This window comes from Nelusetta ayraudi, unplaced genomic scaffold, assembly GCF_046127955.1.
Source record: "Nelusetta ayraudi isolate G7.1 ecotype Tasmania unplaced genomic scaffold, CSIRO-AGI_Nayr_v1 ptg000006l, whole genome shotgun sequence".
NCBI classification, from domain to species: Eukaryota; Metazoa; Chordata; class Actinopteri; order Tetraodontiformes; family Monacanthidae; genus Nelusetta; species Nelusetta ayraudi.
This window is the reverse complement of record NW_027466056.1, coordinates 7,678,379-7,820,516: the sequence shown is the minus strand read 5'-3', so window position 1 is coordinate 7,820,516 and position 142,138 is coordinate 7,678,379. Positions and strand designations below refer to the sequence as shown.

Sequence of the window (142,138 nt, the reverse complement as noted above, 5' to 3'; positions counted from 1 at the left end):
AAGTAAGAAATAAATCGTCAACAGCGGCGCCTATACATTCAACCATCCTCCCCCACAGCTGCTGTAGGTTCCTGCGCTCACGCCGCAATTAAGCCATCAATGACTTTTAGATTCCGTCGGCTCTAAAGTGGTGATCTGAGATTCGGCTCTGTGAAATCCCGCCGAAGTGAGAGAAAGGGCCCGGGTAAACAACGTATTTCCTTGCGTGCGCGTCCGACAATTAGCCTCGAAAATGAGCCAATTTTGAGACGCAAATTCAAATGCGAAATTGCCGCCGAAGAACGGGAGACACGTATGGATGCTGTGGGTGGGTGGGTGGGGTGGCGGAGGGGAAGCACAGACACAAAACGCGACTAATTGTCGTCCAACCTCAAAAGGGGAGGGGGGGAGGGGAGGGGGAAGAATACGGGGGGGGGGGGGCAGGGGGGGGGCACGGAAGTGTCTAAATAATGGCAGCTAATTTGCCTCGTACTGCGCTTTCTTGATGGGCCTAAATTGAATGAGTCAGGATCCATTCTGGCGTAATGTGAAAGCCGGGGCAGCGGTTCACACCGGAGACATTCAAGGTCGAGCTCCTCCAAATGAAGGGGTGACAGAGGGAGTGGAGAGATTTAAGAGTGAGGCGGCTGAGTCAATGGGCGGCCCGGGTGCCGATTTTGGCAAAACGCGCTCACGTAACCTTGAATTATTAGTCGTGGTTTCTCTTTTTTTCTCTCCGTCTCTCTCCTCCCTCGGCCGCATTGAAAGGCTTTTATATGAGCTCGTCATCCCTCCGACCCCCCCACCAAAGAAATATATATATGTGTCCTTTTTTTATTTTATTTTTTTGTCAGCCACATTAATGGCGCAATCAGCCTGAATAGATTGCAGTCACAAATTATTCATTGTCGTCCTCCATTTGAGGGCCCTAATGCCTCTAATTGGGTTTTTTTTTGCTCTTCTGTTTTTTTCCTTTCATTTTCTTTTTCTTTTGCTCCTTCTTTTTTTATTATTTATTTATTTTTAAATTTCTCCCCCCTCTGGCATTTGTTTTTCTTCCTTCCCGCCACGCTGCCGAGTGACATTGAGCCTCTCCCTGTCGGGGTGCTCTCTTGTCTCACTCCAGTGCACATTTTCGCTGTCCCCTCTCCTCCCTCCCTCCTTCCCCCACCCCCACCCCTCAGACAATGAGCTTTTGACTGAATATATTATCTGAGCTGTTGTTCTGTTTGTTGTTGTTTTAGCATCCGAGAGGAAGAGATGAATTATTAATGATGACAGGCGCAAAAAGGAAAAAAAAATAGAGGGGGGGGGGGTGCAGAGTGAAATAAAAATATTGTATTTTTAGGAATGTGCGACTTCATCAAGAGGCCCAGGAAAGGGACCACACAACCATCATTATTCATCTATCAACTCATTAATTCATTATCTTGTCTTATCTTATATTCCCAAATTGTTCACTGTAGATAAAAAGGCGAGATTTCAGGTGTTTCCTACCCCCTTAAAATCCGGATTTCCACAAAGTAAACAAAGTTTTTGCTCCGATAATTCACGTGTCTTCTCTTTAATCTCTCCGTTAACTCCCCCTTATATAATTAAAGGCCCAGCGTGTGAGATCTAGTTGCTTCTAATGGTTTAAAATGCAGCGCATCGCCAAACCATGTTAAATGTCAGTCCCTGTTTTTTTCTTTCATGTCAGCGCTTGATCTCGTGTCTTTCTTGTTCCATCATGAAACACGCAGTGGACCCAGATTGTGGGGCCTTAATACATCTTGTGGACCCTCCTTCTATGTGATTGGCAAAGCTTTGTTGGGAGCGCAGGAAAACACAACCGTTATTTCTTTTTGGAGGCTTATGTTTACGTTTATCGTATGCACTTTAAAGCGGCGCTTGACCTTTTTGTGATGTTAGACAGTGGGCCGTCAAGGTGTACAAGCAATTGGAATATCACTTTCAAATTAAAAGGCCACTGCTTTCTTCTAATTCTCTTATTAGACTACAAAAGTTAGGGTAAGATTTTTGGGAACACTTTTGGTTTTGTATTCGTCCATTCAACACTTATTGTGTAATGCGCGCATTCGCGAGGCATTGTGACGCATAGATCACGCTGTTATACTGTATGTATAGTATAACAAGTATTTATAACAGTTTGTCGCAACTTTCTTTAATGATTATAATTGGAAATTTCCGTTTGCAAGTACGACATTAAAGTCCAACTTCCAATTCCTCCACAAGGCCTCTGAGGTCAAACAAGCCGTCACCAGCCATTACGAATGTCTTCATTTATGAAGAATTATGAGCCCATCTTTATGGCTGATGAACATAATGCAAAACGTACAGCAGACCTTCGTGGAAAGCTTTTTTCATCCCGCGCTGTATCGTGACTTTTCTTTGCGGGTTATCGCATTCTGCAAACTAGGCCACTTTAATCATGCGGTGAGGAGTCCTCGTGTCAAATGCAACACGTGACCAAACAGTCTGTGTACTTCGCCGTCCGTCCAGACGTGTGACTTCTGATTGACAAACAAAACCCTTGGCTCAACTTTTGGGGAGCCGAAACGTACGCGGCTAATCTGTCGTCCATCAGCCGGTTGCGTAGTGTGGATGTTTTTAAAAGAATAATACAATTTTTTTCATTTAAAAAAAAAAAAGAAAAAAAAGAAGAAGAAGAAGTCCGGGAGGCACGTGCTCCTAAACACATCAGGCACAATAAATTTTGAACTGGACTATGTTGGTCTGGCGACCAGCGTGTGACTCTCCTGAGATTTATCTCCATCCCACCATCATCAGTGGGGGCCCCGTCACGGTGTCGCAGATCTGAAGCAGGGATTACTGTGCCCCCTCTTGGTCGTGAACCAGCACTGCATTGTGCCATCCGTAGCCTCATTACCGGGCCTCGGCTCAGCCCCGAGGTGGGATTTACAGCAGGAGTTGGGAGTTTGGGGGGGGGGTGGAGGTGGAGGGGTTGGGGGAGGGGGGGGTGGAGTTGAGACCAACGCAAAAAAGGAAAATACGAATTGAAGTGATTGTTTTTCATTAAAGGGTGCGTCGGTGGGTGGAGGGGGGAGGGGGGGGCTAGGGCTAGTCTCGAGCGAAGGCTGACGAATTAAGTGAGGTGATGGTGTCAGTTTGTCACGGCGGCGGATGGGAGACGTCGACCATTCATCAGCGGCCCCTCTTCTCCCGCTCCCTCCCGGGATTCGGCGATAAGGCAGCGGATGAATGAAGAAAAATGACGGAGGGATCGGGCCCCGTCCGCTATCTATCATGGAGCGAGGGGGAGCCGACCGAGCGAGCGAGCAAGCGAGCGAGCAGCCCGGACAGCCCGGCCCGCATCAACACGCTGTTCTTTGGCTTTGTTCGCTCGCTCGTGCTCTCCTGCGCCGCAGAACATCATGAATCAAGCTAGCTTGACTTTGTGGCTCGTGTCAGAAATGCTCCTCCTCCCTTCCCCCGTGTCCTTTGGCGGTATTAAAATATATATATATATCTATATATACACTAGCAGTCATAAGTTTGGACACACCTGTTTCTTCTTTATCTTTACTACTTTCTACACTGCAGATACTTCCTGGAGACATCAAGTATATGAGCAAGATATGTGGATTAATGTGGCGAAATAAAAAATGTTAAATACCCATGTTATGCTATATATATATATATTTCATATGAAGGGTGGCTGTTTGAGATCGTCTAAAATATAAAACTTGTTTCAGTTATTTCATACTTTTATGTTTAATACATATTCCATATGTGTTCATTCATAGTTTTGATGCCTTGAGTGACAACCTACAATGTAAATAGTCGTGAAAATGAAAGAAAAACCATTAAATCACAAGTATGTGTCCAAACTTTTGACTGGTAGTGTATATATATATGTACATTATAGAAAATGCAGGAGTATTTTGGCCTGTGATTTAAAGGTCCCATGATTTGAAACTAAAGGTCTAAAAATTGGTATAATCACCAATTTTCAGATCTTTATTTATATTTTATAGTTAGCAGATAAATAAGTGAACAATAATGAACAGCCTCCCTGAAAAACATGTCAACTTTCTGGTGCTTTTTCTTTTTTTTACCGTCCACGTGTTTGGGGAGGTTACACAGGCTACAGGCTATGGGTGCTAACCTGTTCCCTCGGTGACATCACTGAGGGTCTCCACGGCTGGGCACAGAAGCAAAGGATGGACTCTTACCTCTCGGCATCATGCATAACATTGTCAAGGAAACGCTCTTGTAGGAGGAGCCTGAAAGAAACGACGATATTCAGTTTTCTGAACATTGAAATGATAGTTTGAATATACAGCGAAGGTCGATCGACCTGTGACGGCGCCACTTGCTGTTGACACGGCGTGCCGGGCCGGACACAGCGACTGGGTAACTTTTTTTTTCCTGTCAAGCAGGGCAGGCGGTTGACATGCTCTCCATTACAAGTCACCGGGTCATAAAGATGACTTTGGATCCTCAACATGAGCAGAAACACAAGCGGCAGAAAGCTGCACTGCTTTAACAGGCCCCCCTTAGTTGCAATAGACAGGCCCGGCCTGTGTGTGCATGTGTCTGTGTGTGTATGTGTTCTCCACAGCACACATCTGCCTCCAACTTCCCCTGTTTGTATTTATAGCACATCTTTAAGTCCTTCATCCTTCAGCCCGGGCAGGGAAAAGAAAAGGGGCCCCGGCTGTTTGGAGTGCGCAGGATCAAAGAGGAGGAGGTAAATATCATTTCCATAACATTTTGAACCAGTTAACCACCAGCGCAATGCAGATAAACACCACTGTAAGCGCCTGACAGCGCCAATGAGGCGGGGAACTCTGTGATTTGCCGCGCCGCCAAAGCGGAAGGAAAGCGAGCGCGAGCGCGGGAGGGGGGGCCGAGAGGTCAACCGCGCTCTCTCCCGGCTCTCCCTCTCTTCCTCTCTGCCGAGCCGGGGCCCTGCAGCGCCTGGCGAGGTTTTTAGGCAGCCGCGGCTCCACTTTGGGGAGGGGTGGTGGTGGTGGTGGTGGTGGTGGGGAAGGGTGTGTGTGAGGCCTGACGGATGCCATTCCCAAGGTGAATGGAAAGAATAGCATTAGGCTCGCAAGCGCACCGTCTGGGGAGGCGCTACAGCGCTTTAGGTGATTCATCTATTGATTATTTCTGGCCAAGCATGGAGGTGCCATGTAAACACACATATATTAAGCTGCTCGACAGCAACGCAACACACGCATCCAGCGAAGCAGCACGCCCGGGGCCTGCTCGGCTGTTTTATGATCAGATTCCGGCTCCCAGCAGCTCGTGGGCACCGGCGAACCACAAGGCAGATGCATGCAATGGGCAGCTAAATAGAGATGAATGAAAAGATGAAGGAATAAATAAATGATAAACGCGCATTACCGCTATTTGTGTGGGCCAGCCTTGCGCTATTGATCCGATGCTTCCTTTTTTTGTTGTTTTTTTTGCGTTACTGTGTGTGTGTGTGTGTGTGTGTGTGTGTGTGCGCAGTGGGCTCTAGGAATGCGAGCCAACTCATATTGAGATGCTTTATTCCGCTCTCGATTTTGAAATCTCTCTGCGATGACGGACACACCGATCTTAAGCCGGATGATTTTGAGTTTGATTCGTTATGAACTTTTCTTCCCTTTTTTCCCGTACTTGGTTTCAGATTGACTTCTTTGTTTTATTTTTGGTTTCATCGCATTCACAGCCCCCCCACCCCCACACATCGTCTTGATGGAGGAGACCCGAGTCTCAGGTGGACACTTTCATATAAAAAATAAAGACTGAATTATTAAAAACCTCGGGCTAACTAAGGGTCACGTTTCCACGGCGGCGTTTAATTGAGCAAACAAGGAGAAAGGCGGGAAATTATTATTCTGAGGAAACAATCCTGATCCCAGCCGTGCCTTTATTGAACCTTTTGTCTTTTTTTTTTTTTTTTTTCTTTTACCTTTAACAGCCTTGTTATGAAGAAGGCTTTCCAACTGGCGTGAAGGTAAGAGCTGCTGCTTCGGCCACGGTTTGGAGACCTTCATTGAAAATAAATAAATTATCATCGTTATTATTATTATTATATTAATTATAAAAATAATAAAAGCGGTATTGATCAACGCAGGAGCCATGGCAAATTAGTGCTATTTAAGGCACCAAAAAGCAGACTGGTCGTTTTGATCTCAGCAGCAGCAGCTGGCCTTGATTTCTTAAATTGCACTCTCACCTATTAAAATAAACTGATTTTATTGACAGGCTGTTTGAAGGAAAGTGAAAACACATTCCAAGGAAATTTGCAGAACATGTTCACACTATGACAAAAAGGGATGCTGACAAATACAGCTAAATAAATGATTTGTTGGCATAATCATCATAAAAATGACTGCCGGAGTCCAAGAATTTAGATTTTTTTTTTTATATATATATATAATATCTGATTTAAACCCATTTGTTTGTTTATTCTGATTAAATGTGAGGATTTGGGCTGTTTTTACTGAAACATAATTTATTTTTGGAATTTTGGATTTCCTTTTGCCATTTTTCACTAATCCCTGAAGAATGTTACTATATTGGAGGCTGACAGTAGCCTGAATGCAGATTTCTGCTGGACTTTTACACAAACGTGTCATTGCGTGACGAGAATGAAATGTGACCCCCCTCCCCCCAAAAAAAAAACAAAAAAACAAAACAATACATGAATAATAATAATATTGCTCTCCTTTAAACAAATGAGCTGTGTTTGCTCATTCACATCCTGATGAGCAACACGAGGAATCTTGAGACCGACATGAATGAGCCGTTCTCATCCAAACAATGGCTGTTTGTTCAGGTGTGTTTGTCTCAAAAGGGGAGAGGAAGAGGGGAGGGGCAGGAGGAGGGGGGATTGATCCGCAGAGCGAATCTCTCATTCACGCGGCGGCGGCGGCCTCCTCAATTAATGCGTCTGAACAGGGAAGACCACTGGACTGGAATCCTGCTGGATTTCCGCTCGCTCCGTCCGTCCGTCCCTCCCACCCGAGATAACCGAATGCGCTGCCTTTGCTTATCGTTTTTCCCTCCCTCCTCCTCCTCCTCCTCCTCCCTCCTCCCCTTCTCAAAGGGTTCATCTGCGCTCGACAGGCCTCCGGGTGCCCGCGTGACAGGAGCAGCATTTCTCGCAGCGCGGCATTACGAATCAGAGGCGCTTTCGTCTGCGTAATCTGGGTTGAAATCCAACCTTTAAACTCCTTGAGAAATAAAAGAAAAAAATATCTATAATATATAAGAGGGCGGGGTGGGATAATGCCAGAGTTGTCACTTGTGTTGGATCCCATTGCTCCGGGCAGGTAAAGAGCTCCTCTGCAGCATGTGTGTTTCTTCCCCCCCCACCACCCCCCCCACCCCACCCACCAATGTGAACACTTCCTCTTTCTTTAAACGGAAGACGTGGTTCTCTCTCTCTCTCCCTCAGGGTGGGTAATGGCATTCTCTATGACAACGGCGGTGTGACACGGCTGTGCCCTTGAGGGCCGTGCGACCCCTCTGGGGGGGATGGAGGGGGGACGCCGGGGAAACACGACAGGGTCAGCGGTCACCTCCCATCATCCACCTCGCATCCACCGTCCTCCTCCTCCTTCCCCTCCCCTTTCTCTCCTCAGGTAGAGCGGGGAGGGATGGTAGAGAGAGAGAGAGAGAGAGAGCGAGAGAGAGAGAGAGAGAGAGAGAGAGGAGTCTTGAAGCGAGCCCACTCAGTCCAGGCCTGGCAAACTGTGGAAGCTCTAGCCACAGGCGCTTCTGGCGAGGCCTCTACCTCGCAACGAGCTCCTCGCCGCTCCTCTTCCTCCAAGGCCAGGGAGCCTGGATCGATACGTATAGCAGCGCCCGATTCTTTTGGCACCCAAGTATAGCTGCGCCGTGTTGCCCTGAGGTACGGGGGTCTGCTAAAGACATAACAGTTGCGCGCATGCGAGCAAAGTTGACCGAGTTTATTCAGGAAGGTGTTGAGACGCTTGGCATGAAGCTGAAGCCTTCTAGGATGGGTTTGTTTCCATTTATTAGGATTTTTTGTTTCTCGCTGAAAACGCAGGGAAGTCAATAAATATTGCATGTGGTTTGGATTCATTGACATGCATTGATGTGTGTGAGACTAAAGACATTTTCTAAAAAAAAAAAAAGAAAAGAAAAATGTACACTCAGTCAATCAGATTCGATAACAGATACAAATAATCTTTTGTTTTTTGTTTTTAAAAAAATGTCCACAATTTATCAGATGTGATAAATCCAGAAGTCGTCACCCAGACGCCTCCGTTTTAAAAAACAAAACAAAAATGACACTCTTCTGCCCCCTGGTGGCTAAAAGGCAAACATATCCGTTCATGGGTTCCCGTGCTCAACCTCAAACAGGAAATATCACTACAGACGAAAATCAACGATTAGTGCAAACGTTTAAAAAATAATTTTGTTTTCCACTAATTAAAAAATGCATCCACTTGGCACATTCAAACGGAAATTAACAGAGGAAGTAAAAGACAGAAAAATAAATCAGCAAATTGTTAGTTCAACAACTCGTGTCCCGAGCTTCTTTTTTGGCTAATGTTAACATCCAACTTGGGAAAGTGAAAAGGTGTCAACAAATGTCTCAAAAATTAAAGCTTGTGGCTTCTTGTGGGAAAAAAAAAAAAAAAAAAAAACCCGGAGGCTGCATGTGGAGGGAAATATTCAATTATTCAGCTGACATTTGCTGGAGACAGAACGACAGGGTCTGGCGTCCTCTGCTGGCTCTGGATCCTCGGCCTGAACACGAAGCCTTGGACTCGGAGACGTGGGAGGAGACGGATCAGGCACCTATGGGAGAGATCACAACACAAAATATTTACATTCCACATTTTACACAGGCAGGAATGTAAAGCAGGGGCTCCGGCAGCTGGTATGCAGCAGGACGGTCTGTCGTTGGTGCTTACCAGGTCTGCGTGGCAAAAAGTAATGTAGTAAAGTTTGGTCAAGGCCTAATATGTTTTGAAGCTATTCCAAAGTTGTACTAAAACTTAGCGCAATATCATGAAAAGAGATACCGTTATACCAATATTGTTCGTTAAAAGGCTTTTTTTTTTTAACAACTGATTGGCACTGATTGCAATGAAGTACATATGTAAGCAGTTAGCTTTGCCCATTTATGTGGCTATCAAACTGTAAAATTATAATTGTCCCAAATCAATGTGTGACAATAATATTGTAGGCATAACAACAATTTATCTGAGCATTTTCCGAACTAAAATGCACGTGTCGAAAAACTAATTTGAGGTTTCGACAGATGATATACGCGCTGTACTGTGATGATAGGCCAGTGGTACTACTTACCGAACTGGTATATGGAAATGTGCGGCGAGGGAAGTGCACTGTGAGCAGCGCTGGGGGCCTGAGGGCCTGGACCTTTCCCCTGTCTCTGGAGGCGGGACCTCTGCACGGCGAGCGCTACGGCCTCGGCGAATCTGGACGGGGCCGCCGCGCTCATGGTCTCCCGTGGTTCTGCTGCGGCCCCGGGCTGGGCGGGGGCGCCAGAATTGGTCGGAAGGGGGTCCTCAAGATGCGCACCGGCGGGACTTAGAGGTCGGGAGGACGGCGGGGGGGAAGCCTCCAACTCTTCCGCGTCCCCGCTGAAGAAAACAGGCGATGGAGGGGGAGGGAAAGCGTCGTCCTCTTCCCCCTCCTCTTCACCCAGCCGCGCGTTTTCCACTTCCTCCAGGTCGGTATCTGAACTCTCAGACTGTCGGGGAGATCCGACGGGGTTTTGGTGAGATCCAATGAGGTTTTGGAGAGATCCAATGGGGATTTGGGGGGATTCACAGGGACTTTGGGGAGATCCCATGGAGTTTTGGGGGGATCCACAGGGACTTTGGGGAGATCCAATGGGGTATTGAGGAGATCCACTGCGACTTTGAGGCGATCCAATGGGACTTTGGGGTGATCCAATGGGACTTTGGGGAGATCCAATGGGGTATTGAGGAGATCCACTGCGACTTTGAGGCGATCCAATGGGACTTTGGGAGGATCTAATGTGGTTTTGGGGGGATCCAATGGGGTTTTGAGGAGATCCACTGCGACTTTGAGGCGATCCAATGGGACTTTGGGAGGATCTAATGTGGTTTTGGGGGGATCCAATGGGGTTTTGAGGAGATCCACTGCGACTTTGAGGCGATCCAATGGGACTTTGAGGCGATCCAATGGGACTTTGAGGCGATCCAATGGGACTTTGAGGCGATCCAATGGGACTTTGGGAGTATCTAATGTGGTTTTGGGAGGATCCAATGGGGTTTTGGAGGGATCCAATGGGGTTTTGGGGAAATTCACTGGAACTTTGAGTAGATCCACTAGAAGCCTCCATGATCCGATCACTGGCGGAAGGTTCTTCGTCACCCGAGTCCGACTGTGCGGTTGCGACTTCCTGCTCCTCCCCTTCAGACTGCTTTTCATCTCCGACCTCGGAGGGTGGCGGTGGCGATCCCAGACACACCTGACTGTCTGAGCCAAGTGGCGGCGAGTGAGAAACTGGCCTGTCACGATCCTCAGTCTCCTGCGAGAACGGCCGACGACTCAGCAGAGAGATGTCAGTGTCAGGAGAGCCCAGATCCTCCCCGACCTCAGATGGCTCCGGGGAAGCTTCGCGATTGGCGTTCCCTTCCTCAGGGGTTTGACCCGCGACATCCGGGCCGATTCCCACATCATCAGGGCTTCGCTTCCCCGAGGGAACCACTTTGAAGGTGCTCGTTCCTCTCCGCTCAGAGGGATCCTCCCACTCCGGCTCAGCGGACAGGCCGGACGCCAGAGGACGCTCCAACCACCGAGCCCCTTCATCCCAACACCTGTGCGTCACGTGTGAAGAGGAGCCGCTGCCGGAGAACTTCGGGAACGTGGAGGAATTCTTCAGGCGCTGGACAATCGCTCCTTTGGAGACGGAGGAGGTCAGGACCTTGGCCAGAGCGGCGCGAGCGTCGGAGAGGTCTTTTCCCCGGAAGGAGGGAAGGTACGGGTCGGCCAGCTCGTGGAGGTGGGAGAGCGACGGACGCGAGGAAGAGGAGGAGGAGGACGGCCTGAGAGGCGACGGCTGCGGCGATGAAGACGAAGACAGCGAGAGGTTCAAGGAGTCGGACCCGTCGCTCTCTCTCCACTCCTCCAACATGTTGAGCGGGTCTCCGTTCCCTAGAGGAACAGCAAAGGTTTTGGTGAAGTCAAGGGCCAAAGTCACGCAGAGCTACAAAATTTGAGAAAAAAAAAAAAAAAAACACAAAAAATATCTGATTCATGTTTAAGCCTTGAATACGCTGCAGTCAAAATTAGAAGGAAACAGAACTTTTTAAAAATGTAAGGATTAAATAGTTTATTGTAAAAGGAGGTTAAAAATGAAAAACAAATGTCATCTTAAAAATTAATGTTACATTTTTCAGAAAGAGACGATTTAAACTATTCAAAACAGAGGAATAACAAATACATTGAGAACGAAAATTAGAGGACTTTGACATTGAAAGAAAAAGCAAAACCAAAATTTTGTTAAAGACGACAGTTAGGACATGACAACAATCTGACATAAATAACTCAACTTCACAAACATACATAAACAGTTAAACAAACGCAAGCATATAATTGGCTGCTCTCGATCTAAAAAAGGCACAACATTTTGCTGAAACTTGAGAGACCGTAACAGACAAACATAAAGGGGACAGAATTTCTGAGAAAATCCCAAAACAAAACTTCCACCAAAGATGCCTGCTTGGAAGGGAGGCAGAAGCGTTTCTAGCGCGACAGTCGGCAGTCGGCAGCGATACAAAATCCGTGAAAGCCACTAAGGTGGGAAGGAGGAAGAAGAAGCCAGCGTAGGAGGGCGGATGGATGGACTGATGGACGGAGAGGAGGAATAGGGACGGTGGAAGGAGGAGAGGAAAAGGAGACAGCGGTGGCGGCGGCAGCGGGAGCCCTCAGCCAGCTCCTTCTGGAGACACAGAGTCTGTAAGCAGGATAGAGGATAGAGAACTGGGCTTTAGTGCAGCAGTCCCTCGGACCGGTTCATTCAAACACTCTCACGGTGACGCCAAACATTCGCTTCCATTCAACCGCATCTCGTTTCAAAACGTAGGAGGACAGGGCTCGAGAATGCCATCGTCAACTTTTTTTCTTTCCCCCCCGTTTGGGAGTTGTTTGTTCGCCTCGGATTGACGCCGACGCAGCACAACGTCCGAAAACAGGGAGTGAAGTGAGACACGGGCGCCGCCGGAGGCGATTCAGACAGAATTGGAGCATGGGAGGGATCCGAGGCACTTCAAGGCTTTCTCGGATGATTACGGACATCAAATAATAAAAAATAATAATCATAAGGGATGCGCAAATACCACTTTTTATTTTTACAGAACAAGTAGCACACAGGTACTTGCCAACACCGAGTACACATTATAGAATGACTTTGTTTTTGTTTATTTTTCCACAGATGTTGTGTTATTTGGACCAACATTACCCAGCAGACTTTTACAAAACATGTTTGACAGTCACAACTTGTCATATATACATTAATGTACAACTGATATCAGTTGTGGTATCGGCACATATCTTATGAGTACAAGTGGAGTACTCAACGCCAGTGTAGGTGCAGAATACCCGATACTGGTATCGCTATCGGTGCATCCCTCATAATAATAATAATGATAATAATAATAATAATAATGATAATAATAATAATAATAATAATAATAATAAAAGAGTGATCGTTTTCTTTTCAAGTCTCAAAAACACAAAACAGGATTCAGCAAGAAGGGACTCAAGGCAGCAAGCAGCAGAGCACACACTGGGTGGTAAAACCCTTGTCAGACAGACTAAGACGGCAGGAACGGGAGCCTGAACAAATGAGAGATTTATCTGGGAGACGGTCCGAAGCTGATATATATTCTATGAAGGAGGCACTCGGGGGTCACTATAATTGCCCTAAACGTGGGGGGGTTCAATTGCTCCGACTGATAACAGCTGCGTCGGGCCGCCGGATTTAACGGCTAAATCTTCCATTTGACGGCATTCGCTTTGACATTTTAATCTTGATTTAACGTCTATCTCTCTTGACCTCCGCGCCAACCAAAGGATTTGCTGTACGCAAGAATTGGCCCCGCTCTAAACCATCTGATTCCTACCGTAACAAGAAAAAAAAGAAAAGCGGGCTGTATTTCCTTTTCTTTTTTTGAATTTATTTCCCACGTTGATATGATTTAATGACATGTATACAAATTGAAGAGCATCATGATTAACCCACTTTTATTCAAATAAAAAGTTTAATAACAAAAAAAAAAACGTAGATTGGGGAAAAAAAAGAGGTACATTTCTGTCACAGGCTACCGTAACGCTGCGATCGCCACCAGACGATATTAAATTGATATTAAATCAATATTAAACCTGAATCGACCAATTACATATAAAAAAAAAAATCTAAAGATTGACGGCCCATCGTTTAGGTCACTACAGTTTCTACGCGAGCAGCTCATGGCGCAGGAAGGACCCTAATGGGCGGGGTCAAGGGTCAACCATTAGGAGCGAAGTGCTGTACCTTTCACCTGGTGGGCGTCGGCGCAGGGAGGGGGAGGGGCCCGTCGCTTGGTGCTCCTCAGGGTGGAATCTGCAGATCCCTGCGCGCAAATAACGGCCCAATTAGCATCTGCACTTCCAGTCAAAAGGTTGGACACATACTTCTGATTTAATGTTTTGGTTTTTTCATTTTCATGACTATTATTCAAGGCATCAAAACTACGAATGAACACAGGTGGAATATGTATTAAACAAAAAAAGTGTGAAATAACTCAAACAAGTTTTATATTTTAAATGATCTAGAGTAGCCACCCTTCATATAAAATATATAGAACATAACATTTTTAGGTATTTAACTTTTTTTTTTCCTTTTACCACATTAATCCACATATCTTGCTCAGATATTTGATGTCTTCAGTGGCTACAGTGTAGAAAGTAGTAAAGACAAAGAAAAAGCAGCCGTGTCCAACTGTTGACTGGTAGCGTATTGTTTTGGTTTGAGATCTTTTCTCTCTGCATTGATTGCAGCCAGCGCACACCTGCCCTCTGAGGTGACAGGCGCCGAGGCTGCTGGGGACGCTGAGCGATCCTGCCAATGGCGGCTGGGGGGCGGGTCTCTTCTTTGGCCCTTCGGCGAGGTTGCCGTTGGAGGACGACCCGGCCCGGCCGTTCACACCGGCTCCTCGACATCGATCAGGATCGGGGGAAGCCGGGGCGCTCGTTGCCACCTCCTAACAGCAAAAACAAAGAAAAAATAAAATGTCAGCAACCGGATATTTTTCAAATTGCATTTTCAAATTCCAAGAAGAAGAACATCAACAACAAAGAAAATGACTTTACAAGTTCAGTTTTTTTCTTTTTCCCCTTCCGGAACAATCCGAGAAACCCTCCGCTCTTCTTTTCCTGCTCCCTCCGAGGCGCCTCTGAAAAATGTGGACGACGTCAGAAGGAGAGCAGGGGACAGAAACAACGGTGTGGAAGCAGGTTTGTGACAGAATGCGCTACCTTGTGGCAGAGGAGGCGAGATGACCTCCGTCGACGTGGCAGCTGTTTCACAAAGAGAACACGACACCAATCTCAGAGCAAACGTCAAACACACTCAGAACAATTGAAAATAAAGAATTAAGAGCCAACGATGAACACAGAGGGTTGAGAACAAGTGTTGGATACATCATTTTGAGTCAGACATTATATTTCAACAGAGGTACCGAATACTAACGTGCGTTCAACATTTTCACACGTTCTGTTTCAAGATCTCATATTCTGCAAAATTCACTTTGCCAGTGTTCCTCACAATGAACCTGACTCGAGCCCAGGGGAGGGCAGATGTTCTGACTGATGGGCTACAGTGGGTTGTAAAATGTGACAGAGGGGTTGGAGCCGGAGCAGCAGCAGATGAATGGAGTGTTTTGGTGACAGATGTAGAAAACATGTTGCTTTAATGTCAATTGAAAATGAAACAAAGCAAAGTCACAACAAAACAGTGTCTTTGAAGTCGCACGGTACATAGCTCTTTATTGAAATGACTCTAAAAACACTGAAAAATATTTATAAAATACAGCTACGTTAGGACTTACTGACTATTAATATCATTTCTTCAAGTTTGGCAGGCCAACAAGTAATTTTGTAAAGTTTGCCCACGCCTGCTCTAGCTCGTCAATAAAGGGCCCCAGAAAAACCCTCATTTGATCAACAATTCCATTGACTGTCTTTTCAAACGGGTTTCCTACTGGAAAATACCTGCTTGGGGCAACGTCGATCGGCATCCTGGGTCTGCAGACTCGGCGGCCGTGGCGGCGGCGGTGTCGTTAGCGTACACCTCCCTCAGGCCGTGCTCGTTCAAACTCCTGGTGAGCTCCAGCGGCTCCCCGGACTGCGAGTCTCTCAGCAGGACGGTGGTTTCCTCCCTCAACTCGCACTTGTCACAAATCACGGGCAGCAGCAGCTCCAGGGGGACACTGGGACTCACCCTCACCACAGCCTTGTGGGACTTGTTGTAGTTGATGAGCAGACGAACAGAGGCCTGCAGGGAGCAAAGTCCACGAATTAGGAACATTTTTCAACGCTTTCTCTGACAGAGACCACTTTTTGATTTTGTTCACCTCAGGGATGTAAGGCCTCTTGATCTTTTCCTCCACCCCTTTAGGCTTCAGGACAATCTTCTCCGCCTCCAGTGAGCCAATGGGGGAGTTTGGCTTGAAGCTGATGTTGTTCTTGTTGGTGGAGAGAACTTCGACGGTGTAGTCCGACGGACTCAAGTGGTAGCTCGCACAGAGTGTCACCAGTAGATCCATCACTGGTTTGCTGCCAAGACAATTCAAAATCCCGCCCCCGAAAACAACCGAGTATGAAATGGGCCCCTTGTGCCAATAGTACACATACAGAAACATGACGCTTCCTCAACGTGTGGACCTACCTCCCGTGCACTGTGGCATTCTTCTCCAGCCCGCTGGGCAGAACCACACACAGAGAGTGGTTCCTCTCCAACGGATTCACTTCTTCGTCCATCTCAAGGGAACCAGTAGGTCTCTCCTCATCTGATCCTTCTCCCGGTAGAGCAGAGAATTACAAGTTAGAACAGACGGTTTCACTTTCTTTAGCTGTAAGCACTGGAAGGATCTCTAACTTGTCAAACAACGTGTTGACTTTTCCAGTTTTTATTTATTCCAGTTTTCTCCCCAACACCAGGCTTTAACTTCATAGAAGAAGTTATACCCTGCCGTTGTTGACAGACTACTTGTTCTCGGTGTGGAAAATAACATTCATAAGACTCTGGACCAGAACTGCAATGCTAAGCGTGCTGAGATTCGGAAAAAACAGCACACTTGTAAGAAAGTTGATCATTTCATTCGTAGAGGTTTTCTTTTAGAAAGTGCTGCACACACACACAAACAAACAAACAAACAAACAAACATTCTCAGCTAGCATTGTGCGGCAAAACGCTCGTAGCATAAATATACGCAGTTTTTAATTCCACGAGGAAAAATAATAAAACAAACGCTTGCATGTGAATGTAAATAAACATAATTCCCCTCTGGTTGTTTCCAAAAAATACTGCACATCTGCGTAAACCGCACTACTAACACTTCACACTCTTGCTATTTAACAGCGTGCTGTTTATTTACTGCCAAAATGGCAAACTCACGTCTCTAACAGTGGTCAAAATGAAGACTACAGCCGAAGTCCGCACACCCTTTCTTTCTTTCTTTTCAACTGTGGGAAAACACTTTTGGCTGATTAACTTTCCGTTACGTTACGTTTTCCAATCCGCTCCAAGGAACCGCGCGTCTCACTCAAGGAACTGAACCTTCCTCCGACCTGACCTTTGACCTCTCGGGCTTGGGTGGCTGCTGGCCATCTCGCAGGAATGCATTGATTAAAGTCGACGCCTTGGCGGCGCGTTTCACGCTCGAAGCTCGTTGGTTTCATCTCGGCGTGCCAACTTCACGGCTGCGCGCTGAGAGACCGTCAAGACGCCGCGAGGACAAGTCACGTGTCGAGCAAAAATAAAGAAGAAGAAGAAGAAGAAAAAAAAAAACCTTGTCGCTACGCCACAACAGTTCACCCTGACATTGAACGCACCAAGCGCGAGTAATCACCTGTTTATCCGTTGCATTTACGTGCATACACGCGGCGTCGTTCAGGTTTTTTTTTTTTTTTTTTTTTTTTGTGGAGCAACTTTTCAACCAGTGTTTGTCTCTTAACGAAATTAAGGCATTTTTATGTATTTCTCAAAATTACTATCATTATTTTAGCATTTTAACAACAATGGTTGAATTAACTAAAGGAACACATAACTAAATAAGACGCTACGGCACCTGGCTATGTCCTCAGCCCCGCTATGTCACCTTACTGGAAGCAGTAATGCTGCTCCCAAATAAGCTTACAGGCGTTTCCTGGCTAAGAGGGATTAGTTGCCCTTAAACGGCTCTCTCCGTCTCTCTCTCTCTCTCCACTTTAAATAAAAGGAACACAACTCTGACCTACGCGACCAAAAAAAAAAGAAAGAAAGAAAAAAAAATAAGCTCTTCGACACTCACCTGCTGCCACTGATATTCTCCATCGTGCGTCAACGTTCTCCTGTGTGTTTGCGCGTGAGTGTCTGTCTGTCAGAGGTTTGAGGAAGCGAGAGGGGCCCCCTCCACTCCACCGTAATCTCCCGTCCCGCCACACCTATAGGCCCTGCCCGGTCACATGACAGCTCTTTGCACGTCTGTGTTTGTGTGGTGGTAGGATGGGAGAAGGGGGCAGAGGGAGGTGGGAGGCAAGGAGAGAGAAGCGAAGAGAGGAGATGGTTTTTTTGTTGTTGTTGTTGTTGTTTTTATTATTAAATTCAAGTATTGATTCTTTCTCTAAGTTAGATATTCAGCATGTAATGCCTGGTTTGTCGATTTTGTTGATTTCAATTAATTTTTTTTATTTAATTTTTTTTATTTAAAAAAAAAAAAAAGCTGGATTGATGTCATATTTTGAAAATTTCAAACATGAATCGTAAAGCCGCAAAACACAAGTCTGTGCAAAAAATGTGATATTGCCTTAATTTTACTCAACCTCAAACAATTTTGTTTTCTAATTTGTTTGCGTGTTTTTTGTAGTTATTGTTTCATTGTCATGCAACTGCCTTTTATCCTGATTGTTTTATTTTGTTGCATTTCTTCTGAATACATTTTGTCAATTAGAGGCAGGGAGGCACACTGTTACTTCTACCCATGTTGGAGCAGAGCAGATTATTTAGCAAATGCTCTTCTCTACCTTAAATGGTAATATATACTGATCCTCTCAGCAGGATGTCGAGATTGTACTGAGGATCAGCCAAATGCAGAGTCCACTATTCTCTGTGTTTCTAAATAATCAACTAAAAGTCTTCTGGTCACTTGTCGTACGATGTTCTTCTCGGACTGCGTGCTTCTCAATATTCTCGTGGTAATCTAGTCAAAATTTCAACCAAACTTGCGCTTTCACATCTGTGAATTAACAAGTGCACAGCCAGAGATGTATTACACAGGTGCGGCCACAGGGTCGGCCTTTCACTTCTGCTCAAGAACAGAACAGAAAGACCTCTTAAAAATCCCTTCTTTTAATTTTGAAGTGAGGTGGGGTTTTTTTTTCTTATATATCCTTCCATTTTGCACCTGCAACTATTTTCCGCCGCTTTTTTGTACAACCAAACTGAATCAACCAAGTTAAGGACATCACTTTGAAACGCATAGTAAACCTAACAGAGTAGAAATATATAGATGGAAAGCAGAGGGAGGACGTGGATTACAATAAAACCAAAGGGTTGTGTGAAAGTTGAGATTTGCCACTCCTATCAGGGCCACAGGATAAATTCAGAGGCTCAAACATGATTATAATTTCTATTTCAATTTTTCCATTCTAAGGGTGAAGCTGCCTCAAATATTGATGCTACGTGTGAACTACCCTGTTGGTCCACGTGTCAATCCATGTCTTGGGAGGATTAATTTTAAACAAAACAGAATTTGAAATATTTGAAATTGTGACAATAAAAATTTGAAGTGGCAGAGATTGTTATTCCATTCAATATTGTCAATGTTTCCTTGAAGAAGAAATAGACGCTGTCATTCCTTATCTCAAATAATATAAAAAAGATTGGTGTGTTTTTGCTATTATCATTTTTAAATAAATGGCATTCAAAATTTGTTCTCTCTTATCTTTTCCCCTTTTTTCAATGAATTTTTCGCATCAAAAATAAAACAGACCATTGTTTACCATGTGCTCAAAGTGATTGGTATACTACATCCTAAACAGATGGAATTGTAACTTGTAATGTTATCATGACATCAAATTGACAAGGTTTCCTTTGATGTTGGGCAAACTGCTGCGCAATCAACTCCTTAATTCATCAACATACAGTCTGCAAGTCTGCTGTTAGGTGGGAGTTTTAATCAAATTAAGGCCCAGAGAACACATGTCCGCACTGTCTGTAATCTGGTAATCTCATTGTGAGGTCTGTCCGTCGCTGGCTGCAGTAAACAGATCACCATGTTGGAGTGCCTCTGCCTGACTGAACAGCAGAGCAGTGAGAGCGTTACTCACGCTGTCCAGTTAGCATCATTGCTCATGTTGCCAAGTTGCCTTGCCACTTTGTTGTTTGAGACAAACAGTTAAGAAAGCGTTAAACGGTCTGTTTGTTTTGCAGCTTTCCCAACCTCGGTGCATCCTTGGAGCCACTCGAGGACGGATGTAATTTTAGCACAGTACAATAAGATGGTTTCCACCGGGGACCTGCAATGTCAGTTGATTCATGTGGCGTCACGCTGACATGCTGTATTTTCTTGCCGGAGGAAATCAAAAGAACAAACAAATGAGGTTAATTTCCCTCTGCTGTCCTCCAGCCCAGTCAACATCCCCCTGTTTACATTATTTTGAGCAAATTCACTTTAATGGAGGATGTTTTATACTTGCAGGATGCCTCCTGCCCAGTCTAATCTCACACTCGGAGATGTTGAATAGCACAAAGCTGTTGTTTCATTTTTGTGTGGCTCATTAAAGACATCTTCTCAGTTTGTTTGTTTTTTTTTAAGTCAATGTGCAATGCAGAGATGGACTTCTGAGGAGACTGGACTGGGCACTGCTTACAAGTTACTCTTTCGCATTTAGCTGTCAAAACACAAGCTTCGAAATTCTTCACATTGGTCCTAATGAAGTGTGCAAGAAAGTAGCGGACTGCTGCCAAAAAGCGAACTGTAAGCTCTGCTCTGGAATGACTGTTCATGCCTACTGCGTTCAGTGCATGTAGTATCAAAATCTTGGAGGAGATCTTGACTGTTGTGGAAACCCCCCTCCTCCTTTACTGAGATTCAGCCGTGTTCAATCAGCACAAAGATACAATAGTCATAACATATTGTTAAATATTTAGGGTCATTAACAACACAGATGAACCAGGCATGACAGCTGTAGAACCGAAAGGAAAAAACAAACAAACAGAAAAACAAACAAACAAAACAAGCTAGAATTCAACTTCACAAATTTAATAATTTATTTTTTTATTTATTCAGACAAATTCTTACAGACACGACTTAGCCTAATCTAATTTTAGACATAAGCAAATCAATGAATTTGGTTTGAAGCAGCCTGTAGTATTTGAAAGAGGAAGTGAAACTGCCTCCACTCATGTGAAAGCGACACACCCAACGTAGCAACAAGCAGGTGCTGATATTGTTAGCTAACCTCTCAAACAAGTTTGTCATTTCCTCTGACGTCATGCGGTGGCTTGAGAGTTTGTTTGGTATTCAAATCACACTCATTCAAGAATTATCGTTTAATCATTTAGAATTATGAAACGGCGGTTCCTGGTGCAGTTTCACAAATTCTCCAGTAGATGGCGACAATTGACAAGAAACGAACCAGCGGCGTGACGGCCGCAAGATATGTAGTCCATCAGGTCTCGACGTCAACACGCGTGAGCGTCTTCTCACTCATATTTCACTTACCTCTGAAAAAAATGAGCTTATTCGTGTACTTTATCATGCCCTGAAACTGCAAAACTGTCGACAAAACACGGCCGTGGTAACTTTAAAATTAAGATTGTGTTTTGATTTTTGCTTTTTTATTAAAAAACAAAACAGTTTCGAGCAATTAGTCTTTATGTAGGATTTAACTTACGTCCCACCACTTGCTGTACGATCTTTATCTCCTCACCACAATGACAAAGTTTGTGTCGAATGCTGAAATTGTGAATATATATATATATATATATATATATATATATATATATATATATATATATATATATATATATATATATATATATATATATATATATATATATATGTATATATATATATATTTGTTTATATTTGTTATTTTTATTCTTTAAAAAAAAAAAAAAAAAAAAAAAAGCATTCAGACCGGACAGCTATATTATTTATAAACAGCTACACGCTGGCTGTACCGAGTAAGCCTGAAATACCTATGTATTCTGTCTGTCGTAAATTTAAATAAAAAGGCTTGTTGTCAAACCCCCACCCTCCTTCCCCCTTTTGTATTTTTTTATTTCCCCACCAAACCAACAACAGGTTGCCTGTCTCCAGTGACTGTGATGTTTCCTCCATCCAGCCACCCAGGCCATCTTGTCACACTCTCAGCTTTGGGGACTGGATTCATCATCTCCCAGCCAGGCTGCCTGCCATGCACAACCAACCGGAAGCGCGGATTGATTTCTGCACGGCAGGGCAGGCAAAGGGCGGCTGAAAGAAAAATCAAAGAAGCTCTTTTTGTTTTTGTTTTTTTAAACGACCTTTCCGCAAATATAGCGGGAATTGTGCGAGGGTTCGCGCTGTCGACACATCCGCTTAAGTCAAGGATTATTTATTTTGGAAATGGGATCTACCTTAAGGGTCTCCACCTGCTGGGCACCGTAATGGTGGTGAGTATCTCTGGAGAAGGGACTCACTGCCCTTTTCCACTATTTTTCCTCATTTCATTTTGATTGACGTGTCACTGTGCTGTCATCTGAACGGTGACGTTAGAATAATGGTAGTAACAATGTGAAGAAATAACTTCCTAATCCAAAATAGATTCACCGCCAATTAGGCGACAGCGGATGGAGACGCTAAATTTGTCAGCCGCGTATTTTCTCCCACAATTAGCGCGACAGGCGTGCGCAAACACGCACATTTCCGTATTTCCCCACTCTCAAAATAATGATATAACGACGATGATAAAAGTTACAATGAACTGACACCGACCGTTTTGGGGACGGTGTTTTGATTAAAAAAAAAAAAAAAAAGGCTCATCGACGGCGGTGTTTTAGGGCGGGACGGGCGCAGAATCTTCAATTCAATTTAACCCAAAACAAGCAACACAAAAAAAAAAATTAAAATGGAGGGACGGTGACACTCAGACATCGTGACAAACAAATAAAGCAGGCGTTTAAAACTAAGAATAGAGCCCGACGGTGACGAGGAGGAGGAGGAGGAGGAGGAGGAGGAGGGTCTGTCGAGCTACAGGTCCGCAAATGTCATTTGTGACGAGAGAATAAGCAGTTGAACAAATCTTTGTCGTGGTCATATCGCTGGGGGAAGAAGACACGTCTTTTAAATAAAATAAACATCAACGTGTGTGTGTGTGTGTGTGTGTGTGTGTGTGTGTGTGTGTGTGTGTGTGTGTGTGTGTGTGTGTGTGTGTGTGTTTTAAGTGTCACAGTTTGCTGGGTACCATCGCAGGCTGCGAGGGACACATCTGGGGAGGGCACGCCCAGATTCATTCACTCTTTCATGGGCGTCTTGAAAACAGGAGTGCGCGTCACAGTCGCGAGAAGCGGCGACTTGTACTCGCACGTATTCGGCTTCCTGTCGGAGTGTCTACTACATCGAATATGAAGTAATGTACTCAGACAACAACAACAACAACAACAACAACAGCAACAGGCTTTGAATTGAACTACTATGATGGTTCCCGCGTGAGACCGCTTTGCCACAGGTGGGACCCCGGGGCTGATGTTGAGCGGCGGTGGTTTCCAGGAAACGCTAAATGGACGGCTGAAAGCCTCCACCTCGCTCGGTTAGGTTTTTTTTTTTTACCGCCGCCGGCTGTCGTGGTGAAGCCGGGTTCCTGGAGGTGGTAGAGGTGGTGGTGGTAAAGGGCGCCATGGCGACAGGGCGACAGTTCGCCGAGCTTTAAGCCCCGAGCCGAGAGGTGTCTGCCGCGAGGGAGAAGCACCGTGGACACATCATCAACAATGGCGACGTCGATTCGGAAAGCGCCAACAATTCAGGTAACTGAACGTCTGAAGCGTCGGAGAGGGAGCTATTTTATACGTCGTTTTTAGAGCAGCGTCACTCTGAAATTAAAAAAAAAAAAAAAAAAATTTGCTACGCCGGGATATATGAAAAAATGTCTGATATTACAAAGTGTCCGTAGTGTGAACTATGACGAGCATTCGCGAAGACTTCAACGTTTTCCAGGTGTCAGGTGGGTTTCCATGTGCTTTCTGTCAGCGCCACAGGCAGCGATGCCCTTTTGACACCCTGCCAGCTGTGATTTCCATTCATCTGAGGCGTTTTTCCGCTCCTCCCAGGATGGAGCCATTACAGCACATCCATTGCATTCGCTTTCAGTCGACTCAAAAGTAAAAGGACAACAGATTTTGTGGCTCGGCCAGTGGATCAGATAAAACTACAGTATGTTGTGAAGAATGTTGAGCAATGGGTGTTCTTTGCTCATTTTTTATTTATTTTTTTTTTTTTTATGACAATGTTTGAGGACCGTTACCTTCATTTGTTTACATTTGGCAGGTTGTCTGTGTAAGAAAGTGCTGAGATTGTTGACAGAGTTGGACGTGAAAATTGCTTCAGTCGAACTAACCAAACAGACGGCAGTTTGTGTGTGAGTGTCACAGTGCGACGTGCCTCAGGTGTCAGGTACATTTCCACCTTTTTACGTCACCACCACAGAGAACAGTATCTATTCACGCCTCAAAATACAATTCAAGAGACATCTTGACGCTTGAAAATGCCTTTGTGATGTTCACAATGTGTTGAAATCGTCAACATCAGACTAGGAGATAAAAATATCTTCAGAGTGTTTTGAGGTCACAGTTAATTTGCCACGGGGACGTCGTCGATACGTGCGAGGGTGGCACGCGTCGCGAAGTAGCTCGGCTTTGTTTTCCTTCAGCACCATGGACAGCAGCACCAGTGCACTCTCTCCAGACCTTCGTTTAGAAAACCCATCGCAACAATAGCTGCGTTGCCATTACCCCTAGAATTGCACAATATTTCAGGAAACACCTAAACTTTAAAAAAAAAAAAAAATCAAATATGGTTAAAAGGTTTTGATGAAGTGGTTTTTCAGACGTTTTGATGTAGAGGCACATGGAAGAAAAGTGTCAGGGAAACACTTTTTTTTTTTTTTTTCGCATTTACGCGTCACCTGACGTGACGTACATAGTCACGCGGCCAGTTCACTTCAAACAGCTGCTCCAAAAAGCAAAAATGTTTTGTTCCTCCATCCTCCTCACAGTGGGGTCTGGCCGGACGAGATTTGACGAGAATTACGGCTTATGCGCCTCACACCATTCAACGGAAACACCTGCAAATCGCAATTGTACTTTGTTGAAATTTTAGAAATATCTCTTTTATTTTGCGAAAACTGTCATGGAAACGCAGCTGGTAGCGCATTGTTTGGAGCAGGCTAAGTTGGGTTTCCATTATTTGCTTTCAATGTGCAGCAGTGTTTCCTTCTGTAGCACCACGGACAGCGAAACAACAAGCAAGCTGGGCTCTTGATTGTTTTTTTTGTTTTTTTTAGACAGCTCCTGGACTTGCTGAATTTCCCTTTTGTTGCCAGGTTAGACAGGCACAGACACGTTCGCTGTCTTGACGCGTTCTCCAAGCTGTCATGAGGCGCTTGACCTCGGGGGGCTGGAGGCTGGACTCTTCGGTTGGGTGTGGATGTCAGGCCTGCGGTGGCCGATGCGACTCAGCAGCACCTCGCAGCATCAGCTGTCAGGACACACATCACAACAGTGGGTCCCGGCCGGGGCAGGCTTTGGTACACAGCAGATGTGTTTTATTACCCCTTGAGGATAAGCTTATGCGTGATTACACCTATAAAGATATATTAACCATTTGCTAGGGCTTTCCAATAATCCTCCACTCCCTTTATATTGGATGCCATGCTTGGCTGACGGGAGTTTATGAGCTTATCTGGCCTCAGTGGCAGCCCTGTAGATAAGAACCTTCTCCATGGCTTTTTGTTTATCCTAGCTCGGAGGTGAGCAAATGTCAATCATGGCTGCAAGTGTTGCAAGAGATCAAACACCAACAAGAGGCAGTTTCCATAATGAGACATTTCGAATCAGTTGGACTCTGGGGGTTCTAATCTTCCATGATGTATCAAACTGGGCAGCCTTAATTCAGATGACTGGAATGTATTTGAAATCACTCAACATGCATTTCCTCTTCTTTGTCTTTTGTGGTTTGTAAGAGCAGCACTCGCCTTCTGCTCCCTTTCAGCCCAACTACCGGGATTCCGATTGCTTTAGCAATGCCAAGACTGGCTGAAAATGCCTCACGTCGGAGCTTGGCAAGATGCCAACTGAGATCTTTTGTCATTTGGAAGGTTTTACTAAGGTGTCCCAGGGACCCCAAACGGTCCTTGACCGTCTAAGAAATCCCCATTAATGCCAGTGTACATTTAAAATTCAAATTATTTTAGTCTAAATTGTAACAAAATACAGAACAATATAAAACTGGGATCTGTACTCAGATATGCTTAATATGCATTCAAGGGATTGTAAAGTATAGAGACGTTTTTAAAGCTTCTCCATGCAAACATTGTATTCATGTCTTTCTAATACTTTCCAGGTTATCTCTACATTTCTGTATGAAAAGATATAAGGGCATCAATGTGAAGACACCGCTGGCATTATCGTTGACCGAGACAGTACCCTGACCAACCGTCTCCTTACCTTAACCTTAATTCTCTCAATGCCAGGAGGCACACAAGGCTTAGACTTCTCTCCTCCGGCCACAATGGAGGAGTCCAAGCCTCGTGCGCCTCCTGGCACTGAGAGAATGAATGTTGAGGTAAGGAGACGGTTGGTGGTGCTCATATTTAGATGATGAAAGACGCTCCGCTTTGTTGGGAGAGACTGTTCCAGACGCTCCCTCAGGAGTCGCCTCCTCCTGCGGCCCAAGCTGAATGTCAAAACAGCTCCTGATTGCCTTCTGGTCTGCAGGTCTTTTGCTCTTCGCTGCTGCGTTTCCATGGCAGTTTTTCGCGAAATAAAAGCAGAATATTTTGATCAATTTCAACAAAGTACTATTGCGATTTGCAGATGTTTCCATTGAATAGTGTGAAGGACATAAGCTGTAATTCTCGTCAAATCTCGTCCCACCAGACCTCACTTTGAGGAGGATGGATGTACAGAATTCCTTGTATAAGTCTGCATTTCAATGTTGTTTGCTGTCAACACGTCACGTGACCCCGTACGTCATGACCGCTGAAAGTGTAAATGCGAAAAAAAGTGTTTCCATGACGCTTTTGCGATAAACCGCTATATGAATGCGTCTGAAAAACCACCTTGTGAGAGCATCAAAACCTTTTTTGCGCAGTTCGAGGGGTCATGGGAACGCTGCTAGTTCTGAACAAAAAAAAGGTAAAAGTGACACTCCCCCCCCCCCCCCAAAAAAAAAAAAAAAAAAAGAATGCTTTGAGGCGACTTTTGAGGTCACGCTAGTAAGGAAGCTCCTCTTTGAATTCTGGGCCAGGAGAGTCGGTGTCATCCACCCGGGAGACAAGAGAAAAGGCGAGGCTCACCGCGCGCGCTGGGAATGACTCACAAGGGCATTGTTGTTGTTTTTAAGGCAGGTTCTTGCTCGCGTGCGCCTCCGCTTCCCGCCGGCTTTCCTGATCGGCTCAGTTTTGCGAGAGAGGTGGCAAACGGATCAAACAGTCGATGTGCTCAAACTTCGCTGGCAAATTAAAAGGGCAGCTCGGTTGTTAACCGCACCGCAGCTCACTCCCCCCCGCCGGCTCACCGGAAAACCACTTCCTGCGAAGAGGCAGAAGTGAGGAGATAACCGCACTGCTTGACTGACACCGCCGTCGGTTTATTTACTGCTCCAGGGAGACTGCGTCTTGTGCAGTGCAGCGCGGCGGGTGCCGACTATTTCTGAATAGTCCCCGTGAATCAGCCAAGGGCGGGTCACACACGTCACAGCCCAGCTCCCGAGATCTAATATGGCGACCCGTTCATTTCAATGGAGTTGCTCGGCTCGCCCGGCACAAAAAAAAACAAGTTTTCAGCTTCAGCTAGCGTTGTAGCACTGGAGATTGGTCTTGGCCTTGAGACCTTTTCTAAGGGTCTTGGTCTCGTCTCTGCCTTGGAGGCAGTTTTACTGGGTCTTGTCTCGGGCTCGGACTGGACGGACTCGGGATTTTTGTCAAGACCAGTCAAGACTCAGCCGACGCCACGATGACATGATAATAACAGAAAAGAATCCAGCTGCTGCTGTTTTACGCTCTGTTTATTTTTTCATTTTATGAAGCAAGGTTGTGTTTTTGAAAATGGTTCAAAATAGCTGGCAAAGCAGCAAAAAATGAAAAGATACCTTGCTGAAAATAGACCTTGCTGTTTGATTTAGAAGCAACCTTGAAATAAAAAAAGATAGAAAGTCTTGGTCTGCTCTTGGTCTCTAACCCCAAATGTCTTTATCTTGTCTCAATCTCAATACTCTCTAGTTGATAATGTCTTGGTTTCGGTTGGTGCCGTTTTGACTACAACTCTTGCTTATGCGTGATGCGGCCCATAGAGCGTGCGCACATACATCAGGAAGCATGAGCCAATCAGAACGAGCGGAGACACAGCAAGTTGGACGACTTGGTGTCACGCTGGGAATAAACTCTTTTGTGGTGATTGTACGGCCCTTATCATTTTTTTTGGAAAGATCAAAAAAACAATGTTTGAAAAATCTGCAATAGAAAGATTTGTTACGAACCGCGTTTCAGGTCGCAGTCGTCCTGTCAGCCGGTATGGAGGCATTTCGTTTTGCACTTTGAGTCAGATGGGGTTTTGGTTGCAGTACTTCGAGTGGCCACTGGAAAAGAATCGCTGCCCTGCCGTAATTGCCAGCCCGGTATCCAGTTCCTGTAATACATCCATGGTCTCACCTCATGTTTATTGCCTCCAAAACCCCTCCTCCCCTGCCACCCTCACTACTACACCTTACCTGTGACCTCTCACTGCTTCAACCCCTCTGAGGCCGACGTTTTCGCCAGAACCGTCTCTGTCGTCCTTTTAATCGTTCCGAAGTGTAAGCTGCCTTTTGATTATGTTGCTTTGCACTGCAGGCAGTGATTCACATTTTAAGGAAAAAGATAAACTGACACTTGAACTCCTCTGTGTAGACTCAGGATGTCCCTCATCATCTCAAATAGTGTTGCCGTCTTCGCTCATCAACGGCATCGTTTGTGCGAAAAATGCACTGGAAATCTATATATTTTTCACCCCCACCGCCTGCCTCCTACTGCATGTGTCACACGGAGGATTATACGAGGAGCTGGTACTTAGGGTCAGACGCAAAGGCTGCTCGGGAATGTCAGAGCATATTTTCATCCCCAGCTGATGGATGGAAAGGATGAAAAATCATGGCCTTTTGTCTAAAACGAGGCTCTGAGTCACATCTGCGTTTTTTTTCTTTAACGGCACTGACAGGGCGTCATGACGGCAGCAGCACGAGCGTTTAAAGTGACACGGAATTAACGGACGCCAGGGTCATTGTCGCCACCCGCCATTTTCAGCAGAGTCGAAAGAGCCACCGTGATTCCCGGCCACTATGTACGACGGGTTATCTGAGCAAGATGTACTACAGTAGGCACTGATGATCCCCGGATGGATGTGGGTGGAGAAAGTGGCCACTGCTTGGCGTATTTAAAGGTTAAGCATGTAATATTTGTAGATTTTGAGAAGAAATAGAGAGAAGAAACAGCGACATCAATCTAAAATTCACTCCCCCCTCCCTCTCCTGAGCTTGCCTGTGAACTACGGTTGCCTGCACATACAAACCTGGATACTTTCTCTACCTTCTTGTTGGTTGGTCAACCAAGATACGAAACGTGCTATCAGGAGGCTGGATTGTCCACACAGGCTTCCTTAGAAATTTGGCAGTGCAAAGTGGCAGCGAACTAGTAACAAGACCCTTGCTCAATGTATATTCATATATATAAATAAAGAACGGTTCTATGCGTAGGAAAACCAAATTACTTTTATTGTAAACACACATACGTACACTTCTATTAATGTATTTACGGGCAGTATATTAAGCTTTTACCAATATAAAAATCACAAATGACCTTTTGTGTTTCACACTCATCACGTCTTGATTCACGGATTCTCTCCCGCGATCGCTTGTGGTTTATCGCAGCTCCGTCCCCGGGCTGAGCCCCTCGCCGCTGCCCCCTGAAGGAGCAGGATGACAAGATGGCGCAGCTGCTTGTACCGCCCGGACCTGACAGCTTCTGCCCCTTCGTGCCCGAGTCGCTGGCCGCCATCGAGCTGCGCATCGCCGAGGAAGAGGCTCGGCGGCCGCGGCCGGAGCGCCGCAGCGACAGCGACGACGAGAATGGGCCCGCGCCTAACAGCGACCTGGAGGCGGGGAAGTCGCTGCCTTTCATCTACGGGGACATTCCGCCGCACCTGGTGTCCACCCCGCTGGAGGACCTGGACCCCTTCTACAGCAACCAGAAGGTCTGTCGCCGTCTCACAAAGTTACCTTACAAAGTTACGTACCAAGTTCTGCACACTAACGGTCAAAAGTTTGGACACATGTGCGTTCGTACGTACTTTTGATGCCTTCAGTGAGAAACTGCAATGTCATTAGTCATGAGAATGAAAGAAAAGACATTGGATTCAAAGTGTAAATGGTAAATGGTAAATGGACTGCACTTATATAGCGCTTTTCCAGCAACTGCACGGTACCCCAAAGCGCTTTACAAAGGCCTCTCATTCACTCATTCCCCATTCACGCACACATTCATACACCCATGGGTGCAAGTGTGTGTCGAAACTTTTGACCGGTAGTGTAGCTTGGCTCCGACAATGAAAATACTCTCCTGAACCTGAGAGCTACTTCATGGGCGAGCCATACGATGGGCAAGCAGTTTGCTACACTCTCCATGAAAAATCAACTTTCTCGGTCACCCTTTAGTTATCCATTATTATTAAGTATCATCATCTATGTGAAGACACTTATCATGTTAATGAGATTTCAATAATTCAACAATGACTGAAGAAGGTTGGATAAAACTGAATTTTACATGCAGCTAAATGAGTTGTGCTATTTTTTGTAAAGCAAGCAGGTGCCTGTGAGCACAGTGTTGGTGACCCCTGCTCTGGCGTATTTAGCCTCCTGTTTACAGACTCCTGCGAGAGCATTTTTTATCAAACTTTCAGGTCGGGTTCGGCGTTCACGAAAACAGTTTGCACAACTTTCATTTTTAATTTGCGCAACTTTGCATTTCGTTGGTTGATTTCAGCCTTTTGCATGAATGCAATTCGTGCGACACCCAGCGTCATCTCACTGTCTATTTATAGTGTCTTACCTCTGGCCACTCATTTTACAGCGATCCAATCTCGGCTTAACCTTAGCAGCATCAGTATCTGCCGTTTGGACGAGTCCGGGCACCTCGAGATTAACCAGCGTCTAGAATTTTGCCGCATGATGTAAAATCCTCCCATCTAGTGGTCAGATTTTAGATTGCAGCGCTTATTCGCTCACCTTCCGTCTCCCGAGCTCGCCAGCGAACTATGGCGGCCTGCGCACACAAACCTGGATACCTCATACCTCGGTCACCTTCTTCTTTGTCGGTCACCCTAAATGTGAAACGCGCTCTCAGGTGACCTGGATTGTCCACACCAGGCTTCCTTAGAAATATGCCGGTGCTAGATGCCAGCTGACTGGCAGCAAAACCCTTGGTCTATGTATGTTCTTATATATAGATAAGAACCGTTCTGTGGGTAGGAAAACCAAATGACTTTTATTGCACTGCGAGTATACACTTGTATTAGTATATTTACGGCCAGTGTGTTAAGCTTTTACCAATATAAGAATTATAAATCAGGCCAAAATTTTACACACTGGGCCCTTGAATGTGTTCAGCCACGCGTGAGGCGTTTGAGGGCCGGGCCAGCCGAGGTGCTAAATGCTGCTGAGCTAATGTGCCAGTTGAGCACCGAGTGCCAACAGTTGTCCAGCCTGCAAGTGAAGCCAGCCGGCCTCCGCGTACTTCAGGGCCCGCGAGCCCTGAAAGCAGCCGGGGAGGGGACTGGCTTCGCTCAAGCCCCCCCGACGCCATCGCTCGCCACACGCTGGCAGCCGTGACGCGCAAACACCACTGACACGCGCAGCCAATTCCAAAATGTCTTTATTTTTAGTGCCACTTTTGCACCACTTGGACGTCGTTATATGCACTAGTGTTGTAGTCCTGCAGATTGGTCTTGGTCTCCAGACCACTCTCGAAGGGTCTCGGTCTCGTCTCGGCCTCGGAGGCATTTTCACTCTGTCTTGCCTTTTGCTCCTCTCTCTGTTTCAGACCTTCATAGTATTGAATCGCGGGAAGGCGATCTTCCGCTTCAACGCCACCCCTGCCGTGTACATCTTGAGCCCCTTCAACCCTCTGAGGAGGGTTGCCATTCGAATCTTGGTGCACTCATATCCTTTTCAGAGCGTGCGCGAAAGGCACAGTGCGATATGGATTACCGGGCTTTATGGGACAAAAGAGGGGATTTATATTTGCTTATTAAAGAGACTAAGTGCAGTGATTCCTGCATAATTCAATTTGGAATGTGTGATTAGGACACAGGGAAAGAAACCGAGCATTTCATCTACATGTTTTATTTGCCATTTAATCTACTGTTGCCAGCTCACTGATGGACTCTGACTTGTGTCAGCCAGTGTTTTCTTCCTTGACTTGCGTCGCCACGCTGTTCAGCATGTTGATCATGTTCACCATCCTGACCAACTGTGCTTTCATGACGCTCAGTAACCCCCCGGAATGGGCCAGGAATGTAGAGTAAGTTTCCCCTTCCACTCCTTTTGTTTTTAACCTTTTATTTTTGCAAGGTTTCGCATTAACAAGCAAACAAACAAAACAGATGTATCCATGTACACAAGTAACTATATATGTGTGTGTGTGTGTGTGTGTGTGTATACATATATATATATATATATATGTATATACATTTGTATATATGTATGTATATACATATACATATATATATGTATATGTATATACATATATACATAAATAAATACAATACAGAAGAAGAGAGGAAAAATAAGGAATGATTACACCACACCCAGTATCTAACCTGTTTGTTGTAGGTGCAATGCTAACACTATCACTCCTTTACCAGCCTCATTAAAGAATTATTTCAAACTGTTATGTCAATTTTGCTGTTTTGGACATGATGAATGGCTGCCAGGCCTCATCAAATCTGTCTGTCGATCCATTCAGAGTGGACCTAATCTTCTTTAGCTGTAGTAACCGCATTAGATCTCGAATCTAGTGTGAGTGGGTGGGCGGAGCCCCATCCTTCCATCTCGGAAGAATTATCCCTCGACTCCTTTTGTTGAAACAAGGATCCTACCTGTCAATCGACTCTTCAGGAATTTTTTTGTCGCGGCTGGCCTGATTGCGATTCTGTCTGGTCTTAGCGACGCTAATCCCCTCAGCCATAGTGGCTCTGAACAGCAGACCCCGGAGAGGAAGGGGATGAACTATGCCTATCTATGTCAATATGTCTTGCCCTGTCTAAAGTGTGTTTGTAAGGGTAATGATGTTTGTTATGTATGTTGGTCAAACTGTGCGGTGCACTATAAGAAAAGAATTTCCACTCAGGGACAATAAAAATCGAATTACTTATTATCAATAATGTAATTACTCAGCACTTGGCCTGGGTGGTGATGTTCGCTCACTAAAACTGCGGCCCAAGCACACAGCAAAAACAGCCATTCCGTACGCATTCATGAAACAAACACACATCTCACCCTGGTCAATGCACGTCGAGTCCCTCGTCCTTTATTTAGGGCAAAATTAATTTGCCTCTTCTGATGTCCTCTTCATTTTGAGCCCGATGTCTCTTTCACCAGGTGCACGTTCACAGGGATTTACACTTTTGAGTCCCTCATCAAGATCCTGGCCCGGGGCTTCTGCATGGGCAAGTTCACTTTCCTGCGGGACCCGTGGAACTGGCTGGATTTCAGTGTCATCCTCATGGCGTAAGTATCCCGACACGTAGCGTTAGCATGATCCTAACGTGACATGGCGTACATTAGAGAGGGGTGGGGGGTGCAGGGAAAGAGTTTTTTTTTTTAGTGCTAATGAGCGGAACAGCGGCTACAGCAAGGGTGGGTAAAGGGGGGGATCACTAGCTGCGTTTCCATGACAGTTTTTCGCAAAATGAAAGCGATATTTCTAAAATTTCGACAAAGTACAACTGTGATTTGCAGACGTCTCCATTGAATGGTGTGAAGCGCGTAAGTCGGAATTCTCGTTAAATCTCGTCGAAACTTTAGGTACGAAACCTTTTACGATAAATCTGCATTTTGATGTTGTTTGCCGTCAAGAATGGTTGTTATGTTTTTCTCTTTGATTACTTGTAAAAAATACTCTGTCTCCTCCGCCGTCCAATCATAACGCGCCATTTTCACTTGAAGTGAACTGGTCACGTGACCCCATACGTCACGTGACCAGTTGTCGGTGTGAAAATAGTTTTTTCCGATAGTTCGTCAAAACCTTTTAGCCATATTTGGGAGGTTTTTCCAAGTTCAGGTGTTCCTATGACCAGTTTTTCTACTGCGATATTTAGGTTTTTGTGCAATTCTACCGATCATGGAAACGCAGCTATCCTGATTTGCTCAAGAGAACGTGCACGTAAATCCTAACTCTGCTCTGTCGTAATGGAAGCCCCCCCCCTATCTTGGCCTATATCTGTCCCACGCTTCACTTACTGCACCTACATGTCTGGTAAATAGAAGCCTCCCGGCATTAGGCCACTCGGTGAATGTTAACGCAATAATGCTGTAATCTCGTTTCGCCCGACCCCCCTGCAGTGCTTTTACGCGACTCGAGTTGCTGTTGTGTGACGTCTCTTCTTTTTTTTTTCTTTTTTTCCTTTTTTTCTGCGCCCATTGTAATAACTTGTGCATTCTAATCCTGCAGGTATATTACAGAGTTTGTAAACCTAGGCAATGTCTCGGCTCTGCGCACGTTCAGAGTGCTGAGAGCTTTGAAAACTATCTCGGTAATCCCAGGTAAGGCTGCCTCCGCGCCCGGCGGCGGGCCACTCCTGCCATTCCCGTCCTCTGTGCGTGACTGTTTGCCGTTCCCGCCTCCCCCCTCTGCACCCCACCCCCCTCCCTCTCCCCCTTGGCTTCCACCACCCCTGTTGTTCCGTCACTTGTCTGGCGTGCGGGTGCTTGACTTGTGTGCGTGCGCGCGTGTATGTGCGTGTGTCCCACATTCTTTTTCCCCACCCCCCAAAAAAAATACCCCACCCTCCCTCCCTCCCTCCCTCCCTCCTCCACCCCTCCTCCCTCACCTTCCCTTACAGATATGTCACAGAGTTTGTGGACCTGGGCAATGTCTCAGCACTGCGAACCTTCAGGGTTCTTCGAGCCCTGAAGACCATATCGGTCATCCCAGGTGAGAGAGACCCCCCCTCGGACGACCCCCGAGAAAGGGCTAACAAATCTCGCCGTAGCTTTTAGCGCGATGACGCCCATCGCCGCCTTCCATGCTGCCTTCCCAGCGAGGCCAGTAAAAGCAGGAATCTGCCTCCAATCTGCACAGATTGACGTGATTCTTTGCTTTTAAAACGCATCCTCTAAGGCAGAATTCTTTTTTTTTTTGGCTGAAATTTATTCTTGCCTTGGGAGACTGAACGAGTAGATTTGTGCACTGTTTATTTTTGGTCCTTTTCGTTTTTTAATTTTCTGTTTTTTTTTGTTTTTTTTTGCATGAGACATTGCAAAAGCCAATTTTCTCGTAGCAAACACTTGCACGTGCGTGCAGGGTTTCCTCCTTACCTTGTTTTCCTGTGCATGTCCTGTTCAATGTTGTGTGTGTGTGTGTGTGTGTGTGTGTGTGTGTGTTTTTGGTCTTTGGTCAAAGCGTGACATGATGAGCGGTGGTGGTTGGGTGACGGCTGGGCACTCGACACTTACATGAGTCACATCACAAAGCAGGCAAACGGATCAAACACACGCGTCAGTCCCCCCAGTGAAACGAGTTGACGTATTACCTAAAAAAAAAAAAAAAAGCACAGTTTTTCTGCGGACACAGATACACGCACGAACGTAACCAATCATGACGGTGCAAAGCCTAGCCTGAATGAGGTTGCTGGTGAGTCCTGTCAAAGCACGTGTTTGAAAAGTGTAAAAAGAGGTGCAAAGACATTGTGTGAGTGGTGTTTCCTTCAAAAAAGACGTTGGCCTCAAGTGTTCGGCTGCGGCCAAAAAAAATTGGATTTGTCCCTTCAGCAACCCCTTCTTCTTCTGCAGCTTTTTGAAAAAGTACTTTAAAAGCTTTTATAAACGCAGTCAAGACAAAATTTCATGTCGGATTACAATTAGCTAGCTCGCCAGTTGTACATAACACCACTTGCTGTTTCACCCAAACTGGTAAAATACCTGCATTTAGTCACAAGTCTGTGATTTGGGACGCATTATGGTGCATATGCCATCAACGCTATGTTAAGTAAGCTGACCAACTGAGTGCCTATTTATACCTACATTCACTACCAGTCAATAGTTTAGACACACACTATTGAGTGGTGTGTCAATAGTGTGTGTCCAAACACACACTATTGATTTAATAATTTTTCTTTCATTTTCGCGACTATCGGTATTTGCATTGTAGGTTGTCACTCGAGGCATCAAAACGATGAAGGAACACATCTGGAATATGTATTCAACAAAAAGTGTGAAATAACTCAAGCAAGTTTTATATTTTAGATGGTCTACAATAGCCACCCTTCATATAAAATATATAGAACATATTTTGGTATTTAAGATTTTTTTTCTTTTACCACATTAATCCACATATCTTGCTCATGTATCAGATGTCTTCAGTTTGTATCCACCGTGTAAAAAGTAGTAAAGGATAAAGAAGAAACAGGTGTGTCCAAACTCTTGACTGGTAGTGTACCTACATACCTCTATGCTTATCCGCGCTGTGTTGCAAAGCTCATGACAGAAGTGTGAGGAAATTCACTCGAGTTGCACATCCCTGTACACGCTGCTTTTGCGGCAACCAGGAGCTCAGCAGCGCATCACAGTCAGCAAAACCAGTCGAAACACCGTCACATGATTCATTGACGGCCATCTGAGCCGGCAGCGATCTGCCCGAGCGCGGCTTCATGCATGGACGGCGAGCAGCCCCATACATGAACACTCTGCCGCAGATCCTGATGGCCCGCTTGCTTAGCGCCAACCTCGTATTCAGCGGCTCCTGCGTGCAAGATTTCTTTCCCCAGTTGGAAACGGGGATAGCAACTCTTTTGATTGGTCCCTGCAACGTCTCTTTTCTACTTTGGGGCTCATCTTGCTGATTTCCCATCGAGTGCGCTACATGTGCCACCATCAGTCACTGAGGGAAAATGAATCGCCTAATCGTATTTTAAGGTACATCATTTAGAACAAATGGTGAAGAAAGCAGAAATGAAAAAATAAAAACATCAAACTACAAAAACATTTCAAACTTCACGATAAGAACGAAACACTTTCAAGACAGTGCGGAAAACTGTTGCCTATCGCTCGGATAATCAACATCATTATCCATCCGCCACCAAAGGTGGCGCACTCGAGGTAGAAGTGAGAAACTTTGCAGCGACCAAATCAAAGGAGTGCTGGGCGTGGGTATCCCTATTTCATCCTAGAGAAAAAAATCTTGCGTCCCGTGTCACACCAGCTAGCTGGTCTCGCAATTCGCAGGCGCTAATCACCCCTTGTCCCCTCTTTCTCTCTCTCCCTCTCTCTGTCTGTCTGTCTCTCTATCTCTCCGTCTGTCTCTCTCTCCATTCAGGCCTGAAGACCATCGTCGGCGCCCTGATCCAGTCGGTGAAGAAGCTGTCGGACGTCATGATCCTCACTGTCTTCTGCCTCAGTGTCTTCGCCCTCATCGGCCTGCAGCTTTTCATGGGCAACCTTCGGCAGAAGTGCGTGCGCTTCCCGCTCGGCACCAACGCCACCAACGGCACCGACGCCGGCGACTACGCCGGCGACTTCACCACCGAGCCGTCGCTGCTGGACGCCAATGCCACGTACGAGGCCAACGGCACGGGGGGCGCCTTCAACTGGACCGAGTACATCAACGACGACCGTGAGTGGCCGGTGGTGGTGGTGGTGTGGGGCGTGGGGGGTTAACTGAGGTCAAGTTGAGTTAGCCAGAGTCAAGAGGTTGACGAGGAGCGACGGCGATGGCCGCCAGGTGGCGGGGAGGCGGGAAACGCGGCGGGTAATCGGAACGACAATGAGAACCCCCCCTCACCCTCCCCCCTCCTCCTCCCCCCCATCCTCTCCGCCATCTGCGCGGCGAGCAGGCCTGAGGGGCGAGAGAGCGGCGGTGAGTCACTGTCCGCAAAGGCTTCACGACGACGAGCTGACGCCAAGTGAGAGGTGGGCGAGCGGCGGGGAGAGTGAGAGAGAGAGGGGGGGGGGGGGGGGAGACAGAAAGGGGGAGAGAGAGAAAGGGGGAGAGAGAGAGAGGGGGGAAGAGAGAGAGAGGGGGAGAGAGACAGAAAGGGGAAGAGAGAGAGAGGGGGGAGAGAGAGACAAACAGAGAGGGGAAGAGAGAGGGGGGGGGAAGAAGAAGACGGCAGACGTCTAAATTTCACGGACGTGTGGGAAGCCCGCCGTCTTAATTGCTTCGGCGGTGACGCCCAGAGGAGGAGTCTGATGCCATTTATTTTAGGCATCCACTGATGCCACTATTTTACTGAACGAGTAGAGTACAAGTACTTGCATTTCAGTACTCGCCGGTACCAATACCGAGGACCTGCAAACGCCATTACACATCAAAGAATTACTTTGATTTTTGAAATATTTTCCCACAGCTGTTCGGTGACTTGAACAACATTCCACAACGTGTTTTTCTAGAACATGGACGATTGTCACAAGTTTCACAGCAGTACAAAGACAAATTTAACAATATTGTCATATACATGCACATACATCTGGTATCTGTGTAGTGGTATGTAGCTCTTTCTGAAATGACTCTTAAAACACTGAAATCAATGGATGAAATTCAGCTATTTTCCAGTATTGATATCATTTCTTCAAGTTTGGCGGACCGGATTAAAAAGCTCAACAGTCCCCATATGGCCCCCCGGGACGTAGTTTGCACATGCCTGTTCTATAATGTGCATACACCTTTAAAACATAACACATATCAGCTTGCAGATCAGAAGTTGGTGAATTTAGGACTTTGCAGTTTCTGCATTTGTTGTCAGAAGTATTTATCAGTGATCCAGTGAAAATGAGAGGAAACGTGAGGATTTACTTTGCAAGTCCATTTACAGCGGGCACTGAAATTTTTACCGCTTTCACCCCTAACATGTTAAGTTAGGGGCCACTGTGCTCCGTGTAAAAAAACTGCCCACCCCGCCGCCACCCTTCATCACAGTGCTCTGTCCTCCTGCAGGCAATTACTACTACCTCCCCGGCCACAGGGACGCTCTGATCTGTGGGAACGGCAGCGGCGCCGGGTAAGGATCCACGTCTTTTATTTATGTGGCCAATTAGGGTCGAAGCCGAGCCCGCAATTAGCTCGCACGCCGGCAAAAGGCGGTGAGACATCACGGCAATCTGAGCGGCTGGTTAACCCCCGAGAGCGTCTCATTTTGTGTTCGAATTTTCTTTGTCGTTGTGTTTGTGACGCTGCGATCCCTCATTGTAGCGTTTGTTAGATTATTATAAAGGCTCCAGAAAAGGCGCAATCAGAAATTCCTTTATTGACTCTCGGAGGGGCAGCTGCTCTAAAACAAAAAAAGGAAATACAGAGTCAGCCAAAATAATGTATACACACATGAAGAGAAAAACTTGCTTAAATATTGAATTTGTACAAGTTTGATCAAATTACGATAACACGATGTACTATTGTACAACGTTTTCCCAACAGATGGTATTATGAATGAATCATTAGTGTAGTGTCAGCAATTGTTTAGGTAACAAATGTTAAACAGTAGCACACAAATGGAAGCCAGTGGCCACCACTTTGAGCACCTCTTGTAATTGTAGAGGCCAAAGGTCACTTGTATTAATGTCTGAACGTGATGTCTGAATACATTTAGTCGTGAAATATATGTGCTAGTTTTTTCCTGATGCATGTATAGATTATTTTGGCTGACTCTTTACATCATTTCTGACTCTTCTGACTCCATTGACGAGTCGGGACTTATGTGAGAAGCAAGACTGAAAAAAAAAAAGTCACTTTCCTTGGAAAAGAAAATCAATCAGTCTTTGAATGCATCAAATGAAACACAGTGAAAAGCCTCTAAATCTGCTGCGTGTGCGCTTGCAGCCTCTGTCCAGAAGGGTTCATCTGCGTGAAAGGCGGTCTCAACCCCAACTTTGGCTACACCAGCTTCGACACCTTCGGCTGGGCCTTCCTCTCGCTCTTCCGCCTCATGACGCAGGACTACTGGGAGAACCTCTACCAGCAGGTCGGTGGAGTGTGCCGACGTGTGGGCTGCACGCCATGTCTGAAAGAACCAACTGTCTGTGCGCTCGTGGAAAATCAAAGCGAGTTGTCAGTGAAAAGGGGTGTGTCATCTGCGTAATTACAGACCAGGGCTGTTACGCAAGGGTTTTTTGCCCTCTCTGCGCGGCACGACGCAGCTGGTTGACATTTGCGGAGTCGGTACCACAATGCACTGACCACCACAAAAACGCCAAACAAAAGTGATAACTCAAAATAAAAAGAAAAAAGAAAAAAAAAATCAATCACAGCAGCCCACTTGCACTGTGGTGAGTCAGGCGGTTTTATAATCAGGAGGCAACAACCCCCTTCTCTCTGCGTCTGTCCCTGGAACTGCCAGACGCTGCGGGCGGCGGGGAAGCCCTACATGATCTTCTTCGTGCTGGTCATCTTCCTGGGCTCCTTCTACCTGGTCAACCTCATCCTGGCCGTGGTGGCCATGGCATACGACGAGCAGAACCAGGCCACCATCGAGGAGGCGCAGCAGAAGGAGGAGGAGTTCCAGGCCATGCTGGAGCAGCTGAAGAGGCAGCAGGAGGAGGCGCAGGCAGGGCTGCTTTATTTATTACACAGATCTATACCTGTGTGTGTGTGTGTGTGTGTGTGTGTGTGTGTGTGTGTGTGTGTGTCTATATCTGTAAAACATGTGACCCCTCTGGCTGTCTGAAAAGATGGGCGGAGCTTCTGGTTTCCAGTAGGAGGCCGAGGCAGAAGTGGCCAAAAAACAAACAAACCCTGCATTCTATCGTTTGGCCAGCAGGGACCGCTATGGTTGGTTGCAAAAAGACTAAAATGTCTAGCGAGCTAGGCTGTCTCGTCAATGTAGAAAGGAGCACATCATTCGAAAAGCAGAAGCTCAAGGTGGCGTCGAGCGTGAAAACCAACCTCCAGGCTTCAAAACGGGCACTTTCTGCTGATGGGACTCATGAAGCCCCATCAGCAGGGACGACACGTTGGGAGCCAACACAGCTGGTGATTTACGGAGGGCGTTTTCAAAGCAGGAAGCCAAATTCATCTGCAAATATTAAAGGAGAATCCAAACAACGCAGAGCTTCTTATCTGCCTCGACGAGGCCGTCTCCACCACTGTCCCGCCCTTCGCCCTCTTTATTATTACTCTTATCAGGCCCCGCACACATTTATGCTGCTGCTGTTGCTGCTGTTGCCACGACAACGTTGCCGCAAACTCTGGAATCTTATGTGAGGTTTGCGAGGCTTTTTTGTTCCCCCTGCTTTTCGAGAAGAAAGGCACGAAAGAGCAGCTGGAGGAAACTTGACTGATCTCTCCTCAGACAGGAGTCTCGACACAACAGTGGCTGCGTTTCTATGGCAGCTTTTTTGCAAAATAAAAGCGATATTTCGCAACTTTCGACAAAGTTCAACAGCCATTTGCAGGTGTTTCCATTGAATGGCGTGACACGGATAAGGGAATTCTGGGAGAGGATCGTCACCGAGGAATTCGCAGACCAATTGTGGATTCAGAATTTCAGAATGAACCTCGATACGTTTAACGAGCTGTGTGACGCCATTGAAACGCGGAGGGCGAGTGAAATGCCTCCACTTCTCACATTGTCGCTTGAAGTGACCCCGTACGTCACGTCCGCCGACGTGGAAATGCGAAAAAAAAAAGTGTTTCCATGACACTTTTGCAATGTACGTCTATGTGGATGCGTCTGAAAAACATGCATGAGAGCGTCAAAGCCTTTTAGCCACATTTGAGAGGCTCTTCCAAGTTTAGTGGTTTCCATGACCGCAATCCTAGGGGTGATAGAAACGCAGCTAGTGTGTATTGTTGAAGTTGCTCCCTCTGTCCCTCTCTGTCCATTTCACTTAGGCCTCCTTTCAATTCTCTCTCCTACTAATTCGGCTCGTGCCCAGGATAACGTTGACATAATAAAATATAATAAAACCACTCAACTGGCAGTTCCTGAACCGGCACGTGTGAGTCACACTCTCGGGTCACGAGCTCTACCTTTGAGAATAAATCTGTCAGTCGTCATAAAAAATAAAGATAAAGACATTTAGACACATTTCTGTTCGTCATTATGGCCAAAAAACAGACAGGCGTCTCGATGACGGCGCCGCTCAAAGTGGGCGGTTTCAGCAGACGCTCTCCACACCTGGCTTTGGTTTTGTTGCCTTGAAAAACAATCACGCAAAACCCGTTTTTAGAAAGCGTTCGAGGCTGATTGAGCTCCTCATGTCGCCACCGCTGCTTTCTTCCACAACACTCCGTCGCTACCCTCAAGAGAGGTGAGGGAAGAAGGGAAGGGAAGGACGGATGGAAGGGGGCGTTACCTTGACAACCGTGTTTTTTTTTTTTTTGCATGTGCTCTCTCCTATCGGCCGGTTCAGTTTGCGGCGGCTGCCGAGAGCGGGGAGTACAGCGGCCGGGGCGGCCCCGCCTCCGAGTCGTCCTCAGGGACGTCCAAGCTGAGCTCCAAGAGTGCCAAGGAGCGGCGCAACCGGCGCAAGAAGAGGAAGCAGCGGGAGGAGGAGGAGCAGGAGCGGGCGGCGGTGGCACGCGGCAAGTTCCGCAAGTCCGAGTCCGAGGACAGCATCAAGAGGTCCAGCTTCCGCTTCTCCATCGACGCCAACCGGCTGTCCTACGAGAAGAGGTGCTCCTCGCCCAATCAGGTGAGGGGGGGCGAGGCCATGTCGAAATTGCACAAGAGTGAGCCTGTTGTAATAAGAGAATTCCTTTCCCGGCTTTTCACCCACATTTGATCACTCACGGCTTCTCGCAAAGGCCTAAATGTCAGCTTTCCCACTAATAATTCATTGTTTCTATAAACCCTTTCCACACGCTTGCGTGGAAAGCCCTTCACGAGCCATCGTGAAAGGCATAAGGCAGGGAGGGCAGCTCAGGTTTGGTTTGGGGACTCCCTCTCCCACGCGCTTGCATGAGAGGCCTGGGCAGGAAGCTCTTCCTGCCCTTCACGAGCCATCGTGAAAGGCGATGCAGGGAGCCCAGTAGCAGCAACTACGAACCAACCCTGCAGAACCAGAGCTGCAGAGAAAATGTTAGTTTTAATCGTGACGGAGGAGCAGGGGAGGAGGTGGGTTGTTCGATCGCCGGTGAAGAAGCAGAGGAAGATGATTAGTTGGGGTGGCTTTAAAAAGGACGCTTCTAAAGAGGCTGACCAATAGGAGCTGAGGGAAGTGAAGTAAGCCTTACTTACTAATTAGCTAATTAGGGTCGCACAGCGGGTAATAAGGCTGACATCGTGCCCTGTCAGAACTAACGCTTCGCTTGATAAAATAAAAGTCTTGTTAAGTTACATATAGCGCGGGGTAAAACATTTGCAATTAATTTGCGATTAATCGCAAGTTAACTCAGGACACTAATGCAATTAATTGCAATTAATCGCGAGTTAACTCAGGACACTAATGCAATTAATTGCGATTAAAATTTTTAATCGATTGGCACTAAGTTCAGCTAAAAATAGAGCCTTTTGAAGTAATTTGTCTCATTTTGCTGCTAACTGACTTCACCGACAAAACACTTTGACGCTCTACCAATTAATTCGCTTCCCCCATTTTTCTCTCTTCTTCTCTCCCCACCCCTCCCCCTCCCCCCAGTCCCTCCTGAGCATCCGGGGCTCCCTCTTCTCGCCTCGGCGGAACAGCCGGGCGAGCCTCTTCAGTTTCCGCGGGCGGGCACGCGACCTGGGCTCGGAGAACGACTTTGCCGACGACGAGCACAGCACCTTCGAGGAGAGCGACAGCCGGCGGGGCTCGCTCTTCCTGCCGCGCCGCCTGGAGCGCCGCTGCAGCGCCGTCAGCCAGACCAGCCTGGGAGCGCCTCGCCTCATCCTGCCTGCCAATGGCAAGATGCACTGCTCGGTGGACTGCAACGGCGTGGTGTCGCTGGTGGGCGGCACCCCGGTCACCACCTCTCCTGTAGGGGACCTCGCTGCCTGCTGCAATGCTTTCTTTGCCCCATCCCTCTTCATTTATTTATTTATTTTAAGATTTATTCTTACGTGCATGTTTGATTTAGACGGTAGGAGAGGAGATGTTCCCATTCAAATACACTTTCTTCTATCAGTAAGTCAAGTCAAGTAAAAAAAAAAAATCGAGCAATGTGCAATATTATCGACGTGTGCAATAGGCTGTGTGTGCATTTCATTACACACTTCTGTACAATTGGGAATGTACAATAACAGCAACACTTCACATCTTTTCTGAATGCACTTTAGCACTAAATCTCTTTTGGCTTCACACTTAAATAGCTGGTCCCTCTGGCTGAAGCCACAGGGTTGTGCCTGCCTAGAATATTGAATTGTGGAATATTATGTCATACATTTTAATGTGTATTTTTATTGATCCCCAGGGGGGGCCACCAATGCAAATTAGCTTTACGCTAACATTGGGTACATTTACAATTTATGTAAAAATGTTGATTAATGTACATTGACCCTCTTTATCAAATAAAACAATCTAATCTAATCTAATAAATGTACACAATCAATCATGGTTAAAAAACAGATTGCAGATTCAAATTTGGAATTGCAATTGGAAGTGCAATTAAAGGGTTAATTTAAAAGAGGGTTAATAAATATACACAATGACAGCCAAACTAATTTACTCTATGAATAAATAAACACCTCCTTACTCTTAGTGACAATTCTTTCCATTTAGGACCAGAGCTATGGGTGAGCTAAGGCGGTCCTTATTCATGCTGCATCATCATTTTTTTTTTTTACGTGCATCTCATCTCAGCTTTTAAACTCTGTCCTTCCATTTGACTACTGAGTAAGCGGCTGGTGACTGGAGTCGCCTTGGTTTTTCTTCCTGGCAGGGCGCCACCACAGACACAGAGGTGAAGAAACGTTGGTCGGGCTTCCTCCAGCCGTCCATGAACTATTTAGAGGAACCTGTGAGCAGGCAGAGAGCCATGAGCGTGGCCAGCATCCTCACCAACACCATGGAAGGTGACTGAGCGAACTTGCATTCTGAACGACGACGATGCAGACTTTTATTTTTTTGCACTATAATTTATTTTCCTCCTTTTCCCAGAGCTGGAAGAGTCGAGACAGAAGTGCCCCCCCTGCTGGTATCGATTTGCAAACACCTGCCTGATCTGGGACTGCTGCCCCACCTGGAAGAAGATCAAGAAGATCATGGGCCTGGTGGTCATGGACCCGTTTGTGGACCTGGCCATCACCATCTGCATCGTGCTCAACACGCTCTTCATGGCCATGGAGCACTACCCCATGACCAAGGAGTTCAACAACCTCCTCACCGTTGGAAACCTGGCGAGTTAACCCCCCTCCCCCTCCGAGACAGTGAGGATGAATCCTCCTTGAAGGCGGGAGGCGACAAGTTTCACCTGTTTTTTTTCCGCCTCCTCAGGTGTTTACGGGCATCTTCACAGCCGAGATGGTCCTTAAGGTCATTGCCCTGGACCCGTACTACTACTTCCAGGAGGGCTGGAACATCTTCGACGGCATCATCGTCAGCCTCAGCTTGATGGAGCTTGGCCTGGCCAATGTGGAAGGCTTGTCCGTGCTCAGGTCTTTCAGACTGGTGAGGAAACGCTGCCGACAACAATAGCGTTCATGCTAAGAATGCGTTGCATTTCTGATGCTCGCCTTCTTTCATATCGCACTGAATCTTTGATTACTTACTGAAAGTCAACAAAGATTGTGGCTCATTTGATTGTTGGCAACCAGAAAATAAAAGGGCTGCTTTGTCCCTGTTGGCTTTGAACAGGCTAACAGGTTAACTTAAAGGTTAAGTGTGTCATATTTGGAGATTTTTAAGAAGAGACAATGACATCAGGTTGTTAAATTTTCAATTTCCCCATCCTAAGCTTGCCTGTGAGCTACGGTGGCCTGCGCACACAAACCTGGACACCTCGTCCACGCTCTTCATTTTTTTTTGTTTTATTTGAAGACGCACGCGTTTACCCTAATTACGAAACGCGCTATCAGGCTACATGGATTGTCCACGCAGGCTTCCTTAGAAATATGGTGGTGCAAGATGGCAGCTAATTGGGAGCAAGACCCTTTTTCTGTACGGTATATTCTTATATATACCGGTAAATAAGAACCTTAGCGGTATGAAAACCAAATTACTTTTATTGTACTGTGATGATAGACTTTTATTAACGTATTTATGGGCTGCATATTAAGTTTTTACCAATACAAAAATCATAAATCAAGCCTAATATTATCACTGGACCTTTGAGAGGGAGTACACCCCTAGAAGAAATAACACCAATAGAGCATCACACACCAACTTTTTATTACCTTTTGTCTGACAGTGATGAAAATCGTGCATAAGATATAAGCTACAAATACACATTTCTGAATCCCTGCCCCAAAACGATAATGTCATTTTGACATAGAGACTCAATGTCTGTATAAATGTACCTAATCTGCAACATATATTTATGGGAATGCTGACAAAATAGAGAGCTTCAGGCGTCACTGTGTCTTTTTCTTTACTCTGTTTTCTCTTTGTTTGAAATAGCTGAGAGTCTTCAAACTGGCCAAGTCGTGGCCCACGCTGAACATGCTGATCAAGATCATCGGCAACTCTGTGGGCGCCCTGGGCAACCTGACCCTGGTGCTGGCCATCATCGTGTTCATCTTCGCCGTGGTGGGCATGCAGCTGTTTGGCAAGAGCTACAAGGAGTTTGTGTGCAAGATCTCCGACAACTGCGAGCTGCCCCGCTGGCACATGCACGACTTCTTCCACTCCTTCCTCATTGTGTTCCGGGTGCTGTGCGGCGAGTGGATCGAGACCATGTGGGACTGCATGGAGGTGGCCGGGCAGAGCATGTGCCTGATTGTCTTCATGATGGTCATGGTCATTGGGAACCTTGTGGTATGGCTTTCGGCACGCTATACGTCCTTGGAAACACCAATTTTAGTTTGCCATTGAGAATCTTAGGCAAATTTAGTGGTCTTTTCCCAATAGCCATAGTTATCAGAAAAGTTTGTTTGATCCATTTTTTTTTTAGAAAACATGTTGTTCCAGAAACTACTAAACTAAGCTAAACTACGAAACAGAACTAGCATTTTTTTCAAATTCTTAGCACATAATGTCATCCGCTATAATATAATCCACATTAAAAAACAAAACAAAAAACCACAATGCACAGCAAATGTGGGTGAACAGACGGTGTACCTTACTCCCAACTCCTGCGCACCACAATGCGATCATTTTTTGACAGCGAAAGACGCTAGCTTGCTAGCTAATGGCAGCCACCTAGCACTAACACGCTAACTGGCTTGCAGCTTGCACTTGACGGTGAGCTATTACGGGTCACCCGTAGTTAATAAAAAGGGGCTGATATTTCAGCAATTTCTTGAGGAAAATCATATTAAATAATGAATACGAACAACCAATGTGTATTACGTGATGCTGACCCTGGATTAGCGTAGAGTCCAAAACTTCTTTTGGTCATTCCCAATATAGCACACTATATCAAAAACATGACATTGTGACGACCAAGTGAGTCACTCTTTGCAGAAAGGTAAAACGTTTTTGGAGATCTGACTAATTCATTGTGCAAACATGCTCCAATAGAGGACCAAGTGTAATATTAAAGAGTTTGGGAAAAGAGGACAAGTCTTAAATTGGATTAAAATTGGATTAAAATTAATATGCTTCTGATCTCCAGTACCACCAAACATTCCTCCTTCCTCCCAGGTTCTGAACCTGTTCCTGGCTCTCCTCCTGAGCTCCTTCAGCGCCGACAACCTGGCGGCTACCGACGACGACAGCGAGATGAACAACCTGCAGATCGCCGTGGGCCGCATCCAGCGCGGCTTCTCCTTCGTCAAGGGCGCCGTGCGCCGCTTCTTCCAGAGCGTCTGCTTCGGCGGGGCCGCCGCCGCCAAGGGGTCGGTCCTGGGCGAGGAGAGCAAGCCGCTGGACGAGCTGCACAGCAACGGCAAGGGCAACTGCATCTCCAACCACACCACCGTGGTGGAGATCACCAAGGACCCCAGCGGGGTGTACGTGGCGGAGGGCAACGGGCGGCCGGGCGGAGGCCTGGTCGTCGGGGTCGGGGTCAGCGTCGGTGGCGGGGAGGTGACGGAGAAGTACCCGATGGACGAGTGCGACTACATGTCGTTCATCCACAACCCCACCCTGACGGTGACGGTGCCCATCGCCGTGGGCGAGTCGGACTTCGAGAACCTCAACACGGAGGACTTCAGCAGCGACTCCTCGGACGTGGAGGGGAGCAAAGAGGTGAGGACGGACGATGGAGTCGCGCGGCTGATTGTGTGATGTGGGGGGGGGGGTGGAGGGTGGGACGGGGAGGGGGGGCAGTTAGCCGTTGTCGCACGATAACCAGCGGACCAATCAATTATCCCGTCGAGCTCTGCGCAGAGGAGAGAGGGCCTCTTTTCACGCAGCGTCCCCGCTGCCAGACAGAACAGAACAGAAGCCGCTGACTCACTGCGACGTTGGCCGCGCTGTGAAAATGTCTTATGTTTTTTTCAGCACCCAAAGCGCTAATGCCAGGTTTGCAACATGGTGACCTGGCATTTTGGACTTTTGAATTCTATTTTCTATTTTGAGCCATCGCCTGAAAGCATTTTGGTGACGACATTTCGTTCGCACAAACGTGTGCGCTTAAGACCAGACGGTGACGCTCGGCTGTGGGGACTGTGCTTCCGGGTGGGTGCGGGTTGTGTTTTTTGGCTCACTGTCTGTGTCCTCCCACTGTGGACTTTATTTCACTTTTCTTTTTAGGGTGTCTCCTGACTTTACCTTGATTAATCCCCCTCCTTCCCCCCCTCCGTTTGTTATTGCAGCTGTATCACAGACGCTCGCAAGGTTTTCAGTGAAAGGAGAATTGTAAGACCACTTTATGTACCATAGCACCAAACCATGAGGACTGCCTATGCCATTACACAGACGAACAACATACTCTTGTTCTCATATCTTAAATGGATTGCCCGATTTCTTTATTTTTTTCTCTTTTCTTTTCTGCCTGATCTGCACTCCGTCCTTGACTCGTCCTCACACCATCCTCCTCTTTTTCTTTCAAACCCTTCCCCACTTCCAAATGGCAGCACGTACAAGGCTGCAATCTTCCTGAGTTTTCTCTCCCCCCCCCCCCCCCCCCCCCCCCGCCCCCCCCCAACTCCCTCCGGTCATGACGTATCCGCAAGCATCAGGCCGAAATGCAATTTCAAACCATTAGGAATGAGCAACACCACCCTTTTATCCATTGAAAGGCAATTTCATCCAACATGGTCTTTGCTTTATGATTCCATCGCTTGTTTCTTATGTTATTTTTTTTTTTATACTATTTGATTTTGGGACTCGATTGACATTCCGCACTATGAGCTTGAGAATGAAGGAGGAGAGGAGGCGGAGGAGAGTAGGCCGGCCAAGCAGAGGTCGAATCGAAGAATGAATTTTGCTGTGACTCGACAAAATTCATTTGTCTGGTTCATAGCCCATGCATTCGCACATGAAATACCTGTATGTCTTCTTATCTTCTGTGATCCTCCAACCAAAAATGGAATGATGAAAGATCCCTTACACACATCTTTCCGAGAAGATCCCTTTTGAAATGGAAACTGAGGGATTTTTGCAGGGTGGCAAAACAGGTAACACGAGGCATTCATTTTAAAATGAGACTAATTTGTAAGGATTAATGGTTCATACTGCAATCTAGAATGATTGTCAATTTTTTCATTGAAAAATGTATGCCTGATAATACAAATAATCATAATAGTGCAAAAACATTATTAACAAACTAGTCAGATTCATCAGCTTCTGGTCAATGTCCCTCCATGCCTGTGTTATCCACTTTCCTGTCGCTGCAACTATCTTGTTTATCAACCATACTGAATAAAACTGATAGGACATGCTAGGTTGAGGCTTGTACCCTGTCCACTATATCCAGAGGAGGTCCAACAGGTCTCTGGCAGAAGTGTAGGCAGAGGAGGGAATCGCATCCCCCTCCGGAAAGCATTGCACTTGTGAGCAGCATGCTTCCATCATTCCCACGCCGTATTAGCTGGGTCCCACGGCAATCAGAGCTGCTGCACTGTCTAGGATGACATGTTCCACTCTTTCACACGGCAGTGCGATCAGACATGAGACCGCCTGACGAGCAAAGTTTTGCCCTGGAGAAAAGCAGACCGTAGAGCCCGATAGTCACCAGAACATTGCCACGTACGCAGATGACGCTGTAATGTGCATCGCAGGATAGTCTATAAGGCTCTAGGAAGACGTGTAAATGGCCGTGCTAGACCAGTGACACATGAGAGAGAGGTTTAGGACACTTTTAGGTGGTCACTGTCGCCACACATGGCAGTTATCGTGTCTGTACGATAAATTTTGCCTTTTGTGTATATGTTGCTATACGAACAGCAATGAAAAAAAAAAAAATCCCATGATATACATTTGAACATTTTTTTTTAAGATATGTACGATAATTTCAGTTGTGCCTTACACGGCTGAATCTTGTCATGCGCAAACACAATCAGCTTATAAATACAATGCATGTGCTTGTCTTTATGCACTATGTCTCATGTGCTTCTCGACAGTTAATCAAACCTTTTTAGTTCACATCGAAATGCCAATTGGCTGTGCACAATAATATTTTTTTCCGAAATACCATCATTTTTAGCCACTGGTGCGATACATTTGCCATCTGGCAACACACATACAGTATCTAGTCCTGTATAGCTTATGAGTATGGATAGGAGGTGATCCAAAAAGATTCTTCACACTGACAACAACAGGGAGCCAGACTACATGCTGTCTTTTAAACAGTGCACAGTGCTGCTTTTTGCTGGTAAGCTAATGTGGTTATTTTTTTCCGTCAACTTGAACACAAACTGAAGAAGCTTGTACGCTGCTTTGAAGGAATGAAAATAACGTGTTTTCATGCCACTGGGGAAGATGTTGAGCCGCCCCCCCGCCCACCAAGACTCCAGCTTTGAGGGGGTTCATTGCAAATGGGGTTTTCTGATCGAGGGGCAAAAGCATTTCTGAACAAAGACGATTTTGCGGGAGGACGGGGCATTTTTCAGTGGACATGGAAACACTTGAGCAAACACGTACTGCTTGGTACTATTTCAGGCTCGGATTGATGATGCACTGGAATACTGCATGCACTCTAGCCTCATAAATGAGGTAACATCAAACGTACCCACAGTGCCTTCCCTGTGCCACGTTTTGCCTGCCTAATCCCATTTGGGCCACGACCAAAAATGAACATCGAAGCCTGTAGGTACATTTGATCGATGCTGCATGTGACGATTCTGACGACCACGACCCGAAAAGAGCCCAACTCTGTGAGCTACCACAGTGACCCCCGGGTCGCCCTCTCACGGGCGGCCCGCGGTGGCACTGGATGGCGATGTGAATGACCAGCTCAGACGGTTGGCTCCAATCACCAGAAACATGGTTTGTCAAGGCCGAGCTACCCCCGCGCCGCTAACTCGCCCTCTCCCACGTCCGCGCAGAAGCTCGATGTGGAGCCCCCGCGTCTCAGCTCGTCGGAGGGCAGCACGGTAGACATACGCCCCCCGGGAGACGGAGTGGACTCCGTGGAGTTGGAGCCGGAGGAGTCGCTGGACCCAGAGGCCTGCTTCACAGAGGGTGAGAAGGGCGGCCAGAGGTGGCGTGTAGGCGAAAGGCGGGGGAAAGTGGGACAGAAGGGGTGGTAAGGGGGGGGAAGGTGGGGGAAGGTGGGGTACAGCGAATGGCATCGGCTGCTTGCTCCTGGTCGCGGTGCTCCGCTGAGCGACGGCGATGGCTAATGCTCAGTGGGACAGAAGAAGGGAAGAGGGGAACACGGGAGGTTGCTGCTTTGTAATGCAACCTGACAGGTGGCCTGACACACTTTTTTGGTACAGTTTGTGAATTTGCAAATGCCTCGTCTGGTCTTTTTAACCGACGGAGACTCTGAAATACGACGACTCCAGTTCGATCGTGGGCAATGCAGTACACACAGTCAGGTCCATAAATATTGGGACATCGACACAGTTCTCATCTTTTTGGCTCTAAACACCACCACAGACTTGCAGCTTTAATTTGAGGGTACGTACATCCAAATCAGGTGAAGGGCGGGGGAATTACAACAGTTTGTACATGTGCCTCCCACTGTTTAAGGGACCAAAAGTCATGGGACAAATTAGCAATCCTTGTATTGTATACTTTTTCATACTTGGTTGCAAATTCTTTGATGTGTGATGTCTATGCGTTACAGTATTAAAAAGTGAGAGTTTGATTTATGGTTGTACCCTCTCTTGGTCGCTTCTCCAATCCTACGATTTGATGGAAAAACCAAGGAGTGTGATGAATAGACTGAACAATGTGTTTCAATCGCCCACAAAATCTTTACGTCTTAAACCTTTTCACAGGCTGCGTACGCAGGTTCCAATGTTGCCAGGTCGATGAGGAGGGCGCCAACTACAAGAACTGGTGGACGCTCAGGAAGACGTGTTTCATCATAGTGGAGCACAACTGGTTCGAATCCTTCATCATTTTCATGATCCTGCTCAGCAGCGGTGCGCTGGTAAGTGGCCCGCTGAGTTTGCCGTCGCTCGTTAGTGTTACCAAACGATGGTAGCCACCATGTTGGCTGTAAGTCTGGGCAAACCGGCCCAACGCTGTAGAAGGATCAAGAATTCCAAAGTCGAATTGTGCTTCTTCCTTTTATTGCGGCAACATAATTGTCACTGGCTGCGTTACCGCTAGAATTATGCAAAACCTAAATATTGCACTAAAAAAAAAACGCTCTTCTGAGGTGGTTTTTACGATGTATCCATATGGAGGTATATCGCAAAAGTGTCACGCAAACACTTTTTTCGGATTTACACGTCAGCGGACGTAATGTACGGGGCCCACGTGACCAGTTCACGTCAAGTGAAAATGGTGCGTTATGTTTGGTTGGAGGAGGTGACGCAAAATATAATTCTCATGAAATCTCATCCCGCATCACACAATTCGACGGAAACGTCCGCAAATCGCAATTGTACTTTGTCGAAATTTTAGAAATATCGCTTTTATTTTTGCAAAACATGTTCCAAAATTGCACAATTCACACTGCGGGTTGTTTTTTTTTTTTTGTTTTTTTTTTTGGCTTTTTTTGGGGGGGCTTTTTAATTCCTTGCTGCGCAGGCTTTCGAGGACATCTACATCGAGCAACGGAGAACCATCAAGACGGTCCTGGAATATGCGGACAAGGTCTTCACCTACATTTTCATCCTGGAGATGCTGCTGAAGTGGGTGGCCTACGGCTTCGCCAAGTATTTCACCAACGCCTGGTGCTGGCTCGACTTCCTCATCGTTGACGTATGTCAAGTCACTCTTGACACTCTCGTAGAAAACGATGGTATCGGTGTGTTACGGCAAAAAGCCTTCATTTCGATTCGTTCACCTGTTTTTTCGGTCTCCATAGTGTGTGATAATGAGAATATGCAGGCAAAACCCACATTCTACGGAGCTCTAATCCCTCACAGAGCCTTTGTATGCATTTTTAAACACTTTTAAGTTTTTATAAGCTCTTTGACTGGACACCGACTCATTTATCAGGCCTAATTAATCGCCGTCCCCTTCGCAGGTGTCCCTGGTTAGCCTGGTAGCTAACGCTCTGGGCTACTCGGAGCTCTCCGCCATCAAGTCCCTGAGGACGCTGCGAGCCCTCCGGCCACTGAGGGCGCTCTCCCGGTTCGAGGGCATGCGGGTAAGGGACGTCTCGATCAACGCCACGGCGACCGCGACCGAATTATCTGGTTGTCCGTTGGTGAGAATCGACCACGATGCGCGCAATCAGTGCAGTTCCACACTTTTAATATTTGCGATATAAAACACTCGTGTTTACAAGAAAAAAAATTAACGGATTGTTATCAGACTATTGAAGTGTTATGTTTTTCTGCATCTGAAAGGTGGCAATTAATCGTGATCAATATCTGTTCTATGGTTTTATCTAAGCACCAGACTGTAAGACTGCATGCTTATCAAAATCTCTTGCTTCCTTCAACTGGGCTCTGTTTTCCTGACGTGCATGGCTTTCTCCGCCACACCGGCGACAGTAACCCTACTCTGACGTGCGCGCAGTGTCTGTTCTCTGACGTTGCTTGTGCCGTGCCTTTGACCTGTACTTTTTTTCTTTGTTGTGTGTCTTCTTTTCATTTACAGTCAGACAAAATGTTGTGACTTCATCCCGCCTCTCTAAGGTTTATTTTTCTGTTTTTTGCTTTCCCAACCCTGTCAGACTTTGCAAATCAAACTGTTTTCGCCTTGTCCGCCTCCTTCTTTTACACGTTGTTAGATTGTCTTTTGTGAGACGTGCATGGTGATGTGAGCTCTTTGTGTGCAGGGATTACATATTAAGTCCAGTGTTGTCGCTTTTTTTCTTTCTTTAAATGAGACTTTAAGTGTTTAAAGCAGCCTCGGTTCTGAGAGCTTTCAGGCTCAATCAAATCATAATAAGACTGATTAGATGATTGCAACAGCCACTCATGCCTAATTGAACAAGCCTGCCGGCCCCGAGAGAGTCCTGAGTGTGTTCCGCTTCCCCCGCCCCCCCCCCCCCCCCCCCCCCACAGGTGGTGGTCAACGCTCTGCTGGGGGCCATCCCCTCCATCATGAACGTGCTGCTGGTCTGCCTCATCTTTTGGCTCATCTTCAGCATCATGGGCGTCAACCTGTTTGCCGGCAAGTACTACTACTGCGTCAACACCACCACCGGCGAGGTCTTTGACATCGAGGTGGTGAACAACAAGAGCGACTGCCTGAGCCGGGTCAACGAGAGCACCCGCTGGAAGAACGTCAAGATCAACTTTGACAACGTGGGCGCCGGCTACCTGGCCCTGTTGCAAGTGGTGAGTTTTCGGCCCCCTGGGGGAAAAGGTTCAAAGGTCGCACGCTTTTCCGATGCTTTCTAGCTGTGATGCGAGTCTCCAAGAAAGTAGAGAAAAGTCCATTATTGTTGTTTGTTTTTCTCGCTCCATTTTCTCAAAAGTGCGCACCAAAGCACGCGGTCCCAGCAGTCAGCCCTTGATGATGTCACTAAGGGCTTTGACACCTTTCCCAGGTCAGGTGTTTTTTCCCTCCTGGGAGAGTATGTTGACGGAACAGCAGAGCACCAGTGTCAGTGGGAGGCTAACATCGAGGGATTGTGCGACAGGCTGTAAACAGAGGGCTAAATTTTAATTACATTTGTAATAGAGAGAGAGCCAGGTGGCATCTATGTAAATCCACAATGTCATTCAAATCATTTAGGGGATGTCTGGCAGTCTTTTGTAGACGGAGGTCCAGAATTTCTTGTCTAGCAGTTGTAAGTAAATCTTGTGCGTATGTTCTGCAAGCTATGTCATGTTCAGTAATGCGAGTGTGATTGAAAAGTAAATGACTAACAGTTCAAAGTGCCCGCGCCTCCGATGTTGCTTTGATGATGTTTTTATTGCCATTGATGAGGTGTTGAAAACCAGTGCCTACTTGGTTTCCCATCTATGGTGAGTACAAATAAAGAGGTTGGCAATATATTTACTGTCCACATATATAAATGAATATATATACCCTGTTGCCCATTAGGTTGGTATGATTATGTTTTCAGGCTCCATCCGCTGTTTATTCCTATTTAAAATGCACCAGTTATCGCCCAGGGCAAGTGAATGTCTGCATTAATATAGAAGTGTTTCAGCATTATGTGAAACAGCAGTATTTGCTAATGATCTGCTTTAGCCCCTAGACGCAAATAACATTCAAAATAATGTTGAAATTCCAGCTCATACTTTAGGACAATGCAACTTCAACGCTAATACAACTTACGGTGTCTTTCTTTTTACAAAGACTCTAACGGAAAATAGATGGTTTCAGTTGGATTAAGTCAATCAAGACAATGAGTCACTGTTGCGTTTTACAATAAGCACTTATATTGACACAAAGAGGACCTCTAGATGCTAAGTCTTGACCTCCAGTATGACCCCTGCGCACGACATGACGTGTCATCAAGCTGATTTGTGCGTCCTGTCATCCTGTGGCGTGACTTCAAAGCTATGGCATTGATTTAGGGATCATCTGCTCACTCCTGACTCCTTGAGCTCTTGTAATCACGAATGAGCCCAACGCGGGGTTAAATAAACTTATCCTCTCCAACTGATGCGTTTTAATCTTGTTCGCGAAGACGAGTCTACGTAATTGGATCCGAGTGACGGCCGGGTTGCTGAGCTCGGCTGCGCTAAAGTTGATTAGGATCGTTGGGGGTTGATGCTGTTCCAGCGGTTCAGCCGCCACCGCTGACTGACACGTCTCTCATTTGCTCTCAGGCGACATTCAAGGGCTGGACGGACATCATGTACGCAGCTGTGGACTCTCGAGGCGTGAGTGTCTTGGTTTCAAGCCAGAGATGTTTTTTTTTCACAAGTGGGGGGGAAGAAAGAAGAAGGAGGCTGGGGTTTCCTGACGGCTCAGTCGATTCACTTCAATCCAAGTCCCTTTTTTTTTTTTTTTTTTGTTCTCGCTGCAGCTGGAAGACCAGCCCAAGTATGAGGTGAACCTGTACATGTACTTCTACTTCGTCATCTTCATCATCTTCGGCTCCTTCTTCACCCTCAACCTGTTCATCGGCGTCATCATCGACAACTTCAACCAGCAGAAGAAGAAGATGAGTTGCTTTGAACTTGCTGTGAACTTTGCAGATCACATTCACAAGTCCTTGTCGTCCAAATGAAAGAGACGTGATAATTGTGTATGAAAAGCATAAATACTGGATCGCCAGAACCAAATTGAACCCTAAAATACGCAGAATCGTGTTTTAAATGTTCTTTTTTTAACACTTAATTATACATGTAAATAATATGTCTATATATTTCATTTATTTAATTCTATTTAATCCACTCTTTGCACTCTTTAAGTATTCTCTTTGCACTGTACATGCTGCTTTCACTCTGCAAATTTCCCCAATGTGGCATAAATGAAGTCATTCTTGTTCTCGGCCCGTCGTGAAAAGCTACCGTGCGCCACTCCAAAATCGACCTACAGCAATCCACGTGATTGGCTGTTCGCCAATAGGGGAGGCGGGATCAGCGCCGCCGCGGGTTGCCGCCTCGGCTCTCGCCATTCAAAAGAAAATGCCCACTCTGCTCGAGTCTCGGCCGAGTGCCAACAAGTTACACACGACTCTCATCCGCAGCAGCCGCGTCAGAGTGAGAGTCCTGGATTAAGGGACGCGGCGAGTGAGTCGCGTGGTTGGAGGCTCACAGATGGTTGCTAGGTGTCGACACCAGTCCTCCCTCCAGACACGCGTGGCAGAGGCAGTGAGCCGCGCTGATGTGCGCGCTTGCTTCATGATATCACGGTGGGCGGTGGGGGCGAGGGGGAGGGGACGTCCCTCGGGATGACGTGTTCCGAGTCGTAGGTGCAGTGTTGCACGTCCCCGCTGCCAAGGTCCGTCGTAAAGCACTGTTATTAGTGCTATTAATAGTGTTGTATTATTGAAACGTGTACTGGTGATTGACCTGCTGGCCCACATCCGTCTCCGCCCACGCAGACGGGCCGCTCTGATGGTGTTGGTGGTGTCTTTAACACCCCGTGACAGTGAGAATCTTTGTGGGGAAATTCCATGTCCGACATTGGTCTGATCTGGAGTGGTTCTCCAACTAGTGGGATTTATGTTGTGTCTGTGCCGCTCACTTTTATTGTATTTTTATTGTATTTATACTGTGTTTTTACTGGTGCTGCTCCTACTCCTACTGCTGCTAACTTTATTAATCCATCTATCTATCTATCTATCTATCTATCTATCTATCTATCTATCTATCTATCTATTTATATATATCTAGCTATATATCGATCTATCTTTTCCTTTTCCCCCTGTAACTACATAATCAAAGGTAATCTGAGTGAGTGACACATCTCTGAAGTACCTCTGAAGAAACTCAAACTAACCTTCACTGTCAATCAAGCAAAAATGTTTTTCACTCTTATGACCGTAATTGCGCGTGGTTGTAACCAGGTTTCTCGTTGCGCTCCCTTTACTTTGGAGGTCAGGACATCTTCATGACGGAGGAGCAGAAGAAATACTACAACGCCATGAAGAAGCTGGGCTCCAAGAAGCCGCAGAAGCCCATCCCCCGGCCGGCGGTGAGCCAAAGAGAATCTTCGCTCTGTCTCAGCGAGTCCCGAGTCACTCACTCACTCACTCACTCACTCAGCCACCTCTCGCCTCTCCCCCACCTTCTCAGAACGCCTTCCAGGGCTGCGTGTTTGACTTCATCACCAAGCAGGCCTTCGACATCGTCATCATGATCCTCATCTGCCTCAACATGGTGACCATGATGGTGGAGACGGACGACCAGACGACCGAGATGGACCATATCCTCTACTGGATCAACCTGGTCTTCATCGTGCTCTTCACCGGCGAGTGCGTGCTGAAGATGATCTCGCTGCGCCACTACTACTTCACCATCGGCTGGAACATATTTGACTTTGTGGTGGTGATCCTGTCCATTGTTGGTAAGGGCGCGTTTGCGGCCTGCAAGACCCAGTTGTGTTTTTATGTTGAGGAAGATAGAAATGGAGAAAAATTTAAACAAATCCTTTGCATATATTGTTTGATTTTATTTATTTTAAAATGTATTTTATAATTGATATTATTTAGCGGTTTGCACTGAACAATGTGCACGGTCTGTTTATTTAAAGGTCACCTATGTAATATTTGTAGATTTTGAGAAGAAACAGCGACATCAAGTGGTTACATGTTAGATTGCAGCACTCCGCCCTCTCTTCCCCTTTTACTCCCCCTCCCTCCCTCTCCCAAGCTTGCCAGTGAACTACGGTGGCCTTTGCACACATAGCCAGACACCTCGTCCACCTTCTTCTTCATTGGTTTATTTAAGGACAGGAGCGTTCACACGGATTATGAAATGCGCTGTGGACCTGGATTGTCCACACCAGGCTTCCTTAGAAATATGGCAGTGCAAGATGGCAGCTGGGAGCAAGACCCTTATTGCTCTATGTAAATTTTTATATATAAATGAGAACCGTTTCAAGGAGAGTAAAACCATGTTACTTTTATTTTACTGTGAGTATGCACTTTTAGTAGTGTATTTATGTTGACTTTTTACCAATATAAAAATCATAAATCACGCCAAATTTTACACACTGGACCTTTAAGCACGAGTTGCATGATCATGGTTGCGCAAAGAACGAGTTGAGTTCTGTCATTATTAACCTTACACACACTGAACCTGACTGAACTTGATTTCGACCTCTCCTCTGTCTCCTCCTCCTCCAGGCATGTTCTTATCCAAAGTCATCGAGAAGTACTTTGTCTCGCCGACGCTCTTCCGCGTGATCCGCCTGGCCCGCATCGGCCGCATCCTGCGCCTCATCAAGGGCGCCAAGGGCATCCGCACGCTCCTCTTCGCCCTCATGATGTCCCTGCCGGCGCTCTTCAACATCGGCCTCCTCCTCTTCTTGGTCATGTTCATCTACGCCATCTTCGGCATGTCCAACTTCGCCTACGTCAAGCAGGAGAGCGGCATCGACGACATGTTCAACTTCGAGACCTTCGGCAACAGCATGATCTGCCTCTTCCAGATCACCACCTCGGGCGGCTGGGACGGCCTGCTGTCGCCCATCCTCAACAAGCGCGAGCCCGACTGCGACAGCCAGCTGGAGCACCCGGGCAACTCGTACCGGGGCAACTGCGGCAACCCCTCGGTGGGCATCTTCTTCTTCGTCAGCTACATCATCATCTGCTTCCTCATTGTGGTCAACATGTACATCGCCGTCATCCTGGAGAACTTCAGTGTGGCCACGGAGGAGAGCGCCGAGCCGCTGAGCGAGGACGACTTCGAGATGTTCTACGAGGTGTGGGAGCGCTTCGACCCCGGCGCCACGCAGTTCATGGAGTACAGCAAGCTGTCGGACTTCGCCGACGCGCTGGACCCGCCGCTGCGCATGCCCAAGCCCAACATGATCCAGCTCATCTCCATGGACCTGCCCATGGTGAGCGGCGAGCGCATCCACTGCCTGGACATCCTCTTCGCCTTCACCAAGCGCGTGCTGGGCGAGGGCGACGAGATGGACGTGCTGCGCGGCCAGATGGAGGAGCGCTTCATGGCGTCCAACCCGTCCAAGGTGTCCTACGAGCCCATCACCACCACGCTGCGCCGCAGGCAGGAGGACACGTCGGCCGCCATCATCCAGCGGGCCTTCCGCCGCTACATGATCCGCCAGGCCATGCGCAAGGCCTCGGCCCTCTACAAGGAGCGGCTGCGGGAGGGCTCGCGCGACCCGGACAAGGATGTGATGGTCATCGGCAAGTTCCCGGAGATCTCCACCTCGGACAAGACGGACATGACGCCGTCCACGGCGTCGCCGCCCTCGTACAACAGCGTGACCAAGTCGGACAAGGACAAGTACGAGAAGGAGAGCCGGGAGAAGGAGGACAAGGGCAAAGACTCCAAGGGCAAAGACTCCAAGGACAGGAAGAAGTAGACTATTTGGGTGGGGAGAAAAAAAGGGATAAATAATGCATCGGAGGCGCAATGGGAAATCTGTTTACAGCTTTTAAAGGTTGGCAGGGGGTGGGAGGGGCCAAGAGGGCGCTTGCGCTTGTGCTCGCGTGTCGATCGCTCCCGAGAGGCGAAGGGTGAGTCGCCCCACGGGGGAGTCCAGTTGGAACACGGCGGTGTTTTTCAATCACACGAGGGCACAAGCGAGGTCATGTCAGGTGTGCCGCAAAATAATCATCCGATTTCATTTAATTGGTCTAAAAAAGAAATGAAAACTTTCCGTCACCGAGTGACTGTGCGTGCTTTGAAAGGAACAAAAGCCTGTTTCCCTCCCTCGGTTCCTCGTCCTCCTCGTGTGCATCTAAACAGGCCCAGGTTTCACACCGAGTGAGTAGAAATAATTGAAGAGACTTCACTTGTCATTGTTACATTATGCTACAAAGTCTCTTGGGATTTTTTTTCAATGTTAAAAATGTGCCGTGGGTAAAAACTCTGGAAGACAATGACACAGTTTTTTTCTGAGATGGGGTTGTGGTGGGTGGGGAGAGGGGTTGAGGGGCGGGACCAGAGACAGGACTGTCCAGCAGACACTGCCAGAGACTGACTGCTTCTGGTTCTGGGGAACCTCTCTTTGCAAAACGCTTGTGACTTTTTTTCCCTCTAGGTTGTCGTCACTATCTGAGATACTTGAGTGTACCGTTGAGTTGTCTGTAGCTAGTGCCGCCGCTGCTACCACTACTACTACTACTGCTACTAGTACTACTACTATAAATCTGTTGTCTTGAATTTAACAATCGCTGTACCACTTGACAAGTACTCTGCATACTTGTTTTTATGTTTTGTCTGTGATTTTTTTTTAATTTTCCCTTTTTGTCGACGGCTGTTTTGTTTTTCAAACGAGAAGGAATGTTTGCTACTTTCCCGCGTCGTCATCGTTAAAAGTTTGTCCTTTTTTGGAGAAAATGTTTTTTAAAAAATCAGGCGGTGCAGGGTGCAAGGTGGCGCTGAACCACGCAGAGCTGGAATCAAAACCAGCGACGACAACGACGCTGTGCCCACAGGTGTGCCGCGCTTGATGGCCCTACTGCCGTGCGCGTCCGTCCGTCCGTCCATCCATCCATCCGTCCATCCATCCATCCATCCATCCGACCCGCTGTCCACGTTTCCCTGCCGCGTCAACAGAAGACGCGTGTCTCTACATCCAGAGAAACTGAATGTATGCAAGGAATGAGCCACAAGGGAGACGCTTTGACAGTCGTCCTTTGTGAAAAGAGGGACTCGCAGCATCGAGGGCTCTTTTTACGTGCTTAGCTCCCAATCAGAAATATAGCTGGGGGGAAGGCGGGGGCTAGGCGAACTCACAGGTAGATGGAAGCGCTACGATGCAAACCATTTTTTTTTTCATATCCAAGCCTTGTTTCAAATAATAGTAACTTAAGGAGCAGGTGGATTCAGCATGTCGAGTAGAAAGGAAACGGGGCTCAGCAGTCAGCCATGGGGCTCCCCGTCACTTCAAGGGGAAATTAAAAGGAGATGGGGCTCTCATTAATATAAAAATGAGAGCTCGCGTTAGGACTGGAACCACTTCAGTTGCTGTTTTCAAGCCTACGATTTGATACATTTAAAATTTGATTAAAGAAGCTTATGGAATTGCGAAAAGCTAAGCTAAGCCTGGTTATAGCCCTCATTAAAATATATACAGTATATATATATATATATATATATATATATATATATATATATATATATATATATATATATATATATATATATATATACATACGTGTATGTATATATATATACATACAGTACACACACACTACCAGTCAAAATTTTGAACACGCTCTATGAATTTAATGTCTTTTCTTTCATTCTCATGAATTGACATTGCAGTTTCTCACTGAAGGCATCAAAACTACGTATGAACACACATGGAATAATGGTGGAAACTAACTCAATCACGTTTTATTCTTCAAAATAGCCACCTTTCATGAAAAAAAGCATATTTAGAGCTATATGTGTTTTTCTTTGCTGCATAATTATGTATATCTTGCTCATACTGTATAGTTGATGTCTTCAGTATCTATCTGCAGTGTAGAAAGTTGCAATGAGAAGGTGTGTCCAAACTTTTGACTGGTAGTATATTTATAAAAGACGGTGCAAGTGATGAGGAAATGGCCAGGAAGTGATGTATCTGAAAATGTTGATACATTAAAGTGACCGTCACATCTGCTCGTCCCATCCGCGGTTCGATTGCAGTGTGTTCATATTTCGTTTGCAGTGTCTTCAAACGTTTTCCGCATTTTGTCTCCTCTGCTCAAGTCAAAAGAAACATTGGAAGAGAAGACGCCGACTGAAAAAGGCAACATTGACCTTTTTTAGCAGCGCCCCAGGGGCTCACGTACGACAAGAAAACACACACAACATATAATATTTAAAATGCTATCATAGAGGTTTGTATGATGTCCATGTCGTCTTTGTTTAAAGCTGAGAAATGAGTGGTTGTAAATGTGGTGGTTTGTTTTGTAAATAATATAGCTATTTGTGCCCTAAGTATGCATTACACTTACACTGACGTGAGAGCACTTTTTAATTCTATATTAAAAAAGTTAATAAAAATAAATGGCCCACATGTCGTAAGTGTACGCGTGCTTTTATGGGAAGGGTGGGAGTGTGCGTTTGTCTGCGTGTCCTCGTGCGAGACTTGCTGGAATGTATGCCTGTGCATGAACGGGCGTGTAGCTATAGAGCGTGCTGGGGGTCTTCATGTCGTACCAGTTAGAAATAACACTTTTTACTGTAGATACAAGTGCATTTTTTTAATTTTTTTTGCCAAGTCCCTGGTTTTTATTTCATTTGACTTTGTATTACTTTCCCCGCTCTGCACTGTAACACAGGATGGAATACATGTACGGTCCACATATCTGTAGGTTACACACCATGAAGCAATCAGTAGCCATCTCTCATTGCGCTTGTGGTTCTTTCAGTGTACTGCTTGCAGTGATGAAGTGACTGCCGTCCGCTCATATGGTCGTATGATTTTGAAGCCAAAAGAATAAAATACATTTTTTTGTGAACAATTGTTAATTTTCTTCCGTTTTCTTACTTTCTTTGGTGGCCCAAAATGTTTCTTTTTTTTTTCTTTTTCTTTTTTTACAGTCATGTGACATCCTGTCTTCAGTGTGTGATCGGAACTCGGAAAGCGTGATTGCTTTTACGCGTCGGGAACTTTAAACCCAGCGGGATCGATTTGTGTGATTCGATTACATGATGCATTTGGCTCTGTCTGAGTTTGCAAAATGTGACTTGTGGCAAAATCGGTCCCCCCCCCCACCCCCTTTTTTCATTGTTGTTACAACCAAAGATGTGGCGACTAAACACAAAATTTAGATTCTCCAAAATAAAGCCTATTTTGGGAAGCATTATCCTGAGTGCCGCACACGTTGATTTTGAAGGGTTGAGGGGTCGGGGTCGGGGGGGGGGGGTGGCTTCAGAAGAAGGCGAGAGGCTCAGCATATTCAATCAGGTTTAAACAGATGCTCAGCGAGATGATGATCTGTTTCAGCCTGAGGATGGTGTATTGAATGCATTCAGCTGAGACTCTCATGGGGGAGAACGAGCCAGCAAACAGCACTGCCAAGGGGGTGAGACGGAACGATGAGGAAAAGTGGAGAGATTTACAAGATTTTATCGACAAGCTTTTTACTTCATGCAAATGAAAAAGAAAAGCATTTCAACTGAAAGGAGTAACCACCTTCTGGACTAATCTAAATAAAAGTCCTTTGAAACATATTCATGTCTCAATCAGAAACACAGTAATGTGGCGTTAGCAGTGTGTTTAGCCTTTCACTCGTTATAACGTTAAAAATGCTTCCTCTCGTGTGTCTCTACTCAATATTAATTCCTTGCTGACAATACAAAGCATTCACATGTTTAAGATATAGCCTGAGGGAGGGTTCACTAATTGTTACTGCGACTATTGTCTAGCAAGTGAATGGCAAATATAAGGTGAACAGCAGCTGTGGAAAACAGCCCTTTATGAGACAGGAAGGCCACTGACATGTCTGCCAGGTCAGTGGGGATACAACCAGCCAGTGTTTCTGGACGAGGATGTAAACAAAGGCTTGAATATGATGGGTTTGTTAATCCATTGTGAGAAGCTGCAAAAGACAAAACTCAAATATGATAGATAATAGATGCTTTATGCATGACATGAACCCTTTTGCGGGAATTCGCCGGGGGCAAAGATGATGATCAGCTGAAAAAGACCCCCCTCCACGCACACACCAGCACCACCAGCACCAACCCCAACCAACCAATCAGCAGCTCCCCACCTCTTGCGCCTTCCTGTTGCCCGGCAACGCAACGTAACAGCCTCCCCCGCCTGTGATTGATCAGCGGCGTTCCTGGGCTCGCCTACCCACAATGCCTTGCGAGCTCAAAGCAAGCACGCGTTCCTGCTCCAACCACCAACGCCCCCCCCCCCCCCCCATAAGGAGAATGACCTTGTGTAATGTAAAGCCCATACAGTGCGTACAGTGTGTGCTCTTGTTGTTTGAGGACCATAAAGAATGCCTGAATGTACCTTTTGTCCCTCTTGCGTGCTGCACCTGCTGCTTGTTTGCTCAAAGGTTGTGAAATGAGCAATGAAAACAACGCATCTGTACATGAATAGGGAATCCGTGCAGACTGGGAGCTCAGTGCTTCTTCGTGCCCCAGACTAAAAAGTGCCTCACCCAAAGTAAATGTACTTTTAAAAAAAAAAAAAAAAAAAAAGACTTGGAACGCCCTCCAGTGGTTCCGAGGTGGAACGTCAAACTGGTGAGACTGGTGGGAGATGACGCTGAAAACGTGTCGGAGAGATGACACAGCAACTGGGTAAATGGATTTATAAATGGTAAATAATCTACCTTAAAAAAAATAAAATAAAAAAAAAGGTCACAGGAAGTGTGGTACATGCTCGTAATTTCTCAAGCTGGGGGTAACTGACTGATTTGAAAAAAAAAAAAAAAAAATGTTTTTAGGGGTGAGCGAAGAATAGAAAATGACTATCACCAGTGTAACGGGGCGGACATTCTGTGACAAACAAATTGACTGACGTCAGGCTACAGGGAGAAAATTGTTTAACCCTTTCATGTAGGACGATGATTTAAAGAGACAGAAAAAGGGAACTCCGTTAAACGTAATGTTGCACAATGCCGCCATCTGCTGGCTAAAATAAGGAGCTCGCGGAGAAATTCCCCCAGCGTTACGTTTCGACATAAGTCATCTGTAATAATAATAATAATAATAATAATAATAATAATAATAATAATAATGATAATAATGGGTGTGGAAAGGTGTTTTTATTCGCACTCATGGAAATGTACAACATTTGCATTTACAAAGAACAATCATGGAACTTTTGGCCCCAGGATTTGGCAGTATTAAATGCTCATGGCACGTGTATGTATTTAGTCAGAAGACAAAGAGGGTAATGTCACGGCAAAGAAAGATGAGGAAAACTTAGTTCGCAGTTCAATCAATAAGAAGTTGCTAGCTTTATTTTGATATGTCACTAGAATGTGCCTGCTCGGTGGAGTTAGCATGCTAACGGCTACAATTGCTATAATACTGTACTGTGTGTGTGTGTGTGTGTGTGTGTGTGTGTGTGTGTGTGTGTGTGTGTTGGCTGTACCGTGACTGAGATCCTCAATGGTTAATGGTGAGATCCTCAGGATCTCAGGATCTGAGGTGATTGATGATTTCGTCAGAACGTATTAAAGGTTTGGCGAAATTATTAGCCATAGAGCTCTCAGAATTAACGCTACATCGAACTAATGACAGCAATATGAAAAGCACGGGCCGATAGCGCAGTAGCGAATGCTTGCTAACGCTTCGATCTGCTTCTTACGTGACATTTATTTCAAGAGTGACGTCGGCTCTGGATTATAACAACGGCGCACTTCCACACATCGAGGAAGATTGGTCCGACGTGTGATGACGTGTCGGAGCATATATGACGAATGTGAGTCGAAATTTTCGCAATTCTCTTCGTTGACGTTAACTCACCGTTGGACGGTGACAAATTTCAAGTTTGAGGCCTGTGTACAGTTTACAATGTAAACTGTACATTGTCCACAACCTACACGTTGCATTCGACATAACTGCATATCAAGGCCTCTGTTCCTGTCCTCACTACTCAAGGGTTCAAAAATCTAAATGCTAAACTAACTTGCTTGAGAAACGACTAATGCACTGCTTCAAGTAAATGTAAATGTAATCAAAATCCATCCTTTGGGGTTAAAAATAGTTGTAGAAAATGTATCATGGCAACTGCACAGAACAAAGACCTAGCCACACTGCTGACAAAGTTCTCATTTTTTTTAGCATGAAAATAAGCGCAAGGGACCCCCAGTGTTAAAATGGTTTTCTATGAGGCTGTCGTTGGACAGTTTCGAGTGCAACTTTGAAACACCTTTGCGCAAACTGAACACATGCTCAAACAGACAGGCATCTCAGAACAATCAGCAGCATCGACGGCACACCAACACAATGGAAAAAAAGGCATCTCAAAAATGAAGATTTGTCACAGATGCCAGTCACAACGGGAAAAAAAAACCCAATACAAAACATGCTGCAAGTGGTGTAAGACTTTTAAAACAGGGCTCTGATACGATGGGAACACTGCTTTTATTCATCGTACGTGTGGGGTTTTCTTCCCTCAAACGATGGTTTGCAGGGAGTGACATCGCCGTCAGTAAAGGTCACAATACTTTGGCTGCCGTTTTAAATAATTAACCGATGCCCTTCTGAAGCTCGGGCCTCTTCCGCACAGCACGTCTGTTGCCGCTCGGGCTCCTCTGTCTGACTCACGGGCCCGGCTGAGGCCTCTGTCTGTGAGTCACGACGCTCTCCATTGTTCGGGAGGTCCTTCACGACCTGCTGCTGCTGCTGCTCGCTGCTTCCGTCACAGAGAGCTACGTGTGAGTCTAGAGTCTGGAGCTGCAGTGGCGGCTCTGCGGGACTGGTGAAGTTGCAGGGCACGCTGGGCCGCTGTTTGGACTCCAGCGCCGTCTCGACGGCAGGGAGGGTGACGGCGGCGGCGCTCTCGGCGGCGGGGCGCTCCATCGGGTAGCGCTGCAAGCCCGGGGCGCCGTGGAAGGGGCTGCCGAGGCCCGCGAGAGGGCCGCTGGAGTAGCTGAGAACCGAGGGGAGCGGCACAGAGTACGGCGGAGGCACAGGGCAGTCCCAGTCGTCTTCCTCGTCTTCCTCCTCATCGTCATCTTCATCATCATCATCTTCCTCCTCCTCCTCCTCGTCCTCCTCGTCCTCCTCCTCGGGGTCGAGCGTCTCCAGGCTGTGCGTGCTGCAGTCTGACAGCCCGCTGCACACGCTGCTGCCCTCCTCGTCCTCATAGGCCTCGTCCTCGTCCTCCTCCTCATCCTCCTCATCCTCATCCTCATCCTCATCCTCATCGTCGTCCTCTTCCTCCTCGTCCCCCAGATGAGTGTCTGCACCGCCTGCGTTCTGCAGTTGCATGATGGGAACGTGCGGCGTACCACTCACCGGTGGAAACTGCATGTTCGCTTGCTGCTGCTGCTGCTGCTGCTGCAGCTGCTGCTGCTGCTGAACCGAGGAAGTGTCGCCATGGAAACCGTTGCCGTTGGTTACGAGCTGTTGCCCCGGCTGCAGCTGATGCTGCGGATGCTGCTGCTGCTGCTGCTGCTGCTCCTCCTCCTCCTCGCGGCTCCGCTCCAGCTCCAGCTTCATGATTGTGTGCAGGAAGTGGGTGCGCACCCGCACCGGGTTGAACTCCAGCCGCCCGGTGTTGTTGCTGCAGCCGTCTTTGGTGCAGCCGCAAGGGAAGGACATGCGGTCCACCTGAGTGCAAGGATGCATGAGTTTGAAATAAATAAATACAAAAAAAAAAACAACAACCCGGTTTCAAAGAACGGTTGCCACGTTTGCGCTGCTGTCAATCACATTTGGTGGTGTTGGAGCAGCAACGGCAGAGTTCACTGTCCTGAAAACCTCAACACAAATTTTATTTGCAGAGATTACGTTAATTCTGGGTTGTGTGTCTTAAATGGCACAATTTTAAACAACAAATTGGCTTAAGGAAGCCCACCTGACGGCGAATTTCGTCTTTCTATTCGGGCATTCTTAAAAATGGTCTCGCAAGATGGCAGCTAATGGGAACAAGAAGCTTGCACTATGTTTATTCTTATATCAATGACAACCGTTCTATGGGTAGGAAAACCAAATGATTTTTATTGTACTGCGAGTATACAGTTTTATTAATGTATTTATGGGCAGTATGTTAAGCTTTCACCAATATAAAAATCATAAATCAAGCCACGTTTTACACATTGGGTCTTTGGCTTCTTTTTTTCTCACGTTCAACCGTTCCTGTGTTTGCGCACATATGGGCACTCATGCTAAATTCTTTAAAGTCTTTATCGAATAATAATAATAGTAAGAAGTTTGATGTCGACCTTTTGATCTTATTCACACAGACGACCTGATCAGTGCCAACGCTGACCCCTGCTGGCGGACTTGCCACCCTCGCTATGATGCTCCGCTTTCGGTAAGTAAGCAGCCCACGTTTGCGCGTGAGGGACCACTGGGATCGGCCTGTGGCCGCCCCGCTGCGCACGCAAACACACACAAATGTTTGAGTATAATAGATGGGCCTCACCACAGTTCCATTTACCTGGCACTTAATGCCGGCCAGGCTGCACGCGCACGTCTCCGGGTCGCACGTCCCCCGGCAGCGGCAGCCGCACTCCTCGCGCGACGTCCGCAGGCCGCGCAGCTCGTGCTTTTCGTCCACGTCGATGCGGCGGACCCCCGACGAGCGCAGGAGGGCGCGGCGCCTCCTGGTGGTCAGGGGCTGCAGGAAGAAGTAGTCGTCCACCTCGGTGTTGTCCACGTCCAGGTCGTCCTCGGAGATGTCGTCCAGCGTCAGGGCGTCGGCCTCCACGGACGTCACGGTGCCGTTCTTAGTCAGCTGGTGGGGGGGGGGGCACCAATAATTTGCAATTATTTACATTACAATATTTATACTTTATTCTATGTTTTTATATTTATATTTATTTATACTAAATAAAACTATACTAAATTGCCCTGAGGACACCGTTTGAAAGGATCAATTTTAAAGGTCAACAACTATGAAAGATTAAGTTCTTACTAATTTATTCTAATCCAATTGTTGCTGTAGTTTGGATTTATTGAATGTGTTCAGTGTGACCTTTAAACTGAAGGCCTACCAAAGCACTTCACTAACATTGCATTGATGTAAACAACTTTGTTGTTTTCAATGTAATGCAAATCATTTGTAAAAAACAAACTGTCCCTATAGCTCTAAATAGTTGATTTTCCTTCCTTTCTTACTCTGTATATATGTTTATATATGTATATATATATATATATGTATATATATATATATATATATATATATATATATATATATATATATATATATATATATATATATGTATACATATATATATATAAAATTTACTTTTTATTAAAACAAATAATAAATAAAATAAATAAATGTAATCAAATTCTAATTTTAATTTATTTACGTTAAAAAATGCACTGCGCATTAATAAAAAAAAAACACATCAAGTTCACATCAACTACACCCCCCCAACTCCACTCCCACTCCCACTCCCACTCCCACTGACTTTGAGCTTGACGGCGTTGAGCTTCTCCTCCTTGAGGTGGTTCCTCAGCATGTTCCAGTGGCTCTGCTGCTGCTCTGCTGCGAACTCCCGGAGGGTGAAGCGCTTGACCGAGCTGTGGCGCGGCGACATGCCCAGGGTGCTGCCGCCCTGCGTGGGCACGCTGGTGAAGCCCTGCCGCCGGTTGAAGTAGTACACCGTCACGCTCTCAAAGTGCACGTTGCGACGGCCCCTCATCCGCTTGGCGGAGCGCTGCTGCAGGTTGGCTGCAGCAGGTATAGCGCAGGTATAGGGGGAGTGGAGGGGATGGGTAAATAATGGAAGAGTTGGAAAATCAGCACTGGGGGGGAAAGTAGGGTGGGTTCACACTGCATGTGTACCCAATTTCCATCAACATTTGTTTTTCATGAGAAGAGTGGGATCATCTGCACTCAAATGTGTTTTCTTTTGGGTGTAGAGAGTGTGTCAGAATCTGAAGCTTGGGTTTTTCACTCCGCCCAATCATCAAAAGACCAAAAAGTGGGAGGGCTCTACTTTTAAGTAGCTTTGCTAAAGACAACAAAAACACAACAAATTCAGTTTCACTTTGATTTTGGCAATTCACTAACACAGATTAGTATGTCATATTCCATTTTTCGCAGCCTACAAGCGTATCTCTCTCAGACCTCCACATCCTCCAAGATGGAGGACATCTGTGTGTCTTAGTGTTTATGTTTAGTGTTAATGTTTTATTTTTTTTTAAGTTAGTTTTGCTCATGTCCTCTCTCAAATCATTATGGGACGGAAGAGGTCCAGTGACCCTTACCGCAATTCACCACCAGGGGGCATGGAGGTGTGTTAGATTTGCTTTTGCATCACCGCTGTCATAGTTTTGTGTGTGTCTCAAGCAAGCCCCAAGAGTCCAAGATGGCGGCCCATTCATTTCAATGAAGTTGCTCGCGCAGCGCATGTCCCGAAAATGTTTTTGACTTCCGCATTAATGGGTCAATAGCGCATGCGGAGTCGTGTCACTTTCCATCGTGCCTCTGTAACTCACATGATCTTTCGCCAATCAGAACAGTCCTGGAAGAACGTCACTTACAGACACATCAGGAGAATAAAATCAGCCCATTCCTAAAATTAGTTCTTTGTGATTTAAATTCAAATAAGGAGGTACACTCCCTCAAAACTCATCAAATACACCAGGGGGCGCCAAGCGTTATTTGCAATGGACCACATTACGGAACTGCAGCGTGTCGGCCACAGTTCGTTGTGGGGGGGGGGGGGGCGGGCGGTGCTTGTCACGGCATTTTTTTGTTGACCGGGGGAGCGGAAGCCCGCGGGCCGTAGTTTGTCGACCCCTTGAAATACACAATCCAGAACTCCAAAACCCCCGTGTGGACAAGTTGCGAACTGCACCTTTACCACGTATGTTGAACTATTCCCTTGACGTTCAGGAGAGATCTGATTGACTGGAAGCAGTTGCTTTCAATTATTTAGATTTTCACGTTTCAGTGCTTCTCCAGAACCCTGGTATGACCTTTGTTTGCATATGTGTGCGCGTGCAGACGCGTGTGCGTGACCTTACAGTCCAGCAGTCCGGACGGGACGGGGTGGTTGAGGCTGTCGCTGCTGTTGCCGCTGTCGCCGCAGGAGACCTCGTCGTCGTCGGAGCCCTGCAGCGAGGACAGGTACGGGGTCGGACCCTCGTCCAGCTTCCTCTTCAGGATCCCGCTCATGGTGCTCGCGGCTCCACCACCCCCCGACTACCTGGTCACACTCTCGCTGCTGGTGCGTAAAAAACAAAACAAAACACATTCGATGATTTGTGCTGATGTTGGAACAAATTGAAATTCATTTGGCCCAAAAAAGGCAAGGCTAGGCGAAAGCTAGCACACACTTCCCGAAGGTGTTTAAACCCCACAGTATTTAGCTCTTTATTGAAATGACTCTTAAAAATGGATGAAAGACAGCTATTTTATGACTTACTGACTGATTAGTGGGATTTCTTCTAGTTTGGCGGGCCGGATTGAAAAGCTTAAGGGGCCGCATATGGCCCCCGGGCCGTAGTTTGCCCGTGCCTGGTTTCATCTGTTTATCTAGCTGCTCGGAACCGGCTGAGGATGACGTCATACGCGGCGAATCTCAACCGCTGGCCCCGAGCTTCACCCTCCCTGCATGGGCTTTGTCTGCCCCCCCCTTTCCCCGACTCTTCTGCACTCTGCTGCAACACAGATACTCAACGTGTCCACATCCCGCTGCATTTCCATTACACGCATACCTGTTTTTTTTTTTTTCAAGCCCCCACCTTCCCCACCTTCTTCATGCTTTTTCATTCATCCAGCAGTTGGTAAAAATAATGATGTGCAGAGGCAGACAGCGGGTCATCATCATCATCGTGCTCGTGTTCGTATGTCATGAGTCAGGCAGCATGCGGGAGGATTTCCTTGTGCAGCCCCGTTTTTCACCCCAAACCTTCCTGGTTTTGGATTCGATCAAACCCGGAGCGTGCACGCGCTCGCGCACGCTCACGCACGCAGCTCGCTCACGTGTCTGCGTGCATGCATGCCCGGCGTCTCCCCACCGGCGCCGGCTTATTGACAAATCGTCCGGCGACACCGTTTTAAACCCTTGTGGGGGCGATAGCGCCCAGCCAACACGTGCACAAATGTATTGTTATCATTATTTTATTCATTCTGACAGGAAAAAGCTCTGCGTGCGAGCGTTTGGCCGTCACCGACCTGGTTCCTTGGGCTCTCCTCGGGTCTCCAGGAAGTCCTCGCCTCCTCCTCTCTCCCTCCGCATCACACGGCGTTGACCAGCGACGGGCCGAACCTCGCTGTGTGTCGTCGTGATGATGCTGGTGCTGGTGCTGGTGCTGGTGCTGGTGCTGGTGCTGATGCTGATGCTGCTGATGATGATGATGCAGCGAGAGCTGCCATGTTTGCGTTGCCTCCTTCTCCTCTCCCGCAGCCTCCTCGTGTAGCAGCAGCAGCAGCGAACGCACCTCTGCTCCGCCGCTCTCTCATGTGCTCTCTCCCTCTCTCCTCGCTGTCAACTCTCTCTCCCTCTCTCTCTCTCTTTCTCTCGCTCGCTCACTCGCTCGCTGTCTGATTTCTATCCTGCTCTGCGCCTCCCTCCTCCCTCCCTCCCTCCCGCCTCTCCTCCCCCCTCGCTCCCTCCTCACAAAGACTTGTTAGCTGGGAGCTGCTGCCGGCTGGGGCGCTGGAGCTTGACTGAGGTGGAGGAGAGCCTTTTTTCTAGACCGCAGCGGAGAGATGGGGGTAGTTGTAGTTGGTAGTGGTGGTGGTGGTAGTGGTGGTGGATGGGATGGGATTGGGGGGTGGGGGGGTGGCTCTAGATATCTTTTTGGTGGTCTAGGACAGGGTTTTTCAACCTTTTTTTTCAGCCACGGCACATTTGTTATATTGAAAATAATCCATGGTACACCACCAACCAAAAATATTTTAGCCTAATAATGACAGCACAGTCTCTTAATGTATGCATACTCACTCAGTGTGAACCCTGGGCCTATTCAAATGCACACCAAGCTGATATCCTGGCCGGAACTGAGGGAGGAAAACAGGATTAGGTTCCTTTTTTTTTTTACAGCACAGTCACTGCACAATTGAATGTTATTATTAATTTTCTTCAGAGCAATTAAGTGAAGTTGGATCATTTTTCACGGCACACCTGACATGAGGTCAGGGTGCACTAGTGTGCCACAGCACAGTGGTTGAAAGAGACCTAAAACGCTCTGTTTCAACAAATAACATCACATGGAATTACAGTCGAGTTTGGGCTCCTCTCCCACAAACAGTCCAAACAGCCACCCTCAATATTTTCACCCCCCCCACACACACACACGAGCGCTAACGAAGCAAACCTAGCTCGCACCACCCCCCCGGTCTGTAGCGGCCAATGCACTCGCTGGCTCATTTGAATTTTAAATGAACAGCGGAGCCAGATAGATCAGAGGGAGGAGGCGGGCAGGCGCCAACAATGACGGGAAATCAATTATTCCCCCCCCCTGCTTAAAGAGCGTTTTCGAAGGCCAGATGCATCGTGAGGATGGAGTGTGTCTCAAAAAAAAAGAAAGAAAGAAAAAGCGCCCCCAGCCCCCGGAGCCGAAAAGAGATCTCTATTGTTTAGCATGCATGAAGAAAGAGGAGTGATAGGATGATTGGACTTGTGATGTAACGGCTTAAAATTGCTCTTACTTACCCTCGTTCCTGTTAACATATTCTGCATCTGTAAGCTGCACCTGCTCAGGTGTTCAAATGTGATCGAGAATGTGAAGTTATTATTATGATTATTATTAATTTTTTTTTAACTCGTTACAGGCTGTTGGTTAAGGGCTCGGTGATGTGTGAATGAGCGGAGAAGTTAAGCAGGGCGAGGGGAAAACAAAGGTCTCCGCCGTGAATCGGCTCATGCGACGACACACGTGGACAATTATAACTCTGTGCAGTTTATGTTGCCAGGCAACCTAACGTCTGTGTGTGTGTGTGTGTGTGTGTGTGTGTGTGTGTGTGTGTGTGTGTGTGTGTGTGTGTGTGTGTGTGTCCGCGCGCTGGTGTCCTTGCTTGTGTGTGCGCGCGCGTGCGCATCGTCTTCTACAGATATTAGATGTGTCAGTTGAGTCTATTTAGTATAGGTTGAGTTCTGAAAACTGTCTCACCTCTTTGTTTTGATGCTCTGACCTCCAGATTAACACCGTTGCTTTTTAACTCAATGCAGAATAGACTGCTTTCTTTTTCAATCTTATTGTTCATGAAGTGCAACGTCACTCTCTTGACTTCTGCATGCCATCTTTTAAACAGACGCTTGCGAAATTGATATTACTGTTAGTATTATACTATTAAGTATGAGCAATAAGTATTTCCCTCAACAGGGGAAATACGTTTACTAGATCTAGTAAAAGGTACTCATTAATAAAATAGTAATGCGGCTTCTCCTGCATGTACAGAGATTGTGGATGCATGCGATTCGGTTTAATTGATTCACTTTTAAGTTTCCCCTCATTCAAACATGAAACAGTTACTAAAAATTTGTGAAGAATTCACAGACTGGATGCTGGCGCTGAATCCTGCTGCACCTCTCTGGTTTCCACCCTGTCTCTCCCTAGCAACGAGCCGCTCCTGTCAGTTTTTTCAATTAGTGTAAAGGGTGATTCAGGAAAAAAGAGACGAGGAAGAAAAAAACTCCCGACGCTTTTGTGCAGTTAGGGCTGTTTGGATATATGTTGTATGAAAGTGCAGGTTGGTGCAGGGGAACGACCTTGAGCGCAGTTGGGGGTGGGGGGGCAGGTAGGTGGTAGTGAACAAAAAACCTCTCCTCAGCCTCACAGTCTGTGGCAGTGGAGAGTCACGACTGTTGCTCATATAAGGCGCGGAAACAGCCGTCACGGGCTAAATTCCGGGTTTGTCTCTATGAATAAGTGACCTCTCTCTGTTTCGAGAGGAAATAGTATTATTGGGGTTTTTATTTTCAGTCAATGCCGCAAATGTTTTCTCCCAGCAGAGATGGAGGGGCAACGTGCTGGAGAAACCGAGCCGTCCTCCCAATCAGCTTCCATGGCAACGAGCCACGAGAGGGAGTTTGGGTGGGGGGAAGGGGGAGTTGGAAAGGGAGGAGGAGGAGGAGGAGGAGGAGGAGGAGGAGGAATGCAGGCTGCTAGAGGGGATGCAGGGGAGGTGGGGGCTGGGATATGCGGTAGCTGCTGCTGAACGCTGAAGCACGATGAGGGGAGAAGCTGCGAGAGGGTCTGCTGTTTTTTTGTACATTTTTTTCCTGTCCGGGATGAAAAACCAGCTCGCAGGAAATATGTACTCTGTTGAATCGGAAGCGACGAGACCGTACTGCGCCAACGTGAGGCGCAGTCACGTCGAACGTCCTCGTCGGGAAAGTGTAAATACCACAACCGGCGCCTGTTTTCGCCCTACCGTGACACATTGCTGCATGCAGGCCCTCTGCCCCGTGTACATCCTGTCTCTGTTTGACGCGCCTGTCGAGGTCACCGGAGGACGCCGCAGCCATCTGCGCACACATCAGTACTGAGGGTGGTGGGGAGAAGGGGGGAGGGCGGCAGAGTATAGAAAGAGCATTTTAATTCATGTCTAGAGGGAAAAAGGGAAAGAAAAGGATCAAACGATGCAACAGCAAGTAACGGTCGTGTGTCACCGCCTCAGTGGAAGCTGCTGCAAATAGATTGTGTTTGATAAACAAGGACTGTTTTGATGATGTGTTAAGCATCAATACAGCGTGGATGCGTCAGGTTTAGTAGGAAAGTCAAGCACGCCCCTATGCAAAGTCATGAAAAGTTGCGGTCAAAGATTACCAGACTACCAGTCAAAGGTTTGGACACGCCCTATGTCTTTTCTTTCATTCCCATGACTATTGACGTTGCAGTTTCTCACTGGAGGCATCGAAGCTGCGTATGAACACACATGGAATTATGTAGGAAACGGTAAAAATGTAAAATAACACGTTTTATATTTGAATTCTTCAAAATAGCCACATTTCATGAACAGCATATTTAGAGCTATTTAACATGTTTTTTTTTTTCCTTTGCTGCACAGTTGTATTTATATCTTGCTCATATATTTGATGTGTTCAGTATCTATCTGCAGGGCAGAAAGTTAGATAAAAAAAAAAAAAAAAATACCTGAGAAGATGTGTCCTAACTTTTGACAGGTACTGTATGTACACTGGGTTAAAAGAATAAAAAAACAACAAAAAAACAACAAAAAAACAACGCAGCACTTGAAGTTGTACTTGAGCATCATTAGTTTCCATTGTGTTTGACCCTGGTGTATTTGCATCAGTTGGGTTTAACTTTGGACTGACTGATCAGCTGGAGTTCACGCCTTTTTTTTTTATTTTTTATTGCACCTATTAATGGCATGTAAGTGTCCAGGTAACAAACACGTGGAAGCAGCTGGCAGTGAGACATTGTGTTCACGCTACTAAAAAAAAGGCCAATAACAATAAATAGTATTGCAATTACGTCCACTGGGGAGGCAGAAAAACAGCTTTTATTGCCAGTTTAGTCCCTTTCCATACTGCATAACATTTTTATAATAACATCATTTTTTAATTAACAAGTGATAATTGGTGTGCTTTGCCACATTATAATGGCCTGTGTGCAGATTTCTTGTGCCTTATAGATTTTCTGTCTGCTATTCAAGCTCTGTAAAATGTCCAGCAGCTTATTTATACATGTTTGAATATGTTTACCAGTGAGATAAGATACTGATGCAGAGAATGTTCTTGGTCATTGACAATGATGTTTTCCCCCCCATCTTTTTTTGTAACTACTTGACTAATAAGCCTTTCATTAATTCCCAGGAGCGCCCCGTCCGATCGGCTCCGCTGCCTAGTCCTGTGTAATTGTTTCCCTGGGGATTTGGATAAATGGCTCAGCTGTCTGGCTGCTGGGTGACCCGCAGACCCTGCACTGAGCATGTGTGCAAGGAGAAGGGGAAATGAAAAATGTGGATTGAAGGTGTTCTTTTTATTTTGTTTGTTTGTTTCATAAAACAAAGAAATTATAAATAGTTTTTGATAATTCCTTTGTTTTTTAAGTACTGTTACAGCAAAGAAACACAAAATAAATAATTATAATTGTCTTCACGAAAAAGCTTGAAAGAAATTAAAATTTAAGAGAAAGAAAAAAAAATCCCTTTCACTTCCACAGCACGGCGCTATTCTCCATTAACAATCACGCCAGAGAAAAAGAAATGGAATTGTTCCTTTGTTGTTGTGCCACGCAAAGAAATGCCTGTATTCCTGAAAACGGTAAGTTGTACGTTTGTTAATGACGCTGAACAAATAACAAATATGCTTGGGGTTCACGTCCCAAATATGTAAAACAAGTAGCTTTTGTTATCCAGGGCTAATGTCTGCGCTCAGTGGATTTCCAATTGAGCTACAGTACTGTTAGCTGAAGAACAGCCATCCAAACTTGTGTGTTCGCAAAGTCTTTTAGCTTTAGCATCTTAGCATCTTTTCACTTGCTACATTGTTGTTGTTTTTTTTAAATTAACTGTGGTTTTACGGTCATAGTAGATGTAAATTATTATTATTATTATTATTATTATTATTATTATTATTATTATTATTATTATTATTATGTTTTTGTTGTTGTGACGTGGCACTTGAGAAAGGCTCAAGCACGTTGCGTCATCTGTGACAAAGTGAGCAAAGTCAAAAACAACACCGCAAAATACACACACAAAAAGCCACAAATGCAATAATTGCGACCACTAGTCTAAGAATATGACTCGGTGAATTATCAAGCCACGTTGTTTTTAAATACCTAATATAATTTTTGTTATTACGCCATTTTTATCTTTTGTAGTTGTCTAAATATGTTGTATATATTCTCCCTTCTCCCTTATGAAGAAATGGGCGCTTGTGTAGTACATATTATCGAAAAACGAACGGAGGAAAGTAACCGAGTGTGTTAAACCCTTTTATTGCAGTTCCAGAATTTGGCCACTAGGTGGGAGCCTTGGCTCAGAAGAAGATTGTAGGAGCGCCTTCATGGGCCCAAAAAGCTGGGATTGACATATTTCTTTATGATTGTTCTGATCTCTCAAAAATAAAAATAAAAATAAACTAACAAAAAAGAAGATAGTAGATATCTTGATAACTGATAACTGTCTACGATTCATCTTGATGTAATCAAAATTGCTGAGGCTATCTGACCTTTCTTTGGATCATCTGCACACAGCTGTCATCCAAGGTTGCACAGCCACATCCTCTCCACTAAACTACACAGTTAATGAGCTTTTGTGCTTGTGAGTCCAAGTCCAATGCACCCTGGCAATTTCTCAGCAGGCTCTCTGTTTCTAACACGCAGCGGCTCCCGTCTTTTACCACGTTTTTTTGTTTAGTTTTTCTTTTGATCGCTGTCTTTTATCCAGCAATGGCACGGCCAGCTGTGATGAATGCGAGAGGAGACAGGGAGGCGCTAGAATTTTCTCTGCCCGGGAAAAGCGGAGGACGTGGAGGAGCGGAATTTCTGGTCAGGGGTAGCAGATGGCCTCCCCGTCTGTCTGCTCTGTTTAAAGAGCACTGCGGGTGAAGCCCCGAGTCAAACAAGCCCGACTACACGGCCTGCGGTAATCTCAGACCTCTCCGCGCCCGCCTCCCAATCCTGGCACATCAAGATTTAATGCTCAAATTTTAAAAACGGTTAGAGAGTGCGCCGCTGCCTGCCGCAGCAGACAGGATCTGACATTCCCCGCTGGTTTGAGCTCCGCTAACATCCCAGCTGGTCTCTCTCTTGCCCTGGAAACGCTGAGCCTTAACGCGGCAACTTTTAGTTTGTTTGGAACCTTAGTCGGGTCCACGTTGCCACTGTCTCATGACCTAACTGAGCTCCTGAGGCGCGTTACGCCGAGGGGGGTGGAAGTAATACCTCAGTAACTGGAGTAGCATAGCTGTCACCTGATCTCCACCGGCTACCACGTCGGCTCCTGTGCCTAGAAAGTCAGCAGGAAGTGACACCCAATACCCACATCAGTCTCCCTTTAATTAACCATTTTGATTTTCAGAAGAAAAAAAAAACTCTTTTTATATATATATGTATATATATATATATGTGTGTGTACAGTATATGTATAGTTTTTGCTCTGTAGCATTGTGACACGGTGTGCATTTTTGTGCTCATGTCTTTGGCTGCCAATTTTTTCTTTTGTCCCTTTCCAAAAGTGGATTGTGCGATAAGCTTCAGTTTTAGCTGGAGGCCAGTACCCAGCAGGGTAACGACAAGAACAGTAAGACAACAAACAAACTGTTGCACTTTTTTGTTCCCTTCATCTTTTCCTCCGCAGGATTTTTTCCCCCTTTGCCAGTGCAAGGTCTTTTGTGTGTCAACCTTTCTTCTGAATCAATAGCGGAACATTAAAACAGGCACACGGTGACAAATTGCGTGCCAAAGTTCAAATTGCCAGTGGAAAAGCACCCAGATTTCTGAACTTTCTGCTTTATTTGGAGTTCATCCCCCGCTGGGCTCTGTCCTGACCTGACTCAGCTACCATATCCCATAATAATCAGTAGGCTTGCGTGTGCGTTGGGGGCGGGGGGAGGCTGGTCGCTGAAGTTGAAAGGGGGGGGGGGTTGTCTGAGGATATCCTCCGTAAGCGCTGTCAGACAGCCTTTGGGGAGATGTTTCATTTGTTCTGAGATAATGGGATCATACTTCATTGATCCTTGCTGTAAATTTGGTTACTGAGGCATTAAAGTAATAAGACAAATGGAGCTGTAAAAAAAAAAAAAGAGAGAGAGAGAGAAAGCCGACGAGGAAAATCGTTAGTCATTAAGACGCTGCGACGAGAAACAATAAAACACGGTGTAAACAGTTATGTGACACTATTGAGCAGCGCATTAATCAATCAAAGCGGGTAATCATATTGCGTTTTATTAAAACAGTAGGACTCGGCTAGGAGTTAAATGAGAAATGAAACCTCATATGCCCCATGCGCACAACTTAAGAGCAGAAATCAACACGTATTCACATTCACGGGAAGTCACCTTGCTGGGAAATGGCTGCGAGGGGACAGAGAAATATCGCCGTGGGCGACTAAATGTAACTGGGTGTCTCGTTTTGGACTGACCCGCCATCTCTCATGAACCGAGATAACATGCAAAACATTGTAAATGAACTCCAGCGGCCAGGCGGACAATGAACTCATTCATCCAGCTAAAGGGATATGACGCAACATTTGCCACCGAGCCCACGATGAATTACATCCCGCACACGTCGCAAGACTTGGTTCACTCATGTTTGACCACCGTGCCATTAGAACTGTATTAGAACAGAATGGAATAGCCTTTATTGTCATCGCACTGCCAAGTAGCTACAACGAAATCGCGGTTTGGAGCTATATTGAAAAAGAAAGAAATATCTCATATAGACATAAAAGCCATAGAGTCAGTTAAAAACAATATATGTTAGGGCGCATTTGAATTTGTACATTTGATGCTTAAAAAAAAAATGAATTAGGTCTTGATGCTACAAAATTGCTTTTGCATACAGCTTTAGCCAGATGATGCTAGGTTGCTAACAATTTCAAACAAAACGCCCAAATAAAAAGTTTAAAACAATTTAATAGTGAAAAAAGTATTTTTGGCATGTAATTTATAACTACAGGGACTTTTTGGAGTTGCAACTGTATTCATTTATTTATTTTACTCCAATGATATACCACCATAAATAAAGAGTTGCTGTTGAGCTTCAATAGATTTATGGCTTTTCCCATAAGCACTGCTTCCAGACTGATATTTGTATTTTTTTTTTCTTCATCCCCAGACTTTCTTGGGAACCACAGGACCCTACGGCTCCGTGAGTACATGCCATTTCATGCTGTATCAAGTGGGGGGCGTCGTCTCATTAATCGCGTGCGGGCACCCGTCCATGTTTGGGCACCAGAGAATTACGTCTTCCTTCTGCTCCTTGTCCCATCACGTGGATCACATTTCAATCTGTCCTCCTTCGAGCAAAGCGGCGGCCGGGAATCCAACGTGGGAGCCAGCCGCAGAAACCTGCCGCATGTTTCATGTAATTTGAGCAGGCAGTGTTGTTTTTTTCCTCTTCTTTTTGTTTGTTTTTTTGCCTGGGCGAATCCTTCACAGCGAGGCTCCTCCGCAGCCCCACCACGGGCCTAAATATTGTCTCGTCGTATTAGAGCAACGTGCCTGCTGTGCCCGGGCTTTGTGTTAGGGGACATTATGTTTGCTTTCACACCGGATTGCTTAAAAGTGTGTGTGTGTGTGTGTGTGTGTGTGTGTGTGTGTGTGAGAGCGAGAGAAAAGGAAAGCCTATGTGTGTCCCCACTTTGGTTGCATGACAAATCAAGATGCATAATCAGCAAGAATCTTTGCTTTTTCCGTTCTCTCCCCCGCAGTCCATCTTTTAGTTTGCTCTACAGTGTCACAGAAATAGAATAGAATAGAATAGAACAAAATAGAAAAGAATATAGAATGGATGTACTTTATTGGGAAACTACGCTGGTGCAGTACTGAAAAAACAATACAAAAAAAACAAACTATACAGCAAGTACAAGAAACATTCAAGTCAATCTATATACAACAGACAAACAAGAACAGATGTGCAAAAGGCCGTCAATTGTGAAGGTTTTAAAAAGGCATTACTGCAATATTTGTTAAGTCTAGAAAAAGTCCAGAATGTTATGTCACACAGTGGGGAAGAGTTATAGAGGGTAACTTTATTGAAACTTTATTCAAAAACCACAAACCTAAAACGGCATAATGAGGCATCAAGCCGCATTTGTAATTTACTTATTTTTTTACTTTCCTCGTATGTCTACCGGATGGAGGATCCAGCTGAACGCGACACTCGTGCCTGCTCTGAATAATGCATCTGGTGCGCCAGTCATGCATGGGCAAACGACGGCCCGGGGCCCATATGCAGTCCGTTCAAATTTTTAATCCGGCCCGCTGAACTTGAAGAAAGGATATTAATAATCAGTAAGTCATAAAATAGCTGTATTTCATTAATTATGTCAGTGTTTCAAGAGTCATTTCAATAAAGAGCTAAAATACCAAATACAGTGGGGCTTCAAAGACACTGATTTTGTTGTAACAGTGCTTTGGTTCATTTTCAATTGACATTAAAGCTACATCATAATTGTTTGCCACAGTGCTCACTATCTGTGATGTGAAATGCCATTGATCAGTAGGAGCGTTTCTGGGCTACCTTGAGCAGCCTGCAGACTCAAGAAAGGACGTCCTCTTTGTGGATTTTGAGAAATATGTGGCAAACCCAGAGTAATGCGGGGGAAAACAATTGCACTCAGATGAGCTTTTAGCCCCCTGAGACAGCACCAGATTCAGTCTGTTTGCATAGCAATGCACAAACATTGCACTCGGGGCTATTGCTTTGCTTTGGCCTGCAAACCGTTGGAAGCTGAAGCCATGGCCGCAGCCCCATCATAGGTTTGTGCCACAAGTTTCTCCCTCAAATTGTAGTCCAGCATTCAAGACTCCAAAAACAGACTGAGCATCTCTTCCCACAGAAACGTCAAAAAAAAATCCAGTTAGGCGCTCCTGGATTTTACCAGGATATTGTACTGTCCAGATAGCGAACAATGACAGAGAATCCTTGTTCGCCTCAGGTGGAGGAGTTTCAAGTATCTCGGGGTCTCGTTCACGAGGGAGGGGAAGATGGAGCGCGAGATCGCGGGCGGTCGGTTGTGGTGACTGCATCACTGTGGACGCCGCACTGATCCACCTGCGATCTCCAATCCAATCTGTCGTGGTGAAGAAGGAGCTGAAATGAGTTTCTTCCGTAGTGTGGCTGGGCTAGGGCACCCTTAGGGACAGGGTGAGGAGCTCGATCACCTCGAAAGGAGCTTAGAGTAGAGCCGCTTCCTTCGCATCGAGAGGAGCCAGTTAAGGTGGCTCAGGCATCTGTGTCGGATGCCTCCTGGATGCCTCTCTGGAGAGGTGTTCCGGGCATGTCCCACCGGGAGAAGACCTCGAGGAACCTTGCACATGTACTCACTTGTTCACTGCTTTTTTCGTGCCTTTTGTATGCTCTGTCAAAGTCAAACCGATCCCCAAAACCCACCTTTGACCGGACAACACACTCCTGAGATGGTTTCATCCAGAGGCATGGCCAACAGTACATTTTATTTGTGACAGCACTTCCAGTCAGCCAGCTCACTTTGCTATACCACGACAGCTATACTTTTCCCAACCTTTTGCACCAAAATCAATCTGAGGAGTTGATCCGCCTTCCTGTTTAACTCCAAGTTTCTCTTTGTAAGGAAGACTATCAAATGGCTTCGCCGCCAAAATCCGGTTGACAACATTGATATTCATATAATCTGCCATTATGTGCAGCTTTCTGGCAGCTAGCTCGCTAGCTGGAGCTGCTGTGCGAGGCTAGTGTGAAGTGTGACCGTCTGTGAGTGCTTTGTGACGGGGGACAGGTTCAGCAGCCACTGTGACAGAAGTCTCCAAACACAAGCAGCTACAATGTCCAAAACACCAGAAATAGATGCTAGGTTTGTCGCCAGTCGTTTCTAACAAAGACAAAGTCGCCAAGAGAATCAGTAAAGTCTCTGGATCAACTCAGAGCCACGGAATGAAAAACTTGATAAATCCTTCGGTGGATGATTCATACTTAAGGTCGCTGATTCGCTCATTTCGCTGTCAATCAAAAAGGGATTCAGCCTCATGTGTCACTGTCAGATACCTGTGATAAGTAGCTGATTCTGAACAAAAGATGAACGCATTCTATGGCATGTTTAGTCAATGAAATGTACACACAACAGTACATATTTGACCACTTATTTTTTGACATTTTAGGGGAAGCTGATCTTCCCTTGCAGTCTCAGAGCAGTCGCCTCTGATGTCCCTCATGCATATTTATAGGCCCCTCTATCAAATTTTGGAACCCACTGTGGCCCACCAGTCAAAAACTTTGCCCACCCCTCTAACTCGCTTATCGCGGGGATGGACCTCCACCCTCGGCTCATTGAGATTTGGCTTTTCCCCTGATTCCATTTTCCTCTTAACAGCGTCTTTCGCTTTTCCTTTTCCACCCAATCCCGGGTTTTTTTTCCCCGTCCTCCGTCGGGCCTCTTAGCCGCGCTTCCACCCGGAAGGTTTCAACAAATTGCGAGCGGAAACTAACGCGGCGCGTGTTGAGGGAGCCGGCTGAAGCTGAAAATGTGAATGGGAGGAAGCCGAGCCCATTGTGTTGGGCTTCCCGTCGTCCCCGTCAGTGCAGGATGGGCGAGCCGTCACCAACTCGTGTTGACGGACGGATGGACGGACAGACGAACGGAAGCAGCTGCGCTCGCGTCTAGCCGGTGATTTGTTTTTTGCCCAAACCGGCAAAACAACGCAAACCTCCTGCTCCGGAGTAGTGAGGGATTTATCTCCCGAATGACGAAATACTCAACTTCCTGTTGCTTTCACACTCCCCATTTTGAGATAATGGCTGGGCCGTCCTGATGGATGGAATTCCTTTTGGACTCGTGGGTTGTGAAATGTGACAGAGGGGCCAGAGCAGCAGCAGAGGGATGGAGTGTTTCGGTGGGTCACCTCATAGGATAGGATCCACGGTGTTTAGCTCTTTATTGAAATGACTCTGAAAACACTGAAACAATGGGTGATAAGCTATGAGATGAGCTAATTTCTGACTCACTGACTATTAATATCATTTCTTTAAGTTCAGCGGGCCGGATTAGGAAGCTTAACGGGCTGCATATGACCCACGGGCCATAGTTTGCCCCTGCCTGGTTTAACCCCAGTTTTGGGAGTCGCTAGAACTTTCTTTCTTTTCTCTTCCCTCCTTTCGCCTGCCCCCCCTCCACCGCCCACTGTGTCCCACTCTTCTTCTTTTTCGTTTCTCTCCCCTACTTTCGGTTTGCCCCGGCCTGCGTCGGTTAATATATGACTTATTATTACAGAGGTCGGGGGGCGGGGGCGGGGTGCGGGGGGTGGCCTGGAGAAAAGAGTGGAGGGGGCGGGAGGAGGGAGGAAGGGAAAAAAAAAGTTCCCCCTCGTGAACTTTTTTTTCCCCTTTTTCCTCCTCCTCCTCCTCTTCTTTCATCCAGCCACTTCTTTCCCCCGACGCGGCTCGGCAGCGGTGGCGGCAGTGGCAGCGGCGGCTCCCGCGCGCGCTCCATCCATCCTCTCCTCCTCTGCGAGTCGACGGTGGGAAGCTCGAGAGAGTGAGAGAGTGAGAGAGAAAGAGAAAGAGAGAGATATACGGTTTCCCGGCGACAATGGAAATTCAATCAGGAAATGGAGAGGAGGAGGAGGTGGCGGCGGCGGCGGCGGCGGTGACCCGGGGCTCCGTTTCCCAGAGTGCCCCTGGGCGGCAGGTGGAGGCGTCGGACGAGGAGCCGCAGGGCGCCCGCAGGATCGAGAGGTTCAACGTGCCGCTCGACTCCCTGAAGAGAATCTTTGAGAGGAGCCCAGTGAGTGCTGCCGCTGCTTCTCTTCTCTTTTGCTTTCCCTCCTTCACTCGTTCGCCTCTCTGGCCCCCCCGCCTCCTCACCCCTCCCTCCTCCACCACCAACACCCCCCCTCGCACCCTCAAACTCCTCTCGCTCTCCAGGTGTTTTTTCAGCGCCGCCGTCAGCGCCGTCCGGGGCTCTTGCGCTTTTTGCACTTTTTGTGCGAAAAAACAGAAAAAGAAAAATCGTGAAACCTCCCGCGACCTCCCCCCTCCTTACCTCTTTTCCAAGGAAGTGGTGAAACTTTACGCAACCCGCTGCAGGTGGTCGCAACCACCGACCCCCCCTCCAAAAACCCCCCCAAAAAAACAGGATGTCGCTAATCTGTCCGTCCGTCCGTCCGCCCTCGATATGATTCATGCGCCGGTAATTTGGGATTTTCCGACTCTGTCGACTCTGGCCGGGAGCCGTTGCGCTGTAAGCGTTTTTTCCTCTTTCATTCTTCCTTTCTGTTTTTTTTCTCTCACCGCAGACTAGAGGGTGGCCTTCTTTCTCTCTCTCTCTCTCTCTCTCTCTCTCTCTCTCTCTCTCTGTCTCTGAGAGGAAACTCTAAGTCAGTTGGAAGCCGATGCGGGTCGTTAGGAGGAAAAGACGAGGGGAAAAAGGCCCCGGATGACCTACTTTCTCCTCCTCCTCCTCCTCCTCATCCTCCCACTGCCCCACCTCCTGCTTCTCCTCCTCCTCCTCTTCTTCCTCCCTGGCACGACGTCAAATCCGAGAGCGGGCCGTGGTCAAACGGGAAGCCTCCCTGCTCCTGAACGCCTCCCTCCGCCGCTGCCGTCCGGTGTCAACGGGTCGGCGACACCCGACACCGTGTTATTTAAGTCGCTCCTCTGCGAGGGCCCTCGGCTTCAGCACCCGCACTTAAAAATAAACCTGTAATTGGCACGTCGCGGCCCAGCGGCCGGGCAGCGTGCGTCCAGGCGGCTGGTCGTCGGGGGCGGGGAGGCGGAGCTCAGATGTGGCGGCATCAGAACGCAGCATCTGGCTGTGGTTAATGATCCGCATCACCAAAGCCTCCCTCTGAAGTTTGCTGCTTCTCCCTCTCCCTCTCCCTCTCCCTCTCCCTCTCCTTCTCCTTCTCCGTCTCCTTCTCCTTCTCCTTCTTCTTCTTTTTTTCTTGCGTTTCAGCCGACCTCCCCGTCTTGTGTTTTTCTCCGCGAGCCATGGCGCTCCCTGAGAGATTAGAGCGCCGTGTCGCTCTCCTCCAGGCTTTTTTCACAGCCTTTATATATCAGCTGGTCTGCGACTCTCTCTCTCATGGCCAGCCGGCGTTTGAGCCTTTAGAGCCGCTGCGCCACATTGTGTGTGTGTGTGTGTGTGTGTGTGTGTGTGTGTGTGTGTGTGTGTATATTTATGTATATATTTATGTCGAAATGTGTATGCATATAGATGCCAATATAGATGCACACATATATACATATATGTATATATATGTATATATATATATATATATATATATATATATATATATATATATATATATATATATATATATATATATATGTATATATATATATATATATATATATATATATATGTTCACACACACACATACTGTATGTATGCGTTGTGTCAGCAGTGGAACTGTTTTTTTCATGTTGCGGTCAGTTTTAAGACTTATTCTTCAGAGCTCCGACACTTTTGTTTTTCCTCAGCGCTGCTGTTTTTCCAACCTCCTCCCCCGCCCCCCCTTTTTTTTCCCCAAAAGTGAACGCGCCAAGAAAATAATCTGTCGACGACAAACGCACACGATGAGTCAGCAGATGGGTACTTGTGTGGTGGTTGGGGGGGGGGCGGGGGGGCTTTGTTGAGTCTGAGCAGAATGAGAGAGAGAACGTTGCAGTTCTGTGCTTTTTTTTGTCATCCGATTGTATCGGGGGTGGATTAAGATGGTGTTGGGATAGGAATGAATTGCGGTGGGGATATCATAAAATATGAGCTGATACAACGACACCGATACCACTTGTATATGTATTTATATGACAATTTTGTTCAATTTGTATTGGTACTGCAGTGAAACAAGTGACAGTTGCCCCGGGTTAAAAAACAAAACAAAAACATTCCGAGGAATTTGGTTCAAATAACAGAACATCTGTGGAAAACAAAACAAAACAAAAAAAATCAAAGTCCTTCTATAAGATGTAATGGCCTTATTAAGCACTCAGTATCGGTGAGTCCTCCTCCTGGGAAAAAGTGTTTTCGCTGCATCGCTAATCACTATTGTTGGTGTCAAAGCTCTTCTAGAACATCTCATCTGTTCTCCTCTGGAACAGGGGTGGGCAAACTGTTTGACTAGTTAAGAACGTTGGGTTCTCAAATGTGACAGAGGGGGGTGGAGCAGCAGCAGAGGGATGGAGTGTTTTGGTGAGCCACCTCATAGGAAGAAAAAACATGTCATGGGATATGTAGAAAACATGTCACTTTAATGTCCATTGAAAATGAACCAAAGCAAAGTTCCAACAAAATCAGACTTTGAACTGTCTTTGAAGCCCTGCGGTATTTTGCTCTTTATTGAAGCGACTCTGAAAACACTGACAAAATGGATGTAATCTGACTGATTATTAATATAATTTCTTCGAGCCTCAGCGGGCCGGATTAGAAAGCTTAACGGGCCGCATATGGCCCCCGGGCCTTAGTTTGCGAACGCCTGATCTAGATCTTTTGTCACTCTGCCACGTTTGACAGTTCACTGTCAAACATTAACTCCTTCCATGACCCATTTTTGGTTCAAGTGTTTGTTTTGACCTCCAAGGTAAACCCTCAACTTTAATATACCTTGTCACGCTGTCGTCTTTTTTTCCGACAATGCGGTCGCACGGCGAGTCTCTCTCTGTAAATGGCAGCGGCCGACTTTGTAAAACACGCGGTGGCTTGTACTCGTATAGGCATGTGCGCTTAGCGTGTTCTTGAAAAAAAAAAAGGGAAATGGCTGCATGCAGCAAGTGCCAGACTCGTGGAGAGCTGGGCGAGGACGGAAGCTGCTGCTTATGAAACATGAACCCGTCTCCGGCTTATCTGTAACACCGAGCTCAATATTTGATGATGCGTCGGCTTTTCTTTTTTTTTTCTCTCTTCTTCTTGTCCTTTCTCCCTTTCCCTCCTCGCTCGTGCCCCGTTTCATTTATTCTAACGGCTGCGATGTCGCTAACAACATCCGACGGATTCCCAGGTGAGAGGGAGAGAGAGAGAGAGAGAGAGAGAGAGAGAGAGAGAGAGAGAGAGAGAGAGACGGTCCAGGCTGCCAGTGGCTGCAGATGTTTTATCCTGGAGTGCAGAGAGGCGGCAGGGTTCATCCTCCAGGGACTCTGGCTTGTGTTTACAACATCTGTCTGACCCCTCTGGTCACAGCGAGAGGAGGGATGAGGGTTTACATGCATGCACAATGACACAGATGCACGGGAGAGATAAGGTGAGAAGACCTCCGAGGGCAGGGTGTCAGTCTCGGAACTCTGGGATGCAGGCCTCTCGGCGAAACCAAACGCCAAACCAACCCGCCTTTGGCTGCTGTGACGTAATTCGAGTCGCTGCCGTCGTTCTAATCCCGCTCGCTCTCGTCCGCTCGGCTTGCGACAGCCGCTGTTGGCCAGCGGGTGGCAGTGTGGCTTCTATGAGCCCGAGCGTTGAATTTGAAAAAAAACCAAAACAAAACAACCAGTGGCAAAAAACAAAAAAAACAGAAAACAAACCAAGAGTTAAACCCCAAAGAGCGCGAGGTGCAGGATAAATCGTGTGTACTTAATCAGGAGTTTATCGCGGAGGGACAATTACTAATCACCTGGTGTTAATTGGAGTTAATTCCTCGAGCCTGAAGGCTCCTTTAAACGGGCTTCGCTCTCGAAGTCGGAGCCGGCCGGATTATCAGGGATTAGCCTTCCCGCGGAAATATCTCATTCTGATGCGATTGGTAAAAATGAGCACAACATAAAGGGACTGAAGGGGGATTTGGGCGCGTGGGACGGAGGCTCGTCATCGGCGGTAAATAGGATAACGCGGCTCGGCGGCGGCAGATGAACGTTCATTTTCTCTGGCTGCGACCCGCGAACGAGGTCTCGGGCGTAAATCGAGGTCAGAGGCGCCGCTCCCGTTAATTTCCGTCGCCGCTGAGTCATCGGTGAAACTAAGAAAGCACCAGCTCCACAGCTACTACAGCAGCAGCAGCAGCGTTTCAGATCTGGCTCCAGGTAATGGTCTGAAACTATCTACTGGGGGGGCGGGGGGCATGGTTTTTTATTTTCATCCTGCCAACAGAAACTGCTAATCATCAGCTGTGCATTATTTGATTTATTTATCATTTAAGAGTCTGCGGAGCCTTTTTAAAAGTTACACACTGAGCCGATAAAAAGGGCACATGAGGCTCTTAGACGAAGGTCGCATCCGTCGCCACTTGTGATTTAAGTTTCTTCGGCTTTTTAGGCCAAAAGTGGGGCTCTTGTCAGCCCGCCGCGCTAATAAGCTTTTAAATGGCAGTTGGAGAAGGATGAGCGAGGTGGCCAAATTGCTGATACTGGGGCCAGCTACCCCCCAGCACCGCATCCTCCCCCAAATAATAAAAAAGAGGTTGGAAAAAGAAATCGATATGTGCCACCATTTCCTTAAATGCCCCTAATTAAACGTGAAATAAACCGGCAGCCGCAGTGAAAAAAGATCCAGGCTCGATGAGGGCCTGTAAAAAAAAACCAAAACACTTCCAGCAACTTTCACAAGGCCTCTTCTTTTTTCGCTTTGTATTGTTTTCAGTGCTGCAACATCGTAATTTCCCAATTTGGGACCAATAAAGTACATCTAGATTGACACAGTGGCGCAGTGGTTAGCGCTGCCGCCTCACAGCAAGGTCGTGAGTTTGATTCCTGATCTGGGGCCTTTCTCGGTGGAGTTTGCATGTTCTCTCTAGCTGCGTTTCCATGACAGTTTTTCACAAAATAAAAGGGACATTTTGAAAAATTCGACAAAGTACAATTGCGAATTGCAGGTGTTTCAAAATTTCTTGTATAAAATTTGCATTTCAATGTTGTTTGCTGTCAGTAATGCTTGTTATATTTCTTCTTTGATTACTTGTAAATAAAATATTACGTCTCCTCCTCCGTCCAAACATAACACGCCACTTTCACTTGAAGTGAACTGGTCACGTGACCCCGTACGTCACGTCCAGTGACGTGTAAATTCGATCAATTCCATGACATTATTGCGATATACCTCTATATGGATACGTCTGAAAAACCTCATGAGAGCGTCAAAACCTTTCAGCCACATTTCCATGACCAATCTTTTATTGCGATATTTAGGTTTTGTGTCATTCTAGGGGTCATGGAAACGCAGCTGCTGTGTGTGCGTGAGAACCCCCCCCCACACACACACACAGTCCAAAAACCTGTTTGTGAGGTGAATTGTGAACCCTAAATTTTCCGAAGGTGTGAGTGTGAATGGTTGTTTGTGGCCCTGTGATGAAGTGGCCACTTGTCCAGGGTGTCACCCTGCCTTCACCCTATCACAGCAGGGAGAGGCTCCAGCAGACCCCCGTGACCCTGAGTGATAAGGAGAAGCGCGTATTGGAAATGTATGGATTTAAAGTACATCTCTGCTATTATATGTTTTTCGTCTTGATTTGTTGAATGAGATCCAGCATTCGGTGCGTGGGTCGTGCGTCACCTGACGGTGATCTCTTGCCGTTGGCCTCGCTGGATCCCCTTTTGACGCTTCTCCTGACTCATCCTCTCCACTTACATCAGTGCCTGCCTCGCGTTGGATTGGATTGTCTCATTTCTCGCAAATTGAAAGAGCACGTTGTTCGTGATGAGCCCCCCCCCACCCCCCTTTAGCTGCTGCATTGTGGTATTGCGTACGCATTTAATCCGCTTTTCATAGCCCCGGCTAACGAAAGCATATCTGCGGGCCCTTCTTCCGGCCCAACGTCTCGGGACCAGCCATTGTCTTCGGCGCTAACTGCGGCTTGACGCCCACGTAACACCCCCCCCCCCGCATCCGGCATATGTGTTCGACAATTAGCCAAAGACCTCCGGCCCCCCCTCAATCCTCCTGGATTTTTCAATTATTTACTGCGTCAGTGCGAGGGAGTCAGCGTCAGAGATGTCATGAATAAAAAAACGGGGTAAACAAGAGCCGGAGTCTGACGAGGGATTTTGTTAAAGGGATAGCGCGACGTTTTGGCACATTGGCCATTTGCCTCAAGTTCCTGAGGTCATGCTGGCAGATACGTACAGGCTATGAAATCATAATAATGTATAATTATGTAACGTTATGACACAAGTGCACAAGCAAATACTGGAAACTAGTTTCCTGCGACGCCGCGCCACCTCAAGTCGGCCACTTGGTTTTTGGCCCCGATCAATAAAGTTCTGGGTCTTGGTCTAGGAATCGCCATCGATCACAAAGTCCTCCGCCTCTTCTCTGTTTTGATGGAAGGAGTAGCTTCTGATCTCAAAACAACAGGCATTTAAGGTAGTTAAAGGAGACATGCTGTACCCTCTAATGTGACTACAGTGGTTATGGTAGTAGGACGTTGGACGATTTGCCAAAATCTTGAACCATCCCTTTAAAAGGCGGAAGTCAGCAGCGATTTCAGGCGCTCCAGCCCTTTGCCCGCCGCGGGGTGGAAACTCCACTGACCTGAAACAGTGGAACGTAATGTTGCACACCTGTCGGGTCGGCAAAGCGGAGCATCTCTGCCTTCAGGCTTTTTCAGCTCCACTCCAAAGACTCACAGGCCCAGTTTCCATCTCTCCATTTTTACATGGTTGTTGTTTTGTTTTGTTGTTTTGCGTCCTGGTGCACGTACCGTTTTGAAAAAAGGGTAACGGAACTAGCAAAATTGAAGTGAAAAAAAAAATACAGGGAATTTGCAACATAGCTTTTAAGCGTGCCGTTTTTTTGGGTTTTTTTTTTTTCGGCTAATGCAAAAACAAAAAAATAATACATAGCAAGCAAAAGAGGAGATGGAGATGCATTTTCCCACGACGCTGCTACATGGCAGACTTCGCTGATTGCACCTTTTAGGCGCCGCGCGAGCAACAGCGGACGCATTTCAAAAAGTGCGTGGAGAGAAAATATTCCTCACACTCATTTGATTCATGTGGGAAGGGAAGGAGAAAGCCAAGCGTGTCTCTTAAGCTGCGAGTTGTCCGTTGCCAGGGTAACGACTTGTTGCGAGTGCACTTTCCCTACAACTGATCTTTAAACGGGTCTTTGTGGTTCTGTTCTTACAACCTCGATGGCGACCCCTATATTTTTACATCACACGATCCGCATAGTTTATGTCACTATGTTTAACCCCACTCGGCATGAAAATGTTGCTTTTTAACACACAACACATATTCACATGCTGTTCTAATTTCTGTGGAGAGGAGGCACGGCTCTTTCTAAAGACCAGCGACGCACTGCTAGCGCACCGTGGAGATACAAACTTACTCTGACAAACACCGCATCGGATTATAACGGCAGACTTTTCAAACCTTCAGGCCACTGCAGAGAAAAAAAATAGAGCGTAAAATTCCAGCAACCGTGAAAGTCAGGATTGAAGCGGAGGGCCGGTCTGCCGCCTCCGTTTGTTTAGCGTCCTCGCGCATTGTGGCACCGAACAATAGATCATTTCCAGAGATTTTCCCTAAAGTCAAGGTCGTATCTGCATTATTTATCTAAAGCGCTCAGCTCCTCTCTGTTTACCCAGCCAGCTGTTCCTGAGAGCAGATATTGCGCTCGCTTTCGCTTTGTTAACCTTATCTCTCAATTTGCTGCGATGAGAAATCACATTTTTGGGGGGCATTTGGTAGCGCTCGTTTGCCCCGCACTGTCGGCTGTCGTCTGTCGTCTAATTTCCTGGCGAAGCAAAAGGCCATGGCTGCCGCCCGACAGCCGCGTTTTTTAATGTGACTCGATGGAGACGAGTCAGCTGTAATGAAGCCTAAAAAAACGCTGGCGGGATTAAAGATTAGAAACGACAAGTCCAAGGGTACAAATTTGTGGCATTGGTTTCATGACTTGTATAGCTTGTCTGGTAAATTAGGCCGAGGGGTAATAATAATAAGAGTAAAGTGAAAGATTAATATTAATGATACAGCAAATTTTGCTGCATATGTTTGAAGGCTCTGTATACGCAAAATTCACTCAACAAAGATTTAGCAACAGTAATGCAGTATTTTGTTTCAGCAAAAATGAGGACACGGTTAAGGAAATCTGCCCACTGTGATGTCACAAAGGGCGCCAACACCTCTCAAGTGATGACATCCCCAGCCAGGTGTTCCTCCCAGCACCTCTGCTCTGTGTGCGGTCCAACAAATCATCATTTTTAGCATGAAGCCCAGATTGTATATTTTGTGGGGAGACTGCAAACACAGGGTTAAATAGAAGGCTTCCCCCCCCCAATGGGGATCGATTGGATGAAAGCAACTGCAAACATGGGACCTTTGACGGTAAACCAATGAAGAAGGTGAACGAGGTATCCAGGTTTGTGCGCGCAGGCCACCGTAGTTCACTGGCAAGCGAGGGGGAGTGAAGGGTAAGGAGTCCAGAAGGGGTCTCAGGTGAAAGAGCGCTGCGGTCTGAAATGCGACCACTCGATGTCGCTGTTTCTTCTAAGAAATCTCCAAATATTACACACTTAACCTTTAAAGGTTTTGGGGTGATAAAAGGTCACATATGATTTTGTCTCGTCGGGACCGAGGTGATGTAACTTTTAAGTATAGACTTGATTCTGGGAATATCAACAGGCCGTCGGGTCCGTGATTGGGTGTATATTTGGAAAGGGGCAGGAAACAGATCTGGATATCCTGCCACTTTGGAGTCGCCGCGTATAAATAGTCATGCCTGGCGATGAGGGCATCGAGAGAGAGAGAGTGAGGGAAGGAGGGAGAGAGCGAGCACAGAGTCTGATGAAAGAGACTGAAATATAATTCGCATTCAGCGGGCATAGGGTTGTATTTTTAAAAAGGAGCGGATGGGAGGAGACGGGGCGGGAAGCGGAGTCGCGGGAGACAGATGGAGGTCCGGGTGCGAGTCGGAGCGAGGGAACTCGCGGTGAACTCAGCAGTCGGCTCACACGTTTCAGTAGGTAAAGCAGGTCAGAGGCTGATTAACGAATTATATCCATGTTTCAATGATATCAAGCTCTGTGCCGGGGATGTGCAAATCGCAGACACCCACCGTTTCCTAATTCCCCACCTGCCCCCCCACACACCACCACCACATCTTTCGATCTCCGGAGGGGGAGCGTGTTCTGGCCCCCGATCAAGAGCGCCGATAATCAGGGGAGGATGACCCTGAATACAAATGGCACAGGACCGAAAGCCTAAAGTACAGAGCAGGGTGAAACGTTCTCATTCGTAGAAACGTTGGTGATTTGTCGTGATCATTTTTTATCGGTCTTTGTTGCTCTCTGAATCGAAAGCACGTCTCATCTAACAACCTAGCGGAAGGCTTGGCTCCCGAGGAGATGCCTCAATGGTGTTTTTGGATGCCGTAAATGTAAATCTAGCAGTTATTGCCAACCTTGCGTGGCAGCCGGAAAGACACAGATTTTAAGTCTGAAATGACACTCGTCCGTCTTGCCAGCCTCCCACAGACGACGCTTTTCACAAGATCCCGTAACCAATCGGCTTTCCTCTTAATTGCGACAAACCAGAGCCCGATGAAGGTGACATGAAATTCTCTTTTGATAAATTACACAATAGCGGAATTGGGGACCAATGCAGTACTTGGAAAAAGGCAGACAGTGACATTGTTTTCACTTTGGAAATTAAAATAGGCACATCAAAAAACTCAGTTATTTGCTTGGGGTTTGCAAAGAAGGCACAAGGGTCTTTTTTTTTTTTCTTCTTCACAGAACTAAAATCTTTTCTCTGGGGACGTTGCACTTGGAAACCGCCTTTGGCATTGATTTGGCAAAACACTTCAATCACTTCTCTGTGGGCTCCTTACCAGATGGACATGTGAGGTGGAGCCAAAAGAATTCGGGACACATTCCATGCGGCGAGCCAGGTTAATCAGAATGTTGGAACGAATGAACCAAATTTCACTTTTAAATGAAATTTGGTCATCGCACGCTGCGGCACAATTCCCATTTCTGATTTTGTCGCTCTACGGTGATTGTGCGATTGCCAATTCCTGCCAACACTTGAACAGCTTCTATAAAACACATTCACTTGTGTTGTTGCCAAACGCGTGTTATCCGCAGCACTCAGTCATATGCACAGATGTCAAAATGCAGCGTTCACTGCAGTTAAATTGTTCGCTCTGTGGCCAAGTGCTCGTCCTCTTCACATTAATGGCCTGCCGATGTTTTCAGCCATCGGCACACATGGCAAAAGGTTTTTATGTTGTTTTTTTGTTCGTTTTTTCTACGCCAGAGCTCCAAAAAAAAAAAGTTGCACATCTGTCAAGCTGCTCAATAGATTTGGGTCAAATAGTCTGCTCTCAAATGGACCCCATTTGGGCAAATGCAAATGACTCCCATTTTCATGGGAAATGGAAGTTTCATGGCTTGAGTGGAGTCTCCTGAAGCAAAGTCTCAATATTCAAAGCACAAACCTCGCACTGTAAATAAGAGCTACAAAGTGCGACTGAACAGACCTTCAAGCTAATAAACATGTTAATTGTGAGGTTTGCTGCTAATTGGCTTTACTCCTATCTCCTCTTTCTTTTGGAGGCGCAAAAGCTTTAATGGCTGTTTATTTTTTTGATATTTTTTGCACTTGTTAAGAGAAAAGTAATGATTTAGCCCATATAAAGCAGTCCAGAGAGCAGTCTGGTTTTATAGTTGTCCTCAGTGCCTCGTTGCGTTGCGTGAGTTTCATCCCAGGATTCAACGTTTGCATTTCGTCAGAGGAATGTGCGAGGGAGGGGGTAAGGAGGGGGTGGCGTCCCCGGAGGAATGGTTGCCAGAACCTTTCAACCTGGAGAGCCCGTCCTCTCCCTTTGAGAAGCGCACTCCATTTATTTGCCATTTGCTGCGCAGAAAGTTTCGCCGGCTGAGAGCCCGCTCATTGGAAAAATGAAAATAGAGATGGAAGGAGCGCCCCGTTCTCCTTGAGACGCTGTGCGTGCTTTGCAATTTATCTGTCGCTGTCACATCGCTGAGGAGGCTAAACATGGTATTTTGTCATCTCGGGGGGAAGAGGGAGATTTGATATGTGTAAACATGTACGTAATTCCAAGGATGCAAGCGGAATTAATAGCCAGTTCATGGACTGAAGAAGTAAGAAGCCAAGTGGTAAAATTGAAATGTTAATACGTTACCAGGTTTACAAGCTCCTTGCTTGCATTGGAAAACGCAACAAGGATTTCAAGGCTTGTTACTCGTAATAGTCTAATAATTACTTTTTATGCTCATGTTTTCAAGTTTATGTACCCATGTTGTATTTGTTAGCACGTGGCTGTTACACATGTTGGCCACTAGAGGACAACTCGAGTAGTCTAACTTCGCTGATAAAGATTGAGAAACAATTTTGTCGTTACTCGTAATGTTCAAATTTACAAACCCGTGTGGTACGGCGTTATCACATGGCTGTTACACATTTTGGCCACTAGAGGGCAACTAAAGGGTGACAAAAGTGAAATCTTAGCTTAATTAGCAAGCTCCTTCCTTGCGTTGGAAATCTATAATGCAACATGGATTTTAATGCTCGTTACTCGTATGTACACGTGCGGTACGTTGTTAGCACGTGGCTGTTTCACACATTGGCCACTAGAGAGCAGTCTAACTGCGCTGGTATACATCATTTTGTCTTTTGTTTTTAATTTTAGAATTATATTTCCACTGCCTCAGTCTGACACCTCAACGCTACTCACACACGCTCATCACACTCCTGTCTGTTCAGAGAAGCAAGCTGGCCTCTGCGATCCACCGGCAATGTGAACTCACCGTGTTGAGAGCTTTCAAAGGGGTTCAGAAGAAAATTGAGGGACTGTACGGGTAAGGAGCTGAGGCAAAAAAATAAACTCTTGACTTAATGTTGCATCATGTACCGAGGAGTTGGGGCGGCAGGGGGTGAGAGAAACCCAAGCAGGAATAAAAATATATCACGGTTGTTACCTTCTTAAAAGTGCAAAAGTGAAGAGATAAAGCTTCATCTGTGAGCAGAGCCGTTCTCCGCCGTTGGTGACTTTTTCCACCCATGAATCACCGCAGAGCGTCAGCGAAAACACACTCCATCTGCTGCAGCTGCGCTCACCATAATATGAATCGTACGTCCCTGTGGACTCACTTTGTCTGCCTCTGTTCCCCCCCCCCTTTTTTTTTTTTTTTTTTTAGTTTTTTCAGGCTGCGTATGCAGACTCTGGACTGTTTGACTGTGTCGCCTCGCAGTCTTTTATTTGTGTCTTTGGTTAAGCCTTTTTTTCTTCGTCCCCGGCCGCCCGCCTTTTTGTGCAACGGCTCAAAATCCGGCAGTCGCTCTCAGTCTCTTCACTCGAACCCTCCCGCTTTGCTCGCTGCGCTCCTCGTTCAGCCCCGAGACTCCTCTTCCTCCTGCTCCTCTCCTCCTCCTCCTCCTCCTCCGTCGCTGGACCGAGTCTCTCTTTGCGCCCGCGCTTGCCCGCGAGTGCGTAAAATATTGATGCGCCTCCGCCTAATGAGGACGGCTGATAAGAGGGCCCCCCGCACATACTCCTCCTCTCCCACCCGCCCACCCCTTCTTACCAGACGGAGACGCTCTTGGGCGCCCTGTCGCAAAAAAAAGGAACAAAAAAACCCAAAATGCTTGAAATGAGAAAACGGTTGCTGGAGAGACTGAAACAAAGATGGCGAAAGGGAAGACAAGGTGACCTTTGAATGAATGATAAACACAGCTACATAACGCCAACAAGTGAGAGTGATGCAAAGAAGGGAGCAATTAGCAATTCGCTGCGTTTTCTTTTTTTTTTTTTTTTTTTTAGCTCGCCAGATGGGGACACTTAAGAAATCCCTTGGATTTATTTTGCACGTTCATCTGGGGAAAGAACCCGTAGGTGGCGTTTGAAAAGGAAAGGCCAAGCTGGGAAGGTGATTAGACAAATATATTTTTTATCTTGACGCCTGGGAGGCGACAGAGCAAATTCTTTTCTTTCGCGTTACGCGCAGCCCGGTTTGAGGTCTCCGAAGCCGCGTCACCGCCTTGTGGCTGAGCTGTGTCGTGCTCGATTCAACTCCTGCCAGAGCCACCGGGAAAGAAAACAAGCTCGTCGTCCGCCAGGAAGGCCCTCAGGCGCCGCACTTTGTACCCCCCCGCCCGCGACGCCAAGATGGCATCTCACTTTGATGAAACTGCCACTCGCGGATGCTTGTTGCGTTCCGTTCTCCATCTTTCAGAGGCGGCCGGCAGGATTCATTTCCAGGCTGATAGGAAGCTGATCTGTTGTCGAGTCTTTCGACCGAACCGCAAGTCGTTTCCGTCTGGGGTGCGTGAGGATGACAGTGAACCCACAACCAAGAGAAGCAGTATTGTACAATTAGGAAGCCTGTCGACCTACGGCCTGGGTGGCCTGTCATCCAATCAGACAACGCTGGTCAAGAACTCCACTGTGCAGTCAAACTGGCCACCAATGTTGTGACTGTCTTAGTTACGCAATCCGGGGCGAGGCAAACTACACAACAGCAGTCCAGGCAACCTTGGCCACAGTGTCAGATTTGGCGAAAACAGGAGTTTTAGTAGTTCAAGCTTTGAGTAACCCAGGCCTCCAGTCAACCAACCATGTCGCGGCAATTTTTTGGGGATTTAAAACGAAAACAGTGAAAGCGTAATTAGGGAGAGTGCAAGCAAGACAAATATTACACACTTATTCAAGATTAAGGGTGTAATATTTGGAGATTTTGAGAGGAAACAGCGACATTAAGGTGCATCTTTTAGATTGCAGCGCTCACCTTCCCTCTCCCGTGCTTGCAGTAAACTACGGTGGCCTGCGCACACGAACCTTGATACCTCGTCCACCTTCTTCTTTGTTGGTTTTTTTTGAAGATGCAAGCGTTCACCCTAAATGCGCTGCGAGGCAACCTGGATTGTCCACACAGGCTTCCTTAGAAATATGGCTATGCAAGGTCGCCCTTGTTCTATGTATATTCTTATATATATATATATATAAAATAACTGTTCCGTGAGTAGGAAAAACAAATTACTTTTATTACCCTGTGAGTATACACTTTTATTAATGTATTTGTGGGCGGAATATTAAGATTTTACTAATATAAAAATCGTAAATATAGGCCAAATATTACACAACGGACCTTTACACTCTCAGGCTTTGCATCATCAGAGCGCCCCCTTCTGGTCGCCTTTATAACAAGACCAGCGACGTCCTAGCGCCAACTATAAAATTGATGATGATCGATAGCAACATTTTAAGCGTCCTCTCTGTGAACATTTTTGGGGAAGACTCCGAGCTTTTGGGTGCGTCCTCGACTGAACTGCGGCTCGGGGAACACGTGCTCTCAAGCTTAAAGGAGAACGGATGCAGGGGGATGCAGGGTCGCTTCTATTTAAAGCCGCATAAAAAGTTCCAAAAAGTGAGATCGCCGCAGCTCAGAGTGTCACCGACAGGATGGAGTATAACCAATTCTGTCCTCACTTGTCACCTCGGTGAAACATCACAGTGCAGATGTTTTCTGGGTTTCTTTTTCCTTTCTAGATCTCATCGACCTTGTCAGTGCTACACCAGTGATTATCTTAACAGCAAACGCTTGCATTAAAACATTTGCTCCTCCGTAATGAAAATGAGAACAAACCAAAACGTTTTTTTGGGGTATTTTTAACAGAATTGAACTTGGTGCAACGAATAAACATTTCTAAAAAATTGATGGGTTTGCCAATAAACTACCGTGCAAACAGTTCAATTTTTTTTTTCTTCTCGTTTCCTCCTTCAAGGTGACTCGGCCGTGTTTAGAATTAATACTAGAGCGTTTCACTCGGCCGTGTTTAGAATTAATACTAGAGCGTTTCACTCGGGCTCTCTCGCTTTTGTTCGCTCATCCATCTATTGAACATTTTAGCCCCTGGGGGGCCTCGAGGTTTTCAGCTGCAGCCGAAGCCGCAGCTGAAGCTGGAGCAGGAGCGCCGTCGGACAGGCTTTTCTCCAGGAACCGTGCAAATCTCAAGTCGTTGCGAATCGATGACCCGCAGCAATGTTCACCCCCTTCGCCGCGGGGCGGAGCGATCTTCCACGCCCGTTTCCCAAATACATCACCAGCACGTCCGGCGATTTGCGAAGCAAGAGTTCGTCGACCAAAGGCATTAGTCTGCGAGCTGTTCATTCGCCGGCATTATTGATTCATACTGTAAATAGAAAATTTGAAAGCGAGACATTTGCTAGCGGTAGAGCGGTATTTTTTCCCGACGGACAAATGTTCCAAATGCATTAGCTCTTTTTGTCAGATTACATTTCTATATATATATATTTTATTTTATTTTATTTTTTGTTGCTGGAAACACTGAGCTCAGTTCAAAAAAACAATCCAGATGGATAAATTGTCCGGCAGCCAGACTTGGAGACTCGGAGGTCGGTTGCGCTGAAGGCATCGTTGCATAACTCAAACTACTCCAAGTGCAAAAGTTGGCACGTGAGGCAGCCAGTGTACTTCAAGGGGTCACCCTCCAAGACGAGCCAGATGAAAGCTGTCCCCGGAGCCTCAAAACCTTTAAATCAGGGGTGTCAAACTCAAAATACACAACGGGGCCAAAATTTAAAACTCGAACAAAGTCTCGGTCCAACATCGATATTTGTTAAGAAAAAAAACCCAAAAACAAATCCTCCTCCAGATAGAACAGTGAACGTTTTGTATGGACCCAAACAGATTTTGCTTCAACCTGAATATGGAACAAGCAAAGCTTAATACTACAATTAATAACTTCATATTGTACCAATGCAAAATTGAATTTCAAATTAAAAGAATCGCCAAACTAAATACAATGTAAATAAAAATAGTATGCCTCTTTTTTTATTTGCAGCCTTCCAATTTAAATTTTAACAGTAACTTTTTTTCACGGGATGATAATAAATGTAAAAAATGAAATAACAACAATGAGCCAATGAATCAATAATGACATCCGTCAATGAATGTCCTGTCCTGGCTGACGCGCCAAAATACCAGCACAGCATTCTGGAATTTGAAGTATTAGCACTACATTTGCTGCATAACAGCGGCGGGGCAGCAGCTCTAACAGTGATTTTGTATTGGCCTCGTGGGCCAACAGAAATGATGCTGCGGGCCAAAGTTTGACACTTATGCTTTAAATCAAAAGCGATCCAACGATGTATTCCCTTCTTGGTGGAAACAATGATGTGGCGTTCGAGGCGGCCCACTTCCTGTGAGTGACTTGTTTACCGCGGCGCCGCCTCCCCATTCGCCTACGAGAGGCGGCCAGTCGCGCTCCCTTCCAGTGAGCCCATAAGGCAGCTCGCACAGCCAGAGGCACTCCGTCCAAGAGCTGTCAGGAGGAGGAGTGTGCATGTGGGCGAGCTGCACTTGTAAACACACTCTGTGTGTGTGTGTGTGTGTGTGTGTGTGTGTGTGTTTGTGTTCACCAATGTGTTTTCCAACAGAAGAATCCTGAAATTTAAAGGTCCAGAGTGTAAAATTTGGCTTAATTTCTGATTTTTTTTATTGGTAAAAGCTCAAATATTTCCCATGAATAAAAGTGTTTAATCGCAGTACTATAAAAACATTTTGTTTTTCCTACCTTTAGAACAGTTCACACATGTATAATATATATACATAATGTATTCATGGGCAGTATAGTAAGCTTTTACCAATATAAAAAAAATCATAAACTAAGCCAAATGGTTTTGAGATATTTTCTGTGTTTCGACACAGAACCTACAGCAATGATCATTCCCACACATCCAGACGTCTCAATTTAAGATTTTTGCAACAAAGATCGTTAAAGACCCACCTCTACCTGCTTTTGACTGGCCACTGTGCTTGATTCTGATGGGGCACTACTCCAAGCTCTCTAACTTTAATCCTAAACCTAACCCAGTCAGAAGTGACAAAAAATATGCATTAACCTGCTGGAAAATTGGGGTAATAAACATAAATCACAAGTTGGGATAATAAAAGAAAAAGAAGCAGAAGAATTTGTATTTACTTTTTTTTGTTGTGCATCCGTAGGACGTGGGCGTCCTCCTCTGCTAAAATGTCAAATCTGTTATCAGTGCAGTATCGACTGAAAATTCCACTGCCAAGTCCCTCTGAGCCATTTCTGAGCTTCAATTTTGGTGCAGTGCAGTGAAGGAGCAGTAGCAGGAGTGGGTGGGTGGGGGGGGAGGGGTTTGGGGTGGTTATGGAATCAGATATCTAAATTTGCATCAAAATTCTGAGACTTTGGCCCACAGTGTCATTATATTGGGCCCTCTGAGGCAATCCAAAATCACTGGCTCACTGCAATTATACAGCACATGTCCCGCCAATACTGCAAATCCCAGAATGCTCTGCTCAGTCAGGACAGGACAATCGTTGAAGGATATTATTGAAGGGTATTCTTACCTAATTGGTTTATTGTTGTTATTGGATTTTTAAATGTTTTATTAGCATTTGGAAAAAAGGTTGCTATTTTATTTACATTTTATTTATTTTGATACGTTTTTTTTTTTTGTTTTTTTTGCATGTGTGCAAATTTTAAGTTAGTGTCACGCTTTACTTTGCTCCATGTATGTCACCCCTGCTTTAAAGGTAAGAAAAAAAAACAGAATTGTGATTCAGAGGAACCTTAGAATACAAGAATGTCTTCAAGGTCACGAGACAAAGGCCAAAGGTAACGCAACAAAAAGCTGTTACATCTGTCTCGCTGTCGTACAACCTTTGACCCAGATCTATGCTAATTGACTTGTGAGCAGCGTTCCTCGACGAGACGCGGAGGTGACCTGCTCCCTGCTCGCTGATGAAACCGACGGGAAATGTGAATCGCCAGTCAGCAACAAATTTATAAAAAAGAAACAGTCCCCTGACACGCACTGCGACAAACTGGCTAGTTTCCTCACACCTGTCCAACAGCTGCCGGCGTGTTTGTCATCCCCCTGGAGGGGGTGAAAAGGGGGCGCTAGCGCCATCTCTGGTTGCCATGGTTGCGCCGGTCGCCGCTCCATCCGTTGGCGTCTGTCCCAGATGGCCGGGATTGATTTTAATTATCTCCGATTCCTGTAATATATATAATTTATTTTTTTTCTAGCTTTCCTGCGGCCGAGGATTATCTCCTGCGACAGGCCTGCTCCACTCTGACAGCCTTCACCGAGCGCTCGGCCTTATTAGCTCCGTCAGTCTGTTGGTGGTGGGCTAGCGCCTCGTTTCTCACACCACCCCACCCCCTGCTCCTCTCCGTCTCCCTGGCAGCCTCCGCTGAGGAGAACATATGGCCGGGACTTGACTGACGACGAGGCCCCTTATCTGGCTGTTGTGCGTTGGCTGATTTCTGCCCGTCTTATTTTCACTAGCTGCGTTTCCATGACCCCTAGAATTGCGCGAAACCTAAATATCGCAATAGAAAGCTGGTCATGGAAACACCTAAACTTGGAAAAAAAACCTCTCAAATATGGCTAAAGGTGGTTTTTCCAGACGTATCCATATTGAGGTATATTGCAAAAGTGTCATGGAAACACTTTTTTTTTTTTTTTCGCATTACCACTTCAGCGGACGTGACGTACGGCGTCTCGTGACCAGTTCACTTCAAACCTCGTGATGTTTGGACAGAGGAGGAAACTAACTAACCTTCCTCAAAGTGAGGTCTTGCGGGACGAGAATTACGGCTTATGCGCTTCACACCATTCAGTGGAAACACCTGCAAATCGCAATTTGTACTTAATATCACTTTTATTTTGCGGAAAACTGTCATGGAAACGCAGCTACTAATAAGACTCTCAAGTGGGGAATTAATGAAAAGAGAACCCTCGTCATGCTAAACGACCCAGCGGATGTCCCAATTGTGTTGCGACTATTTTTCGCTTTCTTTGCTGTTCCCACGTTGCCAATTTTAGATTTATTTCCTTTTCATGGGCCGACTCGCCGAGAGCTTTTTGAGGTTGTGGTCAAAGCAGGCATGGGCAAACTACGGCCCGGGGGCCATATGTGGCCTGTTTAACCTTTTAAATCTGGCCCATGAAACTTGAAGAAATGATATGAATAGTCAGTAAGTGATGAAATAGCTGTATTTCATCATTTCTTTCAGTCATTTCAATGAACAGCTAAATACTGTAGGGCTTTGAAGACGCTGATTTTGTTGTAGTTGCAACTTTGCTTTTGTTCATTTTCAATTGACATTAATGCAACGTGAAATCTTTTCTACATATCCCTCCTCCATATTTCTCTGACCCTCTGTCCAGTTTTAGAACCCATTGCGGCCCACCAATCAAAGTTTGCCCACCCCTTAGTCAAAACAAGACAGCTGAGACGACTCCGTGAGTCGGCTGATCCTTGAGCTCAAGGACTTGAGAGGATGATTGACCCCGAGAAAATGTTCCCATAAAACCACTCCGTGCGTTTTAACACAAACATGCCAAAAGCTAAGCAGATCTGGTTGGGTTGAAATTTAAACCTGCTGTGCGCTAATACCAATAGCACAGAAGCTCATTTTAAAAAGAGCAAATTTGGCTTTTGGTCACAATCTCTCGCCGTACCATCGTCAAGCTCTGGGAAAGAAATTCATAGCTTGCTGTTCCCAGATTGCTGCATTGCATTGTGAGTCTCTTCGGAGCAGATCATGCTGTGTGTGTGTGTGTTTTTTTCCATGGCTTCATGTTTGGGCGGGGGGAAAAAAAAAAAGTCTTTATTCTGATGTTAAAGTCCGACTTCCTGACAGGCCTTTTAGTGTCAACTGGGGGGCGCTGAAAGCTTTTGAGAACTTGATTTGCGTCGTCAGAAAAAAAATAAATCTTTTTTACCGAATGTCAAATTGTACACTTAACGGGTTTAAGAATTCCCACGTTGTCCAAAAGTCACTCTCGTTAATAGCTCCGTTTCTCCTTTTCAATGAACCCTTCAGAAATGATGTTTGTTGTTGGCATGACTTCTGTGGAGCTAAAACCGGCTGATTTTCTTTTTTCTATTCTATTTTTTTTTTTTTTTGCTGGAGGCTTTGAACGAAGGGCTGCTCTCAAAGTTGTGAGTTTTTTTTTTTTTTTGGGGATGATGAAGCTGAGATGATGAAACAATAAATAATGGGAACTTAAAAACATTAAGATTTGATGGATAATGGAGAAAAAGATCTGCAGTTTGTTTAATCTACTCCTCAGGTTCAATCCGTTCTTACAGGGTCTTTCGTTTTTAAATTTTGCATTGAATAAATAAAGAGATAAATGAATAAATAAATAGTCTCAGCATGGTCATGGAGTCCCGTTACTTGGTTTAATTCATGTTCAGACGAGCCGCTGCTCCATCCGCTTCAACACGCCAAAAGCTGTCGCTTGTGCAGACACTATGTACAGCGACAACAAAACAAATTTGCACACAAACTGCACCACCCACTGGCGGCGGCGGCAGCGGCGGACGGAAGCCTCGTTTTACCGCGGCCCCTGAATGGGGCGTCGTAAAGCCGCTGGGGTGGCTGAAGGGAGATGAATGTCCTCATCCCTCTGAATGCCTCTCAGTCAGTCAGTCCCTCCTGCAGATCAGCGCAATAGACTGCACACTCGTGCACTTAATCACACCGAGTGTGTCCCTGAGAACACAACACATCAGGCAGTGGTCACACACACGTGCGCACACACACTGTGACAAGATTTTGAGCTTCATTCGACGTGAAAGGCCACTCACGGCAGCAGTGACTCTCCGACCCCCCCCCCCTGGTGACAGGACGAGGCGGCGCCCAGGTCTCGCCCAGGTGTGCGTGTGTAGAAAGTAACGTATGAAATATGCAAATTGTGTGGATGTCGAGGCCCTGCTGTCCTCCAGAGCTGCTGCCTGACCGTCCCAGCCTCAGGACCAGCGGGGGTGAGCAGGGCCACGTGAACGTGTTTTTATTTTATTTATTTTTGTTTCATTTTTTTTTTTTTTCATTTTACTTTATTTCATTTTTTCATTTTATTATTTTTCTTTTTTTTTTTATTGTATTTTCCCCGTGACCCTGAGGGTAGGAAGAGGCGGGTATTGAAAATAGATGAATAGATGAATTTTATTTATTCTGTTTATTTTATTTTATTTGTTCATTTTATTTTGTTGTTGCGTGTCGTGTTGCGTAAAGCTGTAGTGGGGGGGGGGGGGGGGGGGGGGAGAGAAAAAAAACAGAAAAGCAAAACGCTAGCGGCTGTCGCATTTGATTTGCAAATGAGAGGGGGAAAAAAAGGCAAAGGCAAAACACAAGCGCGCGTCTGCAAACGTGCACAGACACAGGTGTGCTCCGCCCCTCCACCCCTCCACTCACCCCACCCTCCTCCCCACTCCCACCCGTGGGTCTTATTTGCAACCGATTTGATGCGTTTGCGCACCGGACGACTTCTAAGTTGTCGTGTTTATTTATTGTTTTTTCTCCCTCTCTCTTTTTTTAGCAAAACGCTTCAAGGGGAAAAACAAGCGTGTACGCACCAAGGACTCGCTATTTACAGACTCAGCTGCTTTTTATCAATGTGGGGGGGGGGGGGGGGGCGACAAGGAGCCTTGCGAGAAAAACACCTTTCGTTACACCTGGAGTGCCTCCATTAAAATTCCGCCCAGCTTCTCTCCGCTTGAGCCAACTTCCCGCTCACGTCGCCACTCAAGGTCGTCGCTCAAGGTCGTCTCCGGTTGCCTGTCGCTGCTGCACCCCCGCTCCTTCCCCGAGTTGAACGCCACCGTCTATTTATTCATTTACTTATGTATCTATTTTTGAAGGCCTTTTATGCGCACCAGATGCGCCGACAAAAAAGAAAAAAGAAATCGAGCTGCGGGCAATTAAAAAGTGACCCTTTTATTCTCCAGATCACGAACGATTTTTACGAACTTTGTGGCTCGCAAAACAAACATGTCGGCCAATCGGTGATTGTCTCCTCGGCAACACTGACGTGAAGAGAGTGACGTGATCTGGGACTGACTTGCAGCTCACGGGTCCATGGGAACGCCTCCAAGTCGCAGTTGTTGTCGAATTTGAAATTTTAATTTTCTTTTTTTTTTTTTTTTTAATGGAGTCCAAGCTGATGCATCCTATTCACAAAATAACCAACCCCTGCCCCTCTGTCCTTAGATTGCAAGAGGGAGCTCTGTAGTTCAAAGTGATGAAAAACATTTCACGCAAATCCGTGCCACAGCCGCTAACAGCACGCTAGCAGCACGCTAATAGCACGCTAACAGCAAGCTAACAGCAAGCTTCTGTCCCAAACATTTTGCCTTCTTCCCACGTTCTTGTATCACCCCTTGTGCGAAGACCTCAAACATTGGCGCTGTGTGTGTGTGTGTGTGTATGTGTGTGTTAGCCAGCTGGTTCGACCACCCTCGTTAAACCCGTAATGCTGCCTCTCTTTCTCCCCCGCTGGAGAAAAAGAAAGCACAGGTGTTTATTTTTTCTGATAGCACTATCTCTCTCTCTCTCTCTCTCTCGCTCTCCCCCCCCCCCCCCTTCTCTCTCCCAACAAGGAAGTGACGGCCGTCCTCGCCTCACCGTCCCAGAGAGCGACGCCCGGCGCTCTCACTCAGGCTGACCTGTCAACAGACGGAACCATGGCCTCCACACTAGACCACACCGTTGGTGAGTACTTTCTTGTTTGTCTTTTTGCTTTTCATATTTGTTTTTACTTTTACTTTTTTTTATTTATTTTTTCTGTTAACAACTTTCCAGGAAGTTTGGACACAGCGTCGGATGCCTCGCTGACACCCGCGGCCCAGTTGGTTAATGCAACTGGGGCTCCCATTTGTTGTGCGAGATAAACATTTTTTTTTTGGTGGGAGGGGGGGGGGGGAGTAAATTTTGAAAACCAACTTGTTTTGCGGACAGATAAGGCCGCCGCCGCTCTGGCAGCTACTCCCCTTTTTTTTAATGGGAAACTGGAGCTGCGCTGCATGCTGGCCCGCTATTACTGTGATAGCAGTCTCTACGGTGGCTACCTGATTTTTTTCTCTCCATGTGCGTGCGTGTGCCTCGTTTTTTTTTTTTCCATTCGGGTAGGTAGGCAAACACAGATAGGGGTTACAGTGCAAGGTGCAGTTCATTTTGATCCAACCCCGCTGGCAGATGGAGAGCTGGCCAGCGCTGCCTCCCTCCCTCCCTCCCTGGCCCCTCCGCTGTCACCGCATGGTGATTTCAGAGTCGCTCATCAAACTGACATTCAATCCTCACTCGACGCGCTGGAATTTTCTTATGTCCTCCAGCAGTGGAGTTGAGCTGCTTGCTAAATATGCCGACAGAACTGTTGTGAATCATAGCTGACATGTTTCTTTGGCCTTTGATATCTATCTATCTATCTATCTATCTATCCATCCATCCATCCATCCATCCATCCATCCATCCATCCATCCATCTATCTATCTATCTATCTATCTATCTATCTATCTATCTATCTATCTATCTATCTATCTATCTATCTATCTATCTATCTGTCTGTCTATCTATCTATCTATCTATCTATCTATCTATCTATCTGTCTGTCTGTCTATCTATCTGTCTGTCTGTCTGTCTGTCTATCTATCTATCTATCTATCTGTCTATCTATCTATCTATCTGTCTATCTATCTGTGTTTGTGTGTACATATACATGTATATATATTCATAATATAAGTACATACAGCAGCGTGGAGTTCAGCTGCTTGCTAAATATACCAACACTACTGTTGTGAATCATTGCTGTTATGGTTTTTTAGCATTTGATATCTATCTGTCTGTCTATCAGTCTCTCTCTCTATATATATGTATATATATATATACACATAGACACACACTCGCACACATATCTGCAAGGTATGAGTGTGAGTGTGAGTTTGTGTTGTTTGTAAAAACCCCCTTTCATGCCGTACTGATGTATGAATGTATCTTTCAGCGAGTGCGGGCAAGAAAACAGCTTTCACGTAACCTTGCCAGAGAAGTGAAGGAGTCTTTTGAAAACGCTTCAGAGTGCCTCCGAAGTGGACGGCCCGATTGACGACGTACGACTAAACATGCAGGAGCTTTTTCAATTCTTTGTTGTGACGCTCGCGCTTTGCCGCCGGCAGCGGTTAAACGTGCAGAACCATCGTCGGCGTTGGCGGATTCATCCGTGCCTCCTCTCGCCGAGAGCCTTCAAACAATCCTAATGCTTGTAGAAGGGTTGGTCCGTCAGCTTTTGGGCCGTCAAACAAACAAGATCAACACAGCACTTAGGACCGAACGATACCGTGAGCAGAAACTAGCGGAAAAAGTAGCAATGCACCAATACCACTTTTTGCCAGAAAGAGCCGAGTACCAGTACTTCATGCATTTCAGCACTAACCAATACCGACACCGAGCTCTTAATAAGGCCATTACGCATTATAGAATTACTTTGATTTTTTTAGTTTTTCCAAGATTGTTGTTTTATTTGAACAACATTCCTCAGCATGTTTTTTCTAGAACATGGGGTGACTGTAACAAATTTCACTGCAGTACAAACACAAGATATGCAACTGGTATCTGTGTCATGGTATCAGCACCTTGAGTAGTCAAGCAGACGACTCAACCCCGACACCTGCATCGGTGCGTCCCGAGGAAAAAAGGTTTGACGTTCGAGTCATTTCTTTTTCTTTTTTCACTCATATCAAAACTCGAGGTTTCACTGAGGTGTGTTTCAGTGTGATCATTATGATGACACGCTTTCCCCGTAGACGGCTTTCAGGACACTCAGGGTCAACGTGGTAGACAAAAGCAATCTGCGAAGCGCAAGACAGCCTTGGGAGCGACGGCAAACGTGCCTGTCTGAGAAGCTCAGGAACTCAGTGAGTCACGGGGGAGGTGGGTGACGGGGGGGGGGGGTTCAAGGTCGTCGTTGACCCGGGAGTGCGGGATTTGAAGCTCGGTGCGTTTGAGTGCAAGCTGGCGTGCGCGTCTTGCTGCCGTTGCCGGTGAGAAAATGGAAAAAAAAAAAAAAAAAAAAAAAGCGGAGGAAGGGCAGAGAGCTTATGGGCGCAGAGAGGGAGAATATGAAGTGGCGCGGGTGTTGAGAAGGACTTAACGTGGTATCAAGGTGTTAGGCGCGCGCACACACACACACACACACACACACACACACTGCAATAGGAACTCACGCGCGCTCAATATATTCCAGCAGGATCTCCGCCTCCGCCTCCGCCTCCGCCTGACACCAGGCAGGCTTTCCGCCGCATCACCTGCGACTAAAATCTCCGCATCCCGTCGCTCTTTTGTCTTTGGTCGTCGGGGCTGAGCGACAGCTGCTTTGTCTCTCCGCTGACAGGTCGACGCGCAAAGCGGCAAGTAATCTGCCGGGTCAAATAAGTGGCAGCGTGGCGCCGCTGGAAAACAGTCAGGCGGATGCCGAGCCCCAAATATCCAGGCGCCGCTTGTTGTCGACTCGTTTCCTCTCGTTGTCACACCTGATTCGCCGCCGCCACGAGCGCTTGTCGCACATTTCCCGCCGTCGCTCCCGCAGCTGATGAAACTTGTCAGGCAACGAGAGATTTCTCCTTTTTTTCCTTTGGATTTGGAATTGGATACCTTTTTCTTTCTTTCTTTATTTTTGTTCTAAATAAATCCCTCTTCCCATTTGCATGCGAAACGATCGCATTTTATTTCCCACGTCGGCGGGGAAAAGACAAAAGATTTCCCCGCCCGTGAACTGCTGCTCGGCTATTTATTCAGTGTAAATCTCCTCCACCCCCCCACGCCTCCCCTCCCCCTCCCCTACCCCCCTCCCCCCTAGCCCTTGAAGATTTGACGTTGAAATGCTGAAAAGTGGAAGTGAGCTCGAGCCGTACTGGGTATCGACTGACGGCTGATGTCTTCACACCATCTCTAGGTCTGCTGTGGAGGCCGCAAACGTAATTTCACTTAACCTTGCCGAACACCGTTTAATTACCCTCGCCAACCAGCTCCTGGCTATTTTTTTCTTTTTTTGTTGTTGATACACGACTTCTGAAGGAAGACGACGTCAGTAACCCCCCTCAAAATTTGATTGCAGTTCAAAAGAGCAACCACCAGGAGCGTTCTGCTGTTTCTGTCTTCCCCCAAAGTTCAACAGACTTTGAACGTGGACTGGATTTGCCTGACGCCCTCATTGGGTATTCAAAAGGAGTGTGTTTATTTTCCACTTCGGGAACAGGAAATCCATGCACTATTTCAGAGGGATTATCAGCAGCGAGCAGCCTCCCTTCGTCAGCCTGATAACCGAGCTTTTCTCCGGTCGATGCGCTGCCAACGGGGCCTCGCGGGGTGGGCCGTGCGCTCGGTAAAACAGCTGCAGATCGCAACAGAGGGCGGCGGCGAGAACGCGGATAAAGTAATCGCAGGGGGGTGGGGGGGGGGTCTCGTGTGAGGCGGGTCGTCTCTCGCGCCGGTCGACAGGACCGAAACCAAAACCCCTGCGCAACTGAGGTCACGTGTGCCAAAGAGGATCTTTGCCAAGTCACCAAGAAGTCTCCTACACAGTGGCTCACACTTTAGCACACAATAGAGATTTCAGTTTTTAAGGTCCAGTGTGTAATGTTTGGCTTGAGTTATGATTTTTATATTGGTAAAAACTTAACATATATACATTATTGAAAGTGTATACCTGCAGTACAATAATAGTAAGTCCTACCCATGGAACAGTTCTAATATAAATAGGAATATACATATGTAGTGCACTGACTAAAATGTGTTGAATTGTGTTTGTTTGAATTGCTGTTGTGAAAACTAGTTAAAAGTTTGTTTGGTTCTTTGTGTGGATGGATACTGGGGTGTCCTGCGTTCCGAGGTGTCTGTGAACATTTCAGGTTATTTCTAATGATTGATTGAATGGGATGGGCGTCCAATGGGATTGGCGCGAGGAGGTGGGTGGAGGAAGGTGAGCGGGAGATGCGGGGAGAGAGAAGAGTTTTTTTTAGTCGAACGGATTGACTGTTTTCAACGCGAACGGATTTACTGCTCACCGCCACGGGTCCTGCCTGCTCACCGCCACGGGTCTGCCGCTTCGCCGCTACGGGATCCAGTCGCTGTGCCTACTGAAGCGTTTTGAGGGGCCATTTCTACGCCAATCGGTTTCGTTTTTTGTGAGTACTGCCAGTGAGGGCTACACATATAGCAAGGGTCTTGCTCCCAGTTGGCTGCCATCTTGCACGACCATATTTCTAAGGAAGCCTGGTGTAGACAATCCATTCCACGAGACAGCCAGTTTCATTTCATTTCTGAACCAATGAAGAAAGTGGACTAGGTATCCAGTCTTGGATATCTAGGACACCGTAGCTCACCGCTCAGCTCAGGAGGGGGAGAGTTAAAGACAACAATCTGAAATGTAACCACTCGATGTCGCTTTTTCTTCTTCAGAATCTCCAAATATCGCACACTTATTAATCTTTAAGTTTAAGGTTGCAGCATCTACAGACGGCAATGACCTCCAAAATAAATGTTATTTCTCGGAGCTCCAGCGACAGCATTGCGGTTGCGCCTCTGAAATAACTTAGGCAGGGGCACCTAGTTAAAAAAAAAAAAAAAGAAGAAAAAGGTTTACTGGGAAATACAAAGTCTTGCTGTGAAGCATTGATCTAGAAGTAATGGCTTCTTAAATATTCCCCGGCACGCTGCACACGCAGATCAGAAATCAATAATGCATATAGACGGCTCTCGCCGTGAAGGGAAGAGAGGAAATTAATGGCCTGGGCAAGTCAATTTTCACTTGGGTGATCTATTTTAAATCATTTGCCTGACATTTTAGAAAATGCCTCTTGTTATTTTTTTAGCGCGGGGAGGTTGGACAGCGGTGCCGCCGGGCTGGCGAGTTCCGCAGCGGCGGTCCAATGAAATTGTGCTAACGATGAGAACGTGGCCTGCTGACACAGCGGCACGAGTAGGTTTAGTTAAATTTTAATATTTGCCCGGTGGCCGTGAACATTTTTCGCTTAAAATGCACGTTTGCCGTTGTCATGCTTTTTTGTTCCACTTTGTTCAATTTTTCATTTTTCGGTATCCCGCAACATTAAGAACAACAACAAGTCAGATACGTAGCTGGAAGCCAAGCAGACTTGCTCCCATTAAATCTCTAAATGTCAATAAATATTTGAGGTGTTGGCACAGACTGTATAAGGAAAAGAGCTGGTAGCTCCTTGGTTTGGAAAAACAGCAAAGAGGAGATTTTTTGTTTTTCCTGTATGGAATACAGCCCTGAAATGTGCACACACCGATACTAACATGACGACAAGCTACTCATAATTAGTATTATTAGACCTGAAATTCAAAGCCTCAGTAAATTAGTCTGTGGTAGAAGGGTTGAGTTAGAGTGACTGGACCTGTTCTTGTGATCTTGAAGATGTTTCGCCTCTCATCCAAAAGGCTTCTTCAGTTCTAGAAAAGGGCTTGGAGAGTCCCAGGTATTTCACCAGCTGGAGGTGTGGGTGGGGCTGAGACTGATGGTACCGACTATTAGGAAGGTGTTGATTTTTAGAGTGAACCTCATGACAGTTGTTAATCTGATGACCCACTTCTGACCTGCCATCATGTGGCAGGTCAGAAGTGGTGTGAAGAGTGTGAGTGTGTGTGTGAAGAGTGGTGTAATCTTCTGTGGAGAGTCCTCAAGGCTGCATTGCATGTGGCTGAGAGATGGTGTCGGAGTCCTCCCCCTCGGTTCGGAGGGGGTCGCTCTAGTGGACATAAGAGGCGAATGATAGGTGAAACGTCTTCAAGATCCACAAGAACCTTAAAATGACCTGGATGACTGAGGACCTTCACAGACAAATTAGTTTGTGATTATTTTTGCTGTTGTTCATATATATATAAATAAAAAAAAAATACAAATCTTGATTGAACTCTTTGACGACACACAGCGCTGAATCAAGCAACCTGTCAGCTTATGTTACCATCAGACCAGGAGGCCGCACATTAAACACGCGGTCGAGCGGTGATTTCCAGATTGGCCAAATGCGTTCCGGCTAAAGTGAGGGATGATCTCCAGTATGTTTACCAGCGCCTATAAGACCACCGTGACATAAGTGCAAGGGCATGTTGGGTACCTCCAGACTAAAAAAAGAACGGCTACATCCACGTAGCCCCCCCCCCTTAAGTCCATCCTATTTTTCACCGAGGGGGGAACTTCTAAAATAAAATCAGCTGTCACTGGATGCCTGAGCCTCACTGAGCTGCGGAGCACGCTGCTGGAGCTGGTCTCCAGGCCTCGCCGTCCCTCTCTCTCTGCCCCAGGATTCGCCCTGTACCTCCAGCAAAGGCCAAGTCGCTTTTTTTCTCTCTCAGCCGGGGATCTAGGTGCACCTTTTCCCCCCCAACCCTCTGTCGGATTCTTTTCTTGCTTGTCGCGTGGAGCGGCCTTTTGGAAATAACGTAAAGGTGAGCGACTGTGAGCGCCCGGCTCTCGGACTGGACGTCCTCCCCCAGCAGAGAAGACTTTGCTTGTCTCGCTGTGTTTCCGTGACAGTTTTTAACAAAATAAAAGCGATATTTTGAAAATTTCAATTGCGATTTTCAGCTATTTCCATCGAATAGTGTGAAGCGCATGAGCCGTAATTCTCGTCAGATCTCGTCCCGCCAGACCCCACTTTGAGGAGGATGGAGGTGCAAAAAATTTTGCGATAATTCTGCGTTTTGATGTTGTTTGCTGTCAAGAATGGTCGTTATATTTTTCTCTTTGATTACTTGTAAAAAAAAATATTCCGTCTCCTCCTCCATCCAAACGAAACGCTATTTTCACGTGACGTGAACTGCTCCTGTGACCCCCCCTGTACGTCACGTCCGCTGACGTATAAATGTGAAATAAGTGTTCTCACTACACTTTTGCGATATATGAGAGCGTCCAAACCTTTTGCCGATATCCGAGAGGTTTTAGCAAGTTCGGGTGTTTCCATGACAATTCGAGGGGTGATGGAAACGCAGCTTGTGGAGGGAGCCGGACTGGAAGTGGTAGACGGCACCTTAGCTCAACGTTTCTCAACTGGTGGGTTGCAACCCAGAGGTGGGTCAGGGAAGTGTTTTGACTTGGTCCCAGCTAAGTGAGCTTAGTGGGCAGTTCCCTTTTAAAAAAAAAAAAAAAAAAAAAAAAAAGATACGTATTCGTAGAGAAAATGTTGGGCATTTGTTTTACAGGACAGACAATTCAATTTTATAATTTCAAAATTTTATCGATTAGACATGATAGACAGTGGGCTGGCGTTTTTTTTTATTTTTGTAGAATAAATTTCAGCGCCGTGGAATAAAATTTGGGTCTCGACTTCAAGATAAGAGAAAATATGTGGGTGCTCAGTCTTCATCAGTTGAGAACCACTGCCTTAGCTGATAGCCAGTGAGCTGGACACGCGTCCAGGCCCCGCGCACGTGTGAGCGAGAGCCTTTGAAGTGGCAGCACCGGAACATCAGGTGCTGGCGGTTTTGCGTGGCCAATGCAGACGGGATACAGAGTGGTTATGCTCCAGAACGTTCCGGGCAGGACTCTTGCGTCCGCCATCAAACATGCACAAAGCCTCCTTTCCCGGTTTCCCTTCCTGCCACGCGTCACCAGCGGTGATGCAATCCTGAATGTTCTGGAACTCAGACAAAACGTCCTCCCGTCGGGGAGCAGAGTTTTTTTTGACGAGGATTTGACAGTTCAATTACGGCGGCTGTTTTATTTGCTCTCGTCCGCGAGGAAGGCAAACGGCCGCCTTCCGCAGCTGACATTTCAATTAGCGTGGCTCCAGTCGGCTCCTACCGTCACACCGCAGAAAAAGCCTGGTCAGTCAGTAACGAAGGGGAAATTGGGCGCCGTTTGGAAGGAGATGCTTGGGGAAAAGAGGGCGACGCCTCCTCGATCGTCAGACGGCCTCCACTTTTGCTTAACGCGGATTTGCCAGGTCTCGTTTTTGCTAACCCTGCGGACGCCTCCTTCTCCCACGCCCTTCATCCCAAAACTTTGAAGGTCGTTACACAACGGGAGCAAAATTTGCGAGGCGAATAATCTGCTTTTTTTTTAAAAAACCTCTTTAAGTCAATGCAACCTTCCACACCGACAGCGAATTTCCACCGAGCGAAAAAGCTGCTGTTATTTTTTCGCTCTTGTGCCGAATTTTGCGGATGCGAAAAGGCGAACGGCCTAGACCTCTGACCAATCAAAATGACCTACTGACCTTACCTCAGACATGTAGCTAGCCGCTGTTCTGGATCAATCGGCTCTCTGTAATTTGTTCTCTCCCTCTACAATCAAATTGTCCGACGGATGTTCTGGAAGTACTGGCCAAATTTTTCAAGGGGTAAAATTTGAACTCCTGGATCGTTGTTGTTGAACTCACCCGCCTCCTCTCTCAAGAACAATATGGGGTGAACCCAAAGACTTGTATTTTTCCTTTTCTTTTTCTTGTTTAATTCAACCATCACCAGGACATCTCCTTTGCGGGAGACGTTCAACTTCAATTGTCTCCGCTCTCCTGGAATCCCTTCACTCGGCAACTCAGGTGCTGGCGCCTCAGCTTTAGCCAATCGCTTTGGTGGGGTGACGTGGCAATGACAGTGAGGTCAGTGGCCCTCGGCTGGGCCCAATATAGTCCGGGTGGCTCAGCGGCAGAGGAATGCCCCCCCCCGTTGACTTCTTCCAGCCTATCCGGCTTCAATTTTGCTCCAGACCGGTGCGCACCGTCACTTCAGGGCACTCAGAAGCTGAAAAGAAAACAGCGTGACGTTGAACTGAGCAGCTCTTAGCGGTTCCATGTAATCTTTAGGGGGCCACAGGTTTGATTGGCGAAAAAAAGAAAGAAATTTGCTTGAAATCAATACAGCGTTTCAAACAGAGACTTGGGACTCATTATGTTTGGGCGTCTCATGCGTTGAGACCCGTGTTTGGAGCTCGGCGCTAATGCTAATTAAACATTCTTTTGGTGTCAGTGCTCATTAGCGGCACCACGGGGGGATGGCGAAACACTTTTCGAATCTTTGAAAGTGCTCCGTTTTAGTTATTCCGTGTTGTGTTTATCTTTTTACTTCACTCCATCTCACTCAAACACACACACACACACACACACACACACACACACACACTCCTCCACTCCATAAATCTGCTTGTCACGGGGGAGACATTGCGTGCAGAGCCGGTTTATAAAAAGGATGGCTTTATTTTTATTTTTTTCTCCCCCTCTTCCCATCAGCCCTGGTTACCTCACCTCTCTGTCATGGCATCTTTTGCATATGACATGCCTTTGTCAGGCACCCTGCATATCTGAGGTGTTGTCCTCATCACTCTCTGCCACCGACGATGGCAAAAAAAGGCGTCTTTCGTCAGCTCCAGGCCGTGACTGCGAAGTTTATCACGGGTGATAAATGAGGGTATTACCCTTGTTGTCAAGCCGGTAGGTCGGACGCTAACACGGCGACTTCAGGTGTAGGATTTCTGACCCATATTTATAGGGTGTTGTGGACACACACAAAAAAAAATGTTTATTTTAAGACGCTGCCTACTCCGGTATATTATTTCTTCCCCTGATGGCTTACCAGTTGTGTCACATGTGGGGCATTGCAGAAACTAAAAATTGACGAGATTATGGAAGCGTTTGGCAAGGTTGAGTTCCAAGTCACACGTCTCCTTTCGCTGACTTTAGCTGTGCACTCTGGTTTTGTCACCAATCAGAAGTTTTTGTGCACCTATTTTAAGCCATGGCACTTCTTAATCATATCTTCTCTCATGTCATTTTTTTTTTTAAATCGTGACTTGCTGGCAGATAGTTAAAAAACAATTTATCCGACCGATTATCTATTAATTACCTAGTGAATAACAAATTTGGCAGTGTAGTCTTTCATTTGCCAAGAAGTTTGTCACAACCATTATCATGCAAACAAAAATGCTAATTAATTTTAGATGTTCGCATAGGCTAATTATCTACGCTAAAAGAAAAGGATCCACTGCTAGGCTATTAGGGTGGTTGCCAAGTTCACTAAGTTTGTTTTTGAGGCAGATTTTATCTTAATTACACCCTGTCTATTTTTCAATTGTTAAGCAAAACACGATGACAAATTAGGCTTGGTTTTAAATAGCGCAGTGTAGTTGCCAAGCCACCCCTGTTTTGGACTAAAAGAGAATGACCGAGAAGCCTCGTGTATCACAGATGAAAAAAATTATATTCTTTTGAGGCTAAACTACATTCAGAGGTGGAATGTCTGTCAAAAAGCACTTAAAATTCTGTGTCTCCACTCAGTGTACTCCCTGGAAACGAGAAAAATAATCTTGTTATTTTCGGTGGGCTCCAGTTTCCAGAAAATGCGTGCCGTGTGGCACATTTCTGGAATCGTCCCTTTATGATGTCATAAACGCTCATTTGGATTTATTCAGGTTTCAGGATTGTTTCTTTTCTTCTATTTGTATTATAGATTTTTTTTTTTACACTTAATTGTATTGACTTCAGAAAAAAAACTTTTTGAGATATGGGCCGGACGTGAGGCCTTGAATGTTTCAATAATTGATACCGACGAGGCAGTTCCGCCAAAATGAGGCCGGCAGGTTCCAGTCGGGTGTCCCATTTATCATGCCGTCAAGGTAACTATTTTCACCTTCAGCTGATACAATCTCTTCGCCTTTATATTTTGTGCTCCATCATTGGTCAAATTTCCAAGCAATAAGGACAAGAATCTCTTTTAAGAATCCCTTTATTCCCCTCGAGGGGTCTTTTGTACCTTCTGGGTTTCCACGGAAACCGCCCGCTACGACCCTTGGATTTTATACAGAACAATGACAGGATTTTGTCCGTAGTCTGCGATCGCCTCTCAGGTAGTAACGAGCTCCGATTGCAGGCCGTTTGATTTCTTTATTTTAATCTCGCGGGACAGGATAGGGGGAACAAATGTGTAGTTCTTTATCAAGCCGCTGCGCTCACGGACGTACTATAAGTGGGCGCCGGTCAGATTCCTCTGCACGGCCAAGAATGAACGGCATGTGCGACACCGCTCGCTAAGCGCTAAGAGTCTAAAACCGCTCTCTGTATTTTCACAAGCGCCAAGGACGCCCTCGCTGGGTGCGTAACGCATCCATACAGCAGCTGCAGTGCGACTTATACCGCCGTTCATCCGTTCCGAGTCGTTGACCCTTCACTTTTAGCGTGCCGCCCCCCCACCCCCAGCCCCCCGGCCCCCCCGCCCCTCCCCCCCACCCTCCACCTCCTCCGCAGACCACGCAAAACACAGTGGAGACTGGATTTCCTGCAAAAAAAAAAAGTCAAAAGGTGACATCATGGGCACGCAATGAGAGCCAATCGTGTCTATTTAGGGTTCTCTGTCATCCCACCACGTCGTCGCCCGCAGAGGGTGAGCAATAGCGGGAGCTGAAGGGTCCAGTGTGGGCGTCAACGGAGCACAATGTTTTTTCCCGAAAAGTCAAACGAACGAAGAAATATTAATGGAAAAAAAACAAAAAAAAAACAGTTTTCTTCTTCTCTAATTGGCTCATGGCAGCGCGCTGAGCACAGGAAATACAACATAGCGACGTGATTGATGGGCGACGTGCCTCGTGTCGACATTGTTACACATCCATTGCTCCGAGCTGTTTCCTTGACTGCATTGGCCGACGCATGCAGATCCTAATTAAACTCGGGTCTGGGATCCAGTGCTTTTCAAATTTTAAAAAGGAAAGAAAAAAATAAAACAAAATAATGAATATCTTTGATTTTCATGTATGAACACGTAGGTAGATTATTTTGTACACATGTTTATATAGGTGCATGTATGTATTTATAAATTTTGCTCCCTTAATTTTTCTTTCTCTATTTTGTCATTTTATTGTTTAATAGCAGTTAAGAAGAATTGTCAAATTTGCATATATGAAAAAGAGTATATCTATATGTATATATATATATATATGTATATACATACATATATATATATATATATATATATATATGTATGTATATATATATATATATAGCTAGATGGATAGATATATGTGTATGTATGTATATTAAAAAACAAGTTGCGGCCACCCCCTTGCTTACCAGTCAATATAGCTTCACATACTTCCCATTCTCCTCACTTCGTAACGTCCAACCTCACTCGTGCCTCTTCCAGCTGCAGGCGGCGCCGACAGTGCCGGCCCAGGACAACCCCAGGACAAGAGGCCGGGCGTGGAGTACCAGCCGGGCGAGCAGGTGTCGCTGAAAGAGCGTCTGGCCATGTACCAGGCGGCCGTGACCAAGAAGGAGACTGGCGGCTCCTCTTCTGCTGTCGTAAGATGATCCCTCCGCACCGCATTTTTACTTGTCATGGCGGGACGCTATTTAAAGGTCCAGTGTGTAAAGTTTGGCCTGATTTACGATATTTGTATTGTTAAAAGCTGAATATACAGTACTGCCCATAAATACTATAAATACAAGTAAGTCCTTTGGTTTTGCCACTCATACAATTCTTTTTTTTTCTAATTTTACTTATATATTTATTTTTAATATATCAAAAAATATATTTTTTTTTATTTATGTATAAGAATATAAATTACAGTTAGCTCCCATTTTGCATCACAATATTTCGAAGGAAATCTATTCGAACAAATACGCTTTGTGTTTTGAGTGAGCGCTAGCATCCTCAATTAAACCATCAAAGAAGAAAGTGAATGAGGTATTCTGATTTGTGTGTTCAGGCCACTGTAGCTCACTGGCAGGCTCGGTGGAGGGAGCGTAAGCGAAAGAGCGCTGCAATCTAAAATGCAACCACTTGGTGTCGCTGTTTCTTCTGGAAATCTCCACATTTTACACACTGTACCCTTAAAGCATGAAAGGGGCTTCAGCGCGAAGCACCGTTCGATTTCAGCGGGCCTCGAGGCAGAGCCGCACCGACTCCGCTCAATGCTAAAGCCGTTAGCGCCGGCAGAAACAACGATTTCGCGATTGCAGTTCACTTGAGTCGTGCACGTCGCCCGCAAATATGACGTACGTGGTTGTCACGGCTGGATTGAATTCCGCTACACAGGGAGGGAGAGCCGGGGAGGTCTTCACTCAGTGATCTCTGCCTCCGAGCTCCAACCATCTGATTTCTCCACCCGTCTGTCCGTCCGTCCATCCAGCCGTCTGTCCTCCACTCGTCCGCCCGCCGGCTCAGCTCAAACCTTCAAACCTCGCCTCCTCCTAGTGGGACCTGAGCGACTCATTAGCTGCTCGGCGAGCTTCGCTTTCTCGCTTTCTTTTGCTACAAAGCAGCAAACTCCCGGCGGATCCATGCGCCGACTGTGATGTCTGAGGCGTCGTCTGCAAACGTCGGAAATGAGGCGACTGGTTCAAATCAGGGATGCTGCACTCACTGATTCACAGAGGGACCTTGGAGGTGGAGAGTGCAAATAGAAAAAAACAATTCTACTGCACGGTAACACGCTGCGGCCGTATTCTAGAGCAGGGGAGGGCAAACTGTTTGACTGGTGGGGTGTAGAAAACCCTCTTCAATGTCAATTGAAAATGAACGAAAGCGTTACAACAAAACCAGTGTCTTTGAAGCCCCACGATATTTAGCTCTTTATTGAAATGGCTTTTAAAACACTGAAAAAATGGGCGAAATACACCGATTCTATGACATACTGACTGTTAATATAACTTCTTCGAGTTTGGCGGGCCAGATTAAAATGCTTAATGGGCCGCTTATGGCCCCCGGGCCGTAGTTTTCCCACACCTGTTCAAGAGCATTTGCCTGCTGTGGCACGAGCAGGTCGCACAGCAAGCGCTTCTGCGAGAGTCTGAATCTTTTTCACGTGTTCCGTTGAGCAGAACCGGGAAAAAAAAGGTACAAGAACATCTCTCGAGCCTTCAGTCACACCCCCAGAACGCCAACGTCGAAGCATCTGTCATACCTGTCATACCTGTCATACCCGTCATACCATCCAGTCACGCTTCAAGCGATTATAAGCCGTAACTGGGGAAAAAGAAACTTTTTATTGGTAAAGCGACATTGCGCTGGGAGTCGCTGGGCCCTCGGCGGTGGATTTCAGATTGAAGACGCAGCCGCTGAAACTGGCTTTGTTGCTTTTCGTGCTGAAACCCGGGAGTTCACGGCTGCTATAAGCGCAGCTGACCGCTAGATGTCACTGTCTTTTTTTTTTTTTTTTAATACCTGCCAGAAACAGCTTTTCCAAGCTGCACTGCCCATCCGCAGCGCGTGCTAATACTGAAGCTAAGAGCTCCCTCATGCACCCTAGTTGGGTTGCTCACGTTAACATTTTTATTTTTCCACCTTCCTGTTGTGACTAATTAAGACCCCAAGATGCTCAAACTCCTCCGTTCTCCACCGGCAGCAAGAAAAAAGACTGTTTTTTTTTGTTCTGTTTTTTTTTTTTTTTTTTTTTTTTTTTACCACTTTTTATGATAAAAAATATCGGAACTCTACCATTTAGTGGAAAAAAAATGATGTAACTGTACATTCATTATCCTCATTAGCCTTCGGATCTGTTTAATACCCACTGGAGGGAGGATGGAATCTGAATGCTGAGTGCGTCGTGGTGGATGCCTCCCGTTTAGTTTCAAGGTTTTCCTCGACGCGTTGCGACGTCTCACTCCCACCCAACTCTGGCTCGTCAGTGATCTGAAATAGCGCGAAGCGACAGCCTCCTGCCATCCATCCCTCCAGCGTGACACGTCCCCGCCTCCGGCTCCACCCCCGACCCCCATCAAGAAAGAAACGCAGTCTTGTTAAATCCCAGGGAACTGTATGTCACCACGTCACATAAATAGGGGCCCTCGCAGTGGCATATCAGAGACTTGCCGCGGGGCAATGTTTTATTGCGCATAATGTAATGTACTTTTTTATTCGAAGTGTGTGTCCGTGGGTGGAGGTGGGTGGCATTGGATCTCCAGCGTGCTGAAATCAGTTTTTTTTTTTTTTTTTTCATCAGATGACCTTTAAGAGGGACTCCAAAGAAGGCTGATAAGACAGAATGAAGTGGTATTTTCAACAGTATGGAATGGTCGTCGGCGTCGAGCTCATTACCGCACGTGTGCGCCGTGCACGCAACCGCAGAAAAGGGTTTCCAAGTAGGAAATGGGGAGCTTGAACTGCACGTACATGCAGACGGCTCTTTGAATCGCATCGTAAAGGGTAGATAGATAATGAATAATCATTATCGAACCTGCCGCCTTCTCAGCACACTTCTGAGCCACTTTTGAGTAAAAAGCGCCGCCGCCGTTTCAAGGGCGAGACGAGTGGCTCTGTTATCAGAGCGCCGCTGTACCTGCGCTCCCCGCCGCTTGTGAAGCACCGCCTCGAGCACCTTGTTGGTTTTTTATATTGGGGGTGGGGGGGGGGGGGAATCTGTTACGCATAATTACCCTTCAAAACGCAACCGCGGGACAAATTCAATATGTCTTCCCTCTTCTTTCATTGATAGTTTTCAAGAACAGAGAAAGAAGCCGCCGGTTGGTCATGTGACCCACTGCTGGGGTGAAAGCTGGTTACCAGCAGTCAGTCAGTCAGTCAGTGTGGAACCCCGTGTGTGTGTGTTTTTTTTTAACCTCCGTACCTTTGCAGCTGTCGTCTGTGCGTCTGCCTCGCTCAAGTGACGAGGCGTTTAAAGATAGCGGGACCGTTTGACGCTGTCCAGTCTCGCCCAGTGACCCCCCCCGGCACTGCCCCCCCCCGTCCCTCTCAAAATTACTCTGCGCTCGTGTGAGTCATGCCGGTAGCAGCAGACAGCGCTGGTCATTTTTAAGAGGACAACGGAACCCTGAACAAGCCGTCTCGGTTCGCAAAGTGCCACTAAAATCCTGAGGCTCAGTCTTTTTCTCCCTAAGAAGTAAAAGCAAAAAAAAATAAAAATGAAAAAGCCGATTGATCAAATAAGTTAAATCCTCGGGATAAGGGAGTGGATTCACCGCGTTTGCATTGATTGCAATGATTCGGCCGCCTTTGCGCGGCAGCGGGGGCCTGCTCATATTTCCCCTCAAATCTGCCTCTTCTCTCCAGCCTCCTTTTAGCATTTTTTATTTAGAGATGGCATTGAAATACAGTGTTTGCGTTCAAACATTATACATACAATTTTTGCCACTCACAATATATATTTTTTTCTTTTTTACAAAACTGAACAAAATACCAAAAAAAATCAGGTATGTTATTTTTGAAAATTTGTAACACAATGTGAAAGACGGGTGAATATGAGGGAGTGAAAAGAAAGAAGAAAGGTCTGTCAGTGAGTTTTACCATAAAATATGAGCATTACAAACAAATTAAGTGTTAAGTTCACCAAGACATTTAACAATAGAAAAGAAAAGTCAACCTTTCAGCTCTAACATTCACAGGGCACCGATGATGACCAACTGCTTATCCACCCCACCCCAGTATTCTAGGTGGATCAGGGTGCAACCAATGCCTCGTAAGGGTTTCCCCCCCCCCCAGCATTGATCAAGATACCCTGAAATTGTTTTCAACCAGTTTTAAGCTCCTAGTGCGCAGTTCCGACCACTCAGCTTCACTTTTAATGGCATCTGACGGAGCGTGCCGCTCGAACGGGGGGGAGAGGTTGAAGGAGCAACAGCTGCTGCCTGGAAATGATTCAAGCGAGTCACTCAGATCAGAACTAGACGGCGTGGTCGCATTAATAACGGTGCACTGTGGCCTTTCGTAAAGATGGACCAATCGCTCTCTGCTCAGTGCCAGCTGGGGCGTGGAGCCGTAGCTACAGTAGCTAGCATTCATGTGCAATGGGACACAGGCGCACGGCGAGGTCACATACAGCACATCTCATTATATCTCATTAGTTCTGCTTCAAAAGGCCAGTTAGTTAGTACACGGAATTGATTTTCAGTTCACTTGTTTTGCTTAACTCGGCGCACATGCTGGCAAAAGAATCTGATTGGCTGAATGATGATGATGAATCGGAAATGGATGCGTCCCAAGTGGTTTGACAAGTTCATTGTCTCTTTTGTTGTTTGTTGTCTCATCGCAAAGACGCAACAAAAATAGCGGCAAAGTGCTTCGCTTCCGTCTGATCCGGCGCCAACGGAGCCGCGGGTGAACATGTTGTCTGCAGCGGCGGCGACTGCTGCGTTAGCACATACGACGCAGGTCTCCTGTCACAATAATGGGAGGAGGTGGAGGAGGCGGAGGCGGCGGCGGCGGCGCCGGTGGTGGTGGTATCCTGGAGCGGTGAAATATTGATGGCGCTCCTCCCTGTTGTAAAGTGTCACGGAGGAAGAAAAAAAAAAAAATGCTTCGATATGGATTCTGCCGCCACCTTCATTTGCATTTAAAAAGGGAAAAGCAGCGTGTGTGTGTTTGCGTGTGTGTTTGCGTTTGCGTGATGCGCGTGCCGTCGTGAGGATGGGCAGTAGCTTTTAAACCAACGCGTCTGGGATGTTCTCGGAAAAGACGGCCGACGTTACAGCCCGCGACGTTGACGACTTTTTATCACCGACCGGCCCGTTTGCCACGCGACCAGCTCGGAAATCGCGGCCGCGTGCCCTGGAGCTGCCGCATAAATGTTTAATCAAAAAAAAAAGTAATGACAATCCCAAAAGGCGGTCATTGTAGCAAAGAGCGGATTGGCGGGCCGAGGCCACCCAATCTCCCTCTCTGGTTCTCATCCCTTCTGCTGTAATACGCAGCGACTCACTCACTTTTACTTCAGGGCGATGCTTTGCATTAGCGTGCGCGAGCGAGGCAGCAGTACAGTTTTCCCACGGTTGGGCATGCGTCACGGTTTATGGGTACAGTGTGGTTTGGCAATCTTAATATTAAACCACTCATTGTAAAAAATAATCAAAAGCAGCGATAGAATCGAATCAAACCAAACCACAACACTTTATTTTTCTTTTAGGAAAACTGTGCACTACCAGATCAAATTAAACAAACACAAAACCACACAGGTTCAACATAAAGGTTACGACTATGCAATAAAAATGAACAAAATTTTAACCCACTTACGGCCGAATCAAGACATTTTCATTTTATTGGGCTGGTGGGTCGAATAATATATAACGGGATTTTTTTTTTTTTTGAAATGACAGCCAGTTGCGGCCTGAGGCAGAAGTTTCTGGGCAAAACGTACCGAAATACCGTTGTTTGCCATTGGGTACGGAACCGGACAGAGCGTACCGAATGGTACTGTGAAATCCTGAATATTGTCGCAGCCCGATCCGATTCTGAGATGTGATTCGGTGCCACTCGGAAGTGTCACTTATTCACAACCTCGGCAATGATTGACTCACCCGCAGCGTTCCGCAGTGTGAGTGACGCACGCTTCTGGTTTTAAAATGGCACCTCACCCTTCGTGTCTGTAGCGGCGGACGCAGTTGCGCGTCGAGTTCCCAAATTCCAATTTCCTCCATCTTTGCCCGTCTGACGCCCCGGTCTCATGTTTATCTGTTTTTTCTGCCCCCCCACCCCCCGCCCTCAGATGATGGATGAGTCGGAGGCCTGCTCGCTGCCCGGCGGCCTGGCCAGCGTCAAGAGGCAGTTCGAGAAGCAGGAGTTCTCCTCCACCAGCTCCCAGTCCAGCGTCACGCAGTTTCATTTCGAGCAGAGGTCCGTCCAGGTGAGAGCGCAATCACGGATCCCCTCCCCACCCCCCCACCCCCACCCAGCCTCACCCAAACCTCCCCCCCAAAAAGACCAGCCGCAGTCGGCCCAGGGTGATGTGTACCTCCGTGAGTGACAACAGCCGCATCGGGAAATTGCTTTCTTTTTTTCTTTTTTTTGATTTAATCTTTTTCTCATCTTTCACTTCACTTTCTCTGCCTGTGCTTGCAAAAGTTTGCCTGCTTTCAGGAGCTTGCAAAGTAACCAATGAAATCCCATGGGACCTCAACTCGTGACGATGTGTGTGTGTGTGTGTGTGTGTGTGTGTGAGTGCGAATGGTTGTTTGTGTCTATGTGGCCACTGGTCCAGGGTGTCACCCTGCCTTCACCCTATGACAGCTGGGAGAGGCTCCAGCAGACCCGCCAGACCCTGATTTGCAGGAGGAAGCGGGTATTGAAAATGTATTGCTGCATTATTAATCTGAACAGGTCGGACTTGATTTGCTAAACTCGAGATACGTTTCACTGCTCGTTGAACCAAATGTATCACACGTTGTACAAAAAAATGAGTCTCCGTCAGAAAACAGGTCGACGTTAGCAAAGTACAGCCAAGTTACGCCACCAATCTGACCGATCGAACGATCGACCAATCCGACTAAATCAACTAATCGATCGGTCAGATTGGTCGCACGTCACGGGTTGAGACAGTGTATCCAAATCCAAACAACGCTCTGATGATGTGATCGTCCAAGCCTTCACCGTCTTTTGCAACGGCACAAGCACGTCAGAAGACTTGCTTGTGCACGTCAGAAGACTTGCTTGTGCACGTCAGAAGACTTGCTTGTGCACGTCAGAAGACTTGCTTGTGGGCGCAACGGGAGACTGATTGATTTTGCGTTCCAAGTTTTCCAATATGGAGCTGTCCGCCTGGGTCGGATCAAAAGCGTGCGCTGCAAACTTTGCACACATGGATGACCCGGGCGCCCGCTTGGATCTTGGCGGAGTGAGGTCAGCGGGCACGCTCCGCCACCGACCCCCGTCTGCTCATTCAGGCGGGTGGCGCGGCGGAATCATCGAGGGAACGCCGCGCATTTCGCTTGGACGCTGAAATTCCGACTGCTTGCTTGGCCGCGACAGCAGATTCCTCTCCGCTCGAGTTTCCCTCACTGGTGCAGCGGCTGAGTCGTTTTTTTTTCACGGTGGCTGGTACCTCCCGGAAAAGACGGCATCGTCTCGACATGGGTGCTTCCGGAGACGCAGTGCCCACCTCCGGCCTTCCATGTATATTTCATATTACCAGCAGATAATAGACGGCCAAATATTAGATTCCTCTTCCATCCCCTTCTGCGGCATCTCATTTCACCTCTGTAAGGCTTGTTGTAATGCAATATCAACCCCGCGCTCTCTCTCTCTCTCTCTCTCTCTCTCTCTCTCTCTCTCTCCACCTCTCTCTCTCTCTCTCTCTCTGCTGTCTGATTTAAATCCTTCCTCCCCCGAGCAGCTTTTTTTTTTCCAGAACGGAGGAACATTTGTCAGCGGCCACAGAAACAAGTTTTGTTAAGATTACCAGCGAGTGGGCGGGCGGGGAAACGCGCTCATCCCACTCAGTCTCTTGCTGTTGTTTTTGCCGGCATGCGCTCATATTTCCTGTACCGCACATCCCCATTTCCCTGCTTCTCTGTGTTCTGCAGGAGTCGTCGAGCTCCTCGGAGGCGGTGGCGGCGGCGGCGAGGAGCGGCGCCACGGAGGCGGCGCTCTACCACGGCGGGCAAGAGGTACCATCAATCCCCCGCTCTCCGCGAGGGCGGCACTTTGCTGCTAATGAACTCGTCTGGAAACTTTTGCCCCCTCCCCCCTCCCCGCCATGTCATGCCAGGCCTTAACATCTTACTGATTGAAAACAGTCAGAGGCCGCAGCGCCGCCGCCGCCGTGCTAACGTTTTTTTTCCCGCCATCATTTCACAGGTGATCCACGATGAGAGATTCCACCATAACAGCGTTGCAGCCAGTTACGGGAGCCATTACAATGAAACAGGTGATTCAACGCCTGTCCTTTATATTGTAATTTGCACATTTTTATCAGAGCACCCTTATGTCCTGTATATTAATGATTGTTCCCGCCGGCGGTGAGTAAAGGATGAGCTATGAAAATGACTGTGGATGATTTCCCGTTCAGTGCATTGCAGCAAATCTAATCTGGGCCAAAGTCGGCAAGGTAAAAAATATTGGCGAGTGGAAATTGAGCAGTCGACGCTGCATGGTTTCAGAAAATGAAAACTACTCAGGTTTTTAATGAAATGATTTATTTCTCTTCCCGTTCCCTGCCCACCCCCACCCTCCCCTCCCCCCCCCCTCTCACGGAGCTCCCCTCGATACGAAAGAGCTAATGAGGCAGCCTTCTTCTCGTGTCCAATTCAGTTACGCTCATCGGAGGAGAGGACCTACCAAAGGTCTCCACGCAGGCTTTGAAGCAGCAATACGAAAAAACCATCGAGGAAGCCACGCCCGCCAAAGAAATTAAGGTAATGATGATGCCTATTTACCTAAACAGGCATTCCTCTTATTTGCCATAAGCGAGCGTGGAGATGAGGCCGCATCAGGAAATAATCAAAAGGGAAACTGTGCCCGCTGTGACTTGATGGAGAATAAATTGGACTGGATGAAAGAGCTCATGTCATTAAACAGCAACAGCCAGAAACGTTGCTCCCTCGCTGATAAAAGGAAAGTGCCACATTAAATCCAGAGCTCATCCTATATATGTTATATACAGAATAATCAGAAAGGTGCAATATTTAAATGCCCAGTGTAATATTTAGTGGGACCTGTTAACATATTATAGACTACAGATGTGGATTAACAAAAAGAAAAAAAAAAGATGAATACAGACATTTTTCATTGGCTAATAATAAGCATTTACACTTGCATAAAGTAAATGTGGAGAATGTAAATAGCCTGGAACATGGACCCATCTGCTCAGGGTTCTGTGATTCTTGTTTCTTTTTTGCTGTGTCCCAGCTGGTTTATGATATGTGTGAGATCAAGAGAGAGACTGGTCTGGCCTTTTCCATCTGGGAAAAGGCCAGATGGAATTTGCTGTGAAAGATGTTTGCAGAGTGATGCTGAAGTCGCCGGCTTTCTGCAGGGCAGGTCATGCTACCTACCTGTCTGTGTGCAGCTCCCTTCAAAATATGAGGCTAAAGTCATAAATTGACAGTAAGAGTAATGTAATACATGACAAGTAACCAAATATTGATTTTCCGCAGTATGCTTTTTTACCACTAGGTGCCACTAACTCTCTCACTCTGGGCCTTTAAAATTTTCCGGGTTGACAGATTCATTGAAAATGTGTTTTTTTTTTTAAGCGTTGCTTTTCTCTCTTTGTGTGAAATATCATCATTACTTTATATTTTAGGTTTAAAATCCCCATTTTCCTTTTTTCATTAACAAAACCCCTCCAAACCGTAGGTGGATTTGGATTTCAACCAGTTTCAGTGGGTGCCAGTAAACCAATCCTCCAAACATTCAGCCATGACAAGTCAGCAATCCTCTTCCGTGACAAAAACTGCCACATCGTCGGCAACTTCTTCATCCGTTGCTTACGAGGCAATAGACCTTTTTCCCCCACCGCCCTCAAACCCGCAGCAAGAGGCCGCGCCTCAGCCACTGGAGGCGTCCTTGAATCACAAGCAGACTGACTGCAAGGGCCAGTACTTTAAACACAAGAGTATTGCAGAGCTGAAGCGGCTCTACAAGCACATCCACCCAGAGGTGCGCAAGAACCTTGAGGCGGACTTCTTGAGTCAGCTCACCGAGGAGGAGATGAAAAGCCTTGAAAGTAAGGAACTGGGCGAGGTTCAGCAGGCTTGTTACATGTTCGAGAATGACGGCATCAGCCCGTGTTCAAGCCCCGACAGAGACTCCGTGGAGTGGGACGAGATCCTCAAAGGTGAGGTTCAGTCAGTGCGCTGGATGTTTGAAAACAAGCCACTGGATACGATCAAAGATGAAACTCCAGATGAGGACGAGGGGAAAGGAATTGCCCAGCAGGAAATCATTGCTGGCAAAGATGTCAAATACACAGCCTGGATGTTTGAGACTCAGCCCATGGATGTTCTCGGGACGGAGACTCTGGATTCAGTGGAGCAGTCGCAGAAATCATCCGATCTGGCACGGGGGGATGTCCGCACCGCGACCTGGCTCTTTGAGACGCAGCCGCTCGATTATCTGAATAAAATCTATCAAGAGGACGAGCAGGAGACAGAGGTTGCGGCCAGTAGAGACATTTCCGGCGGTGATGTGAAAACAGCCAGGTACCTCTTTGAGACGCAGCATCTGGACGCGCTGGGCAAAACCGAAACCATCGAGGAGAGCCACTTTCTGAATCTAAAGTCAGAGTTGGAAGAGACCAAAGGGGACGTGAAGACAACCACGCGCATGTTTGAGACCCAGCCGATGTGCGTCATCAGAGGCGATTCGGGAGAGATGCTGGAAATCACCACCATTCGCAGAGAGGAGACGGAGAAAGGAGACGTCAAGACGTCACGCTGGATGTTTGAAACACAGCCTCTTGATATTATAAACAAAGACCCCACTGAGGTGAAGCTTATATGTGGCATCTCAATGGAGGACAACATTGAATGTGGTGTGAACAGAGGTAGGTGGCTTTTTGAGACAAAGACTCTTGACAGCATTAAGGACGAGGAGTGGGAAAGTTGCAAGAGGCAGAAGGAAGAAATAGTTGGTGCAGATGTTCGAAAGCACTGTCTGGTATTTGAGACTCAGCCTATGGATATGCTGAAAGACAACGCTAATGCCAGGCCTGCAGCCTCAGAGGAAATTATGGGAGGTGACGTTCTGTCGGCAAAACATTTATTTGAAACGGTGCCCATTGAAAACCTGAAGGAGCTGCTCGAAGTGGGGAAGCTGAAGAAAATGGTTGCATCTGAAGAAGAAAAGGGCGACGTGAGGCATCAAAAGTGGGTCTTTGAAAGCCAGCCGCTGGAGAACATAAGAGAGGAGAAGAAGGAAATTATCAGAACGGTAAATGTTGAAGCGCTCGATAAAGGAGATGTGACAAACTACAAAGAAAGGTTTGAAAGCATGGATTTGAGTAAGTGTGAGGGAGCGCAGAGGATTCAGGTTGAAGGCGTCACCAGCGGGTCTGTCAAGTCCAACAGAGTTCTCTTTGAATCCACTCCTATGTACGCTATGCAAGACAGCTCTGGCCATTACCATGAGCTGAAAACAGTGAGGCGCGAGGAGATTGTGAAGGGAGACGTGCGCAGCTGCAGATGGATGTTTGAAACGCGCCCAATCGACGAGTTTGAGGAAAGCATTAATAAGTTTCAGATCATAAAAGGCATATCCAAACAAGAAATTGAATCAGGGGATGTCAAAACAGCAAAGTGGCTGTTTGAGACTCAGCAGCTCGATGCCATTAAGCACTTTAATAACTCTGAGGAAGAAGAGCAGAAAAGTGAGGAAGGCACTGAAATTGAAAAAGGCGATGTGAAGACTTGCAGATGGCTTTTTGAGACTCAGCCGATGGACGTTCTGTATGAAAAGGGCGAAAAGAGCGAGGTTGATGTCAGAGACGTGCAAAAAGGCGATGTCAAAACGTGCACATGGCTTTTTGAGACGCAAACACTCGACAACATACGCGATCACAGTGAGTCTGAGACCGAGACCATTTTGAAAACCTGCACAGTCAACCAAGAGGACGTCCAAGGAAAAGACGTGCGACTCGCACGTTTTCTCTTTGAAACGGAGAACCTGGAAAACATCACTGGTGAAGACAGCGGCTCTTTTAGGAGAGTCACCGAGATCAACATTCAGTCTGGCGACGTTTCCACGATGAAATACATCTTTGAAAATCGCTCGTCCGATATTATGAGCTCCACCTCGGAAGAAACCATGCAGAGACTGAAGACGCAGCAGGCCGAGGACATACAGAGGGGAAATGTGGTCAACTGCACGTGGATGTTCGAGAATCAGCCCATCGATTGCATTCGCGAAGAGGCGAGGGAGATTCGCACTGTGACGGATATCAAGGGAGGCGACGTTGACAAAGGGCGCTTTACTTTTGAGACGTACTGTCTTGATCAAATCAAGGACAAGTCAAGTGAGACCGACATCTCTCAACTCTCCAGCATCTTCAGAGATGAGCAGGAGAAGGGGGACGTCAAAAATTACACCATGATGTTCGAAAGCCAGCCACTCTACGCCATCTGTGACAAAGAGGGCCATTATCATGAAGTCACAACAGTTACAAAGGAGGAAATCATGAGGGGGGATGTGGTGGGGGCAAGATGGCTGTTTGAAACAAAGCCACTGGATGCAATCACAGATTCTGAGGAGGTTTACGTCATTAAAGCTGTCACAGAGGAAGGAATCAACAAGGGGGATGTTAGCTCAGCAAGGTGGAGATTTGAAACACAACCCCTGGACGAAATAGCTAGTGACATGAAAGCTAGGTCAAAGACAGTTGCAGACATCCAAGGCGGTGATGTAAAGACAAACAAGCAGCGATTTGAGGCCGACGACATGTCTCAGAGGTTCATCAGAACTGTGAGTGTAAGCGAAATCCAAAAAGGAGACGTCAGATCTGCCACGTGGATGTTTGAGACGCGTGCCATTGATGAGATTCACAGCGAAGGTGTGGAGTATGATGGCATGGAGACGGTGACTAAAGAGGAGGTAATGAAAGGCGATGTCAAACAGTCTGTGTGGCTCTTTGAGAAGCAGCCCCTCGACAGAATCAAAGACACTGACGGCTCAGAGCTTGTTGTCACCAAGGAAGAAATCCCACAGGCTGATGTAAAGACGACTACTTGGCTATTCGAAAGCGCTCCGTTCCATGATTTCAGCGAGAACAAAGCGGAGAAGAGAGAAATCATAGGTAAAAGTGTCAAAGAGACTCTGGAAGAGCTTTACTCTCAGAAAATGGTGGATTCACAAGGCATCCTAATTGAGGCAGACGAGATTGGGGATGTGCGCATGGCAAAGTATAAACTCCTGAGCCAGGAGGCTCCGCAAATCCAAAAAGAGGAGATTATTAGAGGGGACCTGAGCAACATAATGATGAACCTGCTGAACCGCAGGGAGATCACAGAGAGGGGGATAACTATTGATGAAGAGGAGCGGGGGAACATCAACACCACCGTGAGGCAGTTACTCAATCAGGAAAGGGGAATCAATGTTGAGAAAGAGGAAATAATTTGCGGTGACATTCAAGAGGCCATGAACAGTCTGCTGAAGAGCGAGGGCTCTTCCAAGCGTGGCATTCTGATTCAGGAGGATGAAAAAGGCGACGTGAGAATGACCATATACTCCCTCTTGAATAAGGGGGAAAGTGCAAGCATGGAGAAGGAGGACATAATATACGGCAATGTAAGCAAAACCCTGCACCGCCTTCTGTCAAACTCAGGAGAGGAGGACTCGAAAAAAATAAGAGTGGGAGACACAGAAAGGGGTAATGTCAGCTTCTACTCTACATGCATTGAGTCTGGGGCTTTGGATTATTTGAAGCAGCTGCAGAGTCCGGAGGAAGTCCAAGAAAAGGTGGAAAAGGAGTACATAATTGGCGGTGACATTGAAGAGACTAAAATTTTACTCAGAAAGACTCAGCAGCAGATAGGTCGCACCATTGCTGAGGACGATATTGTTCCAGGCGATGTGAACAACACTGTAAAAGTCTTTATGACGGAACCTAATGTTACCTACAGAAACCTGGAGAAACAGGATATTGTTAAAGGTGACCTTTCCGCAGCCCTGGATTCACTGACCCAAGCCATTAATCAGCAGGTGGTAATAGAGAAAGAGGAGGTGGTCAAGGGAGACATTTCCACTACTTTGAAGTCTCTGGAGGAGTCTCAGCGTCAAGCAAAAGAAATGGAAAAGCCTGAAATTGTCAGGGGAGACATCAGAGGTGCTCTCGAGTCGCTGGAGAAATCTATAAGCACCAATATGGAAGCGACTGTCGAAGATTTAGTGCCAGGTGATATCAAAGGGACGCTGATGTCCCTGGAGGAGGCGACGAAGGCTGTGAAAGTGGTCGAGAAAGAGGAGATAGTCAAGGGAGACATCCAAACCGCCATGCAAAGTTTACACGAGGCGTCGAGCGAGAAGAAGCTTTACCAGCATCAAGTCAGTGAGCAAGGGGACATTAAAGCCACCATCCAGCTCTTGCTCGAGCCCACCACTTCTCCACAGATGCAGCGCCGGGGAAGCATGGAAGGGGACGTGAAGACATCCATAAAATCCCTCTATGAAGGGCAGGAGATGACACAGGTAGAGAAGGAGGAGGTAGTCAAAGGGGACGTTCAAGGGGCCATAAAGTGCCTGATGCAAAGAAAACAGTACTCCAATACGAAACGCATGTATCCACACAAGAAAGCAAAAGTGCCCGCGAAAAATCCATTAACTGTAAAGCAAGTCGGGCATGAATGCGTACACGAAGCAAAGACCGAGAGTGTTGCAGGCAATCCGGCCCCTGCTGTGAAAAACCTTTCTCAAAGCAGTGAGTCACAGGAGCACACGCAGAGGCACAGCGAAAGCAAATCGGTGAAAACAAAGGTAATAGCCCAGGAGGATCACTCCTTTGCTGTAGCCAAAACACACAGCACATCTGGGGCCTCGCAACAGAGAAGCATGAAAGAGGAGAAGCAGAAGGTGCTGCCCCTGCAGAAAACCCAGGCCACTAAACCTATTACGGTAAAGAATACGCAAATGACTAATAATGATCAAGCGGAGGCCAGAGCGGCTGACGTGAATGCCACGAAAGAGGTGCAGAGCACATCACAGGCCAAGGTTTCGCACAGGCAGACGTGCGAGACGAAGACAATTAAACATGTGCAGACCGTGGTGACCGAGAAAGCCGTCACGCACAACGCGTCCGTGACGGAGCAGACATCGGCGTCTCAAAAGCAGACGGAGAACAAAGCCCTAGCGCACAAGCAGAGCTTCAGGAACATGAAGAGCGACTACCGCAACCTCGACGTCAAAGGGAAAGGCACGGCTAAAAAGGCAAAGCCAGAGATATACTTCCCTCCCCCTCCGTCCTCGCCGCCTCCGCCCTCAGAGTCTGAGCTCTCACTGCCGCCGCCGCCCTCTCCGGTGCTGGAGAGCCCGACGTGCAACCGGGCCATCATGAGGCAGGACAGTGACCTTCCTCCCCCGCCGCCGCCGCCGCCGCCGCCGCCGCCTCCTCCCGTGGAATGCATGAAGTCCGAGGCTGATTTCTTCCCCCCTCCTCCGCCTCCTCCGCCACCACCCTCTGCCGGAGGCCAAGACTTTCTCCCGCCGCCGCCCTCTCAACAAGAGCTTAATGCAATGCCACAGCCCCCCGCCACCAAACTGGTGAAACCTGTCGGCAGGCCTTTGTTTAAAGTGCCCAAGCAACCAGAAATGCCGAAGCAGCCCGTACAAGTTAAACCAAAGTGGCAGAAAAAGCTGCCCACTCCTTCTCCTCCTCCTCCTCCTCCTCCTCCACCGCCACCTCCCCCTTCCCAGCCTGCACTCGATCACGTAATGGCCTTTACAGAAGAGGCTAAAATTGAGGGAGCAAAACAGGAAGTGGTGCAGCAGATTGAAAAAAGCAAGCACGTTCAGTCTGAAGCAACAACAACAAAAGCGTCAAACATCCCAACGGTGAAAGCGACACCGAAGGAGAGCCCGCAACCCCTGAGGAAAGCATTTGTCCCTCCGATTAAGTTGCCTCCACCCCCTCAGCCTTCACCGGAGCCAAAGTCCAGGACTTACGCTCGCAAATTCAAAACACCTCTCATGCTCGCGGAGGAGCGCTACCGCCAACAAAAACTAGATAAAGAGAGCGCGGAGAGGAGTAATGTCACCACTCCGACCTCGCCACCAATTAGTGCACCGTCCTCTGCTGCCGGCGCTCAGCTGTGTGCCGAAGGGAGCGCTAGTAGAGAGGAGACTGCTGGGGTGATAAAGGAAAGGACTGAAGAAACGCAGTCTGTTCTAAACGAGGGAGCATCAGTGCAGGAGTCACCTGCCAAGAAAGCCCCCTCCCAGATACCCACCAGCAAGCCCTTAATCTCAGTGGTGAATAAGAAATCAATCTCTGGATCCTCAAACGTGTCCTTCGACAAAAAGCATATTGCCACTGCGCACTCCTCTGAAAAAGTGCTCGCCTCAAGCAACATTAAAAAGAGTCAAAGTACCCCCGCAACTCAGAATATTTCTGTTTCTCCCCCTCATCACGAGGCGACAAATATTGCCATGCAGCCGAGCTCAACAGTGGCGATTTCTTCAGTCACGGAGCAGCAGCAGCAGCAGCAGTTTATTAAGAAATCCAGCAGCAAGTCTATCACAACCTCACAGAGTGTCGTCCAGGAAAATGCAAATCTTCAAAGCCGTGCTGCGGTCACATTGAAAGCTGAAGATATGAAGAATGTTAATGCTCCTCTCACACAGGAAGGAAAAATGAGTTCCTCTCAGCCCACTAAAATTCCGAAAGTAACTCCAAGTTTCAAGGTCAAAACGTTTAAGATGCCCACGGAGAAGAAAGAGGATAAATGTGACAGTTTGGCCCAGAATGAATCAGTGAAAAGTGAGGTGCAGCTGCAGCGGGAGAAATGTAATGTTTCGCAGGAGGCTGAAGCAAAAGTGAATCTTGAGAGCAAGCAGCAGGTGACGGCAAGAACTGAGCTGAAAACAGAGAGCTCGCTGAAGGAGAGGAAAAGCCAGATGACCCTCCCTATCAAGGAGGCCGAGGCCGAGGTGCACATGAAAAGGGTGAAGCAGCTGCAAAAGAATGAGAAAGAGTTGAAGCTGTCGCCATCGGTTACGTGTTTAATACCGAAGATGGCTAAGATCACAAACGAAACCGCTCATCAAGGCCAGGGCCTTGTCTCCGTCTCCCGCAGCCAGCAGAGCGTGAAGACAGAGCACATCCAGAGACGGGAGGAGGTGGTTGTGACGGAGAGCGTAGTGCAGCAAAGCTGTAAGAGCAGCGAGGCCATTCAGGTGCAAGCGCAGCAAGTGAAAGGCGCAGAGACAAATAAAACGCAAATGAAGGCCAAATGTGAGCTACAGGATGAGGGTATTAAAGGAAAAGGGAAGAGTGCCTGCAAGGACCGGGTTAGCCTGGAAGAAACTTCAGATGCGCAGAAATGCAGTGTTATGCAAAAGCTCCTCTCTCAGATAAGCGATCTGGAAAGCACCCCGAGCAAAATAGACCGTGGCACCATCGGGATCATAATCGGCGAATTTCCTGACTGGTTGATGGGCTCAGACGAGAAAAGGAATTTAGAAACGATCGCGAAACAGCAAGGCAAGAAAAAGTTAAAAGAGATGGTGGTCTATGTGAAGAACATGCTCCAGGCGAAGCTCGCATTCTTGGGTGAGAGCTTGTCGGCCGCGGACAATCGGGAGAAAGTGGAGGAGGCGGCGCAGGCAAAAGAGGGGCCACCGCCAACCCCTCCGAAACCTCACCGCAACGCTCCAGGTGGAGAGACTACAAAGATCTCGAAGATAAGCATCGGCTCATCCAAAGCTGAAAAGAAGGTGGTGGAGGAGAAAAGATCTCTCCAGGGAAGGAAATCCCAGCGTGACAGGGTCGATCAGAGAGTTTCCTCCCCCCTAATGAGCATCCGCACACCGTCACCCACTTTTATCAGCATCGAGTCGAGGAAGATTGACTTGCCTCACCGAGTGACTCCCTCGCCCCCACCTTACAAATCCGTCGGGACACCTCCGCCTCCCCCTCGCAAGTCCTACACGCCCACGCCCGCCTACAGCAGGGTCACACCGTCTCCCACCATGAGCCGCTCGGAGAAGCTGCTGAAACCGAGAGACGGCACCACCAAGCTTCCCTGCGCAGTCACTCCGCCGCCCCCGCCGCCCGCGGCCGAGCACTTTGCGCCCGACGGCGAGCAACAGTCTCAGTTCGGCGGCAGGGACACTCCCACGGGGAGAAGTGAGTCGGAAACAACAGATGCCATGGAATCGGCGGACTCCATGATGACAGTGCAGGACAAGAAGTCATTCTTTGAGGAGGCGCAGAGGGCCGAGGTGAGCAGGGTGTACGTCCGCAAGGATCCCATCGACATACCCGAACGCCTGGAGCCCGATGCCGAGGAAGAGGCCGTGACGTTTGACATCCTGAAAGACGACCTTCCGAAGGTCGACCTGTCCAAACTGTTGAACCGGTTTGAGTCGCCACAGCCCAAAGTCTACAGCAGGAAGGAGCCCATTGTCATCGCGGAGAGGCTGGGGAGCGACACGGAGGACCCGGAGGCCGAGCCGTGTGACGCCCCCAAATTTGAGGACGCACCGTCCTTCAATGTCAAGGCCATAAAGGACGTGTTTGAGACGGGAGAGCACAGCTCCCAGGCAGCCCGGGAACTGAGGGAGCAGATTGAGAGGAGGGAGCCTGGGTCCGTGTACTCCCAGCAGCTGGGTCACTCTGAGACGACGTCGGTCACTGAGCAATTCTGCAGCGTGGACGACCTCGGCAATGTGACGATTGAGGCGGACCCTACGTGCTCCCTGTCCCGCGGCAGCCCGCCATCCTACGCCGATGTGGTGAGGGGCAGCGTGGACGCAGGAGTTGCCCCCGAGGCTTCCGCAGAGGACATGCTCCGGAGCTTCCAGCAGTCGTGGGCCGAGAGACAGGGGGCTTTCCAGAACCTGGGCTTCAGCGTCACAGAGCAGAGAACTTCACAAATTGTGACGCGCCAGAGGGAGACAGTCGTGACGGGTAAACCGAGCCGTGCGGCATGAGGATGCGAAAGCAGGCGTGACGGTGTGTTTAACTCGGCTTTGTGTACTGTGTTCGCTGTGGAATAAAAGAGAGGCGTAACATTTGTTGGACGCTGGTTATTCATGTCGGGCAATGTCTTTTGATGTGTTTGTTGTTTGTTTGTTTGCTCCAACACGTTTGTGCCGGAGCTGATAGCAGCCTGCCTGCACTGCATAGTCATGGTGTGATGATTTGGAACGTTGGACTAATATTTCTGACCGTGACCATCCATGACTGTGACGCTCAACCCAAGACGGCAGAGGTGGAAATATTTTTTGGGAGAAAACTAGGCTGTAATCAATTTCAGTTCATTAATTCAAAGCAATGACCTTTATGTCCACTCTGTGCAAACAGTTTTTGCTGCCATATTTTAATGCTTTGGCTTGTAGATGTGAAAATATGAAGTCTCTCGAGTGAGAAGTCATTTTACAGAATTATTGAAATTCTCTACTGATTACAGCCCTTTGCTCTAAAGAAATCCTTGCCTAAAGCACTCTGCTGCTGTTGTTCAGTCAGTGTGCAGTCACATGATGGAGCTTCATTGTGTTTGTTGTAACAGAGCTAAGGTTTGTTTTGTACTGACTGATAATTTTCTAATCCCTTAACCATTTCCCCAGTGCCTTCCCTGAAACACCCTGTTCTCTGAAATTAGCTTTGGAAGAATGTGAGCAGTTCAATCATGACCCCAAGTATGAACCTATGCAGGAATCCTGCATTTCTACATGAATATCATTGTGAAAGGTTTACAGTATACATATATATTAACTTTTTTGTAAGAAATGTAATACCTTAAAGGGCCATTTTGGTAAGAAGGTAGATTGCAAAAAAATAAGCTCCCTGCCTGCCTTTCAGCAGGACGTGAAGAATTGCTTTTCATTTAATACATATTTGTGACTGGAAATATAGGTGAATAGATTCCTGTAAATATTTTACATCGAGCCTTGAAAAGCTCAGCTCCAAAGTTACGCCCATAGCAAAAAAAAGAATTGATGACTGAGGAATGGACTGGCAAAAGGAATGCGTCTTTAGGGACTTACACAAGCACAACTTCAAATTCATTTATATATAATCTGAAAATTTGAGAAAAGCCTGAAAAAATATATTGAATTAAAAACATGCTAATTAAACCTTTACCACTTTTCCCTCTTTTTTTTTGTTCCTTTATCAGAAAATTCGAGTTCCAGAGTCCGAACTGTGCAGAGTGTGTCGGAAGAGGGTTTACCCCATGGAGTTACTGATAGCCGACAAACAAAACTTCCATAAAAGCTGCTTCCGCTGCGAGCACTGCAGAGGCAAACTAAGGTGGGACCTTTTCACAGAGCTAAGTCATTACAGTTTTCATTTCTTTCTTTCTTTTTGCTTTGCACTGTACTCTAACTGCATGGGTTGTGTTCTCCTTTTAATTTCAAACAGCCTTGGGAACTATGCCTCTCTCCATGGACGAATGTACTGCAAGCCCCACTACAATCAGCTGTTCAAGTCAAAAGGAAATTACGACGAGGGATTTGGTCAGAAGCCGCACAAAAATCTGTGGAGCAGCAAGAACTCAGCCGAGCAGACAAGACAAGACAAGTCACCCGAAAAGAAGGCCGCAGACTCCAGTCTCTCCAACCCTCAGAGGACGTCAGTCTCCCAAGACCAGAGGGACACAAACCCACAGCCGGACGAAAACAAGAAGCCCTCCACTAAGATTTCTGTAATGTGGCCTCCTCAGTCAGATTCCCCAAAGAGATCCTTCACCATTGAAGAGGAGTTGAAGCTGGTCAAGCCGTCGTGGCCCCCCAGGGAGGGCTGCGCTCTGGAATACCATCGGCCCAATCAAGTCCCCGCGGCCGGAGCACAGAATGGCACTTTGGAAAATCACAAGGTACAAGAGGGCGAATGTTACACGGAGAACGGCGTGCAGCCCGAAGAGGCTCCGGTGGAAGTCGTGGCCGAGGAACCGGCGAGCGGTTCGCACCTGGAGTCCAGCGGCGGCACTGCTGGAATTCACTTTGAGGGGAAGCACGATGCAGAAATGGAAGCTCCCGATGGGAAGGACGACGGAGGAACGGATACTATTGAAGGGGAGGACAACGGAA

General features: G+C 46.9%; 4 protein-coding genes across 9 annotated transcripts; 2 read left to right on the top strand and 2 right to left on the bottom strand.

The window, feature by feature from the left end:
* Positions 1-7,956: 7,956 nt before the first annotated feature.
* On the bottom strand, positions 7,957-17,680 carry LOC142882870 (uncharacterized). 2 transcript variants are annotated; one of them, XM_076017579.1, is made up of 10 exons: positions 17,523-17,680; positions 15,899-16,028; positions 15,585-15,786; positions 15,223-15,505; positions 14,488-14,529; positions 14,323-14,405; positions 14,022-14,213; positions 13,505-13,583; positions 9,286-11,124; positions 7,957-8,772 (listed from the first exon to the last, which is right to left on the bottom strand). In XM_076017579.1, the coding sequence occupies exons 2-10, from the start codon at positions 15,988-15,990 to the stop codon at positions 8,765-8,767; spliced, it is 2,820 nt and encodes a 939-aa protein (XP_075873694.1). In that variant the 5' UTR covers positions 15,991-16,028; positions 17,523-17,680; the 3' UTR covers positions 7,957-8,764. The 2 variants fall into 2 exon arrangements, with proteins under 2 accessions (XP_075873694.1, XP_075873695.1); XM_076017580.1 differs by having other exon boundaries at positions 15,899-16,025.
* Positions 17,681-19,642: 1,962 nt separating this feature from the next.
* On the top strand, positions 19,643-61,133 carry LOC142882868 (sodium channel protein type 2 subunit alpha-like). The gene is made up of 28 exons (XM_076017578.1): positions 19,643-19,686; positions 21,522-21,871; positions 29,376-29,698; positions 31,543-31,661; positions 31,933-32,022; positions 33,102-33,230; positions 34,565-34,656; positions 37,036-37,332; positions 38,653-38,716; positions 39,532-39,673; positions 40,049-40,255; positions 42,063-42,344; positions 43,290-43,610; positions 44,512-44,644; positions 44,730-44,968; positions 45,066-45,239; positions 46,188-46,544; positions 47,373-47,918; positions 51,161-51,296; positions 52,061-52,215; positions 52,821-52,994; positions 53,263-53,385; positions 54,251-54,526; positions 55,973-56,026; positions 56,173-56,310; positions 57,684-57,788; positions 57,890-58,160; positions 58,942-61,133. The coding sequence occupies exons 3-28, from the start codon at positions 29,432-29,434 to the stop codon at positions 60,147-60,149; spliced, it is 6,099 nt and encodes a 2,032-aa protein (XP_075873693.1). The 5' UTR covers positions 19,643-19,686; positions 21,522-21,871; positions 29,376-29,431; the 3' UTR covers positions 60,150-61,133.
* A 5,418-nt stretch (positions 61,134-66,551) lies between these two features.
* Positions 66,552-72,936, bottom strand: LOC142882867 (uncharacterized). Of its 3 annotated transcripts, none has more exons than XM_076017576.1 (5): positions 72,558-72,936; positions 71,405-71,604; positions 69,841-70,103; positions 68,850-69,158; positions 66,552-68,029 (listed from the first exon to the last, which is right to left on the bottom strand). In XM_076017576.1, exons 2-5 carry the CDS (start codon positions 71,553-71,555, stop codon positions 66,935-66,937), a joined length of 1,818 nt encoding a protein of 605 aa, XP_075873691.1. In that variant the 5' UTR covers positions 71,556-71,604; positions 72,558-72,936; the 3' UTR covers positions 66,552-66,934. The 3 variants fall into 3 exon arrangements, with proteins under 3 accessions (XP_075873691.1, XP_075873690.1, XP_075873692.1); XM_076017575.1 differs by having other exon boundaries at positions 68,847-69,158; positions 72,558-72,935; XM_076017577.1 differs by having other exon boundaries at positions 68,862-69,158; positions 72,558-72,935.
* A 5,570-nt stretch (positions 72,937-78,506) lies between these two features.
* Positions 78,507-141,610, top strand: xirp2a (xin actin binding repeat containing 2a). 3 transcript variants are annotated; one of them, XM_076017572.1, is made up of 12 exons: positions 78,507-78,620; positions 81,137-81,169; positions 85,416-85,781; positions 108,334-108,445; positions 120,875-121,032; positions 127,170-127,307; positions 128,983-129,066; positions 129,257-129,326; positions 129,710-129,813; positions 130,757-140,015; positions 141,226-141,359; positions 141,471-141,610. In XM_076017572.1, the coding sequence occupies exons 3-11, from the start codon at positions 85,587-85,589 to the stop codon at positions 141,318-141,320; spliced, it is 10,215 nt and encodes a 3,404-aa protein (XP_075873687.1). In that variant the 5' UTR covers positions 78,507-78,620; positions 81,137-81,169; positions 85,416-85,586; the 3' UTR covers positions 141,321-141,359; positions 141,471-141,610. The 3 variants fall into 3 exon arrangements, with proteins under 3 accessions (XP_075873687.1, XP_075873688.1, XP_075873689.1); XM_076017573.1 differs by lacking the exon at positions 85,416-85,781 and having other exon boundaries at positions 78,507-78,565; XM_076017574.1 differs by lacking the exon at positions 85,416-85,781.
* Positions 141,611-142,138: the final 528 nt, after the last annotated feature.

What these genes read in the sequence shown, in the direction of transcription:
- LOC142882870 (XM_076017579.1), bottom strand. Translation starts at nt 15,990, where the DNA reads ATGGACGAAGAAGTGAATCCGTTGGAGAGGAACCACTCTCTGTGTGTG. An exon ending in AATGCCACAGTGCACGGGAG is followed by an intron (nt 15,787 to 15,898) that starts GTAGGTCCACAC and finishes TTGTCTTGGCAG; the next exon opens with CAAACCAGTGATGGATCTAC. An exon ending in CTCGCCTCCTCTGCCACAAG is followed by an intron (nt 14,406 to 14,487) that starts GTAGCGCATTCT and finishes CACATTTTTCAG; the next exon opens with AGGCGCCTCGGAGGGAGCAG.
- LOC142882868 (XM_076017578.1), top strand. Translation starts at nt 29,432, where the DNA reads ATGGCGCAGCTGCTTGTACCGCCCGGACCTGACAGCTTCTGCCCCTTC. An exon ending in AGAGGCCTGCTTCACAGAGG is followed by an intron (nt 51,297 to 52,060) that starts GTGAGAAGGGCG and finishes ACCTTTTCACAG; the next exon opens with GCTGCGTACGCAGGTTCCAA. An exon ending in AGCCCATCCCCCGGCCGGCG is followed by an intron (nt 57,789 to 57,889) that starts GTGAGCCAAAGA and finishes CCACCTTCTCAG; the next exon opens with AACGCCTTCCAGGGCTGCGT.
- LOC142882867 (XM_076017575.1), bottom strand. Translation starts at nt 71,555, where the DNA reads ATGAGCGGGATCCTGAAGAGGAAGCTGGACGAGGGTCCGACCCCGTAC. An exon ending in CCCGTCCGGACTGCTGGACT is followed by an intron (nt 70,104 to 71,404) that starts GTAAGGTCACGC and finishes TACCTGCTGCAG; the next exon opens with CCAACCTGCAGCAGCGCTCC. An exon ending in GCCAGGTAAATGGAACTGTG is followed by an intron (nt 68,030 to 68,846) that starts GTGAGGCCCATC and finishes CCTTGCACTCAG; the next exon opens with GTGGACCGCATGTCCTTCCC.
- xirp2a (XM_076017572.1), top strand. Translation starts at nt 85,587, where the DNA reads ATGGAAATTCAATCAGGAAATGGAGAGGAGGAGGAGGTGGCGGCGGCG. An exon ending in GAATCTTTGAGAGGAGCCCA is followed by an intron (nt 85,782 to 108,333) that starts GTGAGTGCTGCC and finishes TCTCCCAACAAG; the next exon opens with GAAGTGACGGCCGTCCTCGC. An exon ending in TCTACCACGGCGGGCAAGAG is followed by an intron (nt 129,067 to 129,256) that starts GTACCATCAATC and finishes ATCATTTCACAG; the next exon opens with GTGATCCACGATGAGAGATT.